Source organism: Apodemus sylvaticus, chromosome 11, assembly GCF_947179515.1.
Source record: "Apodemus sylvaticus chromosome 11, mApoSyl1.1, whole genome shotgun sequence".
In the NCBI taxonomy this organism is placed as follows: Eukaryota; Metazoa; Chordata; class Mammalia; order Rodentia; family Muridae; genus Apodemus; species Apodemus sylvaticus.
The window spans coordinates 57719919-57824825 of record NC_067482.1 but is presented as its reverse complement, the minus strand read 5'-3'; the positions used below and the strand labels follow the sequence as shown (position 1 = coordinate 57824825).

The 104907-nt window shown below is 43.2% G+C and overlaps 2 protein-coding genes across 5 annotated transcripts; both read left to right on the top strand.

The window, feature by feature from the left end:
- The first annotated feature begins 12749 nt into the window (after nt 1–12749).
- Zcchc4 (zinc finger CCHC-type containing 4) lies at nt 12750–54551 on the top strand. Of its 4 annotated transcripts, XM_052198967.1 has the most exons (13): nt 12750–12901; nt 13681–13799; nt 14800–14882; nt 26399–26674; nt 26976–27053; nt 34779–34851; nt 37526–37676; nt 38788–38888; nt 46230–46351; nt 46590–46665; nt 48840–48891; nt 49352–49496; nt 53704–54551. In XM_052198967.1, the coding sequence occupies exons 1-13, from the start codon at nt 12778–12780 to the stop codon at nt 53771–53773; spliced, it is 1470 nt and encodes a 489-aa protein (XP_052054927.1). In that variant the 5' UTR covers nt 12750–12777; the 3' UTR covers nt 53774–54551. The 4 variants fall into 4 exon arrangements, with proteins under 4 accessions (XP_052054927.1, XP_052054928.1, XP_052054929.1 ...); XM_052198968.1 differs by lacking the exon at nt 26976–27053; XM_052198970.1 differs by lacking the exon at nt 13681–13799 and having other exon boundaries at nt 12827–12901.
- Nucleotides 54552–62041: 7490 nt separating this feature from the next.
- On the top strand, nt 62042–93564 carry Anapc4 (anaphase promoting complex subunit 4). The gene is made up of 28 exons (XM_052198498.1): nt 62042–62352; nt 63629–63734; nt 67847–67979; nt 69786–69860; nt 69975–70001; nt 70094–70138; nt 70860–70944; nt 71562–71666; nt 75423–75506; nt 76756–76842; nt 77938–78002; nt 78504–78546; nt 78665–78741; nt 80359–80459; nt 80544–80595; nt 82817–82872; nt 83087–83133; nt 83913–83969; nt 84281–84337; nt 86149–86242; nt 88317–88414; nt 88948–89009; nt 89090–89128; nt 89223–89324; nt 90501–90575; nt 91263–91436; nt 92744–92867; nt 93225–93564. The coding sequence occupies exons 1-28, from the start codon at nt 62224–62226 to the stop codon at nt 93447–93449; spliced, it is 2424 nt and encodes an 807-aa protein (XP_052054458.1). The 5' UTR covers nt 62042–62223; the 3' UTR covers nt 93450–93564.
- Nucleotides 93565–104907: the final 11343 nt, after the last annotated feature.

The following is a 104907-nucleotide window of genomic DNA, read 5'->3' as shown; positions in this document are numbered from 1 at the left end:
CTCTAGGCCTGTCTTTGTGATCTTCCTCAAGACCCATCCCTAATTGGGAACAAAGTATTGAAATACACATAGCTTCCAGGCGTGGTGGCGCACGCCTGTAATCCCAGCACTCTGGGAGGCAGAGGCAGGCGGATTTCTGAATTCGAGACCAGTCTGGTCTACAGAGTGAGTTCCAGGACAGCCAGGGCTACACAGAGAGCCCTGTGGGGGGGTGGGGGGGGGAAGAAACAGCTCGAGAAGGGAACACTGCACATTAAATCATTGGGCTACTGAGCTACATCCTGAGGCGTGTCCTTTGCAGTGCTTAAGGAAGCACTGTAGTAAACTGCAGACATATTAATGAAAATGATGCCATTCTTTTTAAGTTAGAGTACTGCACTAGTAGCAAAACCTTACTGAAAACAAAGCATGCTTTAATAAGGCTATATCTTCAGGGCTAAATGTGACGGACAAGCAGCTCACAGATTTTATACAGCCAGATGTTTTCCCTATGCCCTGTGCAGCTGTCCAGACATGGGCAAGAGATTCTTAAACTATTCAACCTTTACATCTGTGGTAGCCTGAATGCAGTTAGCCCCATAGGCCATCCCATAGGGAGTGGCACTCTTAGGAGGTGTGGCTTATTGGAGGAGGTGAGGCCTTGTCAGAGGAGGTGTGGCCTTGTTGGAGGAAGTTATCACTGTGGGGTGAGCTTTGAGGTCAACTATACTCAAGCTATGACCAGTGTCACACACAACTGTAAGATAGCCTCAAACATTTTCCTTTATGAGAATTGTCTTGATCCTGGCATCTCTTCACAGCAATAGCACCCAAACTACAACAACTTCCTCTTTTTGATCAAAAGGTGACAGAAGCTTGATGGTCCTAAGAACCTTGGATAGTGTCATTGTGTCAGATGGGAAAGTCAGTAACCAGTCAGGAAAAGCTTGCCTGGCCTTCAGTTGGTAGCTTGGCAGCTAGCAGAGAGATCTAGAGAAAGGAGCAAGGGTGCCCAGATGTCCGGGTGACTGGGAGGAATCACACAGGACAGAAACCGTCTCATTAATAAGCAAAGATCTGGCAGGGAAAGAAAAGGTGTCAGTGCTGGTGAGACAGGTTGCCAATGCTGATGAGCCAGCCGGATTCTCCCTGACAAAGGAAGCATTGTAGTAAATGGAGGAGAGAGCCCCAAACTAGAAACTGAAAACAAGCCTGGCCCACACTTATTCCCGGCACATGAAGCTTGAAACAAAGATCAATAGGAAAACTTATCTGCTAAACATGACTACAACTTTCAGCATGGCCTCAAAAAATACGAGGTTTTTTATCTGAGAACACACAGATGATGAGAACGTCACAGACTGGCCGACGAAGCGGGACAAACAGGAGTGTATGCCCTTGCTTCCCAGGTTGGCCTCCACCTCACACTCAGTGATCCCCCCAGCCTCCCCAGTAGCTAGGTCCGCAGTTGTACATGGCACCACATCGAGCTCAATCTAATATTGAAAAGCAGAGCTGAAGGAATTCTAAGAAACAACGACAGAGAATATCGTCATGTTAAAACCAGATCTTAAGGAAGCAGGGAAGCCACAGAGGCAAGCTTTCAATTCATGAGAGCTGACAGAGCTCAAAGGAAATACTAGGGATAAAGATCTGCTTCGAAAATCAAATAGAACAGGACCAAATAGGCTGCACAGAAGACAGCAGCAGAACCATTGCTGTGAGTGTTGAAATGTCTAGATCATTAGCTGTACACCTCCGGCTTGCAAGTCCTGTCAGGTTTCAATGAAATAAGCATGAGCCCCACAGGTTCCTTTGTGGGTGCTCAGAGAATACATTTCCTTTTAGCTTAGGCCACTCATTCCTTAGCTGTAGTCTGTCACTGTGCTTTACTGTTGTTGTGGCATTCAGGGTCTTAGCCACACTAGGCAAGTTCTTTTCCTTGAGCTATGTTTCCTGTGCCCATTTTATTTTATTGACAGGATCTCACTAAGTTGTGTTGCAGGATATTTGATCACACTGCAATCCCCGAGATTGTGGTGTTTACTAGGGGGAAAAAACTGTTTCTAGTTGTGGTGTGGCTCAGCCTTAGCACACACCTTTAATCCCTCTGGCTGGAAACCAGACACACCCTTAGTATACACCTTTAATCCCAAATAATGAAGGTAAAGTCAGTTTGTAGAAGGAAACACCCATGTTTGAAAGCAATGTCTAGTTGAGTGGAAGACAAAGTGACGAATCAGAGAAAGATTTTACAGAATGGGACATCCCAAGTCTCAGGAGACCAGAGAGGAAGGAGAGGCTACTTATGGGAGGACAGCACACGGAAAAAAAGGAAGGGAGGAGTAAGCAACAGAGACTGAGAACATTTTAGGCCTAGGTAAGATTGTGCAGAGGCTAGAAGCTTCCAGGACTAGGCCTAGGTTAGCAGACGGAGGCAGTGAGCCTCCGAGAGGACAATTGATTCAGATGAATTTATGTTACTTTGACAAAGTTGCCCATGTTGTCATAGCCCAGGTATCCCGATCGCCAGGACAGTCAACAGGGTTCCTGGAACTACCTAAGAAGGAGGCAAAGGGGCAAAAGACACAAAGAGACCGGACAGCAAGTCTAATTACAATCAAGCTGTCAAATTTTATGTTTTACACAAGCCAATATAAAGGGAAGCTCACAAGGTTTGGGAGGGGTAAAGGGGGAACAATCTCAGGGGGTTGGCATCATTTCTAAGAAACAGTTTCTCATAATTTCTGGGTAAGGCTAGTTATTGCTGCTGGAATTTTGGCATGATAAAAGGGGGTCATGAGGAGGTGAAGTGGAAAGGGTTGCTATAGTAACCTATCCACAGATGAACTTCAAAAGGGGGGTGGGTTTGAGATTTATGTAGGAATGGATCCTGGCATGGAGATCTAAGTGAGAATGACTCCTGGTATCGAGGGCTCCTGGCATTGAGATCCAGGTGGGGATGGCTCCTGGTATGGAGAGTTCTTGGCATTGAGATCTAAGTGAGGATGGCTCCTGGCACCCAGGTAGGCCTTACACTTACTATCCTTTTTATTTCAGTCTCTGAGTAGCTGGGAGTACAAGAGTGTGGCTCCACGGCAGGCATAATGGACACAGGGCCCATCTAGTTAGAATAGTGTCTTGGTGTGTGGTCATGGGTGTGTGCAGGTACATGTGCTCAGATATGCATCTAGAGGCCAGAGTTTGACACCAGATGGATTCCTCAGATGCTCCCTGACTTTGTCTTTGAATTAGAACTGAAACTGAAGCTCACCAAGAGGGCAACACTAGTTGGCTGGCTGACTCCAGGTATGCTCCTGTGTTTGCCTTTGTGGGTTAGGGTTATAAGCATATACCCCCCCCCTGCCATGTCCAGCTTTTTACATGCAGACACTTTGCACACTGAGTCACTGTCTCACCACCAAGGCCTTTTGAATTGCTGATTGGACCCAGGTCCTCACACAGGCTAATGCACTCTACCGAGCTACACCCTTACTCCCTCTCCCATTTAAATTTTTTATGTATCTTTTATTTTTATGTGTATGTATGTATGTGTGCTGTGTGAGTTTATGTGCCCCGCTTGTGTACAAGGTCCTGTGGACCAGAGGAGGCCGTTGGATCCCTTGGAACTGGAGTTATGACAGTTGTGAACTACCATGTTGATACTGGCTATCAGACCCAGGTCCTTTGGAAGAGCCAGTGCTCTTAGCCACTGCCGAGCCTCCTCTCCTAATTTTAAAATCAGTTGTTAACTCCCATTCTATCTGTAACTTTAATGCCTAGACATAGAGCACCATTATCTTTCTATGCTTTCTTCATGGGGGTCAGTAATGAAGGCGGCATGCCTGCTTGCTGTTAGTTTTGTTTATTTTGTCTGTTTTCTGGAGAAGCCTGACAAGCAGAGATGAGCATCAGGTACCAAGGTGAAGGCATAAAGATCAGAGAAGAAATACAATGCTTTGAAGATGATTTAAATTATACACTTAGAAAATTCAAGGATCTACACATAACGATTAGGATTAAAAACTATTTTTTAAATTAAGTTTAAAAGGTTTATATATATATATACATATATATATACACATATATATATAAAGGTGTATATATATATATACACACATATATATATATATATAGAGAGAGAGAGAGAGATGGATATCTGGATGAGAAAAAGAATTCAAAAACCTATTTGTCAATAGTATCAAAATACATTAGTTCTTAGGAATAAGTTCAACTGAAGCTAACACTGGATTTCCACACCAGGCTATGAAAGAACACTGAAAATAAGGATTTCGGAGTTGATTATAGCTCATGCCTCGCCTACTCAAGTCTCTACAGTCAATTCTCAGTCTCACACCAAATAAGATATACTCACGTAAACAGAGAGCTTAAAGCCTCTTCTTAAATTTATCAGTTGAACACAAACTACTGTGACTTTTTGGTTAACGTTGAAAAGGTAGTTTCCAAGTGCATATGACAATGTTTGGCCAAGGTAACTGGAAAGGAATGGTTGTTGAAGTCATTTTACTGGGTCTCAGACTTTGAAAGCTGTTGCTAGGCAGTGTGGTACTGATAGAACTGTATTCTCAGTAGAGAATTCAGAAAGAAGTCCTAGCCATCTGGCAAAGTGATTTTTAATAAAGACAACAAGGTAATTCAGCAGAGAATGAGCCTTTTACACAAAGGATGCACCCAGTAGTAACCAGGTAACAGACAGTGCATGTGTCACCACCCAGGTGCCCTTCACCTCACGTACAGACCTACAAGAGTTTGTAAATGCCAGACGCCGCAGAACATTCTTGTAATCCCAACAGAGATCCCAGAGGCAAGGAGATCACAAGTTCAGTGGCCTGCCTGCACTGTGTACTGGGACTCCCTCACCACCAATAAAAGAGAACTGAACGTTCTAGAAGCAAATAGAGGATCTTGTTGACCATCTTAGTTAGGATTTATATTGCAGCGATAAAACATTTTACCAAACATGGCTCAGGAAAGAAAGGGCCCACTTCATCTTACACATCCACATCACGGTCCATCACTGAAGGATGTCAGGGTAGGAATGCAGCTGTGTTTAAGACTGCATTGCATTGGGGTTGTTGCATAAAAGGAATGTGTACAAAAATAGATTCCTTGAAGTAAGTAGATTTCTTGGTGTATCGTGACAATAACAAAGCTGTTGTAAACTTATAACTGTTATAAGTTAATTATATTATTGTTATTTGTTAATGTTAATGTTATTAACACAGAAGAAGTGTCTTGGTCTTGTCTTTGAACAACTAGGCTGGCAGTTGTGGTGGCTGCTGCTCCTGGAGTCTTCTTGCTGCTCTTTTAGCTCTGAACATGGAGAGCATTGATTTCAATGAGCTGCAGCTAAACTCCAAAGAGGAAGAGAATTTCTTTTTCCTTTGACATATGCAGATGTCTCTCTCACCTGAAGGCTTTAGAAGCTCCAGGCAGCAGCAGCAAAGAGCAGGCAGCTTCCCCAGCCTGGGGTGAGAGAGTTATACAAACATCCAGGAATAGGCCTAGGAAACAGGTCTACAGAGACGTAGGTGCCTGATGGCATTGGGTGAATGACACTGCCTCCTACCTGTGGATGGTTTGGGGAACATCCTCTACTCCTTAGAGTAATGGGGGAGCACACAGAAACCATGCGCCGGTTCAGGCCAGAGTGACAGCTGCCTAGCTTGGTTACTAAACGGTTTAGCATCTGGGCACCCCTTGCTCTCTGCCTTTGAGGAGATGGCAGTGCATGCTGGCCCACATATCTAGCTAAAATGCTGTCATCTTCCCGGGACAGTTTCTGCTTCCCTTGTCTGCACAGCAGGTATGATGACCTCCTTGTCGAATCTCAAAAGCTGATGGTTTGGGCTGACTTGTCAGCACTAATGGAGGAATTTGGTAGACATCCTGGAGAACTGCCAAGGAGAAGGCCTCTGACTGGGCCAGGAAGCTAAAGAGACCATAGCGGAGACTATGCACAGTGGAGCTGGGAGGCCTGCTGTGTGTGTATCGGTATGTGGGTTCTGAGAGTCCATGGATGTGAACAAATTCACTCTTACTTATTCCAAGTGCTACCTGGTGCAGCTCTTTTATTCCCTCAGATGCTATGCTAGAATTTTCCAGGCTTGACATGAAACGTCCTTTCTTTCTTGCTCTGTGCTGCTTGGCTGAGTATTATGGCAGCGTTGAAAGCCCTGTTATGGGCCTTCCATTGCTTTTTTTGCCAACAGCAGACACCGCAGAAGAAAGACGCGAGGGCCTCCAGGTTCAGTAAACCACTTTGGAGAGCACACACATTTTAATCCCAGGTGCCTGTGTGTCCCAATTTTAAAATCATTTTTACCCAAAGCTTCTGATCTGAGGGCTTAACATGATTTCCTGAGCCCCGTTAAAGACCTCATGACTTGTAGAATTGCCCTTGTCCTAAATTTTTCCATTTGGTTTTGTTATAGGGAACCCACCAGAGAAGACCACTCAGATGCATTTATAGCCAACTGAAAGTCTTTATTCCAGAGAGATGAACTTCATTCTGATATTTGGGATCCAAGTGTGTCGCTCGGTGTCTAATTAAGGGACTTTTAAAGGCAAGCACCTCGTCCTGTTATCTCAGGTGCAGGGGGAGGTTTTGCACAAGCAAGCGATGTAACAGAAGCTGAGGTAAGTTAGCTGAGGTATCCTGACCTGGGGTTCCTAGACAAGAGCTGGGTAATTTCCCAAGGGGCTTTCCATCAAAGCGATCGAATGCTAGTCGAGCCTAAAAATGGCTTCAGCAAGAATACAAGATGGAGGAGTCTCTGCAATGTCATTCCCTGTCACCGTTTCCAGAAACGATTATCATTCCTTGGTTCTGTGTGGTTTTATGTTTCAAATTTAAATCACTATGTTTAAGAGATCTTGCTAAATGCCTCTAACGTGTAAGCCCCACTTGCCCAAGGACTGATAACTTCCTGGAATTCTGGGGGCTGTTCATATATGATAACAAGCCACATGTTTTCACTTCTGCAAACAAGCATGGTTGCACTAATTGCACAGGATGTGTGCTTGATCACACATAGGCAGGAAGCACAGCAGGCGGTATGCTTGCCCCTGATTCGATGAAGGTAGGAAGTACTTAGCCTTGTGGATTTATCTCTTTATAAGTCCTGGTTTAATGTAATTTGGTGCCATACTCTGGGAATCCTGGAAATGGACCTGGCCAGTATTTAATAAAGCTTGCTTCAAATTTGGCTGAAAATTGTGATAGGTCTAATTCTCATCTGGGGGGATTAACATCTGTAGAACGGGGAGATAGCACTCACTGTCACCAGTCCCAAGGTCAATTAGGCTCCTTGGTGGTTTCACTTGCCACACAATTTAGAAAAAAGCCTCTCTATAAAACCTCCCTCAATATCCCACCTGATTGTGACTTCTGATTCCAGGTAAGACCCTGCAACCCACACAGGTGCTGTTTGATTCATTTCCCAGAAGAGCTATATGTTATTATCCTGAATACACTCAGAAAGGTTTATTTATATGTGGGAGAGGAGGATATGGGTCGAGGTCCATCTGACTCAGACCTGCTGTTTTCTCCTGCCTGAATTATACTGGTTCCTATTCCTGTGGGTACCTCTTCATAAAGTTTTGCAAACCTTGACTCCCTTGAAATGAAATCCATAGTTAATGAGGAACAGTATATTTGAAATACTATATTTTTTCTCCTTCCTCTTCCTCCTCCTAAGCAAGGATGTTGCTTTGAATTTAGTATGTTGCAGAGGATAATTAGGATTCTTGATTTTCCTACCTCTTTCTCCCAAATGCTGGGATCATAGGCTTGTATTGCCATGCTCAGTTTACTGGTGACTGAATTTAGGACTTTGTGCATGCTAGGTAAGCATGCTACCTAGCCCTAACCCTAACCCTAACCCTAACCCTAACTCTAACCCTAACCCTAACTCTAACCCTAACCTTAACTGAGCTGCATTCCTAGCCTCCAAACATCTAATTTCAAGTAAAATAAATGAATAGACAACTACTTCTAACTTAAACTCAAGATTCTCTATCATCCTCATTCTGGGGCCATCTGGGCTCAGACACTTTGAAACACTGAGTTCAGTTCATTTCTGCTAATATCAACCATTGTATTCCTCGGGGACCGTCTGGGCTGGGAGGGGTTCATTCAGAACAAACAGAACATTCACTGTGTGCATGTTATGCTAGTAATAGATGATACGCTTTACTGTTCCTGTTTCACAATACGTAGTACAAGTGTATCTCTATAATATACAATATGAAAGGATTCTAGCTGTCCCTCCTGTCCCCTATCAGTGTCCTCTCTCAGGACAGAGGACTCCAAGATTAGTCTACCTCTCCCTCTACACACCTTTGTCTCTACAATCTCTATGTTGCCCTCCAATGTCCTCTTCTAAGGGTACTGCTGACTTAGGCTCTTTTCTATTGCTGGACACAAGGACAAGGACCAAGACAGCTAATAAAAGAAAGAAAGCATTTGAGGCTCACGATGCCAGAGGGTGGTAGAGTCCGTAGCTACCATGGCCGGGAGTGTGGCGGCAGGCATAGTGTGGAGCAGTAGTACAGAGTTTACATCTGATCTACAAGCACAAGACAGACACTGGGAATGGTGTAGGCTTTTCCTTTTTCTGTGTTGGTGCCATTCTTGTTAGTTTGCTTTTGAGACAGGGTACCTCTACCTGGAACTCACTGTCCCTTGAACTCACCGAAAAGAACAAGGCTGGCCTCAAACAGCCAGTGATCTACTTGCCTCTGTCTCCCGAGTGTTGGATTAAATGTGTACACCACTATGTCTAGCTTTGGTGTGAGATTTTCAAACCACAAAGCCCGTCCCCAGTAATGCATCTTCTCCAAGGCTATACCTGCTAATCCTTCCTTAAGGACCAAGTATTCAAATATGTGGACCTAGGAGAGCCATTCTCACTCAGACCACCACAGATACCCTTAGGACCACTGGCTCTCTACCCACCTCTAACCTACCACTATATTCTCAGCTTGAGAAACAACCTGGTATGTCTGAAAAGACTAACTCAAAGGAAGTTAGTATGAGCTGCAGATGGGCAGGAGTCTTGGCAGACACCTTCAGTCCACCATTTGTACAGCTCTCCTTTGTAGCAGGTTTCTTTATCTCTAGGGTTCCATTTTCCATGTTTGCAGGCAGGAAGAAGGGGCTGGGCTGCTCTTCCAGATTTGATGAAAGGCCTCTTGAAATCTTCCATATCTGCAGGGCTGATTTTGGTTTTGCTTTGTGAGACCCAGGGAATCACTCTGCCACAGAACTGTAGTATCCTCGTGTTCAGGGCTGTTCTGGTTTTCTACAGACCCACTCCATGAAACTTTTGCCCAGCACATCAGACATGCTAAGGTGAAGGCCATATGTGGTGGCACATGCATGTAATCCCAGGACTTTAGAAGCTGAGGTGGCCACAAGTTTGAGACCAGGCTGGGTTACAGTAGTGAATTCCAGGCCAGCCAGTGATACTCTTTGAGAATTTGTCTCTAATAACCAAAACCAATCAAAACACAACAAAAGAGCTCAGGGACTCTCAAGGGCTCAGAAGTAGCAGTTCTGGGGTCTGTAGGCTCTGCAGTGTTCTGTTTATCAAAGAGCCCAGAAATCTCCCATGGTTCCTTTGGGTCTCATGCCTTCCCAGGCAAGTTTCACAGTTGAGGATTTTTAGGGCTGGGGAGGAAAAGCAGAGAGAGGACATCTAGGGGGCTTCCTGACCAGCTCAGCAGGGCATTGGGGTTCAGATATAACTGTTGTAGGGCATTTGAACAGGATGCTTGAGAGGGAGAGTAGAAGGGCACAAAAAGAGAGGAAAGAGGCAGTTTTACTGGGACAGTTGCACAGAGACCGGTGCAGAGAGAGAGAACAAGCTAGACACAGGTGACGACAGAATGAGCCAGAGAATGAGAAGAAGGAGCCAGAAGATTAGAACAGATGGCCAAAGTTAGTATGAACTCAAGCAGAGCCTTTCAAGAGAGAGGTCAAGAGAGAGAAGCCAGGTTGGCTCACGCAGCTTGGAAAGGAGTTTTTCGAGCCAGAATGGCAGAGTTGAACCAGCCAGCTAGAGTTCAGAAAGAACAAGAAAGGGTGAGCTTAGTCACCAAGAAGTCTCAGAGGCTGAAGATATTATATGGAGGCTAGAAGCTTCCAGGACCAGTTCTCGGTTAGCAGATTGAGACCATAATCCTCTCGGATAACAATTGGATAGCAAATAAAAAGTACTCTTACATTGGCGACTGGAGTAGTAAAGCAAACGGCTGCTTGGTAGACTACGGATTCTACCAAGAATCTGGAAGATTCTGGGGAGGCTGACTGGCAGAGGGCTGGCTACCTGCAGCAGAAAACGTGGTTCTGGTGGACAAGAATACCCCAGTAGTGACTACACATCTCCATCAAGATGACTGTAGTGTCAGTCATCTCTGTTGCTTGTGTTTGGCAGGGCCAAAGTTTTTCAACCAGAAGATACAGTCAATGCTAAGACATTCTCTACAAAGAATTGGCATCAGCCATTGTGTATGAAGAAGATTTGGGGATTGGAGTTCTCTGAGGATAATGGGATAGACTTCCTTGTGCTTGTAGGAGTTCACCTATTTGTCCAGAGATTCTGTGGGAGGAGTTTCTGAGTTCGCTGGGTCTTAGTCTTAGGATCAAGCTCTGAGTGACAGGACGTGCAGCCAGAGTCCACCCCCTGTGCTCATGTCTATTTTCAGTTTCCATCAGAATCCTCCCAAGGATTTCAGAGGATCTCTGCACCCAGGATTTCCCAGTGTGAAGTAAAGACACTATTAGGTAATAAAAACACTCACAACTTACTGATGATTATCATAATCCTGCTAGCAAATACATACACAGATGTCTATTAACCATAGTTAGCACCTCATAACATTCCAGTTACTGTTGGGATATGTACATAAGTGCCCCCACCCCCCAAAAAAAGCACCAAAAGCCCTAGGACCTTGCTGATGTTGTAGCCTTCCCAGTTGTTTGGATCTTTATGCAATAAAATCCCCTCGTGGCACAATTTCTAGAATTCGTGCCTGTTGTGAACTGGTGAATAACTGTGTGCTTAAATGTAAGGTGTGGGGTTTTCTCACCAAAGTTTTTCCTCAGAAAAGAGAAGACTGCATCATTTTTGAAGGCTGCTTTATTTTCATAATATGCAGTGCCTCCTTATGCACCTTATTTAGACCAGTGTGTGTTCATGCATGTGTGTGTGTGTGTGTGTGTGTGTGTGTGATGTTAGGAGTGTTGTTGGTTTTTTTTTTTTTTTTTTGGTTTTTCAAGACAGGGTTTCTTTGTGTAGCTAGCTGTGTAGCTCTGCCGGTCCTGGAACTCACTCTGTAGACCAGGCTGGCCTCGAACTCAGAAATCTGCCTGCCTCTGCCTCCCAAGTGCTGGGATTAAAGGTGTGTGCCACCACCGCCCAGCTTATGTTAGGAGTGTGTTACGATGACATGTTTTGCAGTTTCGTTGACACTCAGATGTGTGTCTGCACGAGCCTTGACTATTCCTACCACTGTTTGGAATTGGATAGATTGCTGTCTCCCACTCTGTTACTTCCTTTTAAAATTATTTTAGCCATTGTTGCCTTTCCCTATAAAATTCGGAATAATACTTTGTATATCTGACTGAGGTTTTGCTAGAAATTGCACTAAATCTGTCTGCACTAAACCTGGGGAGAGTTGGCATCTTTACTGTGCTCCATTTCCCATATAATGAACAGACTACGCTTCCACATTTATTTAGATCTTCCTTACTTTTTTCAGCAACATTTTCTAGTTTTCTGCTCACGAGTCTTGTGCATGTTAAACTTATACATGTTTCTTTTACTTGGAAATTCTAAGTGGTATTTTAAATTTTATGCGTAGGTGATCACTGCTAGTGTACAGAAATAAGATTAATTTTGTATGTTAGTCTCATATCCTGAAACTTACCAAACTCAAGTTAATCTAGAAGTTATATAAAAAAAAAAGTGTACATTCAGTCGGGCAGTAGTGGAGCATGCCTTTAATCTCAGCACCTGAAAAGCAGAGGCAGGCAGATTTCTGAGTTCAAGGCTAGCCTGGTCTACAAGAGTGAGTTCCAGGACAGTCAGGACTATATAGAGAAATCCTGTCTCGAAAAACAAACACACAAACAGTATACATTCTTTGATATTTTTTTACGTAGACAACTGTCACTGTCAAATGGGGACATTCTTTTACTGGTGTACAAATGATAACAAGAATTCAGTAATCACATGTAAGAATAAAAGTTAGGTGAGCTCCAGGCATGGTGATGCTTGTTTGTAATCCCAGCATTTGGGAGGTAGAGGCAAAATATCAGGAGTTCCGGGTCATACTCTGTTACTGGGGAGTTGGAGGCCAGCCTGGACTACATGAAACCCTGTCACAGAACTAAACTAAACCAAACTAAGAGTGTATACCGGTCTGTGGCTTTGTAAAACGCAATAGCGCTTCTGAGCGAGCTGTTAGCGAGTTCAGCTATTGTTTTAGTTCTTTGTTACTCTTTTGGATCTATAATCTAATCAGATCTTTGGTCTAAAGATTCTTCTCTTCTCCTGGTTACAGATGTGCTCTTGGCATTGGTCTCCCAGCTTCACCCCAGAACCCTCAAGGGGGTTGTGGGTGTGTCCTGCTCAGTCTCTCTCCCTCTGCGGCTGACGGCGGCGCGGTTCCTCCAGGACGCTTGGGGCGCCGTGGGTCCCGCGCGCCTCGGCGGCGCTCTTTCTCTGCCTCCTTGGCTGGGACAGAGGCTTTCGGGACCTCGGCGGAAAGATGGCGGCGCCCATGGACTGTCTTGAGCCCCTGGAGGGTGAAGGCAGCGCGGAGCGTAGGGCGTCCGGGGTGGAGGTGGCGCTTCCTTCTGACCCCGCGGCTCCCGCCCCGCTGTGCCCACACGGTGGGTTGGCGTCTGCGCCCAGCCTCCCCGGCTGGCGACAATGGCGAGGCTTGGGCTAGATGCTCGGATTTGTCTCTGGAAGAGAAGGCTTTTTTTTTTTTCTTTCTCCCCGCCCGTCTTCCTTACCTTGTGTGATGCTTGAATAACACCCGTTTTCAGAACGTGTTTTTCACTATATTTAATAAGCCCCTAGAGAGGTCCCGGCTGTCAGAGCTTTGTCTCCAGAGCTGTTAACATCTCTACTTTGGGGGACGGGTTAGGGGAGTAAGCAGAACATAGAATGCACGGGACTGAAGGGTTCCTGTTAACAAGTTCCTAGTGGAATTTAATTTGTTGATTTGATGGGGGTTTTGTTGTTTTGAAGTTAGAATGAAGAACAACAAAATCCTGGAAGCCTAATGAAATTTAAGCTCTTGGAGCTTTCCAATTGTAAATCTCAGGGTTTCACTGAAAATGGTCATGGCAAACATTGCCGTTTTCTGGGCTTTCCCCTTTGTTTTATTCAAGTCTGTTCCTTTAAGCTTACTTTCATTGTGGACCCAAGCTGTTAACTTTTGTAATGTAAGCAGAACACATTTTTTTTTTCTGAAGAGAGCAATTTTAAAAACTATTTCCAAGATTCAAATGCATCAATGTTGCAACGAAGAAAAGAAAGTTTATCAAAGAGGATAGTATATTGAATTATAAATTATGCATAATGCCTAAATAAATTTTATTTAAGGCGGAGAAAGGTGGTGTAGACAACTCCTTGACACTTTTTCTTCCTATTCTGGAACTAGGGCCCACTCTTCTCTTTGTGAAAGTGAGCCCAGGGAAGGAAGCAACGCGAAGGTTCTATGCCTGCTCAGCCTGTAGAGATAGAAAAGACTGTAATTTTTTTCAATGGGAAGATGAAAAGGTACGGTAACATTTTGGCCAGTGTTACTGAGAATGAATGAAACAGTAAACATGCAGTTTAAGCCTTATATAAAGTGATTTCTTTATTTTAATGCATTGGTATTTTTAAAGATTTTTATTTTTTATTTTATTTATTTATTTTATTTTTTTTTTTTTTGAGACTTGGTTTCTCTGTGTAGCCCTGGCTGTCCTAGGAATTGACTTCGTAGACCAGGCTGGCCTCAGACAAGAGATCTGCCTGCCTTTGCCCCCTGAGTCCTGGGACTATTAAGTGTGTGCCACCACTGCCCAGCTTAACTTGTAATTATGTGTTTATGTGTGTGCACCTGTTTATGTACACATGAGTGCAAGTACCTGTGGATATCAGAGGAGGTATTTAGATCCTCTGGAACTGGAGTTACAGGCACTTGTGAGCCTCCCCATATGGGTGTTTTAAATAGAGTTGTTGGGTCTTAAAGTAGTATTTGATCTCAACTACTAAGCCATCTCGCCCACCCCAAGATAAATATCTTAGGGGGATGAAAATTTCATGCTTTGGATTTTGTTTTTAAATTCTGGGCATTAAAGTTAATACTTAACTCTGAACTTTGATATAAATGTGTTACTGTCTCAAAAGAAAATTAGTTCCCTATAAGATGTGATGTGTTAGTATTGGGCAGTCAACTTATGTGTCTTCACTTCCATTTTGTTATTTATTTATTTGGTTCATTTTGGTTTATTTTTGGTTAGTTTTTGGTATCTTACTGTGTGGCTCTGGCTGTCCTGGGTCACTAGGTAGACCAGGTTGGGTTTGAACTCTCGGAGCTCTACCTGCCTCTGCCTCCCAAGTGGCATTACTCTTCACAACTTCTACTTTGTAATGAGAATATTGAAAAATAACAGTCATTTATTTCTCAAGAGTTCTGGGGATTGGGAAGTCCTAGATAAAGAGGGAGTGGTATTGGTGGTGAGTTCTGCCCCTTCTGATGAGTAAACAAACAAATGTTTGTTCTGTCTTTCAGTTGTCAGAAGCTAGACTTGCTGCCCGAGAAATTCATAATCAAAGATGCCAGCCTCCTCTCTCCCGGGCACAATGCATAGAAAGGTATTAATGCGATGTCTTCTTTTCTTTATTGTTTTGTCAGTAATGTTACTTTTTAAACTTAGTTTCATTTGTTTATTTTTAACACTTTCCACTTAATCATTTGCAAGTGTACAATTCACTGGTATTAATTATATTCATGATCTATGCAACCATTGCTTCTGTGCCTTAAACATTTTTTATCACATCGAACAATCAGAAAGTTTTCACAATGAAGTAATAACTTCTTATTCTACTAACCCCAAAGCTTGGTGACCTTTTTGTAGCTATGAATTTGATTACTCATATATTATCCATATATTATTTGTTAGTGATATCTATGATTTTTTTACATTTAGCATTTTTCTGAGGTACATCCATGTTACTTTATGAGTATTTTGCCTTCATGTATGTCTGTGCAATCTATTTGCACCTTGTGCCTATGGAGGCCAGAAAAGGGCATTGGATCCCATGAAACTGCAATTAGAGATTATTGTGAGACACCACATTCACGCTAGGAACTGGCCCCAGGTCCACTGAAAGAGCAGTATCTGTTCTTGACGGATGAGCCATCTTTCCACCCCCTTGGATTTTTAAACTAGGACATCACCATATAGCTCTGGCTGGCAATTCTTGTGCTTCTGCCTCTCAAGTGTAACAGTATAGGTGAAATCTTTTCAAGCTGTAAACATCTTAAAACCCAACGCTATTAAAGTGTTATTGGATGCATTAGAACCCGTAGATGTAATTCCATAGGAAACTGGTGACAAAAGTTCATGTCTGCCCTGACCCTTGGGCGTAGTGCTGGATGAAGCTGTCCAAGAGACTGACACCCTCCCCACCCCCACCCCCCAATCTGATTGTCAGTTTGCAGATGACAGACAGATTTTCATTGATGGTGCTTCCTTCTGCTACCTGGGGGTCAGCATTGCGCACTGTGAGGCCTTATTCTGGCCATGTGAAAAAGGAGTTCTGGGGCATGTCTTGTCTGAGGCTAATCTCAGCACTGGGAGTCAAGATGGTGGTGCTCTCTAAGTCTCAGGCCAGCCAGAGCTAAGTAGAGGATCCTACCTCAAACCAACAAACCCAACCCAAAGCACAATAAGTGAATAAACAAAGTTTCTCCTTTTTGTTTTTTTTTTTGTTTTCTTTTTGTTTTCTTTTGTTTTTGTTTTTTTTTTTTTGTTTTTTTTTTTTTGGATTTGGTTTTTTCGAGACAGGGTTTCTCTGTATAGCCCTGGCTGTCCTAGAACTCACTCTGTAGGCCAGGCTGGCCTCGAACTCAGAAATCTGCCTGCCTCTGCCTCCCAAAGTGCTGGGATTACAGGCGTGCACCACCACTGCCGCCCGGCTCTAAATAAAGTCTCTTGCCTGAGTTTTCATAGACCTTGAAGCTGGTGCTATGCTGAGAACGCTTTCCTAAATATAACTTGATTGCCTCTTCTTTCAGTTCTTAACTAGAGAGGTCTGTTTCCTGTATAGGAATTCAATCAACAATGAGAAAGGCTGAGAAGGGGGTGGGGTGGGCAAGCACTCCCGTGAGGCTGGAGCTGTGGGAGATGCTTTCCCCGAGGTGACAGTCAATCCTGCCAAGATGGCCAGTTTGGGTGGGAAGTGGGGGCTTGGAGCAGGGAAGCAACTTGAAGGTCACGCTGTTAGAATGACTGAACTGTGACTCATGCTTTCTGCCTCTCTGAGTCAAAGGATTGTTTTAGACATGAAAGCAGATAGCAATTAGTGATCTATAATAATTTACTCTGTGTAAACAGGAGATAAAGATATGTTAGGGTGTGATTATCATAACTGTAGAAAACAGACTATTGACGGTTTGGGAAATAGAAACACATGGCCCATGCTTCCTGTCCTTCGACCTATCTCTTTGCACAAGGAGGATTTATTCCTGTTTTTTTTTTTTTTTTTTTTTTTTTTTTTTTTTAACCTCTGTTAAGTGTGAGATTGCAGTGAATCCATGGGACTGGACGATAGTTGTGGGTTTTTCCAACCTGGCCACTTTGTTCCCTGAAATAACGACTCAAAATTTTCATGACTAAATGCTCAGGCCTTAAGCTTCAGCTCTGTTCCCCAACACTCATATCTCAGTAATCCAGTTTATTCTAACCTAAGCATGCCACCTGGCTGCTTACCTTCTCAGTTTCATGCGACTGTCTCCTCCTCAGAGTTTGGGGTGAGTCTCCTCGTCTGACTCTTTCACAAAAATTCTCGCCCCACCCCTGCCCCAGAACGCTCATCTCCCATCTCCTCCTCAGTTCATGGGCAGTAGGCTTCTTATCGACAGGTGACTGCTTTTACACGGTGCACAGGAGTTTTCCTCTATCCTGGGCCGCTCCGTGGGTAGAAAGGAAGGTTTATTGGGGATCAGTCTGCCATGGCTATTTTTGGGTGAAGGAAGAGGAAAGAACAAAATGGTTGAAAAGCAAGAGGATATTTGACAGTTAGCGGGGTGGGGGGTCTTTGGGCTGATTGACCAGGACCTGATTGATGCCTTTGCCCAAGGTAGCTAACTTTTGGGCAAACCCATGTTTAGACCTGTTTACTCAACAACAATCCTTCTCATTCAAAGTTCTTCAATTTAGGACATTGTCAGGAGCATAGCTGTTGTGTGTGTGTGGGGGGGGGGGGAGGGAAGCATGTTGAATGTTGACATTGACAGTAAAGTTTGCTTGTTTAAGTTGTAGTCATATTATGTACTTAGTTTTGTACTCTATCTCTGTTGCCTTTTTTTTGTTGTTTTTTTTTTTTTGTTTTTTTTTGGATTTGGTTTTTTCAAGACAGGGTTTCTCTGTATAGCCCTGGCCGTCCTGGAACTCACTTTGTAGACCAGGCTGGCCTCAAACTCAGAAATCCGCCTGCCTCTGCCTCCCAGAGTGCTGGGATTACAGGCGTGCGCCACTACTGCCCAGCTCTGTTGCCATTTTTATCTGATAATTGTGTTTTCATGTCACATGACGATATTGGTGGTATGGTTAGAATCTAACTAAGAATAGCTCAGTGATCCTTTTTTCTAGAAGTGGAATTCTCTTCTGTCTCCATGCTGCCAAGAGTGTGGGAGTTATTTTTCACACACTCCTTGGGTGTTCCAGTCAAGCCCCCACCAGTTACCTATGTTTCCAGGCCAGATAAAGAATATTATTTATTTATTTATTTTGAGTTTTCAAGACAGTGTTTTTCTATGTAATAACCCTGACTGCCCTGGAACTTGCTTGGTAGACCAGGCCAGACTTAAACTCATGTGGATCCACCTGCCTCTGTCTCCCGAGGACTGGGATTAAGGAATGCACCACTAAATCTGGCTGATAAAGAATGTTTTTAAGTCTGTTTTTAGATTTATTTTCTCTTATGTGTGTATTTACCTGCATGTATGTATTCATTATGTGTGTCCCTAATGCCCAAGGAGGCCAGAAGAAGGTATTAGATCCCTTGGAGCTAGAGTTCTGGATGTTGTGAGCCATCATGTCAGTACTGGGAGCCAAACGCTGCTCCTCTGTAGCAGCAATAAGTGTCCTTAACCCTGAGCCATCTCTCTGGCCCCTATTAAGTAATTCTTTAAGTGCATAATTAATATATAAAACTGGCTAAAATATGAAGTATCAAAATTCCTAAAGGCTATATTTTGAGAGGAAAGCAGTAACTTCCTCTGTCTTTTTTTTTTTTTTTTTTGGTGGTGGTAGTGGTGGGGTTTCAAGACAGGGGTTCTCAGTCTAGACTAGGCTGGCCTTGAACTCAGAAATCCTCCTGTCTCTGCCTCCCAAGAACTGGGATCAAAGACGTGCACCACCACTGCCCTGCTTACTTCCTCTGTCTTATGCTGATCTCTTGAGAGTATGTTTTGATAAAACTATCGTCAGCATCATAAACCATGTATGACCCATAACCTTAGGTTTTATTTCCAGAAACATCCATCCCTCCAATCGTTTGTTCATACAGCAGGTATTTGTTGAGAGTTCAAAGAAAACATAAATTGGAGCTGATGCATATGTGTATAGATAGATAGATACAAACATGTATAGATACAAAAATGCACGGCATGAAGAACATGTTGAGCTTAAGGCTTACGTGCTCAGGAAAGCGAGGACATTATTGCTGACTTGGGCACTAGCTGATCCATACGTACCCTGTAAAGATGAGAACTCCAACAGGTTTTGGGAAATTCACAGAGGCTGAATTGATTTCACAACATTGCTTTCTGGTTGGTGCTCCTACATTTTGTTATATGTATGGAGGGAAAGTTCTAGGTAGGATTTCTTCTAAACTTTACCTTAAGAAAAATCATGTTGAGGTCAAGTCAGAGCTCAGTGGACTGTCTGTTCCCTTGACATGGCTTTATGTTTCAACTAGAAGTTCATTGTGTGTGAATGAACCTAAGGAAGATGCATTCTTGAGATTGTTTTCAGTTACAATTCTTGTAATTGTTTTCTGGTTTGGGTAATTTAATTATGTCAACTCATTTATAAATTAGCTTACTAAAGAACTATATTGCAAGTATAAATTGTATTAAGACTTGATACCTAGTTTAGGAAGACCTTTCTATTGTTTTGTTTGTTTGTTTTTTTTAGAGAAGGTCTTGGTACGTAGTCTGGGCTAGCCTTGAACTTGCAGCCTTCCCGACTCAACCTCCCCAATGCTAGGCTCCTCCTACCCGTGAACCAGGATTCCCAGCTGGCTTGGCTTCTTCTGAAACTGCTAGGAAAGAATAATGGCAGTGAGATGAATAGATCTTCGTTACCCAGTTTTCATTACGGGCCCGGGAATGTTGCACAGATTTCTAGTTTATGGAGCAGGATTTGATAAGCATTTTTTTCCTAACATGGTCTTTGAATTGTGTTATATTTCATAGATGCTCAGCTGACAGATTTACATTTTGTGCCTCAGATTTGCTTTTCCTTATAGTTTTTAGTTGCCTGTTATGCTTTAAAATGTGTTAATATTCTATTATATGGCGTGCCTCCATCCCTGTTGTGCCCTATGAAGTCTGAGGGGAAGATAAATGTGAATGTGGAGATCAGTGTTAATTTATGTGCATCCAGATAATTTTGTTTGGTTGATATTTCATTTGGTTATGTTTTTTTTTTTTCCAGAACTCATTTAAACTTAGATTTTCAAGGTCTGCTGTTAGACAAATGCCATAAACATAATTTGTGTACTCCAGGAAAGGCAAATGGAACATCAAATGGAGATCAATAAAAATGACATTTCAAAATGCTAGCCTGCAATTTGTGAATCATGCTGAGCCATGCGGCAGAATGAAATTTCCTCTCCCTCAGGGCATGTGCAGTAAATAGGAGGCCGGAGCTGAGTAATCCGCTTCCGGCTCCTGCTCCTTCCTTCTTCCCTCAAACTTCAAGCGCCTGTCTGAATGCTAACTTTAAAGCCGCCTAGGTAAGTGATGATGTGCTCATGAGGTATGGGATGAGTGTAAGATCTTGGTTTATCTTCCTTCAGGAAAAGTTTAATGAGCTGGAGCTGGGCCCTCTGCTGAGCAGGCTGGAAGGCCTTGAAGGAAGGAAGCGGTCAGGGTCAGACGGTAGTGTCCTTTTCTCCTTTTGATATTGGTCACTCTCAGGTGGGTGGCTTGTCCTGCCTGCCCACTATTGCTTTCTGTATTAGTTGCTTTTCTGTTGTTGGGATAAAACACCACAGCCAAGGCAAATTTATAAAAGAAAGCCTTCAACTGGGCTTATGCTCGAGAGAGTTAAGAGTCCATGATGGTGGACCCAAGGAATGGTGGTAGGACAGCCAAGAGTTCACATCTTGAAGCCCAAGCTGGAAGTAGAGGGTACTAACTCAAACTGGCATGAGTCTTTGGAAACCTTAAAGCCGGCCCCCAGTAACATACCTCTTCCAGCAAGGCCACGCCTAGTCCTCCCCAAGCAGCTGCAGACGGTCCTGGGGCTGACGGAGGCTATCCCATTCAAAGCATACACTTACCTCCTACAGGTTCACGGTTTCTGCCTGCAGTCAGCTGCTGCTTTGTGTGATAGGTGGTCCTATTGACCACATTGCTTATCAGAATGGATTGAGCTTCATGTACGTTATCTGCTTGTGGGATTGTTTTACTCTTCCTGTTGCCATGGTAAATATTCTGACAAAAGCAACCTACAGGAGAAAGGGCTTATTTTTGCTCACAGGGTGAGAGTGTGGTGTATCTTGGCAGGAATGTCCTGGTGGCAAGGGCTTGAAACAGCTGGTCACTTAAGTCTGTAGTCAGGCAACAGTGCTCTATTAGTCCCCTTTTTATGCAGTGTAGGGCACAAACCCAGGGAAAGCGTTGCCCTTTATCTGGGTAGCTTTTGCCAGGGAAACCCTTCTCAGCCCTGTCTGGAGGCTTCTTTGCAGATGCTGTTAAGTTAGATTGCTGCTAACATTGTTTCTTAGGTCTTATAAAGCCCGTGTTTGTTGTGGCTGGCAAGTGTGTTCATCTCCAGTATGCAATGTGTCCATTGGTTGTGTGGTAGTGTGCCTCTATCCGGAGCCATGGCTTCATGGCAGACACCTCTTCATAATGATCCCAGTACTGTGCAGTACTGACTTTAATATGTGATGGCGTTAGGAAGTGGGACCATGCTTTCATTCCGGCATACAGATGAGCTGCACCTCTGCTGACAAGCAGTTATCCATCCAACCTCAATAGCGTATATGCTAAGATAAACTGTGAAAATATGTGCTTCTTGGAAGTGATGCGGTCTTGATCCAGACAAGGCTCAAACCCTACAATAATGAGGTTGAGATACCTCAAGTAGGAAGGCAGGCACTTCCTACAGTTCCTTCCTCCAGAAACCATTCCAGTCCAAACAGACCCACACATTCACACAGCTGATGTTCAGATTGCAGTTTATACAAACCAGTGGTTTCTATAGTCACAGTGCACATTCTCTGTTTCTTGCTAGTGTGGAGCACTTGGGAGGGCGCAATCGTCACAATCAGCTGGTATGCCCCTGCCCCAAGTTCCCATCCTTTTGCAGCTCAAGATTCACTCTCCACTCCGATACATGGTCTCAGCCAGGAAGTAGATTGTAACTATTCTACAGTAAGATGTACTGTAGGTTTGTAGGTCAGTAGGTGCCACCTGCTGGGAAGACCCCAGGGCCCACTGCCTCCTGCTATCTGTGCTCTGGTAAATGGAAGTCTGTGCACCTCTGGCCTTGGGACTAAGTCACCTGCATTTTATTCTCACAGTAGAGCAGTCCGTATTTGTTCTGTTGTAATAGTTCTGCTTGCCCTGGGTTTGGTGTCCGTCTCCTTTTGCTTCTCTTTTGTTCTCTTTCTGTATAGTTTACATTTTCTTCTGTCAGGAGGCGGTGGTGTGTCTTTTCTATTTTCCTGTCACCTTTGAGACTTTATTACATATATGATATGTGCACATAAGTGCAGGTGCCTGTGGCCGCAGCCTGGGCATAGAGCTTGAGGACGATTCTTGGGGTTCAGACCTCCCCATCCCTGTGGTTTTGTGAGTCCTGGGGATCAAACTCAAGTCATCAAGGCTTTTGTGGCAGTGTTTTGCCTGTTCAGTCATCTTGCTAGTCCTCCTTTGTAACTTTGTACGCCATGATAACCCTCTCTCTGACCTTCATCCATGTAAAATGAGAAATGACTGTTTCTTCTTATGTTTTATCACTTTCATTTTGGTTGAAGATTTTTTTCTTTACATTGATCATCTTTGATGCTTTTGAATATGAGTTAGAGTTCTTTTACTTGGCTTTCTTAGTTTTGGGTTATATATGTGGGCCTAAGTGCTATTCTAGTGCAAACCTCCCCGTCCCTGTGGGCTCCCACATTCTCTCCCCTTCTGCCCCTTCTTGCATTCTGCTGTAGTCCCCCTTTGTTCTGATTCTGTGGTGAGGCTTCAGTGTCCATGGTAGCCCTTTGGCAGGACTTGCTGTGTGCATCTTTTTGCCTGAAAGACAAAGCACTTTCCATTTTGAAGCAAAAGTCTTTTATTTAGAAGTTTCACGTCAGGGTCTGCATGTGGCTACTCTGTTATTTCATTTATCTTACATGTCTAGAGAAGGCAAATTTCTGAAGACTAGAGGTAGATTAGCAGTGGCTGAGGTGGGGAAGTGAGGAGCACTTGCCAAGGGGATGAGCTTTTTGTGGTGACAAAAATGATCTGGGATTAAGCTGTGCCAATGTAGCACAACCTTGGGAATGCCCTACCCACCAGAGACTTGCACACAGCAACCCGTGAATATTATGGCATGCGAATTACATTTCAATTTAAAAGATGTGTCTGAGGCAGTAGAAGCAGATAGTCTGAGGCTTCGAGAAGAAGCCCCACCAGAAGTAGCTACAGTCAACTCTTTTGGATGATTTCTTTCTGATTTAAAGATTAATTTATGTATGTATTTTATGTATATGGGTACTTTGTCTGCATGGACAGCTGCGCACCAGAGACAACATCTGACGGTTGTGAGCTGCCGTGTGGGTGCTGGGAACTGAGTCAGGAGCTTCGGAAGGGCAGTGAGTCCTTTTAACCACCGAGCCATCTCGTCAGCCCTTCTTTTGATGTAACCTTCCTACTTATTTTTGTGAACCACAAGGCAGATACTGGTTAGTGATTCCCTTTTTACAGTATTAAGATTGGTATTGGTTAGCCTGTATAATCTCCTACCGGCCTTTCATCTGGTGATTTTAGCAATAGTGAATGACCATTGCCTTGTGGATAGGAAGGATGGCAAAATCTAATCATTGCTCAGTTCCTGTGTGAGGTGTAGTTCTGTAAAGAACGCTGTGGAACACTCCGCTGCAGGCTGTCTCAGTGCATCTTGTGTGGGGAAAAGGCAAGACACATTCTTTTGGTTTTGTTTGGTTGGTTGCCCTGGAGACCGACCTCACAGCCATGTAAGTCTGTAACAGCGCAATTGATTTTCTACGTTAGCTTTTGCTTTGCTATTTGTTTGTTTGTTTGTTGATTTATTTATTTTGAGACAGGGTTTCTCTGTGTAGCCCTGGCTGTCCTGGAACTTACTCTGTACACCAGGCTGGCCTCCAACTCAGAAATCCGCCTGCTTCTGCCTCCCAAGTGCTGAATTAAAGGTGTGCACCATCACTGCCCAGCTCTGAAGATTTTTCTTAAGACCTTATATGTATAACTTTGTTGTCTGTGAATAAATAAGCTTTAATGTTCCCTGTCCCATCTTTGCCCTTTATTTTGTCTAATTAGGATAGAAGGAACTCCAATAGGTGCTGAGTAGGGAGGTAAGAATACCTTGCTTCACGCTTAGGGTGGAAGCATCGAGTCTTTGCTCTGTCCAATGTCAGCCTTGAGGTTTCTTAGGTAAACTTTATAAGGCTATGGACGGTTCCTCCGTTTTGTTTTTGTAAGGGATCTGCCTGCCTCCACCCTCAGCCATGCCATCACTGCCCGAGTTCATAGCATGTGTAGCTGTGTTCAGCTTTTCCCAGAGGTGCTGGGGATTTGAACCAGCTCCTCATGCCAGTTCCTCACGCTGGCAGCGTGTGCTCTTGCCTATGTAGCTGGCTTCCCAGCTCTTGGGACTGTTTTCCCACACTACTAAGATAGGTCCTTTCTGCGTGCTGACCCCAGGATTTGTATACTTGAGGATTTCCTGCTCTGGTTTTGGTACACATCTCTTCTGGGACTGTGTGGTACAAGTCAGGATCCATGTACCCTTCCAGGCGATGTCTGGCCAGCCACCCAGTCCCTCTGTTCCTTCCGGTCAGGGTTGTGGGTGACCAGTTGTACAGTATCTGAAAACTTACTTTGTGTGTTTTGTCAGGGCTTTGAGAGTCGGAATGGTAAGTGTGGACTCAGTGAGTCAATCACTGGATGTGGTGTGGACATGATCCACACCTAACACTCAGTGAGGAGAGCCAGCCGTGCTCCGGCATCAGTGCCGCTGTGGCTGCAGGTCCTCCACTGTGGCTTGGGGCCTTTCCTTGCCTCCTCTCTCTTTGTTGTCATGAATAAAGCTGTCAGAGGAACACTCGTCATGGGGCTAGAGATGTTTCAGTTGCAGGCAGGCAGCTGCATTCTTGCTCTAACTGTCTAGAATATTTGTCACTGCCTTGCGGCCTTTGAAGGGAAACTACTTAGTAGTTCCAGTGTTCTCCGGATTCCTCTTTACGGCTTCTAGCATACTGCTCCTAACACTAGCTGGGCTGAACCTGTTGACTTACCAGACTGCAGGAATCCTTAGCGCAGTGCCACGTGTCATGTCCTCTTTACACACCTCTGTCTGTCCTCAGTGGGCTCATTTCTTTTCCTTTTGTGTTCTTCTCTGATTTTGTAACTGGTGTCTCATATATAAAAGTTACCAGCCTTTAAGATAGTGGTTCTTGACCTTCTAAATGCTGTGACACTTTATACAGTTCCTCATGTTGTGGTGACCCCCAACCATAAAATTATTATCATTGCTATCTCATAATTGTAGTTTTGCTTGTCATGGATTGTAATGTAAATACCTGATATGCAGATAGTCTTAGGCAACCCCTGTGAAAGAGTCATTTGACCCCCAAAGGGATTGCGACCCACAGGACGAAAATCACTGCTTTAAGACATAATGACTGGGGGGCTGGAGAGATGGCTCAGTGGGTAAGAGCACTGACTGCTCTTCCAAAGGTTATGAGTTCAAATCCCAGCACCCACATGGTGGCTCACAACCATCTCTTAAAGAGATCTGATGCCCTCTTCTGGTGTGTCTGAAGACAGCTACAGTGTACTTACATATAATAAATAAATCTTTTTAAAAAAAAAGACATAATGACTGTATTTTCTTTCTCCAATAATCTTTAATAAAGTGCAAAAGGAAAATCTGAGCTGTAGTAACTCTGAAATCAGATTCGAAAGCAAACAAAATTTTGGGGTATCCAATATCATCCCTGTTTCTGCTTTGAAGACTGTAACCCAGGCTGGCCTAGACTTCACCCTCCTCACCCTCCCGTTTCAGTTTCTGGGTGCTGGGGTTGCAGATGTGTGCTGCCTCACTTAGCTCCTGAGTCTTTGTAAGGCTTTTGGTCCTGGCCTGCTGGCTAGGGAGGGGTGCTGACGGCCGCTGTCAGTACAGCTAGGAACAGAGAGCGCCTCAGGAACATCTTTCCTTTTAAGAGGTAATTTTTCTTGCTAAATATGTCATAAGAACTTGAAGAATGATCTTGATTTCTCGTTTTAAAATGACTGCCAACCGAGCCAGACTGTTTAACGTGTCAAAGTTAGAGCACATGGATTCGTCGATAAATTTAAATGTGCTAGTAGTTGCCATTACTACTAAATTGTTTGAGTAATATATTATATTCACATTTTAAATGGATATTGATCTTCATTCAGTGGCTAAATTGGAGCATCTCAATTCTTATGAAATTGCTGACTCTCTTCCCACTTTGTAGGTATACAGCCAGACATAAATTCTCGCCAACATTCCATAGATCCTTTTTCTCATTTTCGCTTCTTTATGCACTACTCTTTGGGAAGTAAGAATACTTTGTGGATACTAAAAATAGCAAAAGAATATTGTTTTTAAAAAAATGTTAAAGCACACTCCCGTGTCTTTCGTTGTATCTTGAAGGTACCTGAGTTTCATTCAGTTGCCCTTGACTCAGAGAAAGTTCTGTCGAAGTTGCCAGCAGTTGCTGTTGCCTGCGGATTGGAGGGAGCACAGAGAGCACCAGTTGATGGCCGACATTTCCATCCCCCAGCTGGGAAGGCCCAGCCGACTGCTCTTCCCCCTGGAGAACAAGAAGACGCACGCCCAGTACCTGTTCACTGATCGGAGCTGCCAGTTTCTGGCAGGCCTCCTTGCTACCCTCGGATTCCGAAGGGTGCTGTGTGTTGGAGCACCGAGGTACGGTCCACTTACAAAGTTCTCCCTCAGCACCATTCTACGCTTCCGCACATTTTTATGAAGAATGCAGAGTGAGGCCAGAGGCTCTAGACCCAAGAGGACATGGAAAGCATGTCCCCCCCAGTGGTTGCTTTCTCATCTGAGATTGAAGGTTTTATGTTAGATTTCTCTGTTAAAGCTCTGCCCTTAAAAAAAAAAAAGTCTGTAAAACTGAGCCAGATTCTCTGCAGCGTGTTTTGTTTGCTGCCTGTCGGTGGCATTTGTGGTTTCTTATTAAATTTGCTTTCATTACCCGCTCCAGGCTACATGAGCAGGTCAGACTCGCAGCACCGGGTGAGAAGTCCAACATGAGGAGCCTGTTATTGGATATTGACTTTCGGTAGGTTTATTATATCACATTTCTTCATCGTTACCTCACTTCTTTCCGTGTTCCTCTCTTCTGAACTGTTCATAACCTGTTACACGCTGTAAGTAACATTCAGGAGTAGTGGTAGGTTATGAACACCTTGTCATGTGTACAAAGTTAACACATAGCCTTTGCTTCAAATACATTGGCATTGTATTTTTTTATTATTTTTTGCTCCTGTGGAACACAGGTTCTCCTCCGTGAATGGGTGTCCTTGTGTCTGACTTAGGATTAGAGACCATTCCCACTAAATGTACTTTTTCTCATGTACAAATGCTTCCAGGGAAATGGAACTGTCTCATTTGTGGTCAGAGTTTTGGGATTTTGTTTCATCTTCCAATCTTGGTTATGTGACAGTACCATCTTTCCAGATGATGTTCACTTCCCAGGTGCAGCCGGAAGTGGAGGGAGTGCAGCCGTGCACTAGGCAGGCTTTGGGCTGGGAGTCAGAAAATAGCTATATCTGTGGGATGTATCTATGTGTGGGAGCCACAGAGCACTTTTCATGTTGGGGTGCATCTGTAGTGTGACTTGTAGCGTACAAGAAACAAACGTCCATCCACTGCCTGAGTGCGCAGACTGAAATGTTCCTTAGTCTCTGTAAGTCAGGGTTAGAAAATTATTTTATGTGATTAAGTGTTTTACCTACATGTTATATGGACACCACATGTGTGCCTGATGCCCTTGAAGGTCAGAAGAGGGCATCAAATCCCCTGGAACTGGAGTTAAGGATGGTTGTGAGCAGCCGGGCAGTGGTGGCGCACGCCTGTAAATCCCAGCACTTGGGAGGCAGAGGTAGGCGGATTTCTGAGTTTGAGGCCAGCTTGGTCTTCTACAGAGTGAGTTTCAGGACAGTCAGGACTACACAGAGAAACCCTGTCTCAAAAAAACAAAACAAACCAACAAAAAAGGATGGTTGTGAGCCACCATGGGTGCTGGGTCCTCTGTTAATTGAGTTAAATGTTCTTAAACACTGATAACCCCAAAGCAGAGTTTTAAAGACTAAAATGTCACACACATCAGTACAGCTTAGGGGCTGGGGAAATGTCTCAGGGTTAAAGAGTGGGGAGTGGGAGGTTTGCAAACACAGGACCCGAGTTCCAGTCAGAGGTGAGCATGCCCGTTCACCCCCGCTCTGAGACGGAGGTGAGGGCATCGCTAGGGCTCTCTGGCCAGCCAGCCTCACTGAAAAGGTGAGCTCCAGGTTTAGGAAGAGACCAGATCTCCAAGATAAAGTGGAGAAATGACCGAGGAAGACTGCCTGTCTTCTGTGCTGGGAAGACCCAGCACCCCCAAAAGTGCAGATCGCACAATGCACCTTTCTTTATACTTCCGAGTCAACTTGGAAGTACTGGGAATACTGTCTCCAGCACACAGCTCCTAGCTCTTCAGTCCACGTTCTCAGCCATTATGTATAGGACTGACCTGTTGACCACTTACCCCGCTGACAAAACTTGTCTGTGTTCAGCAGGAGTTATCCTTCCCAATGTGATAACACGGATCACGTGTTTGTGTGGGTGTGTGCATGTGTGGGTGTGTGCATGTATGTGCAGGTTCCCTCAGGCTCAAAGGGGGCATCAGATCCCTCAGAGCTGGAGTCAGAGGTGGGTGAGAGCCACCTGCTGTGAGTCGTGGGAACTGAACTTGGGTCTTCCGCCGGAGTAGTGTGTGCTTAGAACTGCTGAGCCATCTCTTCAGCCCTCTGCTGGATTTTAAATTGAGCTGTAATTATTACCAGTTTGAAGTGTGTTCCCTTGGTTTTGAGTCTGTCTTCAGTAGGTCATGCAGAGATACCACTGTCTGCTCGCATAGCGCTTTATCTATTTCTTTAATTTTGAGGTTTTTGATGCAGGGTCCCACTGTGGCCTTGAGCGTGTGATTTACAGATGGAGCGCTGGCATTCCAGGTGTGAGCCACTGTGCTGGTGTTAGAGCACTCCTGTCACACAGAGCAAACGGCATGGTCACTGCTCCTGGCAGCCACTTTCTGGCCTCATGGGTTTGCCTCTTCTGGACATTTTATATAAATGGGCCCATTTAATATGTAACCGTGTGTCTGGCTTCTTTTGGTTAGCATAGTGTTGTCAAAAGCTTATACATACAGCAAACAATAGCATTTCCTTTCTTTGTGACTATTTAGTATAGATACTTTATTTCTTTATAAAATACTATATTCCTTTGTTTCCTAAAGTATTACTATTGATATAGATACATTGCTTTATACATAGAAGTTTTACTTTGGGATTTTTGTCATGTAAAAACAGTACCTAGTATTTTTTAAGTTCTTAGCCTGTGTCAGGTCCTGAATGACTCACTTCCCATAATAGCCCTATACAGTAGGTGCTGCAATCATTCTCATTTTCCGTATGGAAAAACTGAGGCACAAAGATGTGAAGTAACTTAGCCAAGATCATAGTTTGTTAGTGAGCAAGCCAGAATTGAAGTCCAAGAGGAAATACTTATCCTTCTGCACATGAACCTACCTTGGGCTGCCCCAACCTCCTTTGCCAGCCCCACCCCGCCCCCACCGTTGCGTTCCTCCTACTGGTTCATGTGAACTAGTAACTTCCGCCAAGTGAATTATATATTCAGAACAGGCACTCCTATTGGTTGCAAGTGCTTTCTTATTGTTCCAGCAATCTGTTCTTATGAAATCATTTCTTGTTTCATATTACTGGGGGACTTCAGTGGCAGCAGAGCTAAGCTACCTTACCCCTACCCCTACTTACCCAGTAGGAAGAGGTCATCTTCCCTGAGAGCCTTGGTGGTAGAGCTCTAGAGTGCTTTGTTTAGCCTGATGAACTTGCCAGCTAGAGCCATTCTAGAAGCCGACACCTGGGCAGCCCCTAACAAGGCAGATGGAGTATGCTCCATCCAGGATGGAAACTTGACTGGGAAGGGGAGCTAGAAGTGCTAGAGAGGAAAAGCTGGTGTCTGTAATTGGATCATTCAAGACAAATCAGTGGGGCTCCTTCCTGTGTCCCAGCGTTCAACCACAGGGACTTCCTGGAGTTTACATTGTTGTATGGTGACTCTGACTCTGTCCAAGAGACGCTTCTTTGAAGGTAGCCTTGGATGATTAAGGCCAAAAGGAACTGGGAAATTTACATGTACCTCCTGAAGGACTTCTGGGTGGGTGGGTGGGGGTCTCAAGGATCTCAGGTTTGTTTTCTAAAGGATAGTTTTGTGAAAGTCACCCAAATTTTTTGGCTTTTTCAATCTTTTAACTTATTTTTAAACAAACATTTTAAAAAACAGATTTTCCCCTTTCCTGTATTTCAGGTGTGTTTCTTTTTAATTGGTAAGTACACCTGTTTTGCATGGGTGAGTAATATCCCAAAGTGTGGATTATGGCATATTTTATGCATACTGCATTTCCTCCAGTGACCCATGTGTTAAGGACTTGCATCCCAGTGTCCCCCAGTTGTGGGGTAGTAGAACCTTTAGGTGAGTTGGGGCCTAGTGGGAGACCCTTGGGGGATAGTGTGCACTTAGAAGATAGTTATCATAGATCACATTGGTAGCCTGGTCCCACAGAAGCCTGACCTGCTGGCTATCATTAGGATAGCCTGTAATCCTATTGCTTAGGAGGCTGAGGCAGGATTGCCACAAGTTCAAGGAACTCTAGTTTCTCTTTGCCCTGTAAAAGGCCTGTCTAAGGTTGTCCAAGTCCCTCAATGGCGTGTTCTCTGTTCGTGGGCTGTAGATAGTGGGGGCTGAGTGATGTGAAGATAGCGTTTGCTACGATGGTTTCTGTGTGCTCTAATTTTAGCATGAAAGATGTGAGACTCTATTTGGCAAACTATCCAAATAAAGTTAGAGCAAAAAATGAATTTCTAAGGTTCATTTATGAAGTAATTTTATTCAGCTCTTGATTGCATTTCCTGTGGAAGAGCGTGCTTCACACTTGGTGACTGAGTCTCATTTAAAGAGAATGAATGGCCAAATTAAGCGAGTGTCCTTTTGAGCGCTTTCAAGTGCGTGCTTTCCTGATTGGTTTTGTTTGCCTTGTTCAGTAGAGAGAATAATTCTTTGTGGCCAATTTCATTTTAAGAGGGCAATGTTGGGTGTTTTTTTTTAAATATACTTTAAAATATGAATAATTATGTTCCCTTGTTTGTGTTTGATGGAAATTTAGAACTGAAACCTTGGCCCTTCCCCTCTCTGGCTCTACACACTGCTGCCCAGAATGTTCTGGAAAGGTGTGCTGTGCTGGAGTTTATGTAAATCAAATTCTCTTTTTAATTTTTAAAAATGACTTTGCCTTTGTGAAGCAATGAAAAAAGAGAATAAATTAAAGGGGGATTGTATTTTCCTTTTTTAAAAGACAGAACACCCTCAAATGATAATATTTGTCAACAAATGCCTGTACAAGTTTTGATTAAAAAACAAGAAAGTAGGGCACAGTGGTATATATGTAAAATCCTATCACTTAGGGGCCTGAAGGCTAGCCTGGGCTACAAGTGAGTTCCAGGGTAGCCTGAGCTGAAAAATGTCACCCTCTCTTAGAAGATAAAAATAAATAAACAGCAAGCAAGACCCTTGAAGTGGGGGGGACCCTTGGAATTTAATTAGATCGGAGGATTTGCTTCTTTACTAATGGTCATTGTCATTGCCCCTGCAGTTTGGGAATGGCTGTTAAGCTCAATATATGGTTTGACTGTTCCTAAGATACCCAAGCCTTTATTTACTTCATGAGTGCAAGTTAATATTGTATGAAATGGGCAGAGATTGCCAATTGCCTCTTAAATATCATTAAGGAATGGTGAGCAGCTGTTCTTCTTTCTCCACAGAGCAAGAAGCAATGGATTTAGATTATGATGGTGACTAAATACATAATTTCCTAGTATTGGTGGCACTGGGGTGTAAGTTTTTATGACTAAGTGTATGAGAATAAAGGCACGCTTTAACGCGTGCTGTGTAGCTGCTATTCTCTCCATGAGGTCCAGGGAAACTGAGGCTCAGAAAGACTGACTGACTTACTTCCTTACGTTACACAGTACACAAGGGTCCAGAGTTTGAACCTGGACCTCAGAGCCTGTGCTCTTAACCATTGTGTGCTGAGAAGAGGCTGAGCCACGGCCGCCCCCTGTGAGGAACTGCCCCGGGTGGCCCATCACTACACACAGGGATGGAGTCGAGGTACAATGCATGGTTTCTCCAAGAGGTTGTAGAAGTAAGGCTGAGTTCCTGATTTTTATTTTAATTTTTTTCCGATCTTTCCAAATAGGATTGTATGGTCCATATGTGAATTATTTATAATAAGACTGGCAAAACTTGAGTTTTTTTTAAAGTTTCAAAAGTTTCTGTGTGGAAAAACTCAGGAAACACAGCAATGAAGACAGCAAGGTGCAGGCACACAGATGAGGAGACAGTTCAGCTGGTAAAGGAGGATTCGGTCTTCTACATAGTCAAGTAAATGTGAACTCAAGCCATTGTGTGGTCTGAGTGTTTCATAGCAAATTAGAGAAAAAAAAAGATTATAAAATGTTAATTTCTGAGGCTGGCACTCTCATTCCTTTTTGATGGTGTTTTAAAGTAGTAGTTAACATAGAATAATTCATTCAGTAAATAAACAATCCTCTCTCTTGGCACAAATTCATCAAACACTAAATGTTCATACTTCTTTCAGTATTATATTGAGAAAGATATTTTATTAAACTAATTTGCATTAGACAAGGAAAACTTTTATTAAGTGCTTTTGTGTGGTGTGTGTGTGAGAGAGAATGTGTGTGTGGTGTGTGTGAGAGAGAATGTGTGAGTGTATGTGTGTGTTAATCACAGGAGAAATAAGAGCTGTTGAACAGAAATGTTGACTTAGTTGACTTAGTATTTCCTTAAAATCCTGATCCTGAGGGGCTAGAGAGATGGCTCAGGAGAATTCATGCTCCTCTCTTCAGAGGACTGAGTGACTGGTTCCCAGTACCCACATCAGGAACCTCCCAAGCAGATAATTCTGTCTTCAGAGGCTAGACACCCTGCAGGCATCTTACATTCAACCCACAAGCCCACAATTAGACACAGATATATACATATAATCAAAAATAAAAATAAGATCTTAACAACTGTTAATCAGGAGAGACTTATTTAAATTATAAATACTCTGAAAACTTAAATTGCATAGTATGTCTTGTAGCCCAATGTACGTGTGGTGTTTTGGTTCATAAGAACATGTGTCTTGGGCTCAGTGGTTAAGCGCACTGACTGCTCTTCCAGAGGTCTGAGTTCAGTTCCCAACAACCACATGGTGGCTCACAACCATCTGTAATGGGGTCTGATGCCCTCTTCTGGTGTGTCTAAAGACAGCTACAATATATTCATATAAATAAAATAAATACATCTTAAAAAGAAAAAAAAACATCAATTTTTTTTAAAAAATGTCTTTTTTTCTTGTATGTGTTCTTTTATTCGATAAATTTTTTATTTACATTTGAAATGATTTCCCCTTTTCTAGACCCCCCACTCCCCGAAAGTCCCATCAGCCCCTTTCCCTCCCCCTGTTTTCCCACCCAACCCTTCCCACTTCCCTGTTCTGGTTTTGCCCTATACTGCTTCACTGAGTCTTTTCAGAACAAGGGGCCACTCCTCCGTTCTTCTTGTACCTCATTTGATGTGTGGATTATGTTTTTGGTATTCCAGTTTTCTAGGTTAATATCCACTTATTAGTGAGTGTATACAGCATCTTAAAAAATGCTCAACTTCATTAGTCATTAGGGAAATGCAAATCAAAACAACCCTGAGATTTCACCTTACACCAGTCAGAATGGCTAAGATTAAAAATTCAGGAGACAGCAGATGTTGGCAAGGATGTGGAGAAAGAGGAACACTCCTCCACTGCTGGTGGGGTTGCAAATTGGTACAACCACTTTGGAAATCAGTCTGGCGGTTCCTCAGAAAGCTGGGCACCTCACTTCCAGAAGATCCTGCTATACCACTCCTGGGCATATACCCGGAAGATTACCCAGCATGTAATAAGGATACATGTTCCACTATGTTCATAGCAGCCCTATTTATAATTGCCAGAAGCTGGAAAGAACCCAGGTATTCCTCAACAGAAGAATGGATGCAAAAAATGTGGTATATCTACACAATGGAGTACTATTCAGCCATTAGAAACAATGAATTCATGAAATTCTTAGGCAGATGGATGGAGCTAGAGAACATCATATTAAGTGAGGTAACCCAGACTCAAAAAAAAAAAAAAAAGTCTTTTGTTCGTTGATGTTATAGTTCAGAGAATTGAGCATAGGCCTTAGGAATATTAATTAGGTGAGAGCTCTGTCTCTGAGCTGTTCTCAGCCTTTACTTTTTATTTGAGACAGGGTCTTACCACATTGCCCTTGAATTCACTCTTTAGCCCAAGCTGCCTCTCACCTTTCGATCCTCCTTCTTCAACCTCCCAAATGACTGAGCCTACAGGCCGGTACCACCAGCCCACTTAGAACCTGTATCTTTTATGTATGATTATTCTTTGGGCTTGGTACTGGCCTACTTGGGAAAGTAAATTCAATATGCACTGTTACAGATTCATTTAAGTTAATGTAAAGTATTCTTTATTTTTTAAAAAAGCAAAGGCTGATGAAACTTATTTAATCAAAATGTGGTTGTGATTATGGGGTTTATAGTTTAGTGTTTTGTTTATTTACTGTATGTATGTGCCTGGGCACGTCACTTGGTAATGAAATTTTTTTTTTTACAGATATTCACAGTTTTACCTGGAAGAAAGCTTTTGCCGCTATAACATGTTCAACCATCATTTCTTTGATGGAGAGGTAAGACTTACGACCATCATCTCTTTCTTCTGTTATTGTTGATTAACAAATTCAGGAGTACCTTTTCCATGTTGTTATTGCTTTTAAATCATTGTTAGTGCTTATTTTTCCTTTTTTGTCTGTTTTGTTTAGCAGTACTAGGGATTGAATTTAGGGCCTGGTGTGGGCCAGGCAGGGCTCCATTGCTGAGTTACGTTCATCTCCTTCCTGGCTGTTTCTTGAACAACTAGAGAGTCTTTGCTCCCTTTTGCTGCCTTCATTCAGACAGGGTCCTGCCCTGTAGTTCGCCTAGCCTGGAGCTCCCTGTGTTCAGTATGTTGGCCTCAGACATCGGGGGCTCTTCTTGCCTCTGCCTTCTAAGTGTCCACGTTGGCACCCCCACAGGGCTCCATGTGGCCTGGCCTCTATTTACCTTTCCTGTCCTTGGTCTCCACCTTGCTGTTCATGTTCAAGATGCATGGTGTTCAGCTAGTCCACTGACCACAGGGCCTTTGCCCCTGCTGGTGCCCTGGCTTCCTTCCTTTGAGAATCCTCAGAGCTCTGGTCCACATCACTTCCTCCAGCCTCCCCTGAAGTCCTCACAAGGTCAGCTTCCCCTTTGTTTCTGTCCTACCGTAATTAAATGCTTATTTCAGGGCCGGGGCTGTCTGTGGAATCTGTACCTAACCCTTTTCCTTGAGCCTGAAGTTTTGTTTGTTTGTTTTTTTAAACAAAAAGTTAGAGCTCACTGGGCGGTGTTGGCGCACACATGTGTTTGAGGCCAGCCTGGACTACAGAGTGAGTTCCAGGACAGCCAGGGCTACAGAGAAATCCTGTCTCGAAAAACAATAACAAAAACAAAAAGAAAAGTTAGAGCTGGACGTGATGACCCAGGCCTTTAATCCTAGGACACAGGAGGCAGAGACAGGCAGATTTCTGAGTTGGAAACCAGACTGGTCTACAAGTTCCAGGCTGCCAGAACTACAAGCCAAACCAAACAAACAAACATACAAACTCTTTAACAAAGCAGAAGTTGTTTGGGTGGAGGGGCATACTGAAAATGTCACTGAGGAGAGCCGGGTCATACATAGCACTTATGTGTCTGTTCCCAGCTGAAGCTTTTCGTCATGGAGTCAAATTTGTAATTAGCCATACAGTGGAAGCTGCTGGGAGGTTGGTTAGAGGTGTTTGGGAACTACCAGGAATGGTGTAGAAACTCCCCAGAGGTGTGTGCGTGCTTATCAGTCAGTCCTTGTAAAAAAGTGTGACCCGTGTTTAACTTGGCAGTGTCCTTTGCCATGGTAGCTAATGATGGAATGAAAACCAAACAAGACAGCGGAGCTTTCAGGAAATAAGCACAAGTACTGAGTTATGAGTGAGGGTTGAAAATGAGTCTTGTGATGTAGCAAACCTCCTTTTCTACTCATGGGGATCGGTTTGCCTTTGAGATGAGTGGATCTCGGTCAGGAAAGCTACCAATACCAAGGACTGAGATGAACAGAGTTGGAGTCAGGTGTGTGCCACTGTTTCCCACAGGGCATCTTTGGGAATCACTGCATTTGACAACTGGTTGGGGCCGTGTTGAGACGAGCCGAGGTCACCTGACAGTGGACCAGGCACATTTCACAGCTAGGATAGTGGAAGGAGGAGGGAGGAGACAAGAGGTGGACTCTGCAGCCATGCCCAGCTGGAAGTCAAGGCCGACCTGCTCTGTGGACTGTTCTGAAGAACAGAGGTTAGGATGAGGAGTGAGGTCTAGAAGCGTTATGTTGCCGGGACCGATGGGGACTGGTGTGGAGTGGTCAGCATAGCCACAGCCACTGGGGGTGGGTGGGGTGAGGGGTGCAGGGAGCTTTGGGTTATGATGAAGGAAATGGGCTTGCATCCTTGATGCTGCATTGGTGGACTGTGTAAAGTCTAAAGTTCTACTTAACTTTAAAATCTTGTGTTATTTGAATACCGAAGGTGTTGATTTGCACACTTCTTCCTAGTCAGTAGACCAGTGATACTATGATAGATGTACCTCCTGTTAACTGCATTCAAAGCAGAAGCTGATAAATATCCTAGCCGCTGTGAGTTTGGCAGCTACTGGAAACACTGGCAGCCTGGTGGGAAAGTGTGTTACTGGCACAGTCTCCGGGACCAGATGGGGTTTGCCATTTGTAAAACTTCCTTTATTTACTTGCTAAGCATGTACAAACATGTCTGCTGCTTACTGAGTACTCTGATGCGTGTGCGTGCTTACCTGCCGACTGACTCTGCACTTACTAAGCAGGGCTTGGGGCAGCGGACAGGACAGCCACTCCTCCTTGTGTTGGCAGGGCTCAGCACCACTCCTCTGTCATCAGCTCCTGTTTGTCGGACTGAATGTGTAGGTTGTTTTCACGGGTGATGGCTTTCTCCTTTTTGGGTTACTAAATTTAGTTTTTTAATTTAACTATTTGAAATGTGGAGTTGTCTGATAGTGATGGTATTTGAATTTGCAATTTAAAAACCTGCTTATCAAGGAACCCAAAGATAAAATCTGACGTGAGTGACTAAAAGAGACTTAGGATGTCACTGAGGGACTCTGCAGCGGCAGGGTGACTTGGTGACGTTTCCAGTCCTGAGTGAGGCTAGGCTTAATGCATTCTCCCAATAGGATAAAGAGCCTGTCTCGGGCTCTGATTTAGAAGTGACGTTTTATTTGTTACAGGCTGCCCTTGAAGTGTGCAAGGCATTCGTGCAGGAAGAAGAAGGCGAGGGGTTGATTATGGTAACAGACCCTCCCTTTGGTGGCTTGGTTGAACCTCTGGCTGTTACATTCAAGAAGTTAATTGCTATGTGGAAAGAAGGTCAAAGCCAAGGTGCCTTTTTTTTTTTTTTAAAATTACTGCAAAATGAGCTCGTGTTTATGTATCTGCTTCCTGTCAGCACTGGCCAAGCCCAGCACTCAGAGTGTGCAGCTCTGGGTGTTTTTTAAAAGCACATTTGATTTGATGATGACAAACTTCGTGATCATGGGACACTTCCTCCTACCCTAGTCAGGTTTTTTAAATGGCTTCTCAGGAACATGGCTGTAAGATGATGGAGCACTATGAAGCACAACAGTGAACTGCTGTCACTTGTTTAAAAAATACTCAGTAAGTGGCTGCTGTGTGCAGGTGCATTTGGATGCTGAGACTAGATTAGCGAGCTTTGCGGTTCTTAGGTCTCCGAGCCCTAAAGTCTTCCTGTTGTTGTGATAAAGTCCATGATCAAAAGCACCTTGGGCAAGAAAGGTTTATTTGGTTTACCTGTCCTGAATCACAGTTCACTGAGAGGAGCCAAGGCAGGACCTGGGGGCAGGGGCTGACGCGGAGGCCGTGGAGGGGCACTGCCTGTTGGCTCGTTCCCTATGACTTCCTCAGCCTGCTCATGGCCATCAGCCCCGGAGTGGCACTGCCCACACTGGGCTTTGTCCCATATCAATCATTAATCAAGAAAATACCCACTGGCCAGTCTTACAGAGACGTGTGTTGAGTTTGAAGTGGTTTGAGACTTCTCAGTGTTTGGTACAATTATCCCATTAGTCAGGGCATTCATTCCCTTTTAGACACAGCTCTGGCCCATGAGCTGATAATTCGTGAGTGGCCAGGGATGGCCAGGCCACGTAAGTAGTATGCTTCAAGGGACGGAAGTTGAGGGCTTCGGAAGCATGGCTCATTATTAACCATTAGGTATTTACTTACGTGCTACTCATAAGATCACTAATCATCACAAGGAAAGCCTGTGCTTGGTTTTAGGCATGTAGTATTTCCGTTGACCTTTGGAAACGGTCAAGGTGGGATGGCTCAGTCGCAAGCATCCTTTTCTGTGTGACAAGTGCATGTTTGGAACAGCTGAAGTCTCTACTGAAGATTTTAGTTTTGGCTTTAGAATCACTTTCTTATTTTATTTTCCTTATTTATTTATTTTTTCCCCTGTGTGATCTTTTAGATGACAGCCACAAAGAACTGCCCATTTTCTGGATTTTCCCCTATTTTTTTGAATCACGGATTTGTCAGTTTTTCCCGAGCTTCTGCATGCTGGATTACCAGGTACAGTAACAGCCTGTCTTCTGGCGTGGTTGGGGAATGGTTGGGGAATGGAGATATTGCTTGAAGGTTCTCATAAGACTCACCTTTGAGTTTAGTAAATTAGAGTGTTTTGAAGTATATTGGCAACTAAATTATACTGTGTATGGAATAGTCCCTGGTTCCTAGTGGCTCCAACTTCTAGGGTACTTGCTAAAAATATAGATTCTTGAATATACACACTCACAAACAACAACAAAAAGCCCAAACAGTAACAAAAACCCACCCTTGTCAAACAAATTCAGAGAGTATAGCCCCAAGAGAAAATAGTTCCTCAAGTGTCCCAGGTGACCACGGGATGCAGCTGTGTGTTTAGTTCAACCAGTCTGTGCTCTCATCAGCACCAGCCTCAAGGACCATCAGCGTGGGTATAGCTTTGTTCTGCTCACTGGCTACAGGAAAGTAAATCACCCTTTCTGGTTGGTGGAAAGTCTTGTGTCCTTTCTCGTGTGTCACTCAAGAATGCTAAGGGCTTTGAAGGGGCATGCCACCCATTGTGCGGTGTCTCAAGAGGCAGAGATGACTGTGTGTGAGTGCAACGGCCCACTGGAGTGAGCATCCTTCCCGGCACTGCTATGGATGTGACACAGGCCAGAGCCCAGGTAGTTCCACTCAACTTATTGCTTTCCTAGGGTTCTAAAGTTAACCAACCCCATTGTCACCATCACTCTGTGTGGCCACCAAGTGGAACTGTTCCTTCTTTTTGCAAAGGCATTTTTCCTTTTGTGATTTCTGAGTAATTGAGTGACTGAAGCTTTTCAGCCCTCAAATTGTAAGCATCTTTACCAGCTGTTGCAAGACAGCACTTGCTCTCTCTGCCCTCTCTCACGGGCAGATGCCATCCTGAAGAATGTTGAAGTGATGCCAGTGAGCCAGGGTAGGGGAGACTGCACCTGTGGCGCTGCTCTGGGCAGCAAGTGTTACAATTTACAGTTTTTACTTTGTTTTTACCCAGTTTAAGACTTTTTGAATTCCTCATTTTCTCTAAGTACCTACTTTCAAAGGTAGCTACATAATCTTTATTTAATAATTTCAAGTTGCTTCCTTAGCTGGCTGTGCTATCCTTTCCTTCCTTCTTATGTTTCTTCTGTCTCCAAGGCACTATAATGAAACTGCTGTAAGCCTTTCTAATGCAAAGCATTTTTCCATGGCTTCCACAGTATAGTCTTTGAAAACTGGGATTATTTTCTCATTTGTGACGGCTTTTCTATGACTGTTGACCCGCATTAGCAGTGTCCTTTCCAGAGAGTGGGTAGTGTGAGCCATTTTAACCTTGACTTGCGTGTCAAGCCTGGCCTACATCATGAGTCCTCCCTTCCACAGCTGTTCCCCCTCCCTTTCAAGCTTGCAGGGTTTTGTTCTGTTGGAGGGAGGGCTGCTTCCAGAGTTGGCATTTGCAATGCAGATGCAGCTGACTTAGTCGGAAGTTTCGCTAACTAAACTGGCTTCAGTCTCCAGTGGCACCTGCTTCCTTTGGAGGAAGTGGTGCCCTCCTAGGATGGTCAGCACACAGTAGGTATCCATATGTTTCATATGAATTGAGTGAGAGAGCATGGACTCTAGTGGGGAGGGGTCTGCTGTGTTTAGTCTCAGCTCAGCTGCTTAACCTCTCATCTTCTCTGTTAAATGACTATGGTGGCAATGATGATGATGGTGGGCATAGTCTCTTGGGGTACTGTATGGGAAGGGGTACCCCAGTCCTTGATATGGAGGCTTACAGAGTCCAGGCTGCCGTCCACAGGATCATCATTCAGGTGATTCCAAGGCAGGGCAGGACTTTTCTCCACCTCAGACCTTAATATTGGTTAGCACAAGTTTCCTGGAAAACAGTTGCATCTGCATGTGCAGAACAAGAATTTGAAATGATGTTAGGGCAAAAGAAGACAACTCTTTTTACAGGGCAGGCAAATGATGATAGTGTAGAGTTGGCACTTGCATGTCATTTTCTTGGCTCGCCTGTGTCATTAGGAAAGGGCTTTGGGGAATAGTTGACAGCCTAAGCTTACTGGAAATAATTGTACAATACACTGTATTATTAAAAAAAAAATGTTGAGGTTAGATCATGTGTGGCTGACTGGGAGTGAAGCAAAAGCCAGCCGCTGAGAAGGAGGAGGAGAATGAGAACTGGAGACAAAACACAGCACGCCCGAGGTCCCGGGTTCAATCCCCCATCCCACAGACAAATCCAAATAAAACCACATGTCCTCTGTCGTCCAGTACAGATCTTTCTGCATAGCTCTAACCCCTCCTCGACCATCACCAAAGCCTTAATAAGATACAAACCACAGCATGGTACAGTAAAAAAGCTAAAAGTACCATAGTCACTGACTCTTATTGTAGGGTCAGGGAGGATACTGTTCAGATAAGAGGAAGGCTCACAGGCTGCAAATCTTCACGACACAGAAGCCACGTGGATATCGTGCTTGATAGGCAGGCGATGAAGCAGTAATCGGCTGTGGCTTTATTAAGGGTTGATAAGGGGGAGGAGAATTCCGATTTCAAGTTAAAAGTCTGAGACCTGGCACTGCCTGGCACTGGTCTTTCCAGAGTGCTGTTTGCCCCACCTATGGAGTGAAGGCTTAGAAGGGCAGAGGGGTGACGGGGCTTCCCTCGAAGTGCTGAGAATCATTCTGGTGTTGTCCTGGAAGACTTGTTCAGAGAATGCAGGCTCACGCAGCAAGCTAACTGTTTAGTGCTATCCATCCGCCCCAGGCTGAGGGGCCAGGAGCAAGGACAGGGAGTGGCAGCGTTCCTGTGGCTAGCACACCCGGGGAGATGGTCTTACACCCATCCTTCCGCTGCGGTCCATTGGCTAGCACACCCCGGGGAGATGGCCTCACAGCCACCCTCCCGCTAGGCCCTCTCTAGGCTTCATCTCTTCCTAACTTGGAACACGCCTTGCATGTCGCTGTTTGCTCTGTCAAAGCTAACCTTTTTATAACCAGCCTGTGTAGGAAGCCCTTTTTAGCTTATTTTTACAGTAGAAAAGCTATTTTGATAGGATTTTTGGGCAATTGTTGAATATTAAAATATGGCAACCAAATTCTTGTTTGTTTGTTTGTTTTGTTTTGTTTGTTTTCGAGACAGGGTTTCTCTGTGTAGCCCTGGCTGTCCTGGAACTCACTCTGTAGAACAGGCTGGCCTCAAACTCTGAAATCCGCCTGCCTCTGCCTCCCAAGTGCTGGGATTAAAGGTGTGCGCCACCACTGCCTGGCTAGCAACCAAATTGTTGAAATTCAGTGTATAACGAAGTCTCAGTAAGTGTAGAGTAGGGTCACAGTTTACATGGAAATTTTAAATCTGGTTATGAAGGACGTGAGGCCGACTGTGGCTGGGGAGTGCTGGCTGGTAGCGCTGAGACAGTATTGAGGCCTTAGTGTGACCCCACAGCACAGAGTCCTCAGAGAGTTGTGCAGATGCTACTGTGGCCTGCATACTGCCTGGGACATAGTGGGTACAGAGTTCGCGCTCTGACGCCTCGGTCTCCGTCTAACTGTGTTCATGCTCGTGTTGCAGAAGACATTTGCGTATGGCTCAAATTAAAAGTTGGGAACTGCAGAGATTTTGTGCTTTCCCTCATTTCTATACAGTACTTCATCACATTAATCAGTTCTGTGGGAGAAATTTTCTGTTTGAAAATGCCTCTCATCATCATTGTGAGTGAGATGTCAGGGATAATGACGGGAACATGGCGGATCCGCTCTAGCCGGAGCGATAGGCAATTTGCAAAATTGTGTTTGCTTTACAGCACTTCCACAGGAGGTTTATTTGTGTGGATGAAGCTATGAAATATGGATGTATGTTAGAGGTACATTAATTTACTCCAGCAGCGTGCGTTTTACATACCATATGTTTATAGTTAATTAGCACAACAAACCCGCATTTAAAAATAATAATAATCTCAATTAGGTTATGCAAAATCGAGCAATCAGCCACCTTCCTGACACACGCACTCTCCAGCTCCTTGGGAAACCATAAAGAAGCTGCCCTCCATCTGCTGCTGGAGCGCAGAGAGTCCCAGGCAGGACACATCCTCCCTCCCACGCCAACTCTCCAGCGCTCCAAAGTTTCAGCAGAGTCTCCTGAGAGGAGTGGCTTTTCTTATGGCACTCATAAGTTTATGTGCAAAATATCTTTTGTTGAACTTAATCAGGTACCACATATATTCTACCCCACAAAGGAATGCACTAGGGAAACATTATAAATTGAAGTCTCTTCAAAAGAAAACTACTTAAACTACCATTTTAGGTTGCTTTTTTTTTTTTAAGTAAAATCCATTTTTGTGTCTTGCCTCTAATAGGTAACATATATTCATAGGATTTTGGAAGTCGGAAAGAAACGTAGAGGTAACCTGGGCTGACTTCCCAGTGTAATAATCCCCTCTGCTGAATTCATGACAAGCGCTCATCCAGCCACACTCGGATGCTGTCGGGGCACAGAGTCCTAAAGCCTTACAAGGCAACTCAATTTATTTAATAGCTCTAATCGTTAGAGAATTTTCTCATATTGAGATAAAATATGCTCCCCATTAACTTCTAACCATTGCTCCTAGTCTATTCTCCGAGGCAATAAAGGATAAGTCTAATTTCTATTCCATATGATACTCCTTCAGTTGTGAACTAGCTGTCAGTTCCTCCCAGTCTCTTCTGAACAAACACCCCCAATTTGTTAAACTATAAATCCCATTCATTGCTATTATTTTCAGTAGAAATGAGGAGGTTTTATCAGTGTCTCTCTTAAAAATGCGGGGACTGAATGCAGGGCTGCAAATGGGACCATAACTAAGTCTTCCTTTGTCGGGATCCTGCGCATGCGTAGAGGTCTCCAGCCAGCCCACATGGGCCAGTCAAGGCCTGGCCGAGGACCTGCTGGCAGCCCATCGGAAACCCTTGGGACTTTTCACTTGTCCCCATCTGCTTAACCTTTTGTCACTGCTGCAGTTTGAGCCTTAGTGAATGCATTTACTTGTAAATCTGGTAACACCGGGTTAAACCAGAGCTGTGCAGAGTCTAGCAGTCCGCCATCAACAGCTTGACAGTTTGGAGAATAAGTGACGCTGAGTGCTCAGCCCTAATGGAACGTTTTTATGTCATACTTTTATGTACTCTTTGAGGGTCTCATTCATGTATACGATGTATTTGGGTCATAACCACGCCTGCTCGTTCTCTCTGCCTCCCCGGACGTGGGCTCTTTATATTAGCATCCTTAAGGTTGAGGAAACATCGTAGACGAAGGAATAAAAAGAATGTAAGAGTCAGGATGGGGAGGTGCGCTGTGAATGCCACTTTCTGGATGTGACGGAACCCAAGCATTCACAAACTCACAGCAGTTAAGATTCCCTGTACAATAGCTGTCCGCGTCCTGCCTGGGTGCCAGGGTGACAAGTGAGGCCCCACCCCTAGCTGAGGAGCTGGTGACAACTGGTGGCTGCTGGATGAGGGAATGCAGGGTTTCTTCAAGGGTGTAATTGCTGGAAGGCTGTCTGCGCTGGATGACCCCACACCCATGCACATGCAGGTAACTCTAATTGGACTCGGGAATGGAAAGATGTATGTATGTATGTACACACACACACACATACATGTCTTTTTAAAGGACATGAAAATGGGTGGAGGAAGCATTGGCGTGGGGTCAGAGGGGATGGGAAAGGGAGTTTGCTTAGGATATGATCAAGATACATTGTATCCATGTATGTATAGTTTAAGAATACTTTTTTGTTTCGTTTTGAGACAGAGTCACTCTGTGTAGCCCTGGCTGTCCTGGAACTACTCTATAGGCCAGGCTGGCCTCAAACTCCCAGAAACCTGCCTGCCTCTGCCTCTTGAGTGCTGGGACTAAGAATACATTTTAAAATTTGTTTTAAGGAGTTGGAGAGATGGCTCAGTGGTTAAGAGCACTGACTACTCTTCCAGAGGTCCTGAGTTCAATTCCCAGTACCCACATGGTGGTCCACAACCATCTGTAATGGGATCTGATGCCCTCTCCTGGTGTGTCTGAAGATAGCTATAGTGTGCTCATATGCATTAAATAAATACATAATACATAATACATACATACATACATACATACATACATACATACATACATACATCTTTTAAAAACTTGTTTTTAAGGAAAGCTCCTCTCCCTATCCTGAGTTCCCTTCCTGTTTGTGCTTCATGTATTTAATAGCCCGCTTGTAAGCGGTCCGTTCCAGCTTCCTAAGTGTATCTTTTGCTTCTCATCAAAAGACTTTATGGCATCGCATCTTTCGTGGAAGTTAGGATCCACCCGTCCTGCGCTCATACATCGTGGATCTAAAGCAATGGTTCTGAAACCTGAGCATGTGAGGAGGGCTTGCTGGAACACACTGCTGGGCCCTACTGCCAGAGTGTCTGATTTAGGAGGTGTAGGTTGGCTAAGAACTTGCATTTCTAACAGGATCCATCCCAGTAATGCTGATGTTCCTGATCACATTTTGAGTATTACTGATTTAAAGAAAGACAAGTAGGTAGGTGGATTCACAACAGAGCAAAAGTCCAACTGAGGGTGTGTGGTTACCAGCTGGAGGAGGATAGCCTTAGGAATATCAGACCTTGCTTGTTGGCCGCACTTTGAAGATAAACACTGAAATCACGGCTTCAGGCATTGAGGGACCTCAGTGTTTAGAAGAGTCGCTGCGGGATAAGGAACCGAGGGCCAAGGGCGGACTCCTTCATCTCATCTTCTTGCCTCGGGGCAGCCAGACTCTGGACTAAGTGTTGACCCTCACTGGAACTCTCAGGGTCAGGACCCATTACCTCCTTTTACAGCTAAAAAATATTCCCCAGATTGTCCGTGGTCACCTAAAAGGTAAGTGACAGCCGTGGTCTGATCATTGAGAGTGCAAGGGCAGACAGACTGAGTAGAGGGCTGGGTGAAGGCTGCACTTTGGCGTGGCCAGCTGAGTGACAAGCTTTGCTCTAAGAAAGTGGAACATCTCAGTGACGCTAGCATATATCCTCAAACAAGGCCGATGGTTAGCATCAGAAATAAAGCTTCTAGTTCCAACACAGACTTTGTTATGCAGCCTTTTAGGTAAAGTTAGAGCCATTCCCAAGACCCACCAACACGAGTGTGACATAACACGTCTTTCCCTTGTCATAATGAAATGCCACAGCCATAGGGGCCTCTTGAGGGTAGCCTCGAGGAAACTTGCTTTTATGACTTTCTTGTTCCCGACTGGAATACCTCAGCCTGTATCTTGGCATCCATTTGTTTGTTTATTGGTTAAAGGAGCTTAGTGAATGTTGACTCATTTGAGTGAATTTTCTTTTTACTTTCTAGGTAGATTATGATAATCATGCACTTTACAAACATGGAAAGACAGGTCGAAAACAGTCTCCTGTCCGGATTTTCACCAACATTCCACCCAACAAAATAATCCTTCCATCAGAGGAAGGATACAGGTGAGAGCACTTTGAATTTCCCAAGTCACCTGAAAATACACATCTATGTACCTAACAGTAAACTGCTTTCAATAGTGAATCATGTGGTTCTTATATTACCCTCAGATTTGGTCCCTAATTTCATACTGAATTGAATTCTGATTACCTCCAATTTTTGGAGCAAGTACCTTGTTTGCGTTTGTCGGTTCTGTGAATCTCAATGAATACTTGCGGCTCATTTCCCTATTTCTCTCTTTAGATTTTGCTCCCTCTGTCAGAGATATGTCTCTCGTGAGAACCAGCACTGTGTGCATTGTAATTCTTGTACATCCAAGGTATAGTTCTCATGTCATCCATTTTTATGGAAGGGTTTGTTTTATGTTAGTTTGTTAATTTCATCACTTTTAAAATGTTGTGTTAATACTTGAATTCATGTGTTTTATTTCCACCTACCCTTAATACAGTAGTATTTTATACTTAATGATAAGTTCATGGGCTTTTAAGAAGAATCTTATTTTGTGTGTGAGGTGTGTGTGTGCGCGCGCGTGCGCGTGTGCGCGCGAACACGCACATGAGCCATGGCGCATGTGTGGAGGTCAGAAGACAACTTGCAGGAGACAGTTCTCTCCTTCCGCCACGTGGGTTCTGTGAATCCAGTTCAGATTCTCAGGCTTGGGGGTGAGACCTTCACTACTGAGCTGTCTCTCCAGCCCTAAAACAGCCTTTTTAAAGTACTTAATTTCTTTCATCACCGTAAATAGCTATTTCAATCATTTTCATATGGTACTTACGAAGAGTGTTTCAAATAAGGCACTAAGTGCTGAATTTATATGTCTGTTAAGGGTAAAATTATGATGTTTCAAATCAGGCTTTGGACCATTAGATGCCATTGCTGTTCTGATGAAGTAATGGTTAGTGACATGTCCTGTGCACGTTTTATGTGCTAGGCTTGCTCCTAAGAGCTTCGCATGGGTTAACAAACACATTCAGTCCTCAGAACTGCCCCGAGGTAGGCGTAGTTACTCTCTGCTCCTTTACAGCTGCCGCAGAACAAGGGATCTGCCTCCTGTCGATGGGTTTAGCTCTTGTGGTTTTCCTAAGAGCCTTTGTTTTTAAAATGTTTTAGATTCGCAGCACAGTGAAACAGAAGGTACTGAGATATACTTCCTGTCCCCGTCCATCCCTGTGCACAGCCTTCTCTCACTAGTGTCCTGCATTGGAGTATACCTTGTGTGACAGTTGAGGGGTTTGTGCTTTACTCTGAGGTTCACTTTGGGACTGTGTGTTCTGTTGATTGGTCGAGTATATAATGTCCTGCTTCTGCCCTGTGGGCTTAGGAGTCACGTCACTGTGTTCCTTGAAAATCTCCTGTGTACTATGTAGTCACCCTTTCCTAACCCCGGGGAAACTGATCTTGTTACTGTCTCTATAGTTTTTCTTTTCCAGAAAGTCATGATACTGGAGTTACACAGCACGTGTAACTGCTTTTCAGACTGGCTTTTCTCACTTGAAACGGCCATTTAAAGCTCCTGTCTGTCTTTCTGCGGCTAAATCACTCATTCCCGATAGTGACTTCCCATTGTCTGGGCATGTCTCCGTTTGTAACCATTCACCCAATGAAGGACATCCAACTCTGGACAGCTCTGAGCAAGCTTCCTTCTTGCTTCTCAGGAAGACGGGATGACCTTCCAGCTCCGTTGATCATTTTCACTGAGCCTCGTCAGAAAGAACAGATGGAGTTTAGCTTGGTTAAACAGCACAAATTATTTTCCAAAGAAAAGTTTATGTTCATGTAACTGTTAGTTTCGAAATGGTCTACATTATGCCCAGATTGTATAAAGTTTAAAACTGAAACAAAGCTCGGTTAGAAATGAGCGTGTGGGAGGAGAACTAAAGCCAGGGAGACAGGGCCTCAAGTCCGAATGCTTCTGTTCCGCGGCGGAAGGAGAGACCAAGGCGGCAGCGGAGGCCGTGCTGCCAGGTCTCTGGGGCTCCAGGGGCCCCCAGTCCTGACCAGAAGTTGCTTTAATATTCAGAAAGTGCACACATGTGTTGAATGTTCTTTTCTAGGTGTGCTTTATTTCACAGTTAAAACATTACTCAAATAGTAACCTGTAATCTGTCTCCCTAAATTACACGAAGCTCTCAGATATGAATTTCATTAAGGACTATGTAGTATAGATAACCTGAAATTAGGGAATCATTAATTCTCTTGAAATTTTCATTTGCGTCCTTCTTTGTGAAGATTGGATGGCTTGAAGAGAGTGGATTTTCAAGATCATTTGGATAAATCTAGTTTCATAGTTAAGGAAATTGAGGCCCATCAAGGAGGCATTTGAGTTAAGTGGAGAAATGCATAAATTAAAATCAAAGTATTTAATTGTGAAGCCCAGGAAAGGAAGAAATAGGGAATGAATAATTTACACATATTTTAATAAGACATTTTAATTTTTAATTGTGGAACTTGGCTTTTACAACAAATTGAACATTTTAAAATTTGTTTTTGTAGGACGGCAGGAAATGGAGCCATTGCTTTCTCTGCAAAAAGTGTGTGAAGCCTTGTAAGTCTTTGGCTGGGTGTTTGAGATCCTGGGAAAACATTTTTGAGTTCTTTTTCATCTAAGTGGTATTGTTTTTTCAATAAAATAATGTAGAGATCGACCCTGACTTTTATAATGACCAGCGCTATGTTCTTCCCAAGGAGAGCTGCGGACTGCCAGTCAGTGTGGCTTTTGGCTTTACTTCCATCAGGCTGTGTGCCTCCCAGCCAGCTGTATTGTGGCAACGTCTGACAGGTTGACACGCTGGTCAAGGGCTGAAGTTGTTAAGTTATAACAGAAGACACTGGTTGATGTGGGATTCAAACACTGCTCCTTGGTCTCTTTAACCAAAAGCAGATGAGCTAAGCAAATCAGCCACAAGATATGAAGTACATTATTCATAGTAACCTACCTCAGAAGCTAGTAAAATGAAAAATCACGTTAAATGAAGCTCTTCTGAAACTTGGGTTTTCTTTTCCAGCCTGGCTCCATTGTAACACCTGCGATCGCTGTGCGCTCCCGGACCATTCCTGTTCGGGGCCTAAAGATGGCTGCTTTATTTGTGGGGCGCTGGATCACAAACGCAGCACTTGTCCCAACATCAGCTCTTCTCGGAGAGCTAACAAGTGAGTTGAATTCTTTTGCTTTCTGGAAAAAAAAGATTGCTCACGTCAATTTTCCCAGGAGCAATCTACAGAAGTGCAAAGCTTTCAGAGGACTCAGGCGTGCTAAACGTTACTCTGACCATTACGGGTTATTTCGGTGGATTGCAGGGCAGGCACTGAGAAAAATAGAGTGTGCGCGTCAAGGAGCCCGGCCTCGACAGGTTATACACCAGATAGCCAGGACCCAGGAGGAAGTGGCTACCCTCACATCCCCTGTGCTTCGTGCGAAACTGTCAGGGTGACAGTTGAGACTTGTTGGGCTCTGTGGGGCGATCAGATGCAGACACCTGGTGGCGGAGGAGCTAGTGAAGGCATTCTGCTGGAAGGAACACGCCATTTTGTAGCAACAAAGTGTGAATTCCAAAGCAGAAAAGAGCTGAATTTGTTGCATTCTGACTGGAAGCAGTTATGGGTTAATGTGGAATTCAAACGATGCCTCTTTAGCCAAATTAAAATGAGCTGAGCAAACCAGCCACAAGATTGGAGGTACACATTATTTATGTTAGTACTAGTTAGTTCTGAAATTCTGTCAACATTTACACATGCTTTTTACTTAAATATTTAAAATGTTAATCTTTTTCATGATTGTTTTCAAGTCTCCTACCAACATTTTCATTGATAATGCAGAGCAAAACTCAGAGTAAACTGAGTCCAGTCAGTGATTATAGCATGTTTAGGAAAATGACCAACTGGGCTAACGCAAGAGAGCAGCCCAGCGGCCCTCTTGAACTGTGTGTGGGTGATTTGCCTGCATGGCTGTCTGCATCACATGAGTTCCTGGTGTGTGAGGAACTCACAGGAGAGCATCAGATCCCCTGGAACTGGCCTTCCAGACGGTTGTGAGCCTCCAAGAAGGTGCTGGAAGTCGGCCTGGGTCCTTTAAACTCCTGAGACATCGTCTCTCCAGCCTCCGAATACACCTTGTTTAATAATTAAAATTGATGATAGGAATCATGTCTTCTTGTTTCAGTGATTTAAATTAAAACAAAAATAGAACTTTGCTACATACTGCCTACAGATTATTAAATAGCTAAATTTAACAATATGTGAAAATTGAGATTATGGTTAAAAAAATTTCCCTATTTTATTATTTGTGATGAAATGAACAAATAATATAAGAGGTATTTGAAGTTTCAGCTACTATAATTATATTATAGTTATTGTCTGTCTTATTTATCTGTTTGTTAAACCAGGTAGGACATTTTCCATTTAGGTCCAGCCATTGAGCTATGTTTTCTATTTAGACTGGGTTTTGTTTTGTTTTTTCATAAATTTACTTTGTAATTATTTCTACTGAGTAGTTCAAGGTAGAAAAATAAATTTTAAAAATTAATTAAATGCATTTTATAATTTTCCTCCTTAGAGGCCTTATAACAAACACGGCCCGTCTACCTATTTATTGGTCAGGACGGTCGCATCTTTTACAGTGTGATTTTGAGTACAGTCAGGAGTTAACATGCTGGCCTTTTAATTCTGTGAATTAGTGTCTATAAAAACGGAATCTTCATATTGGTGTGAATTTTAATTTTAAGACAGTTTTGCTGTATGGCTCAGGCTGGCCTGGAAATTGAGTTCCCCCACGTGCTGGGCTCACAGGCCTGTGCTGCCATTCTGGGGTGACATTTACTGATGGACTACAGGCTCTCTCAGTAGGCTCTCTGTTGAAAAAAGCTAGTCTAGACTGGGTTGTGGTGCACGTGTTAAATCACAGCCCTGGGAAGCAGTGGCAGTCAGAGTTCAGGCCACCCAAGGCTACATTGTCCCTGATGGAACCATTTTTTTTTTTTAAAGCTAGACTTTTGTTGGAGTGTTTAGTGACATTCTGTTTCGGGGATGGGGTGGACAGAGACTGTCTTTCAGTATTGGATTTTGTCAACTTTTATTGAAAGAAGAAATCCTTTGTGGCACAGTGCGCCTGTCTATGATCCGCAGGTAGGGTTGCTTTCTTCATCCAGAGCACTCTGCTTGGCTCAGTTACTCCTCTCCAACAAACAAACAAATGAAACAAAACAAAACAAAACAAAAACCAGAAACAAAGCTCTGCATAATGAGATTGACAAAAATATTTTAAGATATTTATTTTTATCTTACATGTTTGAGTGTTTTGCGTGTACATGTGTATGTGACCATGTGCCTACCTGATGTCTTCAGAGGCCAGAAGAGGCCCTGGCACTAGAGTCAGGTGGTTACAGCTGTCACGGGGTGCTGGGAATCAAGTCCAGGCCCTCTGCAAGAGCACCGAGTCCTCTTAAGAAGCCACCTCTCCAGCCTGACAAAATGCCCTTCTTTATACATGGCAATGCTTTGAAGGTGCATTTGAGCACGCGAGGCATGCAGGGTTTCAGCCCTGCACACTTCACAGCTGTCTGTTGTAGTCTGTTTTCCCATGGTTAATTTTCCTTTAGATGTGGACTGGAATGGTGCTGGCTCCCTCTTGTGGGGAAAGCTCATTCTGTGAGTTACATAAATCCCTAGGTTAGAGGACAAATACTAAGTCAGTGTAATTTTAAGCAAACTAAAATGAGTAATTCTACTCAGCCAGCGCAGTTCGTGTTCTTTGCTCTTGAAGGTTTTGTTTATTTACATTACAACGGAACGCTTTTTAAATTCTTTCCTTCTGCTTATTCCCTAGTGAAATCTGGTTTATTTTTAATCCTGCTTATGAATAGATGAACCAAAGAGAAATTTAAAATTTGAATAGAGACACAAGGCTTCATTAACTTTTCTATTAGAGATTATACTTTACTCCATTAAATTTTCTAAGTCCTCACTTATCAGGAAATTTTTCTACCTTAAGGAAATGACTGGTTGAGAGAGAAAAGGTTTATGTAACACACAAAGAAACAATAAAAAATGACTTTTATTTTGAGTTGGTGGGTATTCTCAGTCCATAGTACAAACTATGGAAGATATAAATCATCAGAGTTCTGCTAAGTGGCCAAGGAAGACTTGAAATAACTGGCGTTCATGGATGATCCTGCAGGGCTGCCATTTTACTAGCGGAGTAGTCACTCTCAGGTGAGTCTGAACACAGATTCCAGAGTCAGGCTGGCTCTGCCACTCTCTCCTTGGATGATTTTAGGACTTCAGAGCCTCGCGTTTTTTACCTGAAAAAAAATTAGGGAAATACCTACCTAGTGTAGTTTCCTAGTTCCTTGAATTTCAAGACCATGTCCATTCTGTTCTGTATTTCAGCAACCTATGCTAAAAGAACAGAAAACGAGGCCCAAGCCCGAGCAGCTGGGGCGTAGTCTGCTGTGCATGAAGACATTTTCCCGGGTTTTATCCTGGGAAGATCAAGAAGGGCCTAACTTATTTTGGCTCTCAGGAGTCATGGCTTCTGCCTCTCGACAACTGATGCTGCTAGATAGTCAGGGCCATTGCCAGATGTGCCCCGTGGCATGCTGTGTGTACCAACACAGTCCTTGATAGGGCAAGTGGCACGGCTCTGGTAGTGTGGAGAAGTGACAGGCGGTCATGACTCTTGCCATCACAGGCTGCTGCATCTTGGTGCAGAGAGCGGCAAAGCAGAGGATCTGTTCTGTCTGCTGTGGTGGGTTGCAAAGCGGCCCGGCCGTTCCAGCCTGTTCATTTAGAAGCTTGTATTCAAGACGCTTGGGATGCAAAAGCCAGGTGTCCCTTGAGGTGCTAGCTGGCACTTTCATACCTGTGAGGGAAAGCAAGATTAGCGTTGAGGCTTTAGGAGATGGGCCCTCTTTAATGTGGTCAGTTTTTCTTTTCCTGTCGTGCTGTTTCATTTTTCTGCCCCTGCTGACTGCCGCATGTATTAATCCCTTTCTAAAAAAAAATGTAATTCAGGGATTTGGAAATGGAAGTGCTGAGTCGAGCAGTATAAATGTAGCAAAAGAGACAAGCGCATTGGTGTGGCTGCTCACTTCTGTGGCGTGTCTGTCCTGAATAGCTTCTTCTAAATCTGTAGTCACCATCTTTTAAAGAAATGTCTTCGGAAACGTTTTTTTTGCGTGATCAGGCCTCTGTCTCTTTCCTTGTCGTCATGGTTAGGACCCTGGGGATTTATGCTTACCGCACAGTAAATTCTTTCATGTCCTCTATTTTCCTATTTGGATAGCCAGTTAATTAAGCTTCAGCATAATTACATAATTCACTGTGCTCATTCCATAAAATAATTTAGCACCTTGCTTTTCAGGGCTGTCAGAAAGCAGAAGCAAAGAAAACGGAGTAAGATAAGAAGGGAGGCACTAAAGGACAATCCATGAATCACACATCTGCTTCACGAAGAAGGAAGAGGAGGGAAGGCCCATCAATATCCTCGCTCCTAAATGTCCAGTGACTTGAGAATAAGCAAGATTTATAGTCCAACCTTTGATGCCATTTTCTCCGAGTGCCACACGGGACTTAAATCCAGCTGCTTTCAAAGGTGTGCCCCTTCCTGAGCCTGGTAATAGGCAGGTGGCATTTGCTGGCAGAGTCCCTTCAGCTGCCTCTACAGACTGGGGAGCCTCTTGTACGCAGCAGGTGGCCTGGCTCGCTCTCTACCTGCTTTTCCACTCTTTAACTCCTGACCAGTCTTTATTTTGTCTTCTTTTGTCTGAGAAATGGACATATTGCATATGTTTACAATACCAGATAGAAATGCAAATGAAAATCTAGAGCTTACCTCGTGTCCACTGAGCTTTTATTTTTATTTAGGTGTGAAACTCTTGTTAAATGACCAAGCAAGACATTAAAGCACATCCGGTCCACAGCCCATGTGGCCTAACACTGAATCGTAAGCACACTTAAAACACTGTGAGAATTTCTGTGTGACTTTGGTCATAACTTGTTCTCACAGACCTTGAGTAGGAACTTTGTAGATGATGTCATGTTGCAATGTCAAAAGTTGGACACACCCAGACTCTTTCAACAAAAAAGTATCATACATAATTATTTATAGATTGGATCTGGAGATGGTGGAGGAAATTGTTATTGATGCACTGTAAAGATAAAAAAGATTGCAATTGTTTTATTATTAAATCTTTATTTTTCAGTACTTTTTTCAGTTATTCTTATTTTTTTTAACATTTTACACTTGGTTGTTGTACATGTGCCTGTGTGTACCCATGCATGCCACAGCACTCCTGTGCAAGTCAGAGGACAGCTTGTGAGAATCTGTTCTCTCCCATGGCGATTGACCTGCGTTGTCAGACTCAGGGGCGTGTGCCTTCACCCACCTCACTTGTCCGCACCTGTCTGAGTGTGGGGTCACTCAGATGTTGAATGAATGTTTAGGATGGTGATCTCACTGACACTTTAGGGTTAGGGTCCTAATCCCTGCTATAGGCTTACCTCTTTGTGAAAGGAGTTGGTCACATAAGGCAGGAGAGTGATTAACCCCTTCAGTCAGGTACTGAGGAGCACTTCCTGGCTGTGTGGTCTTTATCAGATCTCCTCTAAAAACCTCAGTGTCTTCTTATATATAGACATATATACATACATGTATGTGGTTTGTGATCTCTGTGGTGAGCAGGCTGTGTGACCGCAGAGGCCAGATGGTCATCTTCTTTTAGCCCAGTTTCCTAGCACTGAAGAGAGTGGTTCTGAATCATAGAACCAGCAGTTCATTGCTCCTCTTCTCTGCCAGCTTTATCTCTTCAAGACTGAATGGTTGTAAATGGATTCGTTTGCATAATGACTTTTCCTGTTCCTAAACAGCTGGTGTGGAACTCACTGTGAAGCCTCTTGGCTTGGTAGCCGGAACCCTGTGAGTTCTCTATCTACTCCCTATAGCCCAGGACAGTTGGATACTTGATGTAAGGCATTTAAACATGGTGCAGATCAAATCAATAGTAGTAAACATCAGGTGACATCAAAAGATAAGTCAAGGGCTGGAAAGATGGCTCAGCAGTTAAGAGCACTAACCACTCTTCCGAAGGTCCTAAGTTCAAATCCCAGCAACCTCATGGTGGCTCACAACCATCAGTAACAAGATCTAATGCTCTCTTCTGGGGTCTGAAGTCAGCCACAGTGTACTTACATATAATAAATAAATAAATATTAAAAAAATAAGTCGATTGCTTATTGGGTGCAAGTGCTTGGTATGCAAGCCTGCTGACCCGCATTCCTTCCCTGGAACCCATGTAAAAAGTCAGATGTGTAATTCAGTATTCCTATGGGAGGTAGAGACAGAAGAATTGCCAGTCACTCTTGAGCTAGCTAGCCTAGGGACCTATGCAGTAGCAAAAATAAGAGAAACCCCCAATCAAGGCAAGGTGGAAAGAGCTGACTTTCATACACATTTCTGGCATATGTTCCCTTGCTCACAGGTACATGCACACATGCATGTGTATACCCCCAAATACATTTTATTTTTATATCTATCTTCCATCCATTCATCCATCCATCATCCATCCATCCATCCACCTATCTATGTGTGTGTATATATGTGTGTGTATGTATATATATTTATACATACACACACACACACACACACACATATATATATATATATATATATATAAAATATATGTATTATATATATTTAAAGGCTAGTTAAGTCCTGGGACTTAAGCTTTAAGAAAGTCCTCTCTTACCTCCCTCCGTTTTGTGTCTACTTGTTTGGTTTCTGTTTGGTAAAAACCAGGCAAGTGTGTTGTATGTGTGTGTGTGTGTGTGTGTGCTGGGTTCACCCCCAGTTCCATCCTGTCCTTGTATACAGATGACTGTGATGATAGAAGGAGCAGGTCTGAGACCTGACCTGGACAGCACTGAGTTCCCCTCCCTGTTTTCAGCCTGGGTAGGGTAGGGACATTTCCAGACTTTACTTGCGTCTACCTAACCATGGTATCTATTGAGTTCTTTGAAACTCAGATATCTGAGGGACCATGACCACTGAAGAATTGGGTCCTGATGGCCAGTCATCATTTGTTATCTTTATATTCCTTAAATTTAAGATACTATCAGTTATAAAATAGATTGTTCAGCTATCTGTCATGGAATAGACCTGCAATCTGGCTGTTCTAGAGGCTGATGACGGAGGACTGCTGCAACCTGTGGTTAGGCCTAGCCCATTCCACACAAGGCATTCACCATTGATGGTATCCTCGCTTTCCCTAGGGAAAAGGGACAGTGCTTCACACTAGTACATACTAGATTTTAGATTTTCTGATTTGGGAATTATTGAAATGTAGAAAAATTACATCTTAGCCTTAAGGAAGCTGTGCCTTAGTAGCAGTCAAGAGCCATGTACTCCGAAACTCTGAGGCATGGTGACGCATGCCTGCCTGCATGTAATCTCAGCGTTTCTGAGATTATAATCCTGTCCTATTGAGTAAGATCAAAAGTTCAGGAGCACCTTGGGCAATGTAGCCAGGCCCTGCCTCAGATTCAGAGCGATGGAATACAGGGTACGGATACAGCTTGCTTAGTGGTGTGCCTGGTATGAGTAAGGCCTGGGTTTAATCCCCAGCACTGAAAAAAATGAAAATAAGCTTTAAAGAATTACTCTCCGGCCTCGAGTGTTCAGTCGTTAAGAGAACTCGATGTTCTTCTAATCAGCCTAAATTCAGTTTCCAGTGTTGGTGTTGGTGTCGTTAGTTAGTTAGTTTGATTTTTTATATGTTTGATTTTTGTTTTAGATTTTTAAAGACAGGGTTTTTCTGTGTAGCCCTGGCTGTCCTGGAACTCTGTAGAAGAGGCTGGCCTCTAACTCAGAGATCTGCCTACCTCTGCCTCCTGAAGACTGGGAATAAAGATATGTGCCACCACCATCCAGCTGAAATTTATTTTCTTAGGCAATTAAAAATAAATGGTTTAGTGAATCTGTTCTTACATTCAGTGAATACTAATTTTAGGCAAATAACTGGTGTTCTCAGAAGTAACTAATGGAAGATTTCATTTGTCTCTGGGACGTGGGGTATGAGAATGGGGTCAGTGCTCTGACCAGACATTTGAGTATCTGAACATTAAACAGATATCTGCTTAAGACAGCAGCAGATCTCTACGCTTTGAAGATGGAATTGTAAATGAATGATATCCTATCTTGTTTTCTATCTCTGTGATAAAGGACATGACCAAAGCAACTTGGGAAACAAAGGGCTGCTGTGTGCCAGTTCGTCACTGATCAAGTTAGGACCGAAACTCAAGCAGGAAAGGAATTCAAAATCAGCCACTGAAGTAGAGGCCGTGGAGGAGCGCTTTCTGGCTTGCTCTCCATGGCTAGATGACTCACCTCGCTTTCTTAGACTACCCAGGAAAGACTGCCGAGAGGCAACTCTATTTGGGCTTTCCCAAATCAATCATGAACCAAAAGGATGCTCCACAAACTTATATGCGTTTAATATATATTAAGGGCAGCATTTTCTCAACTGAGGTGAACCTCTTCCAAGGTGATCCTAACTCGTGTCCAGTTGATAAAAAACTGCCAGCACAATATTTCCATGTAAATTTCATTCCACTTATATTACAAAATTAGTGGTACGGGGGTCAGGGAGATGCCTTAGTAGGTAATGGCACTTGCTACCAAGCCTGAGCTTATAGTTGGAGCCCATGTGGAGGAAGAAGAGAAGCGATTCCTTCCAGTTGTTCTGGAAGGTCACACACACTTCCACAGTTATACACAAAAAAGTAAATAAAATGATGCTTATTGTGCGTGTGAGGACTGTTGGTAACACGGTCTAACAGTGACTGTGCTGGAAGGGCACTGGAGCCTTGAACTTTGTAAAAATGAACAGCTGTGCTTTGGGAGTAAAACGTAAACCAAAAACCTTTCATTGGTGCCTACCTGCTTCAATGTAATGTAAAAATAAAATCTGAAAAGCAGCCTACAGAGAGTGCTGATTTGCTGCCCCCTCTTTACCATGCACCCATTATCTTCTCCTATAAAGCTAAGAGGCACACACATCTCTGGACAGTGAAATAAATTCCAATGTGTGTGTGTGTGTGTGTGTGTGTGTGTGTTCAGGGACCTTAAATCCTTCCATATGTTAGAGTAACTTGGTGTACTTTATTTTAGCTCTGTACAGATTAGAAGCTGACAGCAGAAGTCTCTTGCCTTCATTGAGTCTGACTGGATCTGCACCACACAAATGACCTCCATTCTTGAGAAGCTGGTGTGCAGAATAACATGTACTAGTCAGTGCACACAAATACCAGCTTAGGGAATACTGTGTAGGAGAACACATTCGGTCTCTGCTCCCTGGTTACGTTCCACAGGAGGCTAGTGTGCTTGGAGCTGCACGGGTAGAAGGAACACTGCCACCAAATGCAAAGGGAAAAATCCTAATTTCACTTATTTGATGTGATTTTAATCAGAACGTTTAATCAGAACGTTGAGTTAAATTTCTTGAGGGTTCGCTAAGGAGGTCATCACAATAAAAAGATAAGGTGGTTACTGTTTGGGGTCAGGCAGGAAACTAGCACCCACGTGACTGAGATCTCAGCACCCTGAGAGGTGGCTTTTAGGTGACCCACTGCTCAGTTCCAAGGTTCTGAGCGTTCACTTTCATGTCACTCTGTAAACTACAGAGCTGTGCTGTTAAATGTGCACCCTAACACAAAGTCTCTACTGGGCTTTTTTTGAGACTTCTTCTGTCAATGCAATTAATATAAATCTCTTTACCTTAGATTAGGTAGACTCTTCAGACAAGGGCAAAAAACAGCCACAATCTTCACCAAAATACCACAAAAACAGTCTCTAGGTGACATATTGAAATTCTTCTCCACTGAATCCTCTTGAGCAAGGTCTGCACAGTTCAAATCAATCTCAGCAATAAAGTCTTTCATATTCTTACTAGGATAGCCCATTAAGCCCCACTTAAAGCATTCCACTGCTTTCCAAATACAAAGTCTCAAAATCCACATTCTTCCAGACAATAGCATATCATAGCAATACCCTACTTCTGGTGCCAGCTTCTGTCTTAGTTAGGGTTTTACTGCTGTGAACAGACACCATGATCAAAGCAACTCTTACAAAGGACAACATCTAATTGGGCTGGCTTTCAGGTTCAGAGGCTCAGTATGTCATCATCAAGGTGGGAACATGGCAGCATCCAGGCAGGCATGGTGCAGGAGGAGCTGGGAGTTCTACATCTTCATCTGAAGGCTGATAGCAGAATACTGACTTCCAGACAGCTAGGATGAGAATCTTAAAGCCCTCGCCCACAGTGATACACCTACTCCAACAAGGCCACACCTATCCCAACCAGGCCACACCTCCAAGTAGTGCCAACCCCTGGCTGGGCAAAGTATATTCAAACCATGACAGATGGAAACAGTTTTTTTTTTTTTTTGCATGCATGTGTATGTATTCAATTTATTTATTTTTTGTTTTTTATGTCATATCACCAGTACACAGATTCATGGTGTTCACATCTGACAATATTGTCATTGTGCATATTATATAATTGCTAACTCAATGATTTCCAAAATGTCTTCAAGAATTTACAAGTTATTTCAGCACAAAAGGATATGTGGACATTTTAAATCATAAAGTATTTCAATATATACATTCAGCTATCCAAACAGATATATATCTATTAATCTACAAAAATGTAAGCCAATACAGGCTGCTCATGATTTGTGATGGTTCGAGAATCCTTTGCACAATTTATGATGGGAGAATGTAACTAACATTCAGTAGAAACCATTCCAAGTGTTTCCCATTTGAACTTAGCTTGGAGTAGCAATGCCTGAGTATTACTCCCTTGCTGTTGGAAGCAGGAGCAGTGGGGCACAAGGTGAAGCGCCCGGCTCACTGCAGTGCACCCTGAGGCTAAAATGTGGTATCCGGCTTCCATGTGTATATGGGCTTTCTGTTGTTTTTGTTGTTATTGAAGACGGGCTTTCTGTTGTTTTTGTTGTTATTGAAGACCGGCCTTAGTCCGTGGTGATCTGATAGGAGGCATGGGATTATTTCAATCTTTTTGAATCTGCTGAGATCTGTTTTGTGACCAATTATATGGTCAATTTTGGAGAAAGTACCATGAGGTGCTGAGAAGAAGGTGTGTTCTTTTGTTTTAGAATGAAATGTTCTATGAATATCTGTTAAATCCATTTGGTTCCTAACTTCTGTTGGTTTCACTATGTCTCTGTTTAGTTTGTGTTTCCATGATCTGTCCATTGCTGAGAGTGGGGTGTTGAAGTCTCCCACTATTATTGTGTGGGGTGCAATGTGTGCTTTGAGCTTTAGTAAAGTTTCTTTTATGAATGTGGGTTCCCTTGCATTTGGAGCATAGATGTTCAGAATTAAGAGTTCATCTTTGTAGATTTTTCCTTTGATGAGTATGAAGATAAGTCCTTCCTTATCTTTTTTGATAGCTTTTGGTTGAAAGTTGATTTTATTTGATATCAGAATGGCTACTCCAGCTTGTTTCTTGGGACCATTGCTTGGAAAATTTTTTTCCAGCCCTTTACTCTGAGGTAGTGTCTGTCTTTGACACTAAGGTGCATTTCCTGTATGCAGCAAACTGCTGGGTCCGAAACAGGTTTTTGTTTTGTTTTGTTTTGGTTTTGTTTTTTTGGGGGGGGTTGTTTGTTTGTTTGTTTTTTGTTTTTTGTTTTTTTCGAGACAGGGTTTCTCTGTATAGCCCTGGCTGTCCTGGAACTCACTCTGTAGACCAGGCTGGCCTCGAACTCAGAAATCCGCCTGCCTCTGCCTCCCAGAGTGCTGGGATTACAGGCGTGCACCACCACCGCCCCGCCCGAAACAGTTTTAAAAAACAGTACTACAGATGATAAAATGTATACTAAGAAGGGTGCTTTCCCAGCTTGCAGAATGGTTTTTATACTTAAAACCGTCCCCCAGAGCTGTGAACAACATATTCACTATTGATGTTGCCTGAGCAGTGTCTCTCCACATTTTCTCACAGAATTGAATGCTTAGATAGCCACAGAATAAATCCCGTTTCCTCTTAACTGTGGTGACTTTGCTATATGTGATCATTTAAATAGGGTGAGGGTGCGAGCACTTTAACATATTTATCTGTAAACAGGAATCATTCAGTGTTTTTTGCTTTTTTAAATGGTGATTTCTGTCCAATGTTAATTTACTAAAATGCTGCCTGATAGAGAGGGTTTGTTGTTGTCGTTTTAAATTCTGCTGTGCGTCCAGGGCTGAAAACTACTGAGTGTATGCCAAAGGAGGTCCAGGGTGTGGATCGGGAGTTTTGATTAGTGCCTAAACCTAGAACAAAAGGGATTGTCTACACAGCAGCGAATCTCTGAGCAAACGGAAAAGATCTGGAAGGGTTCCTTTCTTGCTGGGCACCAGGCAACCGAGAGTAGCGGATCTCCTAAACAGCAGAGCTCGCTCCTCCCTAGCCACGCCCAGCCACGTCCTAGCCACGCTCCGCTCACTTCTAGCCCCGCCCCGCTCACTTCTAGCCCCGCCCACTCCTGCTGTAGCCTAGGCCAGCTTTGCCTTAGCCACTCCCTCGCCCCGCCCACCTAGCTCCGCCCTACATCAAGTCCCGCCCGAGTTTGCAGCCTCCCCGCCCCACCCGCGCGCTGCCGCTGTGCCACTCACTTCCTCTCGCGAGGACGTCCAGGCGTCGGCGCCGGAAGCTTCCACGGAGCGCGGAGGGCGGAGTGAGAGGGCGGGGAAGGCCGCTGGCTAGGAGTAGGCCGAGTTTGCGACTCTGGCAGGTACCGCTGCTGGCAGGGCTTTGCGCCAAAGCTTTGTGGCCGGGTGCTCCGGCGGCCTTCGCGTGAGCGTCGTTGCAGGGCCGCACCCATGCTGCGCTTTCCGACCTGTTTCCCATCCTTTCGGGTGGTGGGAGAGAAGCAGCTGCCCCAGGAGATTATTTTCTTGGCCTGGTCACCCAAGCGAGACCTCATTGCTTTGGCCAACGCTACAGGCGAGGTAAGTGAGCTGGTGAGAGTTCGCCTTTGTGGGACCCTCGAGCCTCGGTTTCCCCTTTCGCAGACATGGCGAATCACACATCTATCCTGTCCCTACATCTCAGCGTGGCTGTTAACTCTAAGAGAAAGTGTGAAGGACCGTGCCTTTCAAATATGATGTATATTCCATTTCCTGTATGTCTAGAAGAACAAATTCTCTCAAGTTCTGCACACCCAGGTCTCCATGAATTGATTTGGCCAGGGATGCAATACCAGACCCTGCCCAAAGTTGGCTTTTCAGATTAGAGAATAGAGATGAACTGTCAAGTCCAACTGGAAATGTGTGTGTGTTTGTGTGTCTGCAGTTGCTATGGAGGATGTTTGGTTCCAGGGTTTTACATCTTTGCAACATCTAGCTATTTAAAAGATCTTTAAGTTGAAAGGCTGATGCTTCACAGGATTGCAGACAGAATGTGTATGAACATGGTCAGTTAGCATTTCTAACATTAGAGATGTCAACACGCGTTGTCAAGTATAACTAGAACCATACCCAACTTTCTGTGGAGGGTTACTATTACCTGGCAGCCATCTTGAACCCTTCATCCATTCCACTTAACACCCTCACCTATGTAAAACTAGGTGGTAAGGAAGTCCTGGCATCCAGGGCAGCTTAGTGTGCCAAATTGCATTATCGTGTGTCACGGCTCTGCCTCTAAGATCCATGGTGGCCTAGCTGAAGCATGGGCTAAGAGTGCAATCATTATTGTTGTTTTACTGTGACACAGCTCCCTCTTGGTGCAGTTTGTGTCACTTCTTTTGTTGTCTTGGACAGGATTCTTAACCTTTTCAAAAAAGTCAGTTTAAAAGATATGAAAGTCGCTGGAAATGTGCCTCAGCCATCAAGAGCACTTGCTGTTCTTATAGATGACCTGGGCTTGGGTCAGAGCACCCTCCTGGGTGCTCACAACTGTCGGTAGCTCCAGTTCACGGGAGAACTGATGCCCTCTTCTGGCCTCCTTGGGCACTGATTCCACAACTGTGTTAAAAATATATACATGTAGGCAACATACTTGTACGGGTACTTAAAGAAATGAAAATGTGTAGAGTACAGGGCTAAATTGGACCTTCAGAGTTCACCCATTTCTTTGAAAATGTCTTACATTCATTTGGATACTGTTGTTCTGTAGATAGCAAAATACTCAAAAGTAGTAATTAAAATTTGTGTTCTGTGGGTCTAGGTTCACTTTATTTCTGCAGATGAGTTTGCAGCTTTCTGCTATCATATCTTTTCGTCTTAGGTTTTACTGCATCGCCTTGCGAGTTTTCATCGAGTTTGGAGTTTTCCACCAAATGAAACTACAGGAAAAGAAGTGACCTGCTTGGCCTGGAGACCAGATGGCAAACGTATGATAATGCTATAAACATGTATCTTTTATTTTCAAGAAGTATATTCTAAACTTCTTGGTACATTTTTCTTGGTGTATTTTAGAATTATGGTTTTGTCTCTGTTACATAGGTCTTACTATATAACCCTGACAGGCCTAGGACTCACTATGTAAACCAGACTGCACTGGAACTTACAGAGATCCACCTGCTTCTGCCTCTCAGGTGCTAGGATTAGGACATGTGTTACCTACCATATCTGGCCCTTTATTAGAATTATAAATACTGGTTTGAGACTTTTTTTCTTTATAGAATGTTTAAAATATTTTTCATGAAAGTCTGTTGGCAGGGATAAGTCTTCAATGAGCCCTGGCTTTGCGGCAGATTGGATCAAAGTCTGACACATTTACAGAATACTTGGCTTTGGCTCTCTCTGCTCTCTTGTCCTCTATCATTTGATCCGAGTGCTGTACGTCTGTTCAGTGCCATCACAGCCTTTTCCGGCCCCAATTCAGTTAGTTCTAAATGTGAGGATCATAAACCCTCTCTATGTAAGCAAGTTTGCCACTAGTGAGGAGCCGCCCACAGGGCCTCTCCATTTCCAAAGGTCGTCTTCTGCTGCTGTTGTGACTCAGATCATTCATCTTCTCTGTGTGTGTGTGTGTTATTTTTTTAAATTGATAGTTTCTTGAGCAGTTTTTCGCAGTGTTATAATAGTAAAATGCTATGGGCTGCAGTCTGTAGTTTATCAGGGTGTCCAGCTTGTGACCTGCAAGTCACCTAGGGTTCTGGATAACATGGATGTGTCCCAACACAAAATATTTAACATGCACAAGACATTGGGGGTTTTGTTTCTTTGTTTGTGGAGGGTTTCTTTTTTTTTTTTTAATTTCACTTTTTCTTTTCTTTCTTTCTTTTTTTTTTTTTTTTTTTTTTTAGCTAATGTGATTTCATAGTTCTCTAATGTGAACTTCATAGTTAATAACATTGTATCACTGTGGCAAGGGGTTGAACAAGCCTGAAGGTACTTTAAGAAAAAAATAAATTACCTTTTCAAAATGAGTACATCCTCCTGCTTGCTTGCTTGCTTATTTATTTATTTATTTTATAAACATAAGTACTTAAAACTTGTTTGAAAGCATATCACCTAGAGATAACTGTTTTGGTGAGCAGCTCTGAAAGTACTCGCTGATAAAGTGTGTGTAGAGATCTATGCTCACTTGTGCACTTTTGATCTGAATTCGTTTGACACATGCTGTTCTGATAGGTTTTGTTCAGGCCAGTGTGACCAGGTTTGCTGTGTGAATGTTAAATGAACACTAACCACTATGTCTCCATATTACAATTTACATCTGTTGGCCATGATGCTATCCCATGGCCGGCTTTCAGCGTCTGTAAGTAGTATGGAAGCATTCCGAGCATGTGGGATTAACTCCTTAGATGAATTCCTAAACAGAATTCCCAGGAATACGTTAAGCATAGCCATTCTCGCCTCCTTTTTCTCAGAAGACGAATGAGCAGATAAAATCAGAGGAATGGGGGCCAGTGGGATGGCTCTGTGCAGGTGACAGTGTTTGCTGCCAGACCTGAAAACCTGAGTGTGATCTCCAGCATCCCCATGGGGACAGAGGAGACATGAGTCCCTGAACTACCCTCTGTCCTCCACACATGTGCACAGCACACATTTGTACCTGTAAGCACTCACAAATAAGAAAATAAATGTAGGGGTTGGGGATTTAGCTCAGTGGTAGAGTGCTTGCCTAGCAAGCGCAAGGCCCTGGGTCCGGTCCTTAGCTCTGTTTAAAAAAAAAGAAAAAAGAAAATAAATGTAATAGAGGAATTTGCCACTCAGGCCCCAGGTTAAACTCGGGACCTCCTGCATGCTCTTTTATTTACTAATTTATTTACTTTTCATAACATTTTTATATTACTTTCTATTTAGTAATTATTTACTTTTATTTTACTGATCTGAAATTAGAGGTTTTGTTATTGTTTTGTATTTTGAGATAGAATTGCACTTTGTAGCCCAGGTTGGCCTTGGGCTCATGACAGTTCTCCTCCCTCCTACCCCAGGATGCTAGAATTGTAGGTCTGAGCCACCACACCTGAGGTATGAAAACAAATTTTTTGAGTAACACTTTGAGGACGTCATTATTCATCTAAAAGTATAGGATCTCTCAGAGAATTCATTAAAACCAAATGTGTATTAAAATGTGTCTCGTATGAACAGAGTGTTTCATGTTTTTGTTAGAAAGCAATCGGTTCAAGTGTTTTAAGTGTTTTGAGAATGGTGGCTAGAGCCCTGTCTGGTTGGTATGCAGTCCTGTATTTGGAGAATGGTGAGGCCGGAGGATTACTGACTCTGAGTCTGAGGGATATAGCTTACTAGTAGAATGTGTGGCAGACTGTAGATTCAGTTTCCAGTACAGAGAACAAACAAAACCTTTTAAAGAAAAAAAAACAAACAAAACAACAAAACAGGCTAGTCTAACCCCTCTCCTCAGGCAAAGTCTTGTAGGGGAGTGAGGTGAAACTCACTGGTTAGCTTCGAAGCTCTGACGTTGTCTATGTTAGGATGGTAATGACTTACTATAGAGGAGCTAATTAGATAATTCAGGCACAGTCAGAGGACAGATTCATAGCGTTCAGTCATCTTGCTTCTTAGCATGGGGTGGAATTAAGAGAATAAGAAAACTTCAAGAAAACAGCACAGGAACCCCTTCTGTCTGTGTATGGGATGTCTCTTGGTGCTATGGGGATAATCTCCTTGGACCTGTTTGATAGTTTCTTGTTAACAGAAGGTCCCAGTCTAGAGACTTTGAGATGTAAGTTAATAAATAAAATCCGTGGAAAGGGAGTAGACAGATCATTTTTTCTCATTTATTTATTCATTCATTCACTTTACATCCCAGTACCAGCCCCCTCCTCCAATTCCTCCCTCCCTTTCTCCTCTGAGAAGGGGAGCCCCCTCCTCCCACAACACATCAAGTCCTGTGGGAGCAGGCATATCCTCTTGCACTAAGACAGGACAAGGTGGCTTATTTAAGGGAACAGGCTCCACAGGTAGGCAGGTCATATTTGAACACTTGACAGTAAGCTTAAATAGTGGGTTTAACTATATGCAAAGATCTCTTTAGTTTTAAAAATACTACTTGCAGCAGTAGGCACACTCATAAAAGTCTCACCAGCATGGCTGCTTACATAGGATCTGAACAAAGAAAATCACAATAAATGCATTAATATGGACGGGGAAAGTCCAGGAGGCCTCAATCCCTCATGAAGAAGTACAGGCAATAAGGAATTTGAGTGCAGGAGAAATATCTTCCCCAGGGAAGAGCACACAATTGATTATCCAATACCAAATGGTCAGCCTTGAAAATGTCCATACAAGTAACATGCAGATTGAACAGGTTGTATATATGCATTTAGGGATATGTATGTATTTATAAACAACAATTAATAGAAAAAGAGGCCATGAATTTGGAAGAGCGCAGGGAGGACTGTGTGGAAGGACTTGGAGGAAGGAAAGCGAATAGGAATAGGAAATGATGAAATTATAACCTCAAAAAATAAAAGCTTCAAGGCAAAAGCAATTGTTTTTTTTCCCTCAGGAGCAGCCAGTGTTCTTTTCCGAGACAGGGTTTGTCTGTGTAGCCCTGGCTGTCCTGGAACTCACTCTGTAGACCAGGCTGACCTTGAACTCAGAAATCCACCTGCCTCTGCCTCCCAAGTGCTGGGATTAAAGGCGTGCGCCACCACTGCCCAGCTTAGCAATTGTTTTGATTATATTTAATTATATTTATTTATAATTATATTTATTTATTTATCATGATATAATAATTATATTTATTTATGGCACAGCGGTGCCTGTGCCATAGCACGTGTGTTGTGTCAGAAGATGGCCTGTAGAAGTCGTTTTCATTCTTTCACCATGTGGCTCCTGGGGCCTAAACTCAGGTTGTCAGGCATAGTGACAACTTTTTTCAACTTCTGAGCCACTGGCCCTCAAAGAAGAATTTTTAGGTATTTAGAATGTATTTGGAATAGAAAAGTGGATAATAAGTGACATGCCCAGATACTTTTCTGAAATGTTATGCTAACTTATCCTGATTATTTCTTCACTTTGTCTGTAGTCTTGGCCTTTGCTCTTGCGGATACAAAGAAAATCATTTTGTGTGATGTGGAAAAGCCTGAAAGCTTACACTCTTTCTCTGTGGAGGCCCCGGTGTCTTGTATGCATTGGATGGAAGTGACTGTGGAAAGCAGGTAGAGTATCCCGGGGTGTGCGTGTGTGGGGACGGGGACAGGACGGGATGGCAGTGGGGGGTGATGACAGTGGATGGATTCAGGGTGACTGGAGAAGTTCTCAGAGCTGGTTTCTCATGTTATTTCTCAGACATGTCTTTGCTGTGTGGCTAGTCCACTCTCAAACTTGAGATCCTCTTGCCTCTCAGCCTCCCAAGTGTTGTATGGATTGTAGACATATAGAGGTACTTCCAGCTAAAATTGTCGTTGTTTAGAGTGGAGGTGAGTGCTGGTGCAGTGAGTGTGTATGCTCGAGTTTGTAGTCTGAGTTATGAATGTGAAATGGTTGTGGCTTTTTACTATTTTATTTGTGCGTGTGCTCTGTTTCGTGAGGAGCTTCGGCCTATGTTAATGGATATTCCTAGGGCATGAGCACTGCTCAGCAGAGCACACAGCCTGACAGCTCCTCCCGTTTACTTGGCTGGTGTCTTTTCCTTGTTGTTTGGAAAGTAATGCTTGAGTTATAGTGAGGAGGGTCACCCATGACATCGGCTCGCATGGGAGAAAAAGGGTTTTGAAAATATTTTTTCCCAATAGTGTTTTCTTCCTGATTTTCACTAAATTACTATCAAATGAAGTTATAAATCATGAATTTTAATGGACAGCTTTCTTAAGTGTGACCTAAAAAAAAGTATGACAAGGATTTAGCCTGAGGTTTGAAGTTCCTTATAGAGAAACCAAAGTGATTAGCACATCTTCATATAAGCAAGGATTCCAAATAGCTATGATTTTCTAGAAAAAAGGTGTGTCTTGTGATGTGTGTCCTAGCCCAGGTCCCTGCTTCTTAGCCAGCGCATTTCTAAAGGCTTAGGAACGAACATTCCAGGGATGCTTTAGGCACTCAGGCCAGCACTGTGTGAAAAGCAGGATTTCCAGGTTGCTACTTTTTCACTTTCTCATTCATTTATTTCCAGCTGTATTTGGGAGTGGGATTGAAAAAGAAAAGGCAATAAAGGTATTTCCCATCCACACATGGTGGTACACACCTATAATCCCAGCTGTCAAGACTGTATTAGGAAGCTGGGAAGATGGCTCAGCAGTTAAGAGCACGTGCTGTCGTGCAGGGGATCTGAGTTTGCCTCCCAGCATCCACGTGATGGCTCGCAAGCATCCATAACTCTAATTCCAGGGATCTGATGTCCTCTTCTGAACTCCTCAGCTCAGGAACTATGCGTACACATTTTATACGTAGATTCATGCAGGCAGAACATGGATACACACAAACCCAAAAGAATTAAAAATTACAGAGTATTTCTGGATTAATGGTATAGTTTCATATACCCCCAAGACTGCTACATCCCCAAGTCTGCACGAGTCATAGAACCAGTCATTAAATGATAAAATAATCTCAGTTGTTTTAAATTACTATTAGTACTTTGTTTTCTGTGATTTCTTAGATTAGAATTCAGAAATTATAAATTCTCAGTCTACCCGAATATTGAATACATATAAATATATTTCATATACTGACAAAAATATTTATTAATATTTTTGTCAATTACAATTACTCAATATGTAAAGTGAATAGGCCAGTTTGTCATTTTGTTTTGAAACAAAACAAGAAAACCAAAACATGCATACAAATAAGTTGGGTGTCCCAGCCCTTTCTGTTCATATATGGGGTTCTTAACAGTGTTTTGCAGGGTAACTTTTTTTTTACATGTATTTATGTGATTATACAAGTAAGAATCTCTTTTAATTGCATTTTTAATGGAAAGAAAAGTAGAATTTTTGCTATTGTGTAATGCTTGGCTCTGTTTCTTTTAGTGTTTTAACATCATTTTATAATGCTGAGGACGAGTCCAATCTTCTCCTGCCTAAACTGCCCACATTGCCAAAGAAGTATGTATCAGTGTTATGTCTTTGAAACGAGCCTTGCCAATTTCTCTTCTGCTTTTAACATAGTACCAGTGTACTATGGTTTCTCACAAGTATACCTTATCTGTTTTCTCCTAGTTACAACAGCACCTCAAAAATATTTAGGTAAGTATACCTTTCTTATTTTCGAACAAGGTGGTCTTTTATTATTTGAAAGTTAATATTGAAGAATGACCCAATTTTTGTTTTTATTTTAGTGAAGAAAATTCTGATGAAATTATTAAGCTCTTGGGAGATGTCAGGTAAATCCTACAGATATCTTATTTGATTTCTCAAAGATAGTATTTTTTATCTGAGGCAGTTTTCAGAACTGAATAGTTGATTCTTCACCATGTTGCTTCCCTGTTGGCATTGAAATCTCTGAACAGCATACAGATGGGATGGCAGGGCCAACTGTGTGACCATGTGACCATTGATACTTCTTTTTTGGTTTTTTAAGATGGTTTCTCTGTGTAGCCCTGGCTGTCCTAGAACTCACTCTGTAGCCCTGGCTGGCCTCGAACTCTGAAATCCGCCTGCCTCTGCCTCCCAAGTGCTAGGATTAAAGGCGTGCACCACCACTACCCGGCTGATTTTTCTAAATTTTAGTAATATTCTAGTGTATCTTAAGAGGATAGATGTACTAGAATTTCTAGATCTAATTTAAAATTTAATATAATTTTTATCACCTTCATGACAGAACTGATGGCACTTTGTGTTAGCTGGTAAAAGATCATTTTGTCATTGATTGTACATAAATACAGCTGATGCCATATAATTTCATTGTAAACAGAATTTTTTAGGCTCTTGGAAGTCTTATTCTTTTGAAAAAAAAAATGTAATAGGCCTTAGAAGTAGTGGACTTGCTGCAGTCACATCTGTGTGCAGTGCAGCTGTAACGTAGATTACCAGTCCTGCCTTGGTTTAAGAATGTAGCCCACTCTGCTGTTGTGGGGCTCAGTTTGTTGCATTGTTCTCAATTAGGCTGAACATCCTTGTCCTTGGAGGAAGCTCTGGATTTATTGAGCTTTATGCTTATGGGATGTTCAAAATTGCCCGAGTTACAGGGGTAAGTTCTTCTTTAAAATTTTCTGTTTCTATTAGAAAATAGCAGCTGATTACTTACAGAACGAAATGAGAGCAAGTTGAATTTGTGTTGTTGATGGTGTTTTTTCACGAGTTCATGTTGAAATGTTCAGAGGTTAATTTTAGTAACTTAGAATTTAGTATTACTGTGTTTTCAGTAGTCAGGAGCTATTGGTGGAATCAGTCAAGATTTTTCCTTTTACAGACTCATTGCCACTGGCCATTTGATTAAGATTTACTGTTTTTTTAAAGCCTGCAGTGGGCAAGAGTTGAAATGGGTGATTGACATGTGAAAGCAGTCACAAAAGCAGCCCTAAGCTCAAGTCTTCAGTGCTGTAACTCGTAACTCAGGAAAGGAGAAAATACCTCGGATCCCATGGAATATGTGGATTCTTTGGTGTTTGGTGTGGGTCCCTTCATGGGAGGAGGACAGACATAGGGTATTGGTGTATTCTTGGACCCTTCCATGTAAGGCAGGAATCAGGGTTGTGCATTTCTACTTTTTAAAGTTCTGTGTGAATTTTTGCTTCCATTGTTAGAAGCAGATGCAGCCTGTCAGTAATAGTCAATGTATCTGGCATGGTGATAACTCTTTTGCAGATTGCCGGTACTTGTATTGCTCTGTGTTTATCAAGTGATTTGAAGTCATTATCAGTGGTCACAGAGGTTTCCAGTGGTGGTGAATCAGAGGTTTCATATTTTCAGGTGAGTATTATAACTATTCCAGCATCAGGCACATGATTTATAGAGCTTTTCCCCTGGTGCTAGGAATTGAGCTCAGGGCAGGACATGCTCTCTGCGATTGAGCTGTACCGCACCTTATGGGTTTTAATTACTCATATCACTGAGTGTAACAAGTAAAACATGAAGGTCTCCTTGGGATTTATAAATCTTGTATATTGAGTGTTATTATAGTGAAAGCTATTTCTTGTACACTACAATTTATTTTTCATATTAAGACTGTTTCAATAGTCTGTTTGACCTTACAGCTTAGCTTTTTTTTTTAACTGAAGATTTTCTTTTTTTTTTTTAAATATTTTTATTTTCTATATTCTTTGTTTACATTCCAAATGATTTCCCCTTTCCCAGATCCCCCCCCTCCCCATATGTCCCATAAACCTTCTTCTCTCCATCCATTCTCCAATCACCTCCCTCCTTTTTCTCTGTCCTTATATTCCCCTCCAATGCTAGATCAATCCTTTCCAGGATCAGGACCCTCTCCATACTTCTTCATGGGAGTCATTTGTTATGCGATTTGTGCCTTGGGTATTCAGAGCTTCTGGGCTAATTAATCTCCACTTATCAGAGATTGCATTCCGTGTGTATTCTTTTGTGATTGGGTTACCTCACTTAGGATGATATTTTCTAGATCAAACCATTTGCCTAAAAATTTTGTGAATTCATTGTTTCTAATTGCTGAGTAGTATTCCATTGTGTAAATATACCACATTTTCTGTATCCATTCCTCTTCTGAGGGACATGTGGGTTCTTTCCAGCTTCTGGCTATTATAAATAAGGCTGCTATGAACATAATGGAGCATGTGTCTTTTATCGCATGCTGGGGAATCCTTTGGGTATATGCATAGGAGAGGTATAGCAGGGTCCTCCGGAAGTGTCATGACTAGTTTTCTGAGGAACCATCAGACTGATTTCCAAAGTGGTTGTACCTTCTTACAGCCCCACCAGCAGTGGAGGAGTGTTCCTCTTTCTCCACATCCTCGCCAACACCTGCTGTCTCCTGAGTTTTTGACCTTAGCCTTTCTGACTGGTGTAAGGTGAAATCTCAGGGTTGTTTTGATTTGCATTTCCCTAATGACTAATGATGTTGAGCACTTCTTAAGGTGAAAATTCTTTGTTTAGATCTGTACCCCATTTTTTAATAGGGTTATTTGGTTCCCTGGGGTCTAACTTCTTGAGTTCTTTGTATATATTGGATATTAGCCCTCTATCAGATGTAGGGTTGGTGAATATCCTTTCCCAATTTGATGGTTGCCGTTTTGTCCCTTTGACAGTGTCCTTTGCCTTACAGAAACTTTGTAATTTTATGAGGTCCCATTTGTCAATTCTTGATCTTAGAGCATAAGCTATTGGTGATCTGTTCAGGAACTTTTCCCCCATGCCCATGTCCTCTAGGGTCTTCCCCAGTTTCTTTTCTATTAGTTTCAGTGTGTCTGGTTTTACATGGAGGTCCTTGATCCACTTGGAGTGAAGTTTAGTACATGGAGATAAGAATGGGTCAATTTGCATTCTTCAGCATGCTGAACTCCAATTGAACCAGCACCATTTGTTGAAAAGGCTATCTTTTTTCCACTGGATGTTTTTGGCTCCTTTGTTGAAGATTAAGTGCCCATAGGTGTGTGGGTTCATTTCTGGATCTTCAATTCTATTCCATTGGTCCACTTGTCTGTCACTGTGCCAATACCATGCAGTTTTTAATACTATTGCTCTGTAGTATTGCTTGAATTTGCAGATGACATGATAGTCTACTTAAGTGACCCGAAAACCTCCACCAGAGAACTCCTACAGCTGATAAACAACTTCAGCAAAGTGGCTGGTTATAAAATCAACTTAAGCAAATCAGTTGCCTTCCTATACTCAAAGGATAAGCAGGCTGAGAAAGAAGTTAGGGAAATGACACCCTTCACAATAGCCACAAACAATATAAAGTATCTTGGTGTGACTCTAACCAAACAAGTGAAAGATCTATACGACAAGAACTTCAGGTCTCTGAAGAAGGAAATCGAAGAAGACCTCAGAAAATGGAAAAATCTGCCATGCTCAAGGATTGGCAGGATTAATATAGTTAAAATAGCCATCTTGCCAAAAGCGATCTACAGATTCAATGCAATCTCCATCAAAATCCCAACTCAGTTCTTCACAGAGTTAGAAAAAGCAATTCTCAAATTCATCTGGAATAACAAAAAACCCAGGATAGCTAAAACTATTCTCAACAACAAAAGAAATTCTGGGGGAATCAGTATCCCTGACTTCAAGCAATACTACAGAGCAATAGTGTTAAAAACTGCATGGTATTGGCACAGTGAAAGACAAGTGGACCAATGGAATAGAATTGAAGATCCAGAAATGAATCCACATACCTATGATCACTTGATCTTCAACAAAGGAGCCGAAAACATCCAGTGGAAAAGAGATAGCTTTTTCAACAAATGGTGCTGGATCAGCTGGAGGTCAGCATGCAGAAGAATGCGAATTGATCCATTCTTATCTCCTTGTACTAAACTTCACTCCAAGTGGATCAAGGACCTCCATGTAAAAAAACAGCTTAGCTTTTTACTGAGGTTTGTTTTGTTTTTTTTTCTTTAGGATTTTGTCTCTCTTAGTAATGAAAGCTTGTATTTATTAGTCACCTAATGTGACAAGTACTTCAAATATAGCAATATAATGGATAGTAGTGCTGTGTTCTAATTTGTAGATAAGACTTTGGGCACAAGAGGAACTGTAGAGCTCATTTAGTGTCATCACAGAATTGGAAAGTCATGCTAGGCTTTCTGGTTCTGGTCTGTGTTCTCAGCACACTGCCTCATGGATTAAATGATACTCAGAATAGGAAAAAATCTTTTTTAAACTATGGCTTGTGTTATAGACTAGGATACTGCCTGGGCTTTTATATTTATATTATAGCTTTGCTTTGTTAGGAAATCTTTCCAAGTATTTCTTCTGAGCTGTCCCAGTGTTTTAACTGAAGTATGTCAGAACTCTCAGAAGGAAGACAGAGAGCGTGTGTGTGGTGTCTGTACAGTCTATGAGAGCATCAGAGAGCCCAGGACATCAGGCCATTCGCATTGGCTTTGTTGTGAGACTGAGAAACTGTCCATTAACAAGTTTGCATCTGCACTCTAGTAATGTGATTCTCTTTTTTCTGTGAGGTTTTTAAAAAATGTTTTTTGTAATAGTTTTGAGTTAGGTCTCATAAAATGTAGGCTTGCCTCCTACTCATTGTACATAGCTGAAGATGACCTTGCAGTCCTCCTCCTCCTCCTGCTTCTCTTCTTTTTCTTCCTCTTCCTCCTCCTGCCTGTATTTTCCAAATGCTATGATTACAGATTTGTACCAAGCCCAGACACAATGGATAATGACAGTCTCTTTGAAATATGACGCATATGACTGATATTCAGATGTTAATCCATAGCCTTTCCTTCTTTGTACTTGCACTAAGTTTTTACATTAATCTGTGGTTGTTTTTAAATGTTGCCATACTGGTGCTATAGGTTACTGCATCTTTGGCTACTAGGAAGGGAGAGGAATTGTGCCCCATTGGAAATCCTGAGGTTCATCTACTGGTTTCCAGACTCAAGGGGCAGAGCTCTGAGTTTTTCTGGCATGTATTTAGATAAAGACTCGTCAAGCTAAGGGCTTGTTTTTTGAGCTGGATATGAACAATTTGTCTTCAAAAGAAGCAAATACTCCTGTGAGTCATTTTACTTTTGTTTTATTTTGCAGCTTGAAACCAATCTGCTATATTCCTTCTTACCTGAAGTAACTCGGATGGCCAGGAAGTTCACTCACATTTCAGCTCTCTTACAGGTATGCATCCGTAACCTGCTTTATGTTAGTCCTTACTGGAAGCTTCTCCATAAACTAATCTTCTTATAATATTTATTAAAGTGAATGCAAAAATTTAATTGAGAATCTCCTGTCCAGCCCTGCTAACTGCCTCAAAAAAAAAAAAAATCCTGTAAACCTCCTAAACTATTCATAATGAGAATGTAACTTAAAAATTTTTTATAGAAAAATTATTGTGCAAAAAGTATCTTCATGGGCTGGAGAGATGGCTCAGCATTTAAGAGAACTGACTACTCTTCCAGAGGTCCTGAGTTCAATTCCCAGCAACCACATGGTGCCTCATGACCATTTTTATTGAGATCCAATATACTCTTGTGGTATGTCTGAAGGTAGTGACCATGAACTCACATACATAAAATGAATAAACAAACCTTTAAAGAAAAAACGAATCTTTATATAACTGAGCTTTTTCCGTAATGAATCCATTCTGAGTCCTGCCCATGCTCATTCTCATGGTGGCTGCAGGGTTCTCAGCAGTGTGCGGTGAAGGGTGCACAGATGGAGGCCTTGAGCTCTGTTTGGCACAGGCCAGGCCCGAGTGCTGTTCCTGACTGAGCACCCACAGAGAAGCACTGCTCTTTTGTTTGCTTTACTACAGCCTTTATTTTGCTTGATGTTCAAGACTTCTGAGGTTTGTGTTTTCTTAGGGACCCTGTCTGACAGTTGAGCACCTAAACAAAGCAGCACTGTGACAGTGTGTGTAAAATATAAAACAGCACTGTTTTCCCGGATACACACTTGGGAAAGTGTTACTGTAAATTTGTAAGAATCACTGGATAATTTAGTTTCTTTTTTTTTTTTTAACTGTCATTTTTTTTATTCGATATAATTTATTTACATTTCAAATGATTTCCCTTTTCTAGCCCCCCCACTCCCCGAAAGTCCCGTAAGCCCCCTTCTCTTCCCCTGTCCTCCCACCCACCCCTTCCCACTTCCCCGTTCTGGTTTTGCCGAATACTGTTTCACTGAGTCTTTCCAGAACCAGGGGCCACTCCTCCTTTCTTCTTGTACCTCATTTGATGTGTGGATTATGTTTTGGGTATTCCAATTTAGTTTCTTAATTAAGTGATTACCAAAGCTTTGTCATGTTTTTCTTTTTTCCTATAGCTTTATTGAGTTAGAAGAATAATTAAAAGTAAATTCTGCCAAAGAAGAATGTAATAGCCTGTTGTTTTGGTATTTTTTACTGTACTTTTCTTTTTGTTAATAGTATATAAATTTGTCACTGACATGTATGTGTGAAGCATGGGAAGAAATTCTGATGCAGATGGACTCCCGCCTCACCAAGTTTGTACAGGTAATGTCCTGATAACTGAACTGTCTATGGAGACACTGAGCGCATTCCGCCAGTGCTCTGTGAGACATATGAGGGTCAGACCTGGGTGGAGTGGCTCACTCCATAATCCCAACACTGGAAAAGACAAGACAGGAAGTGTGCCGGGTGCAAGGTTGAGGGCTACAGAGTGAGACCCTGTCTCAAAGAGAAGGCGGCGGGCTGGAGACATGCCTCAGGAGTTAGGAGCATTTGCTGCCCTGGTGGAGGGCCCAAGGTTACATTGGTTGGCTCACATCCAACTGTAATTCCAGGTTTAGAGGGATCTGATGCCTTTAGCCTTTGTGGATACCTACCTATATTCTTGTGCGTGCATGCAGGTGCACGTGCGTGCATACACACAGACACACACAGACACACACACACACATTAAAATAAAATCTTAAAAGAAAAAATTAGTTTGATTTGCAAAATGCTAAGATATTATTTATTTTAGATGATTCAGTACAACCTTAGTTTTTGGGGGTGGGCTACAAAAAGAATATATTAGTCAGTTTTCTGTTGTAGTAACAGTACTGTGGCTTGTAATATATCAAGAAGAAAATTGTTTTTAACTCTTAGTTTTATATTCTGACAGTTCAGGATCATGTAGCATCATTTGTTTTCCATATATCAAGGAGGGTTCTTGCCAGGTGGCATCTTGGCAAAAGCATGTGTAATGGGGTCACCCTGACACAGGAAGCCAGGCGCTGTGGTTGGGTGGTCTCTTCCTAACAATCACTCTTGGAAGAACTGGCCAGCATCCACAGAGTGTCAACTTCATTTCTTCCCGCTGACTCGCCGCCTTCCCTCCTCTGCTGCTTCTTAAAGAGTCTGCCATGTCAGTGTCGTCACGCTAAAGACAGGCCTTCCGCAGAGACCCTGGGAACAAACCACATCCAAACCAAGGCACATTCTTGGTTTGCCCTTGGTACAGCTACGCGGAGCTGTACTAAAATTATGTCCCTATTATTTGGAATAAATATGCTTATGCTTATTATAATATAAATATAACAAATATATAAATAAATGTAAATATTTTTATGAATATAAAATATGTATTTTTAAAATTTTGTCTAGGAAAAAACTACAACCACATCAGTGCAGGATGAGTTCATGCACTTACTGTTGTGGGGGAAAGCCAGGTGAGTGCGCATAGGTGATCTCAGTTTGACCTTCTTTCTTATGTCTCTTGACAGTAATTTCCTTTATAAAGATAAAGTAAATTTCTGGTAGAAGACCTCTCCCCCCAAAAACATATGTGAGTTTTGGGGATTTCCTATGAACCTTTTATATAAATGCAATCATTTTATATGTATATATAAGATGTATGTATGTATATTGGATGTATAAAAGTTCCAGAACTTTTATGTAGCCAAAATAATCTTTCTCTTCTGGCACCTTGGGTAAATAACTACCCAGGGTACTAATTTATATTCCCTTCTTGATGTTTGGAAGTGGGTAGACCTTTTATTTCTGTAACATTCTGTCTCTTTATGGATAAACACAATCCTCATTTGACTGGCGCTATTTTTTCATGTTTATTTTCTTCCAAAATCCTGTTTATACTTTCAAATTTAGGTTTTAAATGGCACATTCAGAGTTTGAATGGAGAGATTACTAAAATACTTTCTTTTTTGTTGTAGTGCTGAACTTCAGACTCTCCTGATGAACCAGCTGACAGTGAAGGTGCTGTTAAAGTCTATATGTTTAAATGGCTGTGAACACATTTTTAATAGTTTTCTTTTTTAGGAATGACATATAGTATCATAGTTACATGCTAAATGTATTTTCTTCTTTTAATTAGGGCTTAAAAAAGCTTGGCCAGTCTATAGAGTCATCATATTCCAGTATACAAAAATTGGTTATAAGTCACTTACAGAGGTATGGAAGTGATGTAGAATTTTTTGATACTGCATTCATACATACATGGCATTGGTCATATTTCTGCTTCCTTCTCTCCACTGTTTGACATTGTCTCTTCAAGCCTTTTCCAGCTTTCTGCATTGGCATTTTAGGGAACTTGGCATACCCAAAATTGAGTCAGTAATGACATCTTTCTTGTGAAAATAGTTTTCTAACTCTTTTAACCAGGCTGGACTTTTTGAGCATTTGGACTTTTTTCTTATTTAACTATAAAATAAGCCACATAGCTTCTAATATTTTACATATTTTTTTCATTTAATATCTTGGCAGTTTGTTCTTGTCACCTTCATTTCACACAAGAGCTAGTTATGTGGCTAGTCCAGTGGTCCTCAGTATTAGGCCAGCGCTTGCTCCTGGGTTTTCCAGGTCTCCTGCTGTTTTTTGTTCAAAGCAACTTGAGTAAAGCAGTTTGTAAGTGGCTGCTGAGGGTTTGGTTTGTATTTTGACAACTCTTAAGATGGGTTTCTAGAGATACCCACCGTCCTCTGAGCTCCCCAAATACCTTCTGCTTTGGTCTGTTCCATACTGCATTGTGTCTTTACTTCACTTTCCCCACTGAATGTAATGTTACGTAAAAACTTGCAGTACTTGTGCTGTGTTCTTAAAAGTAAAACCTTTTCAAGGCCTTGAACATGTCTGCTTCTGCTTCACCCATGCTAGGTACCTTTTGTTTTTCCAAGCTTGATGCTGTATCTTCCACTCAAGGCTTTTTCTCTCTCTCCCCCACCCCTTTTTTTAAAATAAATATCTTTGATTTGTTTGATCATTTGTTAATGATGCTGGAATGGAATCTAGAGTTTGGGCATGTTGGGTAAACAAACTCTACTACTGAGTTACATCCCCAGCTCTACCCAAGGACTTACACAACCTTCCTGCCTTTAAACTTCTCCTCTTATCTTTACTGGAGCTCTTCAGCTCTTCCCTCCTTCAGAGAAGCCTTCAGCGGTTCCTGGAGTAGATCAGGGTGGTCCATTCCTGTGCATTTCCCCTAGGGCCCTTAGGGCAGTTAGGAAGATATACTGTATGACTGGTTATAACTAACTCCCTTATTACACCAAATGCATCGAAGACCTTACATTATTTTCCACTGTGTCCCCAGCATCTGGTGTCTGACATGAAGTCGGAGATTAAAAATATTTGTGAGGACAGGCTAATGTCATATGTCTTCATTCCCAGCACTCAGGACGGAGAGGCAGGCGGGTTTGTATGAGCTGGAGGCTGGTCAGGGCTACATAGTAAGAGCCTGCCCTTTAAACAGAAGTGTCCACTGCTGGACAGTGTCCATATGGTCAAGTGCCAGGATTAGGACTAGAGGTGCAGCCCAGCGGGCACGAGCTTGACAAGCACTGCATGCAGCCTGACCTTGATGGACAATCTGATCTGGACGTCTTGTGTTTCCATCTCAGTTGTCGTGAAGGACAAATGATTCTTCTAGTTCTTAGAAATAGTTTGGGTAAATAATTCTTTTCTGTGGAAAGATTATTAAGATTTGTTTGATTTTATTTCTGAAATCAGCAAGTGATTGTTGACTACCACCTTGGTGATAGTAATGGTACTTATCTCTGCTCTTGCCAGTGGCTCTGAGTCTTTACTGTATCATTTGAGTGAACTTAAAGGAATGGCTTCATGGAAACAGAAGTACGAACCTCTAGGACTGGATGCTGCAGGCATTGAAGGTACTGCTTGGATTTCTCCATAGACTACACTAGCTACAGTTCACTTACTCAACAAGTGACCCTTTTTTGTCTGTTTTTCTCTAGATGCTATTACTGCAGTGGGTTCTTTCATCCTCAAAGCAAACGAACTTCTCCAGTAAGTAATGTACTAGCCAGGAGTGTGGATATGAGAATATTTACTTTTTACTTAAATAAGAACCTGATTCTCTTAAGAAAAATTTTAATCAGAATGCCAATAGCACAGAGATCATTTAATGATTTTGGATGATGAAATTGGGTGGTGATGCCAAATTATTTTCTGGTCTCTCTATCTTCATTGTCATTCTAACTCCTTTGTCTCTTTCTGTTTGCTTCCTTTACTTTATTCTCCTAAAAGCTTATTTTATTTCTTGAACCTACCAGGTTTGTTGTTGTTCTTTTGTCTTGATTTTCCAGAATACTGTTGGCCTTGTCTTACTGCGTTATGTTATGGTGTTGTGTTCTGTCGTGTAAGGGACTCCCTGTGTTCCCAGGCTGGCCTCAAACTTTCAGCCTTCCAAATGCTGCAATCACAGTATTCTATTCTCTCCTCCACCCCATCCCCCTTTAGACTTTCCTGTTTCCTTGCACTGTCTGTCTCTAGCACACCCCTCCCTGCCTTCTCTCTCTGAAGGGTGCTGCAGTACAAGTTGAAGGCAGCTAAACTGCTTGTCTTTTTCAAGTAAGTAAGTTGCAGCATTGTCATACTGGCTTACAGATGGAGAAACCGAGGGGCACTGAGCATCTTGATGTCAGGTTGATCGCTTGGGTAGAAAGCTTTCAGAAAAGGAAAAGAGAAATTTCTTGTTTTCATTGTTGCTGCAAAAGTTTTTGTTACATCACTTGGTAACTTGTGAGAAATGTTATAATCTTCTATCAAATGTCTTTATAGAGGCTTAAGTTTAATTTCTGTTGTCATAAAATATCCTGACTTTTTAAAAAGCAGATTTGAGGGAGAAAGACTTATGTCGTAGTTCAATTGTTTTTTGGATTTGTTTTTTTGTTTTGTTTTGTTTTGTTTTGTTTTTCGAGACAGGGTTTCTCTGTGTAGCCCCGACTGTCCTGGAACTCACTCTGTAGACCAGGCTGGCCTCGAACTCAGAAATCCGCCTGCCTCTGCCTCCCAGAGTGCCAGGATTACAGGCGTGCGCCACCACTGCCCAGCTGTCGCAGTTCAATTGTAACAGAGAAGTCAAGACAGCAGGAACTTAAAATAGCTCGTTACATCACATCCACATTCAGGAGTAGAGAGAAATGATGCACAAATGCTTTCTACTCACCGTCCACCCTGTAGGCCTAGGACTCAGACCCAGGGAATGGAGCTGCCCTTAGTGGGCTGTGTCTTCCCACATTAGTTAACACAATCAAGGCAGGGCCCCACAGACAGGCCCACAGGCCTGTGATGCCTGTGAGGCTCCCTCACTAGACTCTCGCTGTGATTCTATGCTGTGTCTAGTTATGATGGTTAGCACTAACCATCACTGATACTACTGGTTCTGGGTGAGAGTTGGAAAGCCAGAAAGGAAAGGTCCCCGTGTTACTTGCTTGGGGTAATTACCTCACAGATGTAAGCTCAAGGAGTTCAGAAGTGGTGTCTTAAAGATTTATAGTACTGAATTTGGAGGTACATATATGCAGTGCACAGAGAAATTTAGTTTCTTAGAACTTTATTGTCAGAATCAAATATAGGCTTAGCATGTCTGTTGACGTTGTAAGAGGTGACATTATACAATTTTGTATTTTTTTTTTTGGAGTTAATGATATTATTTTTTAACTAAAATAATGTTGAAAAGTAATTTTTTTCTGATTTGTTTCTGAGTATTGAAGAAAGACTTGTACAGCTTGTAGCAAGTCCTTTGACCCAGTTACAATCTAAGTTACTAGCCTCTTTCTTTTCTTTCTTTCTTTTTTTTTAAATCATTTATTTATTTTATACATGTGAGTATACCATCGCTGTCTTCAGACACACTAGAAGAGTATATCAGATCCCGTTACAGTTAGATGGTTATGAGCCACCATGTGGTTGCTGGGAATTGAACTCAGGACCTCTAGAAGAGCAGTCAGTGTTCTTAATGCTGAGCCATCTCTCCAGCCCCCCTTTCTTTCTTTCCTTTTCTTTTTTTTTTGAAGAACCAGTTTGATTTTTAAAAAAAAATACTTTTAAAATATTTTTTAAAAATATTTGTAAAATTGGTTTTTCCAAGTGCTTAAGTGTCATCCAGACAGGAATAAAAGACAATAGTATTATTTTCATGACAGTTGAGCAATGATGTACGAACTGCACATGACAATCTTCTCTCTCTCTCTCTTTCTCTCTCTGTCTTTTTTAACCTTTTTAGAGTTATAGATAGTAGTATGAAAAACTTCAAGGCATTTTTTCGGTGGCTGTATGTAGGTAAGTTGAATGATAATATAAATCAGATTTAAAGTCTTTACCAGTTAATTTGGGGTGGGGGGAGAAAAATGTTTTTCTTAGTAAAAAGAAACTCTTCAAAATGAGAGATTTAGTCTACTAAAGCACATTTAACCTTTGTAAAGTATCTGTAATAAAAAATGTTTCTAGTGATCGTTACAGATAACTTTTTAAAACCCTTTTCTTTTTTCCCCAGCAATGCTGAGAATGACAGAGGACCACGTACTTCCTGAGCTGAACAAGGTAGTGATCGGAGCGGCAGCATGTCCCTGCATGTCCCTCCACTCCAGCACACTCTAGGGACAGGTAGCACTGACAGGAGGAGGCTACTTTCTCTCACTTTTCCCTGAAGAGTACTGTAAACATGTATGCTTACACAGCGTTTGCATAGGTTTTATAAATAATGTACACATGCAGGAGGCTGTGCTTAGATTGTATACCTGCCACCTTGTGTAAAGCATTCTGAAGAACCTGGATTTTGTATATGTGGAGTCTCAGGCAGTGTCCTGTGGGTAACTAATGACTCCTGCTGTTTCTCTCTTGTGCTGGGTATTTCTGGTTGAGTTCAGCATTGCTGGTCTTACGGTACTTTTATGTAGTTACTAGCTGGTTTTGGGTTTTTGTTACTTTTTTAAAGAGCTTTTTGTGTTTCATATCTTTTAAATTCTGACACTACACATTATTATGGCTACCTATAATATCTGTGTGACATAAAGTTCTTTGACTTGGGACAAAGTATCCTTTTAGTCTCTACTTAAACTTCCTTAAGTCTTAAATGCTTGTTTATTTTCCTTCAAAGAGAGTAGTGCCTAAGGCAAAGCTTGGTAAAGAGTACTTTTTAGTTGTCAGGATTGTGCTAGGTGTCCATGGCCTTGCCTCGGGCCTGGGGTCTGTGGAGTGAGAATAGAGTCTGCAGCTTTACCAGCCCCCCACCCCCACCCCCAACTGTGTCTTCGTAGACCGGAAGTCTAGTTAGGAAGCTTTCTTAGTTTGATTGTTTTCTTTGTCTCATTTGGTTATAGATGACTCAAAAGGATATCACATTTGTTGCTGAATTCCTCACTGAACATTTCAATGAGGTAAGAGATTTGAATTTCTATAGTTCTCAGAATAATTTTGTTAACCCTCAGTAGTGGTAAAAGCTAATTGCATTTAAATAATTCAGTTGAAGACCTTAGCAGTTACTTAAAGAACAAAACAAAACTATTGACCTAAGCAGTGTCAGCACTTACTTAGAAAACTCCAGCTGCTTCTCTTTGTGTAAGTCTCACAATCTTTGAGTAGCTGCAACAACAGCTTTCCTGTAAAATACATATCTTTTGTTTAAATTTAGGATTGCTTTCTTTTTATTTGAAGCTAACTTTACAACTAACCTGTATTTGTCCTGCAGGCTCCAGACCTTTATAATCGGAAAGGAAAATACTTCAATGTTGAAAGAGTTGGTCAGGTATGGACATTAGGTTAAAGTTTTTGATTTTAGTTGGGCAGTGGTGGCGCACGCCTGTAATCCCAGCACTCTGGGAGGCAGAGGCAGGCGGATTTCTGAGTTCGATGCCAGCCTGGTCTATAGAGTGAGTTCCAGGACAGCCAGGGCTATACAGAGAAACCCTGTCTCGAAAAAAAACAAACAAACAAAAAAAAAGTTTTTGATTTTAAGACCTAACTTTTAGACTGAATAATTTGAAAGGGAGTTGGGGGTGCACAGATAGGGTTAGAGAGAGGGACAGGAGGGATTGGTGGAAGAAAGGGGGAAGGGATAAAATGATATTATTATATTTCACTTACAAATTTTAAAAACTTAATATTATTAAAAAGTTATAAATTATATATATTATATTAATAATTAGATTATTATAAAATAATTATATAGATTATTATAAAATTAATCTATATTATCCAAAGTTTATAAAAATTTAATATTCAAATATGTTGCAGGTCTACCTTTTTACTAAGATGACCAAAGATACATGTTACTTAAATATTTTAGTCTTGAACCCTTTTATATTCTAAACAGTTATTGAGAACCCCAAACACTTTAAGTCAAGTGTTAGCTGTCACATGTTGATACTATTGTTAGTGTAAAAAAGTAGTTATTCATTCAGTAATTAAAAGTGAGCAACTTGTCATTAACTTTTATATGGAAAATTTCAGAGGCCCGGCATTCCTTTGTGTGTTAAACAAGTCTCTTTCCTGTCCAGCTAGTAGAAGGCAGTTTAGGTCCCCTGTTTCCCTCCGCGTCTGCTTTGGTATGCTGGTTTGGTTAATCCAATTCAAGGATATCTGGACTCATTCACACTTTTACTTGGAAGGGACAGTAGTGTGATAGTGGCTTCTCAGAGGTTAGTTTTAGTGTGGACTCTGATATTCTGTCAGTGAACTCTCCATTGCTTGAACCCTAAATCTGTCCATTTTTCTTACATGGGGAATAATCTTTTATCTGTGTATGGCTTTGTAAGATCTGGTGGGTTTGTTTGTTTGTTTTTTGACAAAAATTGGTTCTGTGAGGTCATAGCTCTGTTTCCCAGGTCTTGTTGCAGGTGTGTCCTGAAGGCACACTTTGTTAGTCACTGGCCTGCAGAGAACTCTTTAATCCTGGGGAGCTGTCAAACATAGCAGTGGCAGGTGCAGCTTCTTAATTCTTGCTTTAAAGTTTCTTTCCTTATTGAGAGATTTCACAAAGCTTGAACCTGCTGGCAGTCCTCCTGCTGGGATCATAAGTCTGGGCCATCACAGCTAGCTGGAAGTTTAACTGTTATATTGGCATGAAATACCTGGGGCTCAGAGCTTATTTTATGTTCCAGAAAACATCTTCCTAATATCCAAGATGAATAATTACAGTTTTTCCTACAGTCACTTTTTCAAGTAAAAATGCAATCCATATTTTTAAAAGTGTAATGTCTTAGGTAAAACTAAAATACTTGCTTAAGTGCCTCTCCTTAGGGTAACGTTCCTATTTGGTATGCAACAAAGGATCATGTGCCTTCTTCCCATTCTGTCACACAGAATGTTAAAAGATCTGTACCCAGAGGTTGAGATTTAATAAAATAAATACTTTTAAAACTCTTTAAAAATAAATAAAACTGTGACCCTATGGTGGCGGGGGCTGCGGTGGGTGCCCCTGTCATCATAGGGTGCAGATGCCGGATCCCTGGGGTGTGTTGAGGACTTGCAGTAAAGCACAATAACATTATAAGTAGACAAAAAGTGTTCTGGTGAGCTTTATTTCCTGAATTGCAATGGTCTACTCTTAACTTGTAGTATTTGAAAGATGAAGACGACGACCTCGTGTCACCCCCTAACACAGAAGGAAACCAGTGGTATGACTTCCTCCAAAACAGCACCCACCTGAAAGGTACTCATGAACTTCCTTGTGGTTAACCGGGCCCAGATCCTTAGTGAGCAGTTGACAGTTGAGCTGGGAACCTGCTGAATGTTGTGGCTCTTGTGTCCATTGTCTGGAGAGACAGCAAAGACAAATGGACTGTGGCTCTCTCGTGGTGTGTAAACACGGTGGTCACCAAGTGTTTTCTCTCATGACACCAGCCAGTCACAGTTCCAGCTGAGGATTTTGATGATCACTTCAGTCTGACACTGAAGACCTCCAGTGAGTGTCAGACGATCAGGGAGTGAGGGCTCAGTGTTCCCACCAGACTGCCCCAAAAGGCCAGGCCCCAGGCTGCCTCTGCCTCTCTGCCTCTGCCTGGCAGGCTACAGGGAGTTTCCACACCTTCCTTTTTTTCCACTTAGAAAAACTCAGGTTTCCTAACTTGCTTACTAAAAAATAAATACAGGACAGCCAAGCTGGAGATGCATGGAGTAGGTATAGAGGAGAAACCAGAGGGTTCTAGGCCCTCCCAGCACTCTGTCACCAGCCAGAAGTCTAGTCTGTAAGTCTCAACATACGGGTTTCTTTAATAGAGATTTCATTCCATAGGTTCCATAATGATTATGTCATTGGCAATTGGTGATTGAACCCCACTTCCACTCCAGTCCCCTCCCGTGGTTGGCAGATAGAGGTGGAGAGTAAATCCCTGTTGTGGGGGCCTCCAGGAGCCTTCCTGTTAACGTGGGAAATTCCAGGGGTTGGAGGAAGTGTTCCAGGAGTCGGACACCAAGATCACATGCCTTTCTCTCATACCATTCTCTGGCGCTAAACAGCTGACTTAGTCAGGGATTCTACTCCTGCACAAACATCGTGAAGAAGCAAGTTGGGGACGAAAGGTTTTTTATTCAGCTTACACTTCCACATTCCTGTTCATCACCAAAGGACTGGAACTCAAGCAGGTCAGGAAGCAGGAGCTGATGCAGAGGCCATGGAGGAATGTTACTTACTGGCCTGCTTCCCCTGGCTTGCTCAGCCTGCTCTCTTTATAGAACCCAAGACAACCAGCCCAGGGATGGCACCACCCACAAGGGTCCCTCTCCCCTTGATCACTAATTGAGAAAATGCCCCACAGCTGGATCTCATGGAGGAATTTCCTCAAGAGAGGCTCCTTTCTCTGTGAAAACTCCAGCTTGTGTCAAGTTGACACACAAAACCAGCCAGTACAATAGACTAATGTTTAAAATGCATTTTAGCCAGCACCCCAGGTGTAAGGTGTTGTGTAGGGGATCCCCGCAGAGCCATGGAAGAACGGCCTTCAGAATCAGACTCAGCACTCATGTCTCCAGGACGTCATTGTAATGCCCGGCTGCTGTCTGAGCTAAGCCTGTTTGTTCAATCTGTAAGTTGGAGAATTCAGTGCTTACTTCATACAGTCATTATCAGTAGCACTGACAACAGAAACAATCTCACAGGGGTTGGGATATAGTTCAATTAAGAACTTCTTTCCTCTTACAGACCTTATTTTGACTCCCAGAACCCACACCAGAGGTTCACAGCTGCCTGTAACTCCAGCTCTAGGGGACTCTGTTGCAAACACCAGCACTCATGTATAAACATAAATGAGAACATAAAAAAATAAACAACAACAAAACAGCAAAACAAGAATTTCACAGAGCAGCAAGGGGAAAACATTAGTTCTGCATTCCTTTCTACTGATAGTAACCTTTTAAAGGAGTAAAAGGATATGTGTGTAGAACAGTTTACTTCTTGTTTCTGTTTTAATGCTATACTCTCAGGGTAACCCTGATGCCTCTCGCCATCATTTCACAGCAAAGACTAGAGCAGGGGGAGCTGCGCTTCCTTATATGCCCCTGGTTCCCTGTGTGCTGCTCCTCATGAGACCAGCACAAGTGCACTGGGGCTTGGTGAGACCCTGAGGTGGGTTTAGCCGCTGGAGTGGGTGGTAATAGGATGCAGATGCTGTGGCCATTCTGAATGAGGTATAAGAAGGTACCATAATCCCACCATTAGGTACACAGGGCTGCTTCTAACAGTGTTTTCTCCTAATTATTGCTTTGCTTCTGTTTTTGTTTGAATCCAGAAAGTCCTTTGCTGTTTCCTTATTACCCTCGAAAATCACTGCATTTTGTAAAAAGGCGGATGGAGAACATTATTGATCAGTGTTTGCAAAAGCCAGCAGTAAGTCTTCATGTGGGAGTGAGAAAACCTGCAGTATCTGGCCCACTTACATTAAGTGTCCATAAGATATAACTTTCGTTATTAAAATGGTAGTTTCTTATGGTTCATCCTGTTGATCCCTTACAAGAATTTTAAAGAGGGCTAGAGAAAGAGTTGGTGTCTTTAAGAATTTGTTCCAAGAAGAACACTTAGTTTTTTGAAGTTTTAGTCTTGGAGCTGTGGTGTCTTATTTTCACTGCTGAGTGGTTGGTGTGGAGCAGCGGGGAGAAGTGGGGCCCCTCTGTGCCTCGCTGCCAGCTCCGTACAACTCAGAGTTCGCTCTTCCTTCCCATCCTGTCACTGATCAAAGTTTGAGGAGAGGGATGTTTCTTACACGGACTTTAATAGTGGTGCACACATTTCTGTAGAGTATCTCTTTATGGAAGTGCACTAATTATGTCTTTTTCTTTTTCTCTTTGTTTCATGTTGGAAGCGAATGTGATCAGGGTTATTTCTTACCACTGAACTGATAATTTGTTTTAAATCTTATCTAGGATGTAATTGGAAGATCGATGAATCAAGCAATTTGCATTCCATTATATAAAGATACTAGGAGGTAATTCTCTTCACCCCTTGTGTGCTATAAGTTTAACAGCGATTATAAATTGTTCTCATTTTGATTTCTTGTTGTTTTAGTATGGACTGTCCACGTAGATTGTTAAAATTCCCATTTCTGTAAGTATTCCTCCCCATCCCGTATGAGTAATACAGCTGTGTTTTAACCCTGGGCAGCTTCACACCATGTCTTACATTAAATTTTGTTCCTTAGGTGGAATAATAAAAGTTCGAATCTTCATTACCTTCTTTTTACTATTTTAGAAGATTCGGTTTATAAAATGTGCATCTTAAGGAGACATACTGATATTTCCCAGTAAGTATTACTCTGAAGTTTGAATTGCAGAGATAAGATTTTACTATTTTTAATAATTAACAAACAACTTCTCTTTCATCGTTTTTTATTCTAAGGATTTGTTAGCCCCTCCTCCCACTGTGTGTGTGTGTGTCCATGTATGTGCAGAGGCAGGAGAGGGACCCTGAAGCTAGAGTTGCAGGCAGTTATAAACTTTCCTGTGTGGGTGTTAGGAGCTGAACTCTGCTCCCCTAGAAGAGTAGAAAGTGCTCTTAACTGCTAAGCCATCATCAACAGAGCTTTTAGCTTGTTCATGTTTTAGTGACGTTAATCACAGGACTTTACATTTGTCCCTTAACTCTTCTCAGTTATAGTTTTCACATCATTAAGGTAATAATACTGATTTAGAAGCTTCTATGATTCCTTCTAGATTAAAATGATGTATAGATACTGTATGTTGACTTTTTTTAGGGTCAGAAAAAAGTCTGACAATTGAATCAAGCTTCTGTCTGAAGAACTCATTCAAAGCTGTATTCTGTATTCTGGAAAGGCTTTTCACCTTAGGCTAATGATGATTTTCAGCAAGCGGGAGACTCTGTCCACAAAAACTTACTTTGAAATTTTAAAGAAAAATCAAGTAAACAGTTCCATTAGTATCTTTGTTGTTGTTGCTGTTGTTGTTTTTCAAGACAGGGTTTCTCTGTGTAGAACTCTTTGTAGATCTGTGCTTCTGCCTCCTCAGTTGGTTCTGGGAGTAGAGGTGTGTGCCGCCACCACAGGCTCTGTTACCATCTTAAATGTGTTAAATCTCACTTTAAAGACAGTTTGGCCTCTCCCATATCCTTATGTAACTACTTCATTTGTTGTTGTTGTTATTTGTTTGTTATAGTTTGTCTTAGACAGGATTAACTATGTAGCTCTGGCTGTCCTAGAACCTACTGTGTAGACTGGGCTGGCCTGGGAATCACAGAGACCCACCTGCCTCTGCCTCCTCAGTGCTGCGCTTATCTAATGTGGCAAGTATCTAAGTCCTTTGATACCTATGAGATTTTAAACCAAGGTGCTTTATCCTGGAATGCTTAGCCTAAATCCCAGCAGTCTGTAGCCAGAGTGTAATGTTTTCCAGCTGCCACGTGCATTGTTTCAACTATCCAGTTTGTTTCGTAAAATCTTCTTTATTCCCTTTTTTTCTTCAAGATCTGCAAGTAATGGATTAATTGGTATTAAATTTGGGAGCTTCACATATGCCACAACTGACAAAGTCAGAAGAAGGTAAGTCTTGAGCCTGGATTACGTGACAGGCACGGGTCCTGGGGTGGCACAGGTGCTCTAGTTATCGGGTAGGAGAGTGTCAGGCTGAGAGATGGTAAGGTTAGCTCTCTCACTTCCAGAGGCGGGGCTCTTCACATTTTACCTTAGAAGTGGTACAAGCGTTACCATCCACGGGAGTTTGTGTGTCTTACATGCTGTGATGTCCTGTAATCCTCTTAAGACCAGGCAGTGATGTGGGTCTGGAAACATGTCCTGTGCGTCTGAAGCCTTCGTTACTGCCTGGTCCCTTCTCAATCTTTCCTCACCCAGTGGTTTTAATGATGCTTTGGGGACAGGTCTGGTTTTCACATGTGAAATCTTATTTTCACCTTCAGAGTATGACATGAAGTGTCACTTATGAGATATTAGTAGGCAGGCTAGCCATTGATGTCAGGTTTTAGAGCTGTGAACGAACTTCACAGGTTTGTTGTGTTTTTTTTCCCTCATGATTGCCTATTTTTAAGATTTAATTATATGGGAAAATTAGTACAAAAAGTAATTTAGTGATCTTTTTAATAGAAATTAATGAGATAATTTGTCTTGCAGAGAATGTCTTAAATTATTTTTTTGGCCTTGTGCTAGCATGAAGTGATCCAGTTTCCTTAGTGGTCGTGATCATTGTGACTTAATGGAACGTTTCCATTCTAGCACTTACAGCTGTCTAGATGCCCAGTTTTATGATGATGACACTGTCACAGTCATCCTTAAGGACTCCATGGGACGAGACGGAAGAGATAGGATTTTGGTTCAGTTGCCACTGTCCTTGGTGTATAACAGTGAAGATTCTGACGAGTATGAGTTCACCGGGACTTACTCGACAAGGTGCGTGTCTCTTTAGATTGGCGGCTTGTAGGACAGGAAGCTTTCCTGCTGCCTCCCCACCCCCAACCCCCTACCCCACCCCACTCCACCCCACCCCACCCCCACCCCCGCCCTCTCCTTTCCTCTCCTTCCCTCTCCTTCCCTCTTTTTGACAGTGTGACCTTAGCTGGCCTTGAACTCATGGTCTTCCTGCCTTAGCCTCCCTATTGCTAGAGCTACCAATGAGAATCACCATGCAAGCTGACAATTGACTGATTTTTTATGTGTTTTTTGTTTCATTGAGTTTTTTGTTTTGTTTTGAGACAAAGTCTTGCTATATAGACTAGGCTTGTTCTGAACACATGAAGATACATCCTCTCTGGGGGTTAAAAGTATGCACTACCATGTTTAGAAACTTTTAATATGAATGAAAGATTTTTACTGTTTTTGGCATGCCATATAATAGATATTTTTAGTAGAGATAACTATTGAGGCAGCTGAACAGAAATATTCCTACTTTGTATTTTTTGCTTTTTATTTCTCTATTGTTGATATACTAGAAATTGAACCCTAGATTTTTCTACATGCTAAGAAGGTGCTCTACCACGGTGCTATATTCCAGCATTTTAGCTTTTTTTTTTTTTCCTTTTGTTGAGACAGAGTCTCACTGTGTACCTTTGGCTAGCCTGGAATGCCCAAGGTAGACTAGGCTGGCCTTGCACTCATAGGACTCTGCCTGCCTCTGCTTCCTGAGTGCTGTCTTTAAAGGCCTGTGCCCCACACCCAGGCAGGTGCCCAGGCTCATGTTGAACTCACTCTGTGGCCTAGTATCGTGTGATTCTCTGGCCTCACAGGTTTCCAGATGGCTGGGATCACAGACCTATGTGCTAGGCTCGGCTTGGCTCGCAGACTTGACTTTGTTGCTTTGGTTTAACAAGGAAAGAAAAAGGATTCCCAGCAATGGGGTGGCTTTGTTCCAGTTTCAGATGCTCGCTAGCTTTAGTTAGAAGTGGAACTAAATTTAGATCTGTAGTGTTCTCCAGATTTAGGCTTCGTTGTTCATTTTGAGACTATATGCCTGTTCTAAGAGGTGACTTCAGTTGACACTGACTTCTAAGTAATTTTAAAAAGCACTTTGAAAGGAAGTCAAACCTTAACTAGTGTGACATTCTATGTGTTTGGCATTGCATGTTTTTCAGACTGTCTTATCACAGCTGTTTTGTGGTGGCTGCTAGGGTGTATTAGAATGAGAGTGTGGGTTGAAGAGTCTCCCTGATCCTCAGGCAGGAGAGCTCCCCGCTGACTGACCCCTGGTTGTTTTCCTGTAGGCTTGACGAGCAGGACAGCATCATTCCCACACGCACCATGCACTTTGAGAAGCACTGGAGGCTGCTGGAGAGCATGAAAGCGCAGTACGTTGCTGGGAATGGCCTCCGAAAGGTGGCCTGTGTGGTGAGTATGCAGACCTTGCAGGGCGTGGCCTGGCCCCTGCCCCACCCCAGGCCCTTTCCCTGTCATTTTCTGAGTCATAGTTTCTGTTCATTACAAGCATGGAGTAGCCTCATCTGTATTAGTTTCTTATTCTGACAAAGCTCACTAAATTGGTAAAAATAACTCTGGATTTTGCTAATCTTGTGAATTGTTTTACTTAGAGGTCATTTTATATAAAGTGAAAGCTGAGTGGAGTTCTTTGTGATGAGTGATTAGGACTACGGCTTCTGTAGAGCCATCCTTCTTAATTCCTTAATACATGATGTTTTTGTTAAGCCTTGCATTTAAACAGTATTCTTCTGGCCTTGTTTACATTAGTTAAGTTCAAACCTCCGGCATGTGAGGGTGTTTGAAATGGACATCGATGATGAGTGGGAGCTTGACGAGTCTTCAGATGATGATGAGGAGGCTGGCGGGAAGCCTGTGAAGATCAAGGAAGAAGTGTTGTCAGAGTCAGACACAGAGGCTCACCAGGATGCTGCTGCCCTCGACCCAGACGTAGTCATCAAAGTGGAGAAACTTGACCCTGAGTTGGACTCGTGACCCAGTTTGACAGCATTGTGTTAGTTACTGTGACAAAAAGACATAGTGGGTGGACTAAGGTGGGATGGGTCACATTGAGTTGTCTGTGTATCAAAGAAATAAATGGTAAATTTTATTTTTTCATACTCTGTTCCGTCCTTGTGGAGGAGGGTCACTGTGGTAGACCCTTTCTCGCTGAGCGAGCTTTTCAGACTGTGCAGAGCCAGTGTTTAAAGAAAACAGATACAACTTTGATCTGAAGGAAAAAGACAAGTCCTTTCTGTCAAAGGGTATTCTCATATTTCTGAGTGAGGGATCGTTACATCCGAATGGTGGTCACGTGTCCTGTAACCCCAGCCCTCAGGCCTGAGGCAAGAGCTGGAGAAAGCTCCGCGAGCCCGAGCTGAGGTGAAGTAGCCGGTTATCACTGTGGTGTGGTGCATTTCATGTCTTTTCTTTAAATATTTATTTTAAGACAAGTTTTAATTACTTGTCTCAGTGTGAGTCTGTCTGTCTGTCTGTCTGTCTGTCCTCAGAGGCCAGACGTGTCAGATCTCTTGGAGCTGGAAATCTAAGCAGTTGTGAGCATAGGTACTGAGAATTGAACCCAGGTCTTCCTGGAAGGTCAGGGACCTTTGACCGTTAACCTCTGAGCCACCTCTGTAGCCCCTACAAACCCCTGCCGTTTTTTCAAGCATTTTAGAGTGAATGCATTGTATAAATTTACCTAACTTGGAAGGCTTAAGAGGGCAAATAATATTTTTAGAATGAAGTGTTCTTTCATATAAGCAGCTGTTTCTTTATTAGCCAGGAATTTACCCTCATGCCTTCAGTGTTAAAGGCTCATGCACAGTGACTCCCTGTGGTTCCAGCAGAGGCATAAGTTGGAGCTGAGATTCCCAGACTTCCCTAGAGCCAGGATTAGTCCACTTCTATGGGTAGGCCAGTTACTCTAGGGAGCGGATTTAAGTTTCAGTCATTCCTAGTTATGGGAAAGCAGTTTGTGGTTATGCTTTTCCTATATGTGAATATGAACTGGGTTCCCATTATATTCAAATGAAAAAAAATTAAACTGATAACCAAAAATATATAGTATCATTTATTGCTATGCATACGGTAGTTGTTTTTAATTACACACTTTGCTTTTAAATTTTTCTTGGTACTAAAGATCTGAACTGGGGCAAACATTTGAACAGTGAGCTACATCTCCAATAATTTAATCATTATAACTGTCACTTCTTTAGTAAGTAGAGCTACAGTGCTGAATTTACATTTAGAATTAGTGAATCAGAGTGGAGTTTGAAAGGAAGGATGGGCGCCTGGCATGTAGAAGATACTGCTGGTCCTGGCTGTGTGGGAGGAACAGTGGTGATCGCTCCCTGTCTAGTGGGGCTGTGGGCATGAGGAGGGGAGGAGGGGGGCTGTGGCATGTGGATGGTGGGCACGTGTGTACTATGTAGAGAGCCATAATAAGACAGAATCTCTCTTAAGTAACCCAGGCTCTCCTGGACCAGGCTGTAGACCAGGCTGGCCATAAACTCAGAGAGCAACCTGTCTTAGTACTAAGTAATACACCTCCATGCCCAGTTCAGATGAACACCTTTTTATTTTTATTCTATTACTCTTATTATTTTGAGACAGGGTCTTCTATATAGTCCTGGATGGCCTCAAACCACCTGTTTCTGCCTCCAGAGTGCTGAGATTAAAGGTGTACACTACCATGCCAAGTTAGATTAACTCTTATTTAAGGTATTTATGTTGCTTTTTTCCAGGGTGGGTTGTATGGAAGCTTTAGAAATGTTAAGTAGTGTACCTCCTTCTCTCTCTCCCCTTCCCCCATTTTATTAGTTATTTAGCACTTTATGCTAGACAATATAACTGCAGTAAATCCTTTCTTTCCTTTTTAAATTTTTTACATTGGTGTTCTGCCACCATGTGTGTCTGTGTGAGTGTGTCAGATCCTCTGGAACTGGAATTGCACAGTTGTGAACTGCCATGTGAGTGCTGGAATTTGAACCTGGGTCCTTTGGAAGAATAGCCAAGTGCTCTTAACCACCGAGCCATCTCTCTAGCCCTAGGAAATCCTTCCTAATTCTCTGGGTTTGTAGTTTTATTTCCTTCCCATCATAGTCTTGATTTTTTTCCAAATGGAAAATTTTTACACTCATCGAATGCTAAAATATTCCATCTTTTAAAGTCAGAATAGTTGAGTCTGAATACAAAGGGACACCATGAAGTATTACCTTGGGCCTATCGTTGTATATAAATAGTAGAGTTTAAATATGTTAGCTAATCTAGTAGTCTTGTACTTTGGGGGATGTCCAGGTAGTCAACATGCTAAGTACTTATTGTTAAAAGATGCTGTAGCTAAAATTGGATTTCCTGAGCTCACTGGGAGATAGTCAGTTTTAGTGGCACAATTTGAAGTCGTGACAGTCATCAGCTTGACAAGGCCTCTTGTTTTGATTGTCTGCCATGTCATTTTTCGTTTTTTGTTTTTTTCTTTCTTACAGAGCACCAGAAACTAGTGTTATATAAGTGCACAGGATTATACTTCCGGGATCATAAAATCTTACAATGTGGTAGCAAAGAAGATATAAAATCAGAAATGACCTCATGAGGAATATGTAGTCCAGGAACATTTTTTGTTTATTTGTTTGTTTGTTTGGTTGGTTGGTTGGTTTGATTTGGCTTTTTTATTTTGTTTTGTTTTTTCAGACAGGGTTTCTCTGAGTAGCCTTGGATATATGTTCTGGGACTAGCTCTGTAGACTACACTAGCTTCAGACTCACAGAGATCCATCTGCCTCTGTCTCCTGGGTGCTGGGATTAAAAGTGTGAGCCACTATCACCTAGCGTGTTTTTGTTTTTGAGATAAGGTCTCACTATGCAGCCAATCAGACCTTAAAATTCACTGTGCTCCAGCTTAGCTTCCCCAGTGTAAAGAGGAATAGGGGCTGGAAAGATAGCTTAGCAGTTAGAATCACTAGCTGTTTGTGCAGAGGATCTAGGGTCAGTTCCCAGCACCCACTTTGGGACTCACTACTGTCTTATCCAGTTCCAGGGGATCTGATGCCCTCTGATGGCCTGTACAGACACTAAGCACATACAAGGTACACATAAATACATACATGAAAAACACTCAGACACATGAAATATCTTTTTAAGGAATGTTACAACATGTTCCACTATAGCCAGCGTTGGTTGCTTCCTCACTGCTGTGACAACACACCCAGAAAAACAACTGACCAGAGGACAGGCCTGCGTTGGCTCACAGTTCCTCGTGTCATGAACAGGGAAGCAAGGCCACAGATCTGCTGTCATGTCTGTGGTGGCGGAAGGTAGAAGCGGCTGCTTACGTTACAGTGGCAAACAAAATGGAGTGTCCATGCCCAAGGTGAGCCAGGCTCCAGGGCCAGAGGCCCACCTCCTCACCTGTCCAAGGCTCTCCACCCTCCGTAGCATCATTCGCCGTGGTCCTAGTGCTGAAACAGACAGACAGGAAGGGCATTTTACATTCAGACACCCAACTAGGAATTTATCAAATAGCTAACTGTAGGAAATGTGTCGTTGGTGTGTTAGGGACCACACCATAGCCGTTTATATGGGTCTTGTTCTTTCTAGACCAAGATTTTCCACGAAGCACACTACTCACGGCAGGTCTTCCCCAGTTAGTGAATACAGTTGCAGATTCATGGTTTTTACTCTTACTCCACACACTCAGCATATACGGTTAGGGCCCAGCCTGCAACCACGATAGTCTGTCTCAAGGTTGAAAACTTTCGTTGAAAGCTGTGTTTTAGAAATTTGTAGCTGTAAGAACATAAACTGCTCCTTTACAGGCACTGGAAATTTTTCCTTGTTCTTAAGAAATGATCCTAACTGAAGTTAATTACATATGCAAGATGCTCACACATCCATAAATCTGTTTAAGTGATGGAGGCATAATTGTTCCTCAACTCTCTTTATGCACTGCAGCGTGTGGAAATGAATCCCTTAGGGCCCCATTCCAGTCCTAACAAGATTATGTTCCACTGAGTAGTGGATGCCGAGTCGGATATGTATGGTCATGCTGCTAATAAGCCATTACAGTTCATAAACGTCACCTCTCCTCTGGTGTGTGCAGTCAAACTGAACTTGGTGCCCCAAGACGCAAAGGGTAATGTGTACTTATTGTTGTCTGGATGACAAATCTGCCCCATGACAAGACTTGAGGTGAAACTAGTGTTTACCAGCTTGTTACGTTTTCAAAGCTAAAATGAGAACGCAAGCTTCTTGTTTTACACGGCCTGTCATCAAATTTACAAAGTTCGCCTAGTCTCCCAGACTAAAAGCTTTAGGGACAATTTTTCTTCATTTCTGCATTACTGACTCCTCTTAGCGAGTGAACATTATTGTTCTGTTAAGTTGTATTTCTTGCCACAGTTTAGATGGTAAAGCTGGGTACTTGGGAATGAGATGGGTTGGATGGGCAGTTACCATAAACCACACTCCTCCCTGCAGACAGGTCAGGGGAGCTGTAAAACCTGGACCTGCACAGGTAACTCCTTTCTCCTCTTCTCTGCTTGCTTTGCCCACTGTGACAGGAAGAGGTGTGAAGGATCTCTTCTCACAGGGATAGGGTCAGCACCTCTACCTGTCTGTGGGCAGCAAAGGGCTGCAGCCTTTGCCTCTCTGGCCCTATACAATACAAGATCATTTTCTCCTCTGCAAGAGCTGAAGGCACCATCAGAGCCGGGGCCGGGGCCGAGTGACTGGTTGATAGACTCTGTCAGGCTAGAGAGGTCACGCGTGCTAAGTGCTGCTGGAGAGTGGAGAAAGGCAAGGTCAGAGTGGGCTTTTGTCTCAGAAAAGCTGCACAGAGATGGTGCTGTGGGTAACAGATTACCGCACGTGAGTGTTGGGACTATGGAGAGATGCGATGTGAGGGAATGGAATCATGGGTAGGCAGCTGTGGTTAAGGGAGACAGAGCCAGATGGTGGCCAGAGATGACTGTGGTATTCCGGGGCCTTTCCTTGAACGATGATGGTGCTAATGCATATTCATCCATCAATAAGTGGAGAGTGGCCATTCTAGAGAAAGGGGAATGTGTGAGTGAAAGCCGTGACTGGGGAAGGAAGGGTTCAGACTGACAAAGTGAGGCCAGCCTCACAGCAAAGCACAGGTCTCTTCCTCCGGACAGGAAGGCCGCCTGGGGCAGGTGCTGGCAGGTGGTTCTAGAGGGGCAAGTGTAGTTTTCTAACATAGAAACTGTGGTCTCGCCGGGCAGTGGTGGCGCACGCCTGTAATCCCAGCACTCTGGGAGGCAGAGGCAGGTGGATTTCTGAGTTCGAGGCCAGCCTGGTCTACAGAGTGAGTTCCAGGACAGCCAGGGCTACACAGAGAAACCCTGTCTCATAAAAACCAAAAAAAAAAAAAAAGAAAGAAACTGTGGTCTTATTGAGAGTTACTGACTGACACTGTCCTCAGCCAAATTCAAAGATTAAGCTGTGCCCTTGCAAAAGATCATCGCCACTTGTTGATGTGTGCTGTTCCCACATAGGCAGTGGAGATGGTCATGGGAACTTCAGCCTGGTGTCCAGACATGCCCCCCAAGAAGTACGACTGTTTGCCCTAATATCAAGAGATCTTGAGGCGGTGCTAAAGTATATAGGCTAGGAAGACTGGGTAGGTGGGGCTCCATCTATGCAGCCATGGGGCAGTCAGCAGTGCTGGCCAAAAAGTTTGCAGTGGCTGATTTGAGGGTCACCCACATTCTCGTCAGTAACTCCTCACTTTCGTAAAGAAGCCCAGGAAACTCATCAGTTCCCTAGAGGGAACTTCAGTGGAATCCAACCTCAGTTTGTCATTGGGACTCTTAGGAGGACCAAGGCTCGGTGGCCTACTGTCCTCCCCCTCCCCTGCCCCTCCAGCAAGTTCTCACAGCAAGAGTGGAGAAAGGGCAAATGTGAAAGTTACTTTAGAATGATAATGTAAACCCCCCAAGGGTGTGTGGCAGTTAAGGTCACCCAAAACTGCGGCAGTGATGGAGAGGGTGACAGTGGACTGGGCACAGAGGTCACTGATAAGTGAGATTGGAAAGCCACTTACTGTGCCTCACTTAATATGAGGCAAGGCTGGGATCTAAGCCCTGGAGACAGAGCGAATCTGTTCTTCGGCCCTGTGCTGCCTGCCCTGCAGGTGCTGGTACCAGACACTGATGGTGATAAGGCCAGCTCCAGCGACAGTCTGGGGCTTCTGACACCTGTACGATCCTGGGTTCCGGCCAGTTCTGATTTGTTTCCAGACCTAGAAATAGCAGCTGTCACTGAGGACTCTGGGAAACAACTGTGAATGGTTACTCTCCTGCCTCATATCATTAATGCCTTGCTGATCACACATGGGGCCCAGTGTGGAAGAAGCCTCTTGAGCCAAAGTTAGGAAAGTAGTTCTGAGCAAGCCCCCTGCTCAGAGTGTGGGGCCAAGATGCTAGGCAAACAGGACACAGGCAGAATGCGATCCTCCCTTGCATGAAGGTGTGGGTCAGGACTGCACTAGCTCTGGGTCATTGTGGACCAAATGGCCACCTCTGGAGGAAGTGCCCGGTCTGGACAGCACTGGCTCTCCATTCAGTTCTGGTTTCCATGTTCCCAGGAACTGGTGCAGGCTTCAACTGCCTGCCTTGCAGACCCAGGGGTGCCCCAACCCTGCTGAACCTGGGAACCTCTACATCTGCATATCGTAACAAATATTCTGGGCTCTTGCGGCCAATCCAGTTCTCAGGCCCATGGTGCTGCTAAGGGTCCGCACCTGGACCTGCACCGGCACCTGCACCTTCCTTCCCTGTTAAGGTTCTCTGTAGAGTCTGTTATGGAAAAGGAAGAGCACAGGAAAGTCTGCTAAGTGCCTTCAGACCACCATCTCATGGCTCTCTGATCTACTCTGCAGTAAAAGGGATGCTATTTATAGATCAGAAACAACACAATGCGGTTCAGAGAGGTTTGGTTTGACTTGCCCCAAACTGCACAGCTAATAGGAATGGAATGCAAACCAGGACCAATGCTTGGCCTGGCTCTAGCTGACAAGTATTGCTGTCAAGGAACGAGCATTTAGTAAGAGCTCTTCCAAGCACGTCTATAATAACTCGTTCAACCCTTGCTTCCCACAAGGTGAATGCCATTATTAGCCTGTTTCACAGATGAAGAAACTCAGACACATGGGCACTGACTAACTTGCCCTTGGGCTTTCTGTGGCCCTGGGGCAAGATGCTCAGCCAGGCAGTCCGGCTGTAGAGTCTGCTCGCCCAGGTAGCCTCGGCAGGCACCAGCTGCCCCCTGGCTCTGGGTTCCGCTCTCTGGTTTGCTCTCTGCTCCCTGCTAGCTGCAAGACCCTGGCCACTGTCCTCCCTGAGCACAGCTGCGATAGGCCAGTTGCAACTGAGGCTGTTCTTGTGGACTTAATTTGCCATGTTTCACCCTTAGCTCTGCCAAGAAGCAGCCCATGAAGGACTGACATTTTAGTTCCCTGCAGACTGGAAATAGAATTTGCAGAGTTGGAAACAGAACTCTGGCTTCTGACCTCAGTTGAATCTGGTTTCTTTCCATGAGACACCACCATGCATGTCCCTGGTGTCACCTTTGTCTCCCGTGGAGATGTCTTCTATTCTGTCAGGTCTCAGAGAGACACAGCTTTCTCCATCCCCAGCTCATGAGGCAGAAGGAAGGGCAACGGGCCATGCGTCCTCTCCAGTCCATTTCCTGATTCGCCAAGATTATTTTTCATTGTGCTAGTGTGCAGACTTCAGTGTCTCAGAGTCTCCAGGGAAGATGGGGGTTTGAGAGGAAATGGAATGCTTTGTAACGAGCCAGTGAGCAAGGCTGATGGCAGCCTGGGTGTTCATAACAGAGACTTAGACTGTGGGACTCGGTGAAACACATCAGACAGTCTCACATTTGATCCTCAGAGACTCCAAACCATGACAACACGGTATTCAGAAAACGACTGGGTTTTGGTTTGGTGTGGGAGGTGTGTGTGTGTGTGTGTGTGTGCTTCCTGTCTGGGAGTGCTTTCCACCTCACATATTGAGGAAGGGCCTCTCTTGAACACAGAGCTCCTTGACTTGGCTAGCCTAGCTAGTCGGCTTGTTCTGAGGATCCTCTGTCTCCACTCCCTGAGCCCTGGCATTCCAGGCGGGCAGCCATGTCATCCCAGCGTTTATGTGGGTGTGGGGGATCCGCACTCTGGCCTTGTGTTTTCAAGGTAAGTGTTTTACCAGCTGACCCATCTCCCCAGCCCTAAAATATTTACCAACTATCATCTTTATCCACCAAGGAGCCAAGTCTTGGTGGGGAAAGACTATCTCCGGAGAAGGAAATGGTCGCCAGAGGAGGAGCCTTTCCAGAAGGACTGAACTGAGCAGGGAAGATTCGCCTTGCGTGGGAGTGGTACTGCCCTGTGGGCTGCCAGGTCTTAGATCAAATAAGAAGGAAAAGCAAACTGAGCGCCAGCCTCCATCTCTCTGGCCGAGATGCAGGTGCACTGTGGCCGGCTGCCTCCTTCTGCCATTCCTCCCCTGTCGTGATGAACTGTGCCTTCAAGCCACCAGCCAAAATAAGCCCTCCCTCCTTCCCTCCCTCTCTCCCTAACTCCATCCCTCCCACCCTAAATCCCTCCCTCCCTAATTCCCTCCCTCTCCATCCTTCCCTCTCTCCCTCCCTCCCTAACTCCCTCCCTAACTCCTTCCCTCTCCATCCTTCCCTCTCTCCCTCTCTCCCTAACTCCTCCCCTCTCTCCCTCCTCCCTTCCCTCCCTCCCCTCTCTCCCTCCTCCCTTCCCTCCCTCCCCTCTCTCCCTCCTCCCTTCCCTCCCTCCTCCCCTCCCCTCCCTCTTCCCTCCCTCCTCCCCTCCCCTCTCTCTTCCCTCCCTCCTCCCTTCCCCTCCCTCCCTCCTCCCCTCCTCCCTTCCCTCTCTCCCCTCCCCCTTCCCTCCCTCCTCACTTCCCTCCCTTTCCTCTTTCCCTCCCTCCTTCCCCCTCCCTCTCTCCTTTCCCTCCCTCCTCCCCTCCCTCCCTCCCTCTTCCCTTCCCTCCCTTACTCTCTCCCTCCCTCCCTCTCTCCCTCCCTCCCTCTCTTAAGTCGCTTTTGTCAGGTAGTCTGTCCTGGCAGTGGTAAGCTAGGGCAATATGGGATAGCTCTTGTTCACAAACTTCAATTGCCTTCCTCATTGCCTGGTTAAATAAAATTTTTCAAAAAAATTTTTTTTGGGGGAATTTCCTTTGTTTTTTCTCTCTGTTCTCTCCTTCCTATGTGTTCATATGTATTAATTACTTTCCTATTGATATCATAAAATACCACGACTATGGTGATTTATAAAGAATTTATTTTGTGCTTATAGTTCCAGAGGGCTGGGGTCCATTGTGGTGGGGACAGCAGGGGAAGTCATGACGGCAGGAACAGCGGAGAGTTCCCATCTTGAACTTCAAGGAGGAAACAGAAAGAAGTCAAATACTTCTCCAGCAAGGCCACACCTCCTAATCCCGTCACCACCACCACTGAAACAGCCACCGACTCTGGACCAAGTCTTCAAACGCCTGCGACTTACAGGGACATCATCTCATCCAAAGCGCACATCGTACAAACAGCTTCCCTTTCAAACACTTTCTGTCATACTGTCTTAGGGTTTCTGCTGCTGTGGTAGAACAACATGACTAAAAATAACGTGGGAGAGACAAGGGTTTATTTCTGCTCACAGTGCCACAGTGAAGTCAGGGCAGGGATCCTGAGGCAGGAATTGAAGCAGAAGCCGTGGAGGGGTGCTGCTCCCTGGGCCGCTTCTCCTGACTCACTCAGTTTGCTCCCTTAGACCAGCCAGGAGCACAAGTCCAGGAGTGCTCCCTCACCCCAATGGGCTGGGCTTCTCCATCGCAACCCTTAATGGAGAAAATGCCCTGTTTGATTTGCCTACAGCTGAGCTGAGGGAAAAATTGTCTCAGTTGAAGCTATTCTCAGGTGTCTTAGTTTGAGTTTCTATTACTGTGAAGAGACACCATGACCACAGCAACTCTTTTAGAACATTTAACTGGGGCTGGCTTCCAGTTTCAGAGATTTAGTCCGTTATCATCACAGGGAGAAGCATGGCAGCGTGCAGACAGGCAAGGTGCTGGAGAAGGAGCTCAGAGTTGTACATCTCAAGGATCCTCAGGCAGAAGGAGACAGCGACAATAGTCCTCCAGTAAAGCCACACCCACTACAACAAGGCCACACCTCCTAAAAGTGCCACTCCCTGTGAGCCTATGGGGGACATTTTTCTTTCAAACCACAACCACACTAGGTAACGCTACCAGGGGTTAAATTGACAAAAAACAAACAACAACAACAAAAAACTAGCCAGGACACTTAAAAAAAAAATCTCATTGCCTTTGTTCTATTTTCTGAAATGCTTGTTTTTGGCTTTATTTTCCACTTTACTGATGGACGTTGGGTTGATTCCAGCTCGGGGCTATTAGGAATAAAACAGCCTTGGCTTTCATAGTAGATGCATGTAGTTAGCACCTATGGCCATTTCTGTTGGGTATCTAGGAGTGGATCATAAAGCAGTCATTAGTAGTTTTTAAAAAAGAAATTGTAGCTGGGCTGCGGTGGTGGTGCACGTCTTTAATCCCAGCCCTTGCAAGGAGGAAGAGGCAGGAGGATTTCTGAGTTCGAGGCCAGCCTGGTCTACAGAGTGAGTTCCAGGACAGCCAGGGCTACACAGAGAAACCCTGTCTCAAAAAATTAAAAAAAAAATTGTACCAATTTATACTCTGAGGGAGTGTTTACAAAACCGAAGGGATGAGCGTTGGGGTCCAGCACTATATGAAGTGTGGTACTCAAAGACCAGCTTTGGGGCCACTGGGACATTACAATGGGGTGATCATAGCTGAGAAGTTCCTCTGTGTGCCATCTGTCTCCCAGAAGGCTGCTTGTCTCTCTGGTGTGTTTGGTAATGTAAAATACAGAGCCAGGCAGAGGTGGCACACGCCTGTAATCCCAGCACTTGGGAGGCAGAGGCAGGTGGATTTCTGATTTCGAGGCCAGCCTGGTCTACAGAGTGAGTTCCAGGACAGCCAGGGCTATACAGAGAAACCCTATCTTGAAAAAACCAAATCCAACAAACAAACAAACAAATAAATAAATAAAAATACACATTAGGGACTGTGTCCCAGCCTGGTTCACAGAGAGGCACCCTAACTCCAGCCTCCAGGTCTGGCACATCTGACTTTACAATATCCCCCGAGTCACAAACTGTAGCTCTACTGAATCTATGTGATTCAGCCCATCAAAGCCTGGGCCACACAGCTAGCCAGACCTCCACCCACGTGACATTTATCTGTACTTTAGATTAGTAGATAACACCCCTCTTTCAATGACTGTAGTAGTGTAAATGAAAAAACTTGTGGCTCGGAGTGAGGATGTCACCGTTTAAATCCCAGTTAAACTTCTGTGTTGTCTGGAGTCAGTTA

Bases quoted from the DNA above. Each gene is read 5' to 3' on its own strand.
- Zcchc4 (XM_052198967.1), top strand. From the start codon at position 12,778: ATGGCGGCGCCCATGGACTGTCTTGAGCCCCTGGAGGGTGAAGGCAGC. The intron at 12,902-13,680 runs GTGGGTTGGCGT...TTCTGGAACTAG, and splicing joins CGCCCCGCTGTGCCCACACG to GGCCCACTCTTCTCTTTGTG. The intron at 49,497-53,703 runs GTGAGTTGAATT...CTTGCTTTTCAG, and splicing joins TCTTCTCGGAGAGCTAACAA to GGCTGTCAGAAAGCAGAAGC.
- Anapc4 (XM_052198498.1), top strand. From the start codon at position 62,224: ATGCTGCGCTTTCCGACCTGTTTCCCATCCTTTCGGGTGGTGGGAGAG. The intron at 78,547-78,664 runs GTGCTGTTAAAG...TCTTTTAATTAG, and splicing joins TGAACCAGCTGACAGTGAAG to GGCTTAAAAAAGCTTGGCCA. The intron at 80,460-80,543 runs GTACTGCTTGGA...GTTTTTCTCTAG, and splicing joins GGATGCTGCAGGCATTGAAG to ATGCTATTACTGCAGTGGGT.